General features: G+C 38.9%; 4 protein-coding genes and 1 long non-coding RNA gene across 7 annotated transcripts; 2 read left to right on the forward strand and 3 right to left on the reverse strand.

The window, feature by feature from the left end:
- Positions 1-1,718: 1,718 nt before the first annotated feature.
- LOC130413880 (uncharacterized) lies at positions 1,719-2,028 on the reverse strand. Its single transcript, XR_008905554.1, has 2 exons — positions 1,922-2,028; positions 1,719-1,832 (listed from the first exon to the last, which is right to left on the reverse strand). It is a non-coding gene; the product is annotated as an uncharacterized LOC130413880 (long non-coding RNA).
- Positions 2,029-6,610: 4,582 nt separating this feature from the next.
- trim44 (tripartite motif containing 44) lies at positions 6,611-20,498 on the forward strand. Its single transcript, XM_056739402.1, has 6 exons — positions 6,611-7,015; positions 8,386-8,913; positions 11,898-11,975; positions 13,793-14,104; positions 18,269-18,288; positions 18,633-20,498. Exons 2-6 carry the CDS (start codon positions 8,425-8,427, stop codon positions 18,712-18,714), a joined length of 981 nt encoding a protein of 326 aa, XP_056595380.1. The 5' UTR covers positions 6,611-7,015; positions 8,386-8,424; the 3' UTR covers positions 18,715-20,498.
- A 6,683-nt stretch (positions 20,499-27,181) lies between these two features.
- ldlrad3 (low density lipoprotein receptor class A domain containing 3) lies at positions 27,182-63,141 on the forward strand. The gene is made up of 6 exons (XM_056739401.1): positions 27,182-27,618; positions 47,278-47,424; positions 49,448-49,573; positions 58,800-58,934; positions 59,745-60,135; positions 60,952-63,141. The coding sequence occupies exons 1-6, from the start codon at positions 27,564-27,566 to the stop codon at positions 61,118-61,120; spliced, it is 1,023 nt and encodes a 340-aa protein (XP_056595379.1). The 5' UTR covers positions 27,182-27,563; the 3' UTR covers positions 61,121-63,141.
- Positions 63,142-79,777: 16,636 nt separating this feature from the next.
- slc1a2b (solute carrier family 1 member 2b) lies at positions 79,778-113,811 on the reverse strand. 2 transcript variants are annotated; one of them, XM_056739398.1, is made up of 11 exons: positions 113,653-113,811; positions 91,772-91,911; positions 87,720-87,872; positions 87,298-87,548; positions 87,068-87,215; positions 86,858-86,984; positions 86,543-86,776; positions 85,616-85,810; positions 85,253-85,387; positions 84,905-85,136; positions 79,778-82,773 (listed from the first exon to the last, which is right to left on the reverse strand). In XM_056739398.1, exons 2-11 carry the CDS (start codon positions 91,899-91,901, stop codon positions 82,699-82,701), a joined length of 1,680 nt encoding a protein of 559 aa, XP_056595376.1. In that variant the 5' UTR covers positions 91,902-91,911; positions 113,653-113,811; the 3' UTR covers positions 79,778-82,698. The 2 variants fall into 2 exon arrangements, with proteins under 2 accessions (XP_056595376.1, XP_056595377.1); XM_056739399.1 differs by having other exon boundaries at positions 84,951-85,136; positions 113,653-113,810.
- Positions 113,812-130,609: 16,798 nt separating this feature from the next.
- On the reverse strand, positions 130,610-140,835 carry cd44b (CD44 molecule (Indian blood group) b). Of its 2 annotated transcripts, none has more exons than XM_056740714.1 (8): positions 140,664-140,835; positions 136,264-136,429; positions 135,847-135,977; positions 135,690-135,767; positions 134,804-134,959; positions 134,193-134,354; positions 132,979-133,057; positions 130,610-132,092 (listed from the first exon to the last, which is right to left on the reverse strand). In XM_056740714.1, the coding sequence occupies exons 1-8, from the start codon at positions 140,728-140,730 to the stop codon at positions 131,927-131,929; spliced, it is 1,005 nt and encodes a 334-aa protein (XP_056596692.1). In that variant the 5' UTR covers positions 140,731-140,835; the 3' UTR covers positions 130,610-131,926. The 2 variants fall into 2 exon arrangements, with proteins under 2 accessions (XP_056596692.1, XP_056596693.1); XM_056740715.1 differs by having other exon boundaries at positions 140,668-140,806.
- Between the last annotated feature and the right edge of the window lie 3,344 nt (positions 140,836-144,179).

Genomic DNA, 144,179 nt, shown 5'->3' on the forward strand with positions numbered 1-144,179 from the left:
CAAGAGGGTTAAGCCCTGGGGCCCTTTATGGTCTTAATGTGGCCTTGATCTTACAGACACATTTAAAACAAATGCTACAGTTTTTCAAGAATGACCTCAAAAGGTCTTTGGATTAGTTCAATCAAAAACAATGCACATTCTTCCAAAGATCATTTGTCCCCATGCCATGTCAGGCTCTTGTTGATGGGTTATAAGATGCTAACAACTATCCTAACAACTCATACACCAATATAAATCTTATTTATTCAGATTATGTAAAAATATCCATTTAGAAAAATTGACCCATAAGACTGGTTTTGTTGTCAGGGTCAAATATTTGTTTGAATTTTTTCTAAACAACATGTTAAATATATTAAAACAACTATTTGTTTAATTCCTCACACCCAGTTGTTTCATGTTGTTTAATTTTTCAACAATGTCTACAAAATAATCATTTCACATAGAGACCATGGTCTTTAGAATTCACTTACTGTATAAAAACAACAGGCAATAACAAAGGAAACTAAGCCACAATGTTTTCTATGCTAAAGTTTCAAGAATTTATTTAGATAAATGACTGCACAAAGGAAAAGGACATATTTTCACTAGAGTGCTGCATAGTCATGAAAGTTTATCATTTGCACGTGTTTAAGTGTTTAAACTTTGCCAATGTAAATATCTTCACGTGCAAAAATATGTAAAAGAGAACTCAATTTGATCCCTGTGAGCTTGAGAAGAACATATCACATAAAATGCATGACGCATATAAATAGTAAAAAAGCACATTAAAAACATATGCGCTCAATTAAGTCAGATATATTTTTAGCAGACAAGAAGATGTGCGCGAATAGAAACACATTTAGTGAATAAATTCCTTAATGCACATCCAAAAAATGATATGCCTTTCCTCAATTGACAGCATAAGTGGACTAACCAACGCTCCGGTCTCGTTGTTCACATTCTAGAATGTTTTTCTAAAATGCTTTTGCCATAGTCTGACGTGAAAGTGGTTTCGACAGATAGAGAGATAGACTGGGGGATATACAGACAGACACATAGACATAAAACAGATATAATGAACAGTGTGTGATGACAGAGGCTTTGTTACTCTCTTAACTATGTGATGACAACATCCTCCTCCCCTGTGTCATCATGAGATGAGTGGCGTGTGTTATGGATGCTTCTTTGGCCCCTGGAAAACAGATAAAGTTTTAAGGACCACATCAGACAGAATCTCCATCGTTATTCAATGATAGTTGTCATTGCATAGTAATCTTCCAAGTGTTCCACCTTCATTCATCAATAATAAAAGGTAAGAAAAATACCCTTTGAAAAATGTCATAGTACATCCAGTGTATCTGGGTTACGTTGAAGCAGAAAGTCCTAATCCAAATAAAGTGTGTTTTTATCTTTCATATGATATTAAAACTGGTAATATGTAAATGTCACTATGCGATGGGTTTTCGTAGATCGCATCACATATGCTTTAAGACAAACCATGTGCAAATTCAGTCGACCGCTCCTGTAGTATTTTCTCCTTTGAAGTGTGAAGTATCACAGAACAGGTCCAGACGTTTCATCAGACGCACACGTGTTGCCACTGGCCTGAGGTCAACATCAAGTCTCCCCGTACAGAATTGAAATATTCCTTCTTGACGAGGTATTACAAAATGTCTACCTAACTAACCTCTGGCTATTGCTTGTAATTAGACAAAATCTACTCTAGAGAAACTCAAGTGTTATGTTTGTTATGGTTTTATTCTTTTGAGAAGTCTACCGGAAGTTGAGTTTTGGCCCAGTGTTTGTGTTGTTGAAACAGTCTATTGGAAACTCTAAGACCTTATGGAGTCCACCTGCATTGTACAAATGAAATATTTTAAAAAATCTTTATTAGATACTATGTATTAGAATTGCTCATAACTCTATAAAAATACACCCTTACCTCCAGTGACGATCCTGCCAGTCAAAATCAAACAGAAATGGGGCTTTTGTGTTATGTCTCGCTCGGTATTCCTCTTGTGCAAGGAGTTCTCCCCTGTACTTTTACACAAAACCTCCTGCAAACACTGGCAAACAATCATATGAAGACATATACAGTGCCCTGCACTATAATTAATAGAAATATGATTCACATTTGATAAACTCTTATTGTCACAGTCACCAGCTGCAGTGCCCTCTCAAATCCACTAGAGGGCACTCCTCTCATCACATGGACTGTCATCTCACACTACATTTACCATAATCCATTGCTGGACACATTATCTATGACTACACCTGTCACATGTGTCTCGTTAACCTGATTACTTCTGTAGTAAGCCTGGGGCCCGTTTCAGAAAGCAGGGTAAGTGCAAACTCAGAGTAAGTCAACCCCAGAAAACGGAATACTCAGGGTTTTTGGTTTCAGAACGCGAGGTATGTTAAACCCGCGACCGCGGAGTAAGTCAAGCCCATTTCAGAAATCGAGGTATTTTATACTCCAAGTGAGTAACCAGAGTAACCTACTCCGTGAACCTAACCTGGTCGGGAGCAGGTTTTATCCCGCAAACCTAGGGTTTGTTACAATCTCCTCCCCCTTTTCGAAGTGCGAGCGGTGTTGAAATTGCATACGTCATTTGTTTATTGATTCGTGTTCCTAATCGCGCTCAATTTAGTCACACAGAACTTAAAATGGCATGTTCGTTTATTTAGGAACCCATAGAAGAGGAAGCTGCATTAATTCGCAGAGAATTATATTTATGTCGGAGAGAATTGTGAGGCCCCGTTTGGACGTTTTATCTTAACTTTTAAGGCCAGTTTAAGAAGTATATTTAACATTTCCTAATCAGGCATCTTACTAGCAAGAGCATTTTATTTCTTTAAACTTTCCTGAATAAATGATGTTCTTGTATTTCTACGACGGCGTTTTAGTGGCACGTTAAAAATAAAATAAATTCAAGATTACGAGAATTAAGTCGAAATGTTACGAGATTAAAGTCGAAATGTTAAAAGAATAAAGTCGTCGTAATACGTATTTTATTTTCGTGAAAGTTGTAGTTTAAGAGTTTAAGTTATTTTTAAGCACGTCATCTGAATCAGTGAGTTAATTCGTAGTTCATGTCTGATTTTTTCTTCTGAAAAAAATCAGTTTCCTACATTACCGCTGCAGTGTCCTTTTACTAATTATAACTCCGTGATGATGCGCCAAAAGACAAATAATTTCCTTATTGCTAAATCATAATCTAAAGTAGGATTTAACCAAATCCTCCACATCCATTGTTTCTAGAAATTCTGTTATTTTTCTCAAAATATTACGACTTTATTCTCGTAACATTTCGACCTTATATTTCGACTTTATTCTCGTAACATTTCAACTTTATTCTCGTAACATTTCGACTTTATATTTCGACTTTATTCTCGTAACATTTCGACTTTATATTTCGACTTTATTCTCGTAACATTTCGACTTTATTCTCGAAATCTTTTTTTTTTTTTTACGACGCCGTCGTATATTTCATATTCAGCTGCTGCCAAGATCTTTATTGCAGAAGGATAGCACCTACATGAGAGCGAGAGAGTTAATATAATTCGCATTTTCACAGTTTCAACAAAATAAATATAAAAGTGATTGACATATAAACTGGCGCATTAACAAGTGAAGCAACTTTCTCCCACATCAACTCTCTTTCTTTGCTGCTGCGGCTGTGTTGCTCTTTTTTTCTTAATATTCACCGTACGCTTGTAACAGTATCTTCAATTCGATTGCGAGAAATGAACAGAGCGCTTTTTGTCACGTGCCGTTGCCATGGTGAATCGTGCTATCTTCACTCAATTGATGATGGCTTTTCATCGCCATGCTGAACGCGCGTAACCTAGAGTGAACTTACTCAGGGTAGATTGAACTAACTCAAATCAGCTGTTCTGAAACTGAAAACTCAGAGTAGCGATTCTCTGAGTAAATCAACTCAGAGTTCAGATTTTAACTCGGTGTTGGTTGAACTTCCTTATTGAAACGGGCCCCTGGTTTGTTGTTCCCATCATTGGAAGTCTTGTTTGTGTCAACTGCATTTCTGAGCATTCTCTTACGCACACACGCACGAGTAACTTACCAAACACAGGATTTAAGCATCTGTCACTGTTACTGACTGTTCGTGTACATGAACATCATGAGCATTGATGGCTTGATTGTAAACAACTTAATAAAAATTGCAATAAATAGTTTTGAAGAAAATCTGCTTTTTCATTGAAGCACAGAGAAACTTTGAAAAGAAGCATAATGATGAACCTCCGTGCTATAATAATGATAGGAGACTGTAGCAAGGCTTTCCTCTGTGTTCACATATCTTTAGAAGTACAACTTTGTGTGTTAAATAGTTTTGTTTTTTCTTCCTAACAGTCTTTTATGAACTGTCTGTGGTGTGTTTTCTGTGTTTGTGACATGGGAAATCTCTGGCTCTCTGGACTTAACCTCACTGCAACTTTCCATGTCTGTGTTTTCCATTATCTCAGAGACATTTCCCCAGACACAGCATGCCAATGATTCACAAGAGTAGTAGTCCAGACTTTCCTAAAGACACCATGCCATGCTGTGTTTTGTCTGTATTTTTTTCTTTTCTTGAGAAGCTAGAAATTGTTATTTAAAAAAGGTTCATACTGGTCAGATTTAAAGGAAGGCACATATGACATTGGACCATGGCCCACTATTGAGGTCCCCTCTGTTTTTCCATTGTGCGCTTGACAGTCTACAACATTTAAATAACAAACCTGAAGAAACAACTGATTGTAATACCAACTTGAAATATTTAATACAAACTACAAAACAAATAATTTACGTGCTTCATGTAATGTCATTCAGAAATGTCAGTGTGACGTGACAAACATTACCAGACCTTTACTCATACATGCTAAACGGTGTGGCTTTGACTCTTGGTGTGATTATAGGATGTGGTTACAACATTATTTGCAAAAATGCACTTAATGAATCACGTTTAAATGAATTCTTGTGTTTAATTCTGTTTCTATATCATTTGAATTTCCATATTTTGATTAAAAACCCAAGTGTCTGCAACTTTTGCAGTTTGATATCTATGTCTGTACTGAAAAAGTTAAAGGGATAGTTGCCTCAAAAAGAGAAATTGTGTTATCACTCATCACCTTTGTCATTCCAAACCCAAATGCTCTTTCATGAAAGATGGATTGTATCCAATCTGGTAATATGTGTATAAAATATCAATCGGCCATGTGCTTACTTTCTTGACTGACACTGACAAACAGAAAGACAGACATGGTTTTAGCATTTCTTTTCTAATCTGCACTCCGTACGCCTTGAAATGCACATATGTAGATCAAGGAAAGTTACAGTTTTTGTTTGGACCTCACTACTTCTAAAGTCCTGCGTACGGCCGTGTTGGAGGAAAGGTTTATTAATACATTGACAAAACATAGAATGAAATAACAGGAAAATAGACATAATTGTGACAAATCTACACTTGTATGACACTAAAAGATTGTTTTGATGAGTACATGCTTTAAATAATACAGCTCTATATTTAAAAGGTGCAGTGGAAGGTAATGTTTTACAAATACACATATATCCTACTAAATATTCATATATTGCGTCTTTCGCGCACTGCCTCGAAGCGGCCCGCATTTTCCCTTTGAAAATGAACTGGTGGACAATCGAGACTGCCGCATATCGCATGAGGCTTTTTATCCTCTTTTTCCGCGCGGAAATTTGGCGACGCCACAATATCCCACAGGCGGATAACACCAAATAACCACAAGATCCATTTGAAAGGAAACTTTTTTTGTTTTTTCAAATCGCACTCGTGGTGTTTTAATGTTTGGTGATGGACAGACTAGTCACATGAATTCACAGCTAATTATCCAAAACGCAGATATCTAACATCCATCACTTATGAGTTAGCTACAGTTTAGGGGAGTCAGTATATCATTGGCATACATGCTAACTTAATGGAGAAATGACAGCTGGAAACAGTCAAATGATTGACATCATCAGTATTGCATCATTGCTATGCAAATCAGCCAATGAGTAACTCAAATGTGCTCATAAGTCAGGCATTGCAGATGAATAGGATAAAGAAAATAACTAAAGCATATCACTTGTTAATTTGATAATATGAGTTAAATATCCTTGAAATGTTCTGTTTAAACATGCAGATATATATTCAGCTTGTTTTGGATCATTTAGAAGAAATCTAAAGAAGCAAACAGACGAGGTTAGAGAAGGCTTAAAACAAACAGCTTAATGTAATGTATCTGCTTGTTTTACACGCTTTTGCCACCAGATGGTGTTGTGAGCAAATGAAGCCTCGAGAAAAGAACCCGTTTGTGAACCACTGAAAAGCTTCAATACTTCATGGGGCTTCATCTCGACACCACTACCTGTCGGTCTTTCGCAAGGACTTCTGGGATGTTTATTGTGTGGAGCCTTCTGCAGTGCGGGCTTCCCGAAGACCCCATCAAGGGCACAAGGGGGCGCTGATGAGCACACTTCACAGCGTAAAAATGACAAATGGGACACTTTACCGACTCGTAGACTTGGCGAGCACGCGCAATTTAAGTCCACATGAAGTGCGCCATTTGGGACAGAGCCCCTCTCTCTCTCGTGCGCGCGCGCGCGGTACAGTCGAATGGCGATCGATCTGAGCGGTGACGCATGTTGTCAAGTTGACAAGAGCACGAGTCAGATTCACAAAAGATTCATTTGAAGATCCATGAAACCTCGTCCACTGATATGAAGTAGATTCAAACAAACAACACTAAAAAGCCTTTGAAGCTTATGGTGGAAGATCAGGAAGTAAAATTGACTCCCAGTTCTCAAAACAAAACAAGGAAGTAGAGAGAGGTGTGGAGGTGCACAGACACCGAAGCGTCTTACATGGTTGTGATAATAGAGAAGTTAAACAAAGATAGAACGACGGTATCAAAGCTTCAACGACGGTATCAAAGATTGAACGACGGTATCATCTGTTTATATTATTAAACGAAACGCAGCCGGCGACGCGCGACCGAGGGAGGCACAGGAGACCGAGAGAAGGTAAGACAACACCTGCAACACATCATCAGATCTCTCATCTGTGAGCCGTAAGGAAGACAAATAACAGCTAAAGAACAACATCTGTGCTGTTTGTGCACATGGTGTGCGACTGAACTTCCAGAACTGCTCAAGTGTTGCGCTTTCATTTGGTTAAAGCGAGATAAACGCACCAGACATGCAGAGTTTAGTTTTACTTGTTGATTAAAACCAAAAACTATGTTCACGAGGCTGAATCCAGTTTCTTATTCGCAGGTTTCCGTGCCAGTGTAAATTATGGCTGGGAATCGATTCTTTTACTATGCGTTGAGAATCGAGAGTTCCATTAAAGGAATCGACTCCTTCACACGCACAAGCCCCGCCCCTTAGCTGATGTCATCAGTCAACTAAATCACATTATTTTCTTTTGTAAAACAGTAAAGTTCTCTGAAAAAACCTGATGGATAAAGTCTAGAGCTGTGGAATGACATCAATATTCTGCATGCGTAAAAGCAAAAGCTTGTTTGCACACAGCAGATATAAAGACATATATCCACTATAAGAAACGATTATAGATTGTGTTGCTAGGATTATAGTATGTGGAATAATCACGGCTGTGCGATAATGACGATTATTATGCATACATTATTTACTGGCCATGACAAAAAATGTACTTGCCCGCCACAAAAAGTAATAAATAAATAGATACTACTGTGTAGTTATTCACATTTAACTATGCAATATTAACAAATAAGATCAGAATACCATACAACTATTAGCCTGAGTGTAATAATAATATTCAGTTAGTAATAAAATTAGAATAAATGATCAAATTATGAGCAATGGCACAAATGAATGCAATAACGCAAATGGAGATGCACGTATCTGTCTCTTTAACTGGGATTTACGAAGGGATTTTTGCGCAGGTTCTGGCGTAGATCAAATCCTTGCTTTTGTGCTCATATACACTTTAAGGATGGAATCTACAGAGAGTTTGATCTCTACAGATCTGTCTGTCATTAATACTTACAGAACATGCACAGCGCACGCAGAAGATAGATTGCTGCTGCCTGTTTGCTGCAGTCATAACAAGCCCTCATTTCAGAAAAGTGCTGCTTCCGAAAAACTGAGAAAACGCAGAGAGAGACATTTAGCACTCACTTAAAGCTATTATTTATAAAAAATATGCTATTTTATGAGGTAAAACTCTGTAAAGACGGCACCACTGGGTGTGTATGAGCATGCACACATATCTTCTTTGGTGTTCTGCAGAACAAAGAAAGTCATACAGGTTTGAAATGAGAAGAGGGTGAGGGAATTCAGTGTCTGACTGAAGAGTGATACAGTGTGCTAGCTGTCATGCTGTTTCTGTGATGTTGTTTGTCCACTTTTAGGCTTCTTTACCCCACCCTGACCTAACTCTTGCCCTCGCCATGGATGCATCCGGAGGTTGTTGGGACAATCGGCTGAATGAGGAGGACCTGCCTCAGATGGATGGCACATGTGACGCTTGTGAACCAGATGAGCCTCAGCCAGCCGGCCTGATGTGCCCACTTTGTCGCTTTGCCTTCTGTGTCAGCCATGCAGACAAACATTCACAAAGCACCCGTCATCAGCTGCAGGTGTACCGTCCTCCAGACCCACAGCCAGACAGCGAGCCATCAGAACATGCTCAGATACCTGAAGACGGAGCAAAGGGGGCAGATGCTGCTGCAGGTGAGGATGAGGATTTGACGCTCCCACGTGGAGGAAGGAAAAGAGACACAGTGACGGTGGAGAGGCTGATATGTAAAGAGCATGGACAGGAGGGCTCGCTTTACTGTAAACAAGATGAGAGGGTGATTTGCGTGGTGTGTGCTGTGCAGGGAGAACACAAAGAACATGAAATTATTACTCTCAAAGAAGCGTACCTGTGGCAGAAGGTCAGTAAGCAGATTGTAATAGATTATATCTCTTCTTCTTTTTCTATCTATCATTTTGCTGGAACCATCTTAAGTAATTGTTTATTTAATAATACCAATTATATGGCGAAGACCTCTAAAATGAATGTAGACCTACTAAGACAGAGGTTGGATTTTTTTGTGGACCCAAGGACAACATTTTTACAAATAAAACCTAAACCCACACCAAACCCAAACCATAACTTACCCCTAAAATCAAAGGGGAATGATGAGTTAAAAACAATGGTTTAAAAGCACCTAATCCTGGTTAGGAAGATTAAACTTAAATAAAATCTGATTGGTTGATTTAAATGTTGTCCCGGGTCATCATGATGTTGTCCTAAGGATATCAACCACTTGGCAAAAACAGGAGAACCCACATTCAGTGTTGGGTGTATCTAGTTACGAAGATTCATGAACGCACGCGACAAAATCACAAGACATCTACACAGAAGTGTGGCTATATGCTGTTATTTTGGCTATATGACTTATTTGTCTCATGCTGTACGGATGCTTAGTGAATAAGAACCATTGTCATTTTTCTTGTCAGAGCAGAAGAATGCATAAATTGAATGTAAAAATCACAATAATGATCTTTTGGAGAGGATGCCCTCACATCACCCAACAGGACTTTAAATTGTATTTGTGTCACCTTTTTCACTTCTTCTGAGTTTGCAGGTCTGAAACATAACCGCCAGTGTTACGCCAGTTTCACACATAGTTTCACTTTCATCAGAAAAGCCTCTCCCCTACACACATTAAAACAAACTGTGTAGTGTCTTTCAGCGAAATATACTTTTGGATATCATTTTTACTGAATCAGGTGTTTTTCCAACTCCTAGGAAGTGTTGATCTTTTTGAAAACTTTGAAAATGTTTACATGTTTATTACAAGTTATCAGCTAAAACAAGGGAAGAAGCATTGATGCTGGAGGTGGAGAGTAGCAAGCAGTAGTGAAGCGTGACCTTTGAACCTTGGCCCTCTGCACACGTGCATTAGTATAGTGAGTACACGGGTTCGGCACTGAGCACCCTGGCTCACTTCACATTTGGACGCTGTTCACTTATTTTCCTGTGACGTGATAGTTTATGTGCGTTGTGATAATTCACAGCTGGTAATAATCAACAGCCAAAAACCACATCTGTCTGCTTTTATTTTTTCAATACTGGTTGAAATGCATATGAGAAACACTTTCATTATTTTGTTAGATATCTGTGCACAAGAAACGTTGGTTTGAAACGTTACCTATAAAATAGTTCTTAAAGACTTCTGATGTTCTGTCTGGATATTGATCTATGTGTTGGTTAGAGATAAACCTATAGGAATGTCAGTAAAAAATATGTGTTATGACCATAACTATCCAGCAGTGGGCCTCAGAGATCAGTTCAGTTTTCTGGATATGACCCACTGCTCCTATCACAACTGTTGTGATACATTTTGTGAATATATAAATAAATATTTCAAATGTTATTTTGCTAGTTTTTTATGTGTTTTGAAGTGTCTTTTAAAAAACAACCAAAAAAACAATGCCACAAAAATTTTACAGAAAAATGGCAACAGACAATTTTTCACTGTGACAGAATTCATCACTTTCATCTGGGACAGCCCAAAATCATACAGTATGAACCCGACTGTAAGGATCAGGTATAGTTAACTGTCCTCGTCCGTCATGTTCGGACACGCATCTGTATAGTTTCTGTAAGTAAATCTGTTAATTTGAGAAATCTTTGATGCATTTTATGCCAATGGTGACAGCTCATAAATAAATATCATTAGAGATAACTTGATGTCCTTTAGATTTATGTACTTGTACAACTTGTCTTCTGGGAACTACATTTATTAAAGCCCTATGTGGTTCACTCTTAGAGATAAGGAAAACTGTTAAAAAAACAATTTTCAGTCTCGAAAACTAAATGTGGTTCATTAAAAAAAAAAAAGGTATTTAATTTCTTTTAAAGAGGAATGTCTGAAGAACAAGCGATGTTTAAACTAGCTTCCTTCTTTCAAAACAACTGCACTAAACATTACCATTATAGTTTCCTTTGGCACTGAGTTACTGTTAGAACTGATAGGGTAAAGGCACATTAACTTGATCTTAATATTTGATTTATAAGATTCCATTTTTCTTTGAGTTATAGTAACATTTTGATGAAGGGATGTTTTTAATTATGGCCCGAGCACAGATGATGTGAGGAATTGCTCTGTTTTTTATAATCTTCAAAATGAATTGTGTTTTTGAGAGCCAAACCCATCGCGAATCCATTTCGTTACACTGTACTTGTTATATGTGTAATGACAATAAATTGAATCCAAATCCAAACATGTTGGAAAGCTCATGAAAGTATGCATACATGTCAGAGGTGGTGAACATTTGCATCTGATATTGTTTCAGAATGAAGTGTGGCAAGATTGCTCTATACCGCCACCCACAAAATAAAAAAAGCAGTCTTCGTTCTGTGTGTGTGTGTGTGTGTGCGTGGCGTTTCTGTGTGGAAATGTTCTGTTTTATACTGGATTTTATTTGATTTGGGAATAAAAAAACTGCCATTCTATTGCATTTCCTATTTATTTTCAATGATTCCATTCATCATCAAACACGACGAGTGTGACTTCTTTACACATCTTCAGAACTAATGAATCAAGCTCCTTCAGTGTGTGTGTGTGTAAAGAAATATTGATTTACACTTCCAAACATTCCTTTTGCCTTTATTTGTATCAATCCAGTGATTTTTTTTAAGAAGTGTGACAACAGCCGGCGCTCCACACATAGAGACCACATGAAGTAATGTAAACAGCTTGACATTATTCACATCTTTTTGTGCCACATAGCACTGAGATCAGTGCTTTCCACTTGGAAAAGTAACATTTTAATCAGTTAATAAAAAAGTCATCATCTATACCATTATTTTGCTAAATAAATGTCAATGTGATGGTTTTTTTTATATGTCCGTTGTGTCTTTTTGCAGAGCAAAGAAGGCATCGACCTGTTGGAACAAACTCAAGTCATAGCTGAGAAAATCAAAGACAAATGGACCTCCCCAGATGTGAGTCACTTGGGCCTTATGGCATTTCATTACATATCATCTCAATTCAAGTTTATTTATATAGCGCTTTTCACAATGTGTATTGTTTCAAAGCAGCTTTACAGGGGCAAACAGGAAAAACAGAAAAGTTAAAACACAGCACAGTGCATGATGTTTATACAACGAGTAAGATCATTCTAATAAATAATATCTAATTTCTAATTAAATAAATAAATGAATGAATGAATGCAGTCTCCCGGTGAGCAGGCCAACACTGGCAGTCAATCATCTGATTACAGTTCGCTTAAAACTTATTGTTCCATTTTAATTCAATAATCAAAGTCAATATTGCCAATTCTTTCAAGGAATTTTAAGTAAATACAAAATACATTTAAAATCACATTTATAAAGTTCAATAAGTAAATACATAAAGTGTCTCACAGAAGTAGGTACACCCTCACATTTTTATAAATATTTGATTATATCTTTTCATGTGACCACACTAAAGAAATGACACTTTGCTAGAATTCTGGTATAACCGGTACATTTGCTGTCCCCTCAAAATAACTCAACACACAGCCGTTCATATATTGGGCCCAATTAACCATTTTTCCTCCCCGGTGTCCTGTGATTCTTTAGTTTTACAAGGTCTCAGGTGTGAATGAGGAGCAGGTGTGTCACATTTGGTGTTATTGCTCTCACTCTCTCATACTGCTCACTGGAAGTTCAACATGGCACCTAATGGCAAAGAACTCTCTGAGGTTCTGAAAGAAAGAATTGTTGCTCTACATAAAGATGGTCTAGGCCAGGGGTGTCCAAAGACAGTCCTGGAGGGCCTGTGTCCTGCAAAGTTTAGCTTCAACCCTAATCAAACACACCTGAACAGCTAATCAAGGTCTCACAAAGCAGACTAGAAACTTCCAAACTGGTGTGTTGAGCCAAGTTGGAGCTAAACTCTGCAGGACTGTGGCCCTCCAGGACCGACATTGGACACCCCTGGTGTAGGCTAAAGAAGATTGCCGAGACGCTGAAACTGAGCTGCAGCACGGTGGCCAAGACCAAACGGAGGTTTTACAGGACAGTTCCACTCAAAACAGGCCTCGCCATGGGCGACCTAAAAAGTTGAGTGCATGTGCTCAGTGTCATATCCAGAGAACGTTAAATACATCATGCACATACAAATACGTATAATAATGTATTGCATTTCTGCATTTAACAGCTTCTTCTTTTAAACCTGGAACATCTCAGTATTTACCAGCTTGAATAAAATAAACCTGAAAACATCTCAGCGCAGCAACTTGCATTAAACATGAGTACAGTAATGTTCATTCTCATATATGCACGGAGCATCTATTTATTTAAATCTACGGTCTGCCATCCTAAACTCTTTCTGAGACTAGTTAACGTTTGTTCATGTGTTTAGCGCCACCCAGTGGAGTGATGACGTAAGTTCCTGGGTTTATATCGAGGGAGGTGTATCCCGGATGGTTCAAATTTTGTTACACCCCTAGTGTTTATAGGTTGTGGTTAGTGCATCAAAATTAAATTAAATGCAAATAATAAATGTATTATTTAACAAAACATTTAAAAAAAAGAAACACTTATTTTCTTTATTTCTTTAATCTTCTGTTTTTGACAAGTCCTTCCAAGTGGTACCTCATGATAAGTCCGTGCCAAATTTAAAGAGTCGGTTAACCTTTTACCTTTTATTATTTTTACGAATAAGAAAGTACAAAAAAGTGTCAACTCGTCCAGACTGAAAATGTAGATGAGAAATGTGAGCAAAGGTTGTGTATTATAATCCCGCCATAAGAGTGAACTGTTTGTGGATGTTTCAGATGAGTACAGATGAACTGGAGCAGTATGTGAACGAGCAATTTGATGAATTGCACAGAGTGGTTCGACTGGAGGAGTGGCGCGTCCTGCACCTGGTGGATCTGAAGGAGGCATTCCTCACTGCTCAGGCCGCTGAAAGGATTTCTGAGATCACAGTCCACACTGAAAAACTTCAGGAGGAAATGGATTCTATCACTCAGCAGCTTGGCGAGTTGGATCAAGCTGAACAGGATGGAGTTGCTTCCGTATCCCTGGCTGCCCTGCTGGCTGCGAGACCACCTCCTCTAGGTGCTGTCGATGACCACAGACGACTGGTAGTGTCCTATTAATTCAACTAAATGTTACCCAGTCTGTGAAACCCATCATATGTATGATATACTTTTTTCTACATAAAATCATTAATGTAAACAACGTATTGTGAAAATATAATCTTGATATGTTTAATACTTTAAATTACTATGAGGAGGAATGTGCGTTATTCTTTCCTTTTATCTGTTTAAAATAACACTGCATGTACACTGTGCTGCGTAAGCGTCATGTACAGCACACTGTGATATTTACAGTCTAACGTAGAAAGTGACAGAAGGAGGAGCGCTGATAACATATGAGTTATGACCTGGCGTGTCTCACATTTACCTGTATCTGAATGACACACGCTCAGTGGTTAGAGCATGGTGTTGTCTTGAGACAACAGAAATTGCCATTTCAACTTGCAACTGTTACAGTTTGTACCTGAACAAGTTGGTTACGACTCGCCATAAAACAGAAAGAGAGAGAGAGAACTTGCCACTATAACACGTTCTCGTGAGTTGCGTCTGCCTCATTATTTCTCACTAAAAATTTAACTTATTCGCCACCAGCCTCTTTAAAAAAAAGTTGCCAGCCTACGCCCGCGTTTTTTAACATTTTCACCAAATTTTAACGGCTCACGGCAAATTTTCTGTAAAGAATATATGGACAAACAATATATCAAATGAAAGAACATAGAAGCTTTCAAACAAAAGAAAGCGTATTCTTCTATATTCATTTGTTCTATTTTTATCACTCCATAGATGTGGGTAGATTTTTTCAAAAATGCATCACTTTGATTAAACAGGTGAGATAATTAAAAAAAATTGTCAAAGATTCCGCCCAGATTACACTCAGAACAATCATTAAAAACTGATAAAACATATATGTTCTAGGTTCTGGGATTCTGTACTTTTTCCCAGAGGTGTGTAGTAGCGCCACCTGCTGTAAAACAGTACAATCACTGATTGCCGTAATAACTCGTCTGTGGCGGGGAACCGTTTTTTTTTTAAATGACGAGATAACTCGTCAATGGTGCTGAAAGAGTTAAGTGAAGCAGAACAGTGCACATTTAAAAGACGTGATGGTTTGGGATTAGTAACGGAGGTTTGTTTATCTGTTAGAGAGTGATATTGCATTTATACAACAGAAACTGCTGTATAAATGCAATATTTCTCGCAGTTGTGTGATATGGCTCTATATCAGCATGGCTGTTATTGTCTTCTGTACTCAGCCTTGTGCCTCAGGCATAATCACAGGCATGGTGATATAGAGCACTACCACACTCCTACTCCAGCCATATTACATTATTAGCTATCTTTGCTATCTAGAAAAAACATGAAGGCACTTTTGTTTTACTGAATCCGACAAGTAATCTTTTAAAATTAAGTGACAACCAGGACCTCTGTCCCTCTTCGGAAGCCAAATTAAGATGTTTTTTTTTAAGATGCATAGACTGCAATGCAACTGACCTTCAAAGGCAAAGACACTGTAGAAATAGTCCATGTCACTCCAGTGGTTCTGCCTTAACTATATAAAGAGACGAGGATACTTCTTGTGCACAATCAAACATAAATAACGATTATATTCAACAATTTCCTGACTTCCCGTCAGTCTTACGACCCACGCCTGGAAGACTACGCATGCATGCCATGCAGCCGCAGCATCCAGCGTTCACAATGCTGGAGCCTTTAGCTTTAGGTGGCATACTTTCCATCGAGTGACTTTGGTAGTACCTTCCGCGCAGGCGCTTACAGGTTTCAGTTTGATGACGTCGTGTGCGACAGGCATTCAGACTTAAAAAATAAAGACTTGTTAATATACTCTGTTACCAAAAACTTCTCTTGCAGGGAGGAGATAGCAGCCCAAGTCATCCGCTCAGCTCAGTGTATCAGTCTTTAGAAACAATGCAGGCTTGGTTGGAGCACTTTTTGTACCACACTGAGATTGAATGATTTCTATAGCCCCTGTGTAGAGAGTTTTCAGGATCATGGTGGAGACACTGAATTTTCTCAGTTGTCTCAGAAAGTAGTCCAGGTCAGGTCCTCTGAGAAGTTGCTTACCCTCTCAACATCTCTTCTGTCAATCATGAGTGGGACTGCTGTTGTTTCCTTCTGAAGTCTGTGGCCATCTCCTTCTTTATGACATTCACAGAGAGGCAACTAGCTTGACACCATGATGTCACCTTCACCCGTCCTCAATGTTCTTAGAGACAGTCCCAGAACAGCAGTATTGTCAGCATATTTGACCATAAAAGCGGATCTGTGAGAAGACACACAGTGGAATGTGAGAGAGCAGAGGGCACAGCCCTGTGTTGCTCCAATGTTCAGGTTGATGGAGTCAGTTATTACCTGACTCCAGAAGAGTCGCCTCCCCATCCTTAAAAAAAGACTCCCGGTACTCCCTCTCCAATGTCCCTAAAGTCGGATTCAACTTCCTGACAGGAATCAACTCTCGTCAACTCCTTTTCGACGCCGTAGTTTTTAATGGTGTCATTAGCCGGGTTTCCATCCAAAGCTGCGAATTTAGCTTATGCGCAAAATTGGAATATCGCATAAAACATTTGCGAATAAGCACCATTTCCATCCAACTAGTCAACCGTCACTTCCTAGTAAACTGCCACTAAATATCTGTAAGAAAAGTAAGAGAAGCTGCTGAATATAATGATTTTCATATATAATAATACTTGCACAAGCATTCGATTACGAAACTCAATAAATGCGCTGCTTTTGTGGATGCCTGCTGTTCAGGAAACACAGTCGTCACAGTTCTAAGAGGCAATTACAGAAATACTTTGCTCAGGCATTTAAGAATGACCGTAAGAACATTTCTGATGCTGTGTAACAAGATCAGTACTCTGGTTTGTCAGGTTACGCCGTCTCAGTGCAGTTACGTGACTTTTTGGAGGAATTTATTCACCAAATGTGTTTCCATCTCCCATTACTCGCAGTAACTTTTTTGCGAATTTTTTTTAAATTTGAAAATTTGCAGTTTCCATCACTTGTTTCTGATGCGAAACATCAAAATGCGAATAAAACCAGAGTGATGGAAATCCGCTTATTGACTCAAATCTGGTTTGATTGTCTTTGTGGTTGGCGCAAACATTTAACATTTAAAAACCAGTCATGGTGAAGGTTAAAGTCAGACATGTACTCTCTCTCTGACTGTACATGTTTACATCCGATCCAAAACATGAAAAATTCGTATTAAAACCTCTTCTATATATTGTCTGTCCCTCTTGAAGCTTTTATTTCTCTAAACGACTGTTAAGACTTTGTTAGTTGCTTTGAATAAAAGCGTTGCAGTCTGCTTAAATGTGAGTATGTGTGCACAACTGGACATAAATCATAAAGCGTCTCAACAGCCAGGAGGTCACAAATGATGTATTATGTTCTTGTTGCTGGGTAATTATTAGAGCATATATATTGTTGGTTTTAAAATGACATTTTGATCTTTTTAAATACTTTTTATTGTTTAATGCCCAACACAGAGACGCAATGAGTTACATTAAAAAAAGAACACAAGGTAGGCTCAACATCTTATCTACTTTAAAAAAATAAGTGTTAAACTTAGCCTAGGGTGAAAATATAAATTCTTAAACGAAAATAAATTAAATATGTCTTAGACTTGTTCAGCACACATTTACGGAGCCTCAATTCAAAACAATGATACGCAGTTTCTTTAAGTACAAAACATAGTCATGTGTGTAACTACAACTCTCCAAAATCGATGCAATATAAAAATAATACAAATAATTAAGGAAATGTCTTAGCTTTATATTATAGCTACGCTTAGACCTGGCCGTCATGCACTTTTAAAACCACATGGGTTTAGGACCAGAAAGAGTAACTGGTCTGACAGCACAACTAACTCTCTGTGATGGTGCTCATTGCACAGATGCATGTGGATTTGTTAGGCACTTTGGATATTGCTTGCCAGCCTAAAGTTCCCAAACTTGTGAAGTTTATTCATTTATTTTAATTCGTATTCCTGAGCCCGTTTTGAAGGACAGTGGACCTTAATGGAGTCAAAGTGTGAACTCCTAAACCTGGAATAGAACACCACTAGTCTTTCTCAGTACTGCCCTGATAAACTTATTTAACTTATCAAGATGATTTTTTATTTTCACTTTAATGTTTTAAATATTTAAATGTATAGAATGACTTTACCTTTTTGCTTTTTTATTTTAGGACCCCGGAGTGAGACTAAGGTAAACTATCAAAAATCAAGTTTTTTTTTTACTGTTAAAGATTCATAATTTATGCTCAACATGCTGATATTTTGTCTTGAAGTAGGTTGTGCAAGAATGTTTTTTTTTTACTGAAAGCTTATTTGTCACCTCTGGACATCTGTTTTTATGATGTTTTAAATGCTAATATTAACTGGTTTGACACACTAAAAGAGTCAAATGAATTAAAAACAGTTCATCTTCACTGCTACATTCATCACTTTCATTTGGACAATTGCAGTTTTAAACTTCTTTCTGACATACTTTGATATGTACATTTAAGAGACCTAGATGCAGAATTCACTAATGTTCTTTTAATTTTACAGAGCAGACCATCAGAGGGACCCTGAAGATCATTCCGTAGATGAAGAGAGAGGAGGAGATGCATATATGGGACATGAACCCTAAAGTGATGAATACATCCGGTCATTTAAACCGATGAGAAAAATACTCTGGGCTACTCTGTTTTTATCTTTTGTAAGGAAAATCATATAAAAGCTGCCAGTAAGAGTCCGATTTTGGTCCCATGTCCAAGCAGAAATCAGGTGTTGAGTGGAAAACATGTGTTGTGTGAATGCAAAACATTTTTATTTGGTTTTACAATGTGAGGCAAAGAATGCTCTTGTTGTGAGTCAGTTATTTTTCTCAGACATTCATATATTCTTATTTAGATATAGTACTGGTAGAGGGAAATCATTTAAACATATGTCATACTGTCCTGATCAGGATTATTGGGATCTTTCTAAATAAATACAAATGAACCAATTTTTTTATGATCAGAATTTGAGAATGACACAAACAAAGTTATTGCCAGAACTTTGCCAAGAAATAGAGCTTTGAAATGTTTCTTGAAGCAATCCAGAAGCTTTTTCCACCTGTCTGCTGCGAGTGTCTGGGTTTATTCTGCTATGGTCTACATGGGGCTGGATTCACAAAACATTCTTAAGAAGAAAATCCTTCTTAACTGCCAACGTTTTTCTTAACTTTCCTAAATTTTTCTTAAATCAGAATTGATGTATTCCCGAAAAAAACTTTTTAAGACAGTTCTTAGGAGGAAAAAAAAGAATAATCCAAATTCTCTAAACAAAAGATGTCGTACATATCATCTTAAAATGAAGACTTGTCTTAAATCTCAAAAATTGATATGTTTAATACATATATTTGATTGTCTCACATGTGACGTGTAGTGTATTGAGCCAGAATCATAATTTTGACGTTTGCTTGCAATGCAGGAATATTTACATTGATATAATGATGAGGTCTAGCTCCCTTACTTTAGCTATAAAAGAATGTGAGGTGCTTGTTACACACAATGTTTATTTTGTAGAAAACGAGGAAGCAATTGTTATCATAGACAAAGCATATCATTGTATTCTTACGACAAAAATTAAGATGTTTTTAAGAAAATATTTAAGAATGTTTTAAGAAGTGTTCGACAACTGCACTTAAAAACATTCTTACAAACTTGCTATAAATGAAGATAAGAACCATTTTATATTTTGTCTTAAGAACAGTTTGTAAATCCGGCCCCAGGTTTGGTAAAAGTGACTTTATCTGTCTGAAGTCCCGTTCAGATTGTGGGAGATGTGAAAGAGTGAAACGAATACCCGACAAACCAAGTTTTCATGTCAATGACGAATCGAATGTTCGCTTTCTTCTATTTGACGCCCGCACAGAAGATGGCGCTGATGGAGAATACATTTCACGCCTATACAGGTGGTGCTCGACCGCTATTCAGGCTTCGGCTGCTGAGAAGAAGAAAAACTTAAACTTAGCGCGTAGCAATACAGGCGACTAGTACTGTTTGCTTTACCTTCTTACAACAGCAGAACAAGAAATGGATGTCTCCAGCTGCAGCGAAGATGAGTTTATTGTTTTTGCCTGAATGAGCAAAGGAAGAGAAAAAGAGAATATTGTGTTCACCCTATTTTTGAGAAGACAGAGGAGCACAGGGCAGTTTAATAGATTGATCCAGGAGTTACAGCTGTACCACCATCGTTTTCATCCTAACTTCAGGACCATGGTCTGGGGTTTATCAGTTACCAAAAGGCATTTGCATTGCAGCTGGGCTACTGAAGCAGTTGTAAAACATGTGTACACATGACTTGATGTTTGTTTACATGTCCCTGTGCTTTCTAACTACAAGCAAAACTGCTTAGTTATTGTATATTAATAAAATAATGTTCGAATAATGTTCGATTCTTATTGGTCTGTCCATTTCTTCGCTTCGGGAAAGATTGGTCACACTAGACAAAAAAAAACTTAGCTTTTTCCTGCGCAGATATTTGCGGCCTATATAATAATTTATAATTTAATTTAGTCATTTGGCAGACGCTTTTATCCAAAGTGCACTTATTACAGGGACAATCCCCCTGGAGCAACATGGACTAAAGTGTCTTGCTCAAGGACACACTGGTGGTGGCTGCTGGGATCGAACCAGCAACCTTTGATTTACCAGTTCAGTGGTTTAACCCACTAGACCACCATCTCTCATATATAAAAGTCTTTTTTTCTAGAACGTTATCGCAACAAACATTCAACAAACACAGAATATTCAGGGGCAATCTGAACGGCTTTAAGGCCATCATTGTTGGAAGAAATATTTATCCAGCTGCCGTTTGGCTTCTGATGTGCACTATTTGCACTGCCTGTCAGAATGTCTTTTGTTAAATACAGTTTGTAACAATATATATAACATAACTTGAACATTTTCTTCATTTATATAGCAGTATCCTTAAAAAGTATATTAGTATATTTGTATATATAACAGTTAATGTCATGTGAACTGTGCCATTTTAAAAAAAAATGTGTGTTTCAACTTTTGTGTCAGTTCAAATAAGAAAAAACATTTATTTTGAATCATTTTTGTTTACCTAATGAATAAATCAATAACGAAACAAAATAAACTTGATGTATACATATCCGAAAAGGAGCATGAATAAGCAACTTTCTGCTTGTATAACCCTACCGTCTTCTCCACTGCTCACATAAGATCATCCTTTATCTTCATGATTCTATCACATATGCTTATCAATTTAAAATAATCACAATTATCTGCATATATTCCTTCTTATATCTAAATCACTCAGAACACGAAAAACCCACATAGCTCCATTTAAATCCACCATGAAGAAGAGTCACGTCCAAAACTAAACCAAACAAAACAATAAAAACAACAGCCAAAACTGAAAAGAATACCAATGAAATAAACAATCAATAAATATACAAATGAATTAGGCAAGACACCTTGTCAAAGCCCTTCTTCCTCCCTATACCTTGTAAAAATCACATTTTATACCTCTTTTTAAACTGGATAATACTTATATACATCGCTTGAACACCGGACTTAATCTATTCCACAACATCACACCACATACAGAAATACAAAAACGAAAGCAATTTGTGAATATTCCCAGGGAGTAGGTAGTATCTTGCTTTATACTTTTCTCGTACAGATTGAAAATGAATCAGATCATCAAACTTAAATGAATTTAAATATCAAGAATTTGTGGGAGCTCTAAAATCAGCATTATGAAATAACCTAATTGCTCTTTTTTGTAACAGAAATAGAACTTCTTTTATATGAATTACCCCAAACCTCCACACAGTCATTTAAATTACATTACATTTCCCAGGGGGACATGATCATGTAAGGGATAGTCCATGGTTGCCTTGTAGTGAAGGATTTTAATGCACAACATGGATGCCAAGAACCACCTGACACAAATGATTCTGTCAGTTTAAATCTAGATCAAAGACACATCTCTTCAATCTTGCATACACTACACTTCCATAATATAAATCCTCTGAGGGTTTAGACTGCATTAGTTAGATCAACCGGAGCCAGGAACACTCCCTACAGCAACTGATGTACTTGCTGAATGAAGGAGTGCAGAACAGTCCTCTACTCTCAGCTGTCTCGTCTCATTGTTCAGAGGTTACCACAGCGATCAGGATGCAGTTCAGACCCAGACCTGATGGTGGAGCTGAGAGAGGGAAGCGGCTGCCCAACAAGTCCTCACTTCAACATTTCAACTGCTATTAGAATATTCAAGATAATATTAAACCTATTATCTACCTTTTAAATATATGTATTTTCTTTTTATTGAACCTATTTGTGCAAGCACTGTTGGGCTTGTAGAAATGCTAATGTTTCGCACAAGGGGATTCACAAAACGTACTTAACTGCCATGTGTTTCCCTAAATTCTAATTTAAGTAAAACATTAGGAATGTTATGTATTCCTGGACATTTTTTTCTCAAGATTGATCATAGGAAAAATTTAAGAACCCAAATTCTCAAAACAAAAGCTGTCATAAATATCATCTTAAAATTAAGAGAGCCTCGCCGTTGTCTTAAATCTCAAAAGATAAGGGCCCATATTTATGAAGCTTCTGAGAATTACTCACAAGAACACTGCTAAGAACTGACTAAAAAGTAAAAAAAACCTTAAAGGAGGCATGAATTAAAATCACAATTTTAACCCGAGCTTTTGTTATATAAGAGGGAATCATATTCAAGTGAACCCGAGGTTCTGGAATGAACCTATCTATAGGTTGAACACCACCTCCAGAGAAAAACATCAACAACTTCTTCTCTAGCCCCACCCACTGGTTCACAAGACAATTCTGAAGTAACACAGGTGGCGCAGAACCAGATAGAGCGAGAAAGCAATAAACAAAAATGCTGTTAAAGATAGCTGAACATTGCGCCACCCCTGGTTGTGAAAGAACACAGTCGCTGCATAACCTTCCTTCAGATTCTGATATTAGTAATGCAGGGTTAAAGTTTATTTTTTAAGAGGTTCCAGCTCAAAAACATGGAGGGTTTGTTTGTTTCGTTTCTCTGAGGATTCTTTCGTCAACAAGTCACAGATTGACACTGAGTTTGTGGAATGACTCAAATTAAAAAGCAGTGCTGTGTCGTCAGTATTGGATCTGATTGGCGCAGGAATCTTATGTGAGTAAAACATTTGTGTACTATGCGTCACTATTGTTTTGTTAGAGATCTCTTGATGTGCCCTGGGGCCCGTTCTTTGTACATCGCTTATTACATCCGAGATCAAATGACACATCCGAGATGATATCATCGTGCTAATCATGATCCGGCTAATTGGGTTCTTCGAACACACCTGCCGCTTATGATTAGTATCGCTGGATTGAGTTATCTGAGATAATTGCGCGTTCATGCGCTTGTTTAAAAGGGGATATGTATCGATAGTAGAAACAATGATCAGCAACGCTGCTATTGGCTGCTCACATGGCAAAAGAGCGCGCTCAGCTTTTCAACGCAACAGAGCAAGAATTATAACTGGAAGGGTTTGCTGAGTTTGAAAAAAAAATTTAAAACGCCAGTGAACACTTCAAAGTGTGCAAAAGCCAGGAGAGAGGGCTGACAAAAAGTAGCAGACAAATTAAATGCGTAAGTGTTCCATGTTATGGTTATATCACTTATTATTACAGTATGTATTCTTATTTTAATAATTTAATAATTGCTTAATGTCAGAGCCAGCTCAGGAGAGAACCGACCTATTGTAAAGGGCTCTTCCTTAGACCTAAAGCCAGGGACCAGTAAGAGCAACACCTTAATTACAGGTAATTGAGTTTTAAATCATCTTGCTACACTGTAAATAATTTGTTGCTGCGTTAAATTGTGTCTATAATCCAAATGGCTGGTACAGTCATTTCAACAGATAAATATTTAGTCAATTGCTTTGAATTGTGATGGTGAAAATTGCATAACAAATGTAAAAATATTTTGCAATATGTTATTGATCATATTTTTTCCTAGTGTATTGTAATGCCATTGAGTTCTCCTCTTTTGTGTAGTTTTGCATAATACACCAACACTTTTACCTGTTCCCAAGAAAGTGGTGTCTGAAATATGTGCAGTAAGTGGACAATTATAACTTTACAACAAAAGGAAAGAAAGTCTAACACTTTGTAATACCCATTTTTCTTTTGCACAGGACAGTGAAGAAACCCTCTCAGATGACTGTCCTTTGGAGGAAGTACTTGTAAGTGCACAAATAACTTTATTTAATTTATAGGTGTGTCGATATTATTTCTGACTGCAATATGAGTTGCAGGAGGAAACGCCTACAGCACAAAGTGATACAGAGGTGGGCAGTCTACTTTTCCTTTTTCTCTAACATGAGGCTTGTGTTGAGTTTATTTTTTTAATGGCACAGGGGGATATCCGTACCCTATATTAACGGAATCTTCAACAGAAAATTTAGTATTTTGCTCTTAAAAAGCTAAAATTAAGGGGAGAAATTGAACTTGGCACCTTAAAGAAGAAAAAAACTGGCACTAGAGATTGAGTCGCTTCAAAAGGAACTTCATAGTAAGAGCTTAAACACTATTTTTCACAAAGAGCACTATTGCTGCCCTTGGATAACAATCTATCTTATTGCAGGCAAAAGATGACCATCACTGGCTTTTCTTGAGAAACAATAATTGAAATAAAACTCCATGAACTAAGCATGTTGTCTTGTCTTCTATTATTAATTTAATGAAGGTTTATGTGTAAAAAAGAATTCAAAAATGGTTTTCCACAATTCTGTCCTGTGCAGCTCTGCTGGTTGGTCCAAGTGCACTGCCTGGAGGTCATCATCAGGCTGCACCTCCACCACAGGGGTCCTCTCCTTTCTGATGGTGGTAATATTGTGTAGGACGGCACATTCAACAATAATGTCACAGGCCCTGTCAGGTGCAACCCTCAGACCCTTAAGACACTGAAATCTTCCCTTTAGTTGGCCAAAGGTCATTTCAATGTGTGCCCTTGTCCTGGCTAGAGCTGCATTGTAACGGGCTTGTGGTCCAGGGAATGGTGTCATGAAGTACTGCCTGCAGGCATAGCCCCTGTCACCAAGCAGGACCCCATCGTAAGCACCTGAAATGCAGTTTTGTTAGGCTCAGAATAAAATGATGTAATACAGTGAGTTTTAAATCATTTTAACCACGTTCAAATAATGTGCATGAATGTGACTCTCTGAAAATCCTGGAGTCATGCACAGAACCAGGCCATGTGGCTTCCACATTTGTGATGTGGAACATGGAGTCACACACCATCTAAACATTTGAAATCAGTCAACTGCATAGTTTTTGATTACATTACTTTTTTATTTTTTATTTATTGCTAATCTGGAATATTAATAATCGAAATAGTAATTTACACTGTAAAATCCCTTTCGGTTCACAAAATCCCCTTCATTGGGGCGAGGTGGGGCCTTGATGGGGACATGTGTGCAGTCTATGGCACCAATAACTGTGCAGTTGTTAAAGCACGACTGCGACGAGTAAAACATTTAACGTGTGGCTCCAACAAGTTGCTAATGTAGATTACACCCTCCCGAGAAAAACGATATCTCTCAATCAGTAGATTATCGCGCAGCGCTAAATGATCCTGTCGATATTGCAAAACGCGATTAATTCGAAAAGCTCTTCGAATTATTCTGATACCTTCAGCAAGTGATTCCTGACGTAAAAGCAGACAAGACATGTCTGCGAAAGACTTCCCATATCACCTCCGCTTATAAAGCCGCAATCTAATCCTGTTTACATGAAGTAAGCCTGCTCGCGAGCAGGTTCAAGCTTACGGACCTGTTGCTATGACAGCAAGTCCAGGATGAGCGTCCAAGAACCAAACAATCCAAGATCATGCCAAATCGTCAACAATCAAATCCAGCTAACCGAGTTAGCGACGTACGAAGAACGGGCCCCTGATCACTATTCACACAAGATTAGTATTACCTGAGGATCTCTAGTCATTTGTAATACTTGTAGAGGTTGTCTGTGATTTGGTTGGGTCTCAAATGCTGACAGGTATGGTCATATATCATTAAACTATCGGATATACAAACAAACTTTACACAAAGCCTTGCCGTCACATCCGGGAAATGAGTCAGTATATTTGAGTAAAATCATCCCGTGTGAATGCGTCACATGAAATACTGATGTGAGGAGGTCATTTATAAATCACAGGAGGTCTTCAAATAATACTAATGCCCTGCGAAAACTTTGAATGGTGGTTACGTACTGTTAAAGAATGCATGCCATCAATTTTTAATTCCTCCACGCGTTAATTTGACGCAGACCTTCTGCGCTGTGATTGGCTGGATTAATTCCACAGTGTCACACACAACGAGTCCACTTGGTGTTTATATCAAACAGGTTTGAAAATATCATAGCGTCTAGATTAGCTGGAAACAGCTCCAGAACACGTTACACACCTGCTTATACTTAATGAGCTTCTGCGACCGAAACGAGCAGCGATTCGGTCGCGTTCTGGAGGTTTTGTCCACGACAGCAAAATCCAGCCAAAAATCACGTAGTGTTAGCTTGCCATTATACACAGGTAACCAATGTCAAGCGAGTAGCGAGACCTGTTATTGACCTGTCAATTGTTTTCAAAGGAAACACTGCGTTTTTTGAAAACGATAAAAACGGGTATTTTATTACACCTTTCGAATTGTTTTACCCTGTCAGATCTTTCTACCGCAGGGCAAATTTATAATCTAATCTATAAAGAAATCAATAATCTTTGCAATGCAAAATACCCTTTCAGATAGTCATCCCATTTTAAATTAAACACATAAAATACATTTACACCGCAAATACCCTGTCAGATTATCCTACCATAATAAAAGAAAAATGGAGGATTCATTTACAGCGCAATACCCTATCAAATTGTACTAACATCATTATATAAATGTGTAAAATGATTTAACAACGAAAACACACTATCACATTAGCGCAAAAAAATGACGTAACATTGACGTGCGCATGCCCGCTAGGAAACAATTTCAGGACAGCGGCGCTCAGCCAAGCTCGAAAAAGTAAAACGCGAGTTTTTGTTTAACTATTAGCGCTGTTGTCAACTTTTTCTTGTCAAAGAAACATATGTGAACACAGCCTTAGCACTTTCGCATGAAAGGAGAAACGTTGAAATCGCTTCTGTAACGCAAGTGTGCCCTCGTTGGTAATGAAATCACATCTTTAAATCTGATTTCTCCGATACACGTTTAAAGTTGGTAGTCAACCGCCTATCAAATCAAAACAAGAAGTGAAAGTCTCCGCCTCTCTGTGTGTGAATCCGACACCAGCATGTCTTCACCTCCTCCCCTTTCTGTCCTCGGACTCGCACGGCTGTCCCAACAACAAGAGCCCAGACCTCTCATCACAGCGACACCATAAACACGACACATTAAAGCGTTTAGAGGAGCAGCTAGGCCGACGGGCTGTCCGGACGGCCAGGATGTGGGTTTGGTACTTTCTGTTCAGTTCGGGACCAGGAGGCTCCAGCTCGGTCGGTGAGTCGCTGTCGTCTTTAACAGAGCTGTAGTACATTTGCCTCAGAAAGTCCACGCGCATCGTTACTGTTGCCTTCACATATAACTAATGCATCAAGTCATTGTGTTGTGTAGATTATTTAAGTAATGTGTGTTAGACAGCTAGATTGTCAAATGTCACTTGCATTATGTAGGTTTTACTAGTAGCTAACAATAGTTTAATCATAATATTTGCGGTAAAACACATTAACCACGAAACATAATTGTCTCACTACAGTAACCATTGACAGTTTTTGTAGTAAGAATGTGGATATGTAAATTGCAATCAATCCTACATGAACATATACTGTGAGATACCTTAGTATTTACTATAGTAACTGTAGGAAATCCCTGATAGCATACACACATCTAGCAGACATATTGTTCGCTCATCTGCAATATCTACATCTCCTCTGCTTTAAATGCCATAAAGACATCTAGAAGATGTTTGTAAGATGTTTATGATATAGTATGTTGGTTAAATTGCTCTTTCTTAGACGTTTAGCAAATGTTTTTCTCCTGCACCCATGTAGCAAATGACTCTATGACTACATTTACATGCGCATCAATAATGTGATTATTTCCAATACTCAGAGTATACAGACTTCATCGCAGTTACATGTTTACATGACAGGAGAACACCTCTTTGTTTTATTAGTCTGATTATTGGCTATAATAGAAGTGCAGAAGTCATGTGTAAGACAGTAGAAGGCAAAATAACAGAATGAGTTTAAAACCACAGAAAAGTGTCAAAGACAACTCGGTTCGCTGTCTTTAATGGCCACCGAATGCAGTCTTGTGAGACAGCTGGATTTGGGTTATGTTGTGGAAGGGTTTTATCTGAGAAAATCACGAAAAATACCTCTCAGTTAAGTTAAAACCAAATTTTGAATGAAGATAACGTTCAATGCTTTGGTGATTGATATGGCTTCATTTCAAAGATAATGCTCGTCTTCTTGATGCAGAAATGTAAATTATGCAAGGAATAAGACTGTTTCCACGTAATTGAGTTGGAGAGATCGAAGCTTTTTTAGGTGTCAAGTACAGCCAAATATAATAAACCAATTTTTTTTGTTGTTTGTGCATTTTACACCAAACACATATTTCTATTCTATTCTGCTGAACTACTTTTATATCATTTTTCTATCTAAACACGCTCTAGACGTACATGTTTATTTATGCCTGACTCTCACGCCATTTGCAGCATCTCTCACACAAGTGCCATAATGCACTGTTATGTAATTTTATACCCTGTTGAAGTTGAAATAATTAAAATATTTCACTCACATGTCACTTCCACAGCAGTTGACTAATCAGAGATTCGAGACCCTGAAGGCGGGAAAAGTGTCGAAAGCTTTTCTTTACAATAGCAACTTGGCATTTGGCAATTTCTTTATTGCTTTATTAAACTATTCCTGAGCGCTGTGTAAGACGCAAAGATGCGTTCTGTGCCAACCACTCCTGACTCCTGTTTATTTGGGCATAGGTGCAACACTGCTCTCGTAAAATATGTGATGCCAGGGGGCCTTTGAAACAGCCGTGCACAGGGGACATTAAAGTCATAATCCGTCCCTGTCTCGGGTACAGTAGGTGTCTATTACTGGCTATCCTTTTAATATATTTGATTGTTGAGGGTTAGGATCAAATGCAAAACACCGCTATGTGAATGTATTTTATGGTTATTTGGCACCTTGTTGAATATAGAAATTTGATGAAAAATGTCTCCCAACTGTGGTGTCTGTCATTGCGTTCGCGCTGTTTCTGTATGAAGCAGTAGAGACTGCTGACGGCAACATATTTTGACGGTTAAACTTCCGTCTTTTGTTATGAATTTGGGCTTGAGGTGTGTGACAGAAGCACATGCGATCAGAGCATCATAAATGCCATTAATGTGTAAACATGCTTACATATTGTGATTAAAACCAGCGTACTTCGATTATGCTTACTGCCAAGGGCGTAGATTTGGTTTGAACATTGGGGGGGTTGAACGTCCCAGATAGCACACAAACATCACGGAGACGTCTATTTGATGTGTGTGATTACATCTGGAAGACGTATTTTTTAGAGTGTTTGCTCATCTACAATACGTCTATAGGACGTTTCCTGTTAGAAGATGTCTTTAAGATGTAATGATTTAGAATGTATGTTAAACTGACATAAATTCTAACATTATATTATATTAGATTATAAAAAGAAAGAAATTAAGTATTGAAAGCGCCAGTAGGCGGCAGCGATTCACTGTTTTAATGAGTGAGCTACTTCAATTATTCATTCATCCAATTCGTTCAAAAGTCAGATTATTTTAGGAAGAAAACAAACATCTTTTTGTCATTGATAATTACAGACACTATTGAAAAATGAACTAGCAAAACAGATGGCTGCTTTGGTAACTTGTTATACTGATAGTTATAGCTAAATACATTGCAATGGATTAGCTAGCTAACATATGGTGTGTACTTTGCTATTATTACACAATATTCTCATACCTCACTTCAGTACATGCTTTATTTTTTTTGGCATCCCTCTCTGACCAGCAGTTAAATATAGTCCGCTGTGCAGCGCTTCTCTTCATTTTTGGCGTACGTTAAGTAACCCGTGTGCTCTCCCATTCAAACACCACTCGCGTTGTTTTGGTGAAAGTGCGACTCATTGGTTGGGCGTTACCAATCGGTTCAATGGAGGGGGAGTATTTTTTATCTAATTTATTATGACAAACTCATATTTGATTAGGAACAAAATTATTGTCACAAAATAAAGTAATTCTACATACTTTTCATTTGATCTACTGTGATTTTCATGTTGAAATATTGGAGGGGTTGTAACTGATGGATTTGAATATTGGGGTGGTTACCTCCCCCCCATCCCCCCCATAAACTACGCCCCTGCTTACTGCCATTATGAGCTTAGTCACATTATTTTTTACATTATATTTAGTATATATACTTCCATATAAAGCCGTCGGATAAGTCTTGACCAGAAAAAAAGAATAAAAAAATCAGTCTGAAGTTTCCAAACAGAATAAAAACAACCTCTATATTATATAAAATCGAATAAATAAAAAAGAAAATGGATAGCAAAAAGAAACACTACAAAGAGAAATTAAGCTAATTTACCGATCTTTTTATATCACGCGTCAGAAACAGCAGCTTGTCCACGTTGTTGGGAAGAAGTGAGCTTGTTGGGTTATTCACTTATTGTAGACATACTTTCTGCCAGATCCGAATATGCATCTTCTCGTTTGTCAGTGTCAAGGAATGACAAGCTCTCGCAGCTTGTGAATAAAAGCTGATCGTAGGGCTGTCACGATAAACCTCCGATAAATATCACGTGATTAATCCACAGCTTCTGAGTGAAGTGCGGGAAAATGCTGCTGCATCCGAAAGCCAGAGGGTACTCTCGTGCGGAAACTCCAAATACGCACTGCAGAAGAAGACTACAACACATAATTGAGCAGTATTTCCTACTGATCCCAGAGCCGTGCTTTACAGACAAGCTACGCATTAAAAAAATATTGACATTGTATATCGCAGCCAGCTCGATTTCAATAGGATTTAGGGGTATTGCAATAAATTATCGTGCAGCCCTAGCTGGTCGCGAGATTTCCCGTCAATTCCCAGTTCTTGTCAATTTCTACTGTGAGTCGTATCTTCAGTGCTTACGTGGTCAGGCTGTCCTCATCGTGCAGCACAAAATGGAGTCTCTTCATATTCATTAACATACTGTAGGCACTGTTCACGTTGTTTCTTTTGATGTCATACTCTGACCAAGCTGCGCAGCGCCGTGAAATTTTAACATGCATACTGACTGTGTGACGTCACGTGAGTTTTTTTTTTTTTAGTTTTCGCGACAAAGAAACGTAATAAAAACGTATTTGAACAAGCCTCCTTCTCATCGAATAACGTTAAGTCGACTATTTGGGGGCAGCCCTAACTTATACCCACAGCTATTGGCTAATAAGGGTTTCTCTGCGTGAATTAATTATAGAACTATGTAAACCAAGGTATCAAAAGTTAAAAGCCCTTTATGATATGTGAACAGGCTATTTGCAATTGAGGTATTGTTTTGAGTATCACGACCAGATAAATAGCTTAAGAATTTCAAAGTTAGCTTAACACTAAAACACTGGTGGTGGCTGTAGCTGACTTAAGCCTACATTAAGTAAACAGGTAAATAGTGTAATGTATTGGCACTGCACTGTTTATGTGTATATAACTAGCACAAATGTAACGATAAACATAATGTTTAGGCTAAATCGGGAACCGATCTCTCTTATCTGATTAACCCATCTAGCGCCAACATTCATGTTTACTCATACATACTCCACTTTCAAAATGATTTCTGCAAACAAAATCCCGATGCCTAGTCTTAAAACTAACCTTAAATGCCTAATTTTATTATTCTTCTGTTATTTGAAACACTTTCGTCCTTGCTTAATTTGAAAGCTGCGCGTGGCACCAGACTCTTTTTCAGCAAGTGGTGAAATGAGATGTCAATCATCATTAAACTGCCCAATAAAATTTGAGGTGGCACTCGGGGTGGCCAATCAGATGTCTGAGGGGTCCAGTACACCACTCTGGCTCCGCCTCTGTGTACGAGTCCTAAAATTAGCACTGACACAGTCCTTATTTTTAAAAAAATTCTTCATAAATCTGCAAGTTAGAAGTTACATTTGGCCTTAATGGTGCCGTTCTACTTGATGCCAATTTTCAACCTTTAGTTAGTGTATAATGTTGCTGTTAGAACATAAATAATACCTGCAAAATGATAAAGCTCAAAGTTAGGTTCCAAGCGAGATATTGTCTTTAACAGAATTTGCTTTTCAGGGACTGCATAGAACGGCTGGGTACATGATGTCACTATTCCGAGTGCTTTTAATAACCTCTGCCCAAAAGTAAAACGCCAAATAATGGGCGGGGCCTTCCTTGGAGAAGAGGAAGAGTCACTGGAGTAGTGTTCGGTAGAGCTGCACGATTAATTGTTAAAAGATCGAGATCATAATTCGAACACCAGACGATCTCATTAATGAAAATCAACGATTCTTGTGTGTCTATTAACTTACTCCATTAACTTACTGTTCTACTTGTCATTTTCCCTTTTTCAAAAAAAAATAATCGATAGTCAATATCGATGTATACAGAACAATATGAAACATCATATTGTTGATATATTTATTAGCCATATCGCCCAGCCCTATATCAGAGATTGTAAACATTTGACTGAGCTATTCTGATCATATTCTGTGTACTATGGGGCTTTTTATTTACCCCGATTATAAAGAAGTATTCATAGGAATGTTTGTAACAAAGACGTGTTAGTAGATCAGAAATCACATTAACTTAGAGATGAGTATTGGAGTAGATCAGAAATCACATTAACTTAGAGATGAGTATTGGAACGATAAGATTGTTTGAATGATATAATCAATACATTTATGCATGATTCTTGATTTTATGAACTATTTTAATCATTTTCAGTAATACAAAATCCAGGGATGGTGTGAAGGCCAGACCCAAATAAATTATAGCACAGCTCATTTTTGAAAAGCCAGATGGCACAACTTATTTTTTAAAAAATTAAGTCAAGGTTGAGATTCCACTATTAGACATGAAACCTTGTTGCCTAAAGATAATGGTGGCAGACAAGGACAGTTAGGATGATAAAAAATAAAGTTGATAACGGGTAATTACCTGATTGGTTCACCTTTGAAAAGTTTCACTATAAGTACTACGCGCTAAACTAATTTCACTTTAGTCACAGTCCTACAGCTGGTCATAAGAATTCAGCGACACACATTCTAAGATAACCAACGCTCAAATAACAGCTTCATGACTTTAACATCAGCTGTGAAAGGTTTTCTGTGTAATACACTGATATTGTGTGTGTGTGTGTGTGCGCTTACCTCTAAAACACTTATATGAAACATCCTCTGAAGTCCTGCTTGCAAATGTCTCCTGGTCAATCTGCTTGTTTTATTATTCAGCTCGGGTCCAATATAAAAACTAGACTAAAGCTTCTGTAATTAGTGTTAATTAATATAACCAGTCTGACGCCATTCAGTCCGGTGTCATTTCCCATCGCCAAAGTAGAAGAAAAAATGTGATCTCTAACAAAGATTGACGTGTGCACATGCACTAGCAGACCACAGTTACACTTGGATCTGCATGTTTTTAACTGATGAAGTGAAGTTGACGCCATTGTTACTGTTTATTGCTCAAAGCCAAAGTTTATGAATACACGTGCACTGAGAGGGGCACCGACCAGTCACAACAGCCTGAGAAGCGGAAGCTCGCTGATATGGTATGGGTGGGATATCGTCAGACATACGCCCTTAGCGGGCACAACAGACCTGGTCAGCTTTACCAATCATTCAGAATGTTTTGGAAGGATGGACTTTATAGAAACTGGTAAAAATCTGCTCGTTTTGTGAGAAGAGGGACAGCAGTGAACAAAAGACTTAGAAATACGTCAAATATAATGCGTTTTGAAGAAACTAGAAACATGAACATCCATTGGTAAACACCCAAAAAACATAATCAAAGCTTTGAAAACAGCCAAAGAATGGCACCTTTAAGATACCAAAAAAGCTTAAAGGGATAGTTCTCCTAAAAATACAAATTATGTCATCATTTATTCACCCTCTTGTCATTTCAAACCTGTATGAGATTCTTCTGCAGAACACAAAATATATTTTAAAAATATTGTTAGCTGGACTCCATTCACTTCAATTGGTTTTGTGTCCATGCAATAGAAGGGGATTGAGTCCCAGTGCTGTTAGTTACCAACTTTCTTCAAAATATCTTCTTTTGTGTTCTAGGGAAGAAAGAAAGTCATACAGGATTGAAATGATAGGAGGCTGAGTAAATGATGAAAGAATTTCATTTTTGGGTGAACAGTCCCTTTAAATGTGAATGTGCAACAAGCTTATGTCTCCCTTCTCTTATTTTGGAACTTCATTACTGCCTCAGAATTCATGGTCTGGCCCAACTGTCCAACAATTGCCTTCTTATGCGCGTCAGCAAAAGAACATGGGATAGAAAATAGAACTATGTGGATTAATCCATAGTTAAAGTGGTACTGGTTAATTGACTTTGCAACTACAGTGCAGACAATTATTCCCTGCAATAGAACTTTTAGAAAGTAATAATTCATTACAGGCCTGGGCTCACATCACAGTTACACTGCACTAGGGATGGGCATTTATCGCAAAAATAATATTCGAAGATCGATGAGAACTATTCTAAAATGATTCGAAATTCGCACCCCTCCCCCACATGGACGCATTTACAGTATTACATACAGATAAACAGCGAAAGAGAGAGAGAACATTTAAGCTTTAAATCCGTGACGACACACTGCTTTATGTATTATGGAATAGGCAATCTTACATCAAGCTATACATTAAGATAACGCGCTGAAACATGAATATATTAACAACTGAATGACTTCACTTATTAACAGTAGGTCGATCAGAATCAACCGCTCATAATGCTAGAACATTTCCTTGTAAAATATGAGCATGCACATTTATACCAACTAAAAACAGTGTGATTGATCAATGAAAATATAATAAAGCCATAAAGATTTTAGACCAGACTTAACACGCGTTAAAACATACTAACCGAATGACTGCATTTATAAACAGTCTGGAATGATTTCATGAATTAACAGCTCAAAATGCCTCAGTTTCTATTGTCATGAAAAAGTTTCTCCAGTCGGTTGGTGATCGTTTTTCTAGACAAACAGTAAACTCGGGCTGTACAAACTCCATAAGATTGTTAAAACCCTCTCCTTTGACAAAGCCGATCGGAAGCAGATCATATTAGTGATCATCTTAGTAATAAAAGCCGTTATTTGCTCCGCCCGTTTGGCATCCAAATTGGTTGTTCTGACCATAAACTAGCAACTGATTGCTGACCTGTGGATGGACCTGCTGGGTGCTTCGCCCTCAGATGACTGTGCATCGTAGTTGTTGATCCATGATAAACCAGCTTTGCATTGCAGAGTTTGCACTGCACTTTATTCTCATTCATTTTATTAAAGGACCCCACACAGAACACATTTTTGACACCGTTTTTGACATTTTTGACACAGAGAAAATGTTTTCCTCTATTGTCTCTTGACTGACAGCCTTTAGGTTTAAGGTGGGTCGTTATTGGCAGCGCCACCCTTTGGTTACATGAACACGTTACACGTGTAAAAACACTGCGATTTTTTTTTTAAGATCGCACACACTATTTGAAATTCTAATATAAAAAACTAATTGAATATTCGAAATTCGTGACCCATCCCTACACTGCACACTACAATACATGTTATATTTAAAGACATTTGTCAGGTTTTTGTCCTTAAATGCTTTTGCGAGTAGGACTATGTAGGTGATAATATGACCATCGGACCATCCCAGCTCAGACCACTACATCCCCAACCAAGAGCAAAGACGGACTATTTGTCTTATTAATGCTGAAGTTACAATATTTGGTATTAAATGTTAAACTTAAATCACATGTCAGCAGTTTGAGTGCAGCTATGACACGTCAGAGGGGATCTGGCCCTCCCGGTTGAGCCTGGTTTCTCCCGAGGTTTTTTTCTCCATTAATCAATCATTGAAGTTTGGGTTCCTCGCCACAGCAGGGCAGTGTTGGCCTGCTCACCGGGAGACTGCATTCATTCATTTATTTATTTATTTATTTAGAAATTAGATATTATTTATTAGAATGAACTTACTCGTTGTATAAATACCATGCACTGTGCTGTGTTTTAACTTTTCTGTTTTTCCTGTTTGCCCTTGTAAAGCTGCTTTGAAACAATACACATTGTGAAAAGCGCTATATAAATAAACTTGAATTGATATGGAACTTCATTAAACATCTTGAAGGAACACATCTGTACAATGTAGAGTAAGCAGAGTAATTGATTTGGTTCTGCCACCAGTAATTCCTTTATAACAAACTGAAATAACAGAGTCACTACAATGTCATTTATAGAATGGACATTTTTACATTAATGTTTAAAGGTAGGCTACATAAATGTTTACAAGAGACAAAAATTAAAGCAGCTACATACCAATGTTGTTAGATCGGCAAGCAACAATGGACAAACTCCATGAACAATATCAAGGGTTTTATTTAAAAACAGTCAAAAAAGTAGCAAATATTCTCTGTTTTTACAATGAAATATATTGCAGTTCCCTTTCTGTCGGTCTCTCGACGTTGTGTCGAGAACGACAGATGGGGGTTCGCCCTTGAGAACCAATCAACTCTGACTACTATAGAAAAGGCCAATGAAATTTGGAGAATGAAATTTGCATGCCGGGCTCCGCCCCTGGATATCCGGTGTAAAAGGAAGCCGGCGTGCAGCATTCATTTACCTTTTGTTCTTCAGAGCCTTCGCTCATGACTACGAACAGAACGAATTCAATGAATTCTTCTTCTTCTACATTGCCAAATCTACGACGTGTAGCAGCGGATCGTCCCTACCTGCAGCGACCTTCCCCTGGGCGTCTCGGCAGTTCCGAGGTGTGTGAGATTTTATCTAAAAGTCCTGCGGGCAGATTGTCATTCAGAAATTGCGGTCACGGGTGGCTGTCTTCCTACGGGAACCAGCCACCATTTCGTCTGCTACCCGGGCTGTGACATCTGTGGCTACGGCCCCGATGACCACCCACGTTAGCAGCGTTCATGATATGGGGAACTCTGCAAACGTAAACCCGCCAGCTAAGTGCTCACGGGCCGATCGCACCCCGATTCACTTTTCTGAACGTTCCCCAACCGGTGGTGGCATACCGTCCGGATTCTCACGCACACACATCGAGAACATCATGTCCCGCTGTTCTCTTGGGTGCGGCAGGGGATTGAAACGATCGCTGCATTAGGTGTGTGGGCGTCCAGCACACAGAAGCAGCGTTCGTTGACACATCTGCGCGCACTGCGGGCAGATTGTCATTAAGAGGTTGCGGTCACGGGTGGCTATCTTCCTACGGGAACCAGCCACCATTTCGTCTGCTACTTGGGCTCTGACATCTGTGGCTACGGCCCCGATGACCACCCACGTTAGCAGCGTTCATGATATGGGGAACTCTGCAAACGTAAACCCGCCAGCTAAGTGCTCACGGGCCGATCGCACCCCGATTCACTTTTCTGAACGTTCCCCAACCGGCGGTGGCATACCGTCCGGATTCGGGAACGATGTGTGACGTAGATGAGATGTCACTCGCAGCATCGGAGGGAGACTGACATCCGACTCTGACGAATCCGAACTCCACCCCCAGTGGTCGAGTTAGGAGGAAGCAGAAATGATGTCATTAATGCTAACCCGGGTTTCCGGAGGTGCATGAGGAGCTGTGTAAAACTTGAAGCACTCCACTCACGGACCTCTCCAGTAAAAACCAGCTCCACCTCCCTTACTTCCCTCGATGGTGGGGCAGCCAAGGGCACCACAGGCGGCACCCCGGAAGCAGAGGTCGAGGGGGAAAACCTCCACCCCGTCAGCAAACTTCTCACGAGAAGGGACTCTGACGGGAAGACTCCAGGGAGAACAACATCGGGCCCGAACCTTCACAGCCACGGCTCTGATCGGTCGGTACGAGATGACTCCTGCCTCGTCGGCAAGGCCGGGCCCTTTTCAGATGATGAAGCAGACTGCCCCCTTGGTCACCCTGAACAGTCCGAGAGCTGCCCATACTGTCTCGCTGGCTAATGCGGGCGGTCCGTCTTGGTTACTCGATCCAGTTCGCCAGAGACTCTCCCAAGTTTCAGGGCATCATCTCTCCCTCTGTCAGAGGCAGGGACGCCTCCGTACTTCGGGTAGAGGTCACCCCCCTTCTGGCGAAACAGGCATTGAGTTCGTCCCTCAAACCAAGATGTTCAGTGGGTCACGACCCGCACTTCATCATTCCCAAGAAAGACGGCGGGTTGCGCCCCACCGGTCTGCGTACCCTGAACAAGCACCTTCACAAGCTGCCATTCAGATGTTCACGCAGAAGCGCATCATGACATCTATCAGGTGTCAGGATTGGTTTGTGGCAATCGACCTGAAGGACGCTTACTCTAATGTGTCGATCCTCTCGACACCGCCGTTCCACGGTTCGCGTTCGCGGGGTGGGCATATCAGTACAGAGTCCTCCCTTTCGGTCTGTCCCTGAACTATCTCGACGACTGGCTTATCCTGGCACACTCGTGGGATCTGTTGTGTACACAAAGGGACCTGGTGCTCCGGCATCTAGATCGATTGGGATTTCAGGTCAACCGAGAACAGAGCAAACTCTCCCCAGTGCAGAGCATCGTCTTTCTCGGTATGGAACTAAACTCTGTCGGCGCAGCTGTCCGCAGCACGCGCCCAGTCAGTGTTGGAACTGGAGGCTCCTGGGACACATAGCATCCTCCGCGAGGGTAATACCCCTCGGGTTAATGCACATGAGACCGCTTCAACACTGGCTACAGAGTTGAGTTCCGAGGACAGCGTGGCACACCGACAGCAGGCGCATGGTGATGTCGCCCTGCTGTCGACGCATCCCTAACCCCTTGGTCTTCCATGACCTTCCTCCGGGCGGGGTTCCCCTCGGGCAGATTTCGAGGCACGTTGTGGTGATGACGGACGCCTCGCTGCAGGGGTGGGGTGCAGTGTGCAACGGGCACGCAGTAGCGGGGCACTGGCATGCAATTGCCTAGAGTTGTGGGCTGTGCGGCTTGCGCTGAGAAGGCTCCGGCCTCTAGTGCAGGGCCGGCACGTGTTGGTCCTCCGGGACAGCATGACAGCCGTACCGTACATTGCCAGGGTGGCGTACGCTCACGGCAGCTAACACAACTTGCCCAACGCCTCCTCCTGTGGAGTTAGCAGGTGATCCGCTCCCTGCGGGCCACACACATCCCAGGCAAACTGAACCAGACAGCTGTCGCGCTCTCTTGTCAGTATACGCCTTGCGGAGAGTGGCGACTCCATCCCCGGTCCAGCTCATTTGGGTGCTGTTCGGACAGGCACAGATAGACCTCTTTGCCTCCCGCGACACCACCCATTGTCTGCTTTGGTACTCCCTGACCGAGGCCCCCCTCGGCACGGATGCCCTGGTGCTCAGCTGATGGGCGGAAGCACACTTTCACCCCCAGGAGCCTCCTTGCACAGACACTGTGCAAGGTCAGGGAAGAGGAGCACCAAGTGTTATTGGTTACACCGCACTGTTTTAACCACACTTGGCTTCAGAGTTGATGCTCTGGACAGCGACTCACCTTGAACCATTCTCCTGACAGAGGACCTGCTCTCACAGGGGAAGGACACGTTCTAGCATCCCAGGTCAGACCTCTGGAACTCCCATGTCTGGTCTCTAGACGGGATGAGAAGATCCTGAGATGGCTACTCCCCCTATACGGCTGAGACCATCACCCAGGCTAGGGCCCCATCTACTAGGCGGTTACACGCCTCTAGACAGTGCCTCTTCTCGTCCTGGTGTCTTTCTCAACGAGAAGGACCCACTGAGGTGCTTGACCAGGATTGTGTTCCCCTTCTCACGAAACTGGAGACTAACATCTCCCCTCCACACTGAAAGTGTATGTAGTCGCTTTTGCCACTCATCACGAATCAGTTGATGGAAAGTTTCTAGGGCAACACGACCTGGTCACCAGGTTCCTAACGGGCGCTAGAGGGCGGAATCCGCCTCATCTCCGCTCCATACCCTCTTGAGAGCCCCTCGGAGGTTCCGATCTTCCTCACCGGAGTAAGACGTCCCTCCTTTTTGCGCTCGCTTCCGTCAAGAGGGTAGGGGACCTCCAAGCATTCTCTGTGTCCCCGGATTGCCTTAAATTCAGCCCTGGCAAACTCTCACGTTATCTTGAGACCCAGGCCCGGATGCGTGCCCAAAGTTCCCACTTCTCCCTTCGGGGACCAAGTGGTGGACTTGCAGGCGCTCCCCACTGGGGAGGAAGACCCAACCCCATCCGTGTTGTGTCCTGGACCGCACGCAGAGCTTCAGTAGCTCTGACCAGCTCCTTTCATGTGTTGGAGGACAGCAGAAGGGGAAGGCTGTCTCCAAGCAGAGGCTGGCGCACTGGTTCGTGGATGCCGTTACGACGGCATTCCGATCTCAGAATCACCCATGCCCATTTGCAGTGAGGGCTCACTCCACGGAGTTTAGCCACCTCCTGGGCACTGGGAGAAGCGCCTCTCTAGCAGATATCTGTAGAGCTGCGGGTTGGGCTACGCCCAAACACCTTCGCAAGGGTTAACAACCTTCGTGTAAACCCGGTGTCAGCCCACGTCCTGCGTGGCGACACGTAGGACTGGCATCCGGGGGGCGTATGCCTGCGAAAGCACCTTCCCACCCTCCAAGAGGTTGGGTCAGTGTGCTATCTACCCTTTTCTTCTTACCCAAACACATGGTTAAGAAAATTGGTACCTCACCAACCTTCCTTCTTACCCAGACACTGGTTAAGAACAGGCATTCCATCCATCACTAAGCAAGCACCCCCCCGTGGGCTGTTCCGTCTGCTATACCCTCATGACAAAGGTTCCCACACATGGTAACCCATGAGCTTCCCCAGGTGGACCTCCACCTAGCGGTTAACTACCCAGTCCGCACGTTCCATGCGTTCTCCTCCAAGGACGAGACCATTTATATATCTCCACCATATTCCTCCCCACGGGTAGGAGGTGGCCTCTGCAGCGCTTATCTGATTAAGAGTTGCGCTCACCCGGTGTAAACCCGAGCCGGACAGCCTCTCGCCAGTAGAGAGCTAAGGCCCCGTCCGTGAAAGGTTACCGGTCAGGGCTGTACCCATCTTTCTCCAAGAAAGCTCTGGGACCCCCCGACCACCACACTGGAAGGTTACAGTTTCATGAAGCTTCGAGCTGACACGCCCAGGCTTGTTACCGTCGCTTCGCTGAGATTGTGACGCGATACAGCGTTGTGCCGTTTTCCATAGACAACCCCATCTGTCGTTCTCGACACAACGTCGAGAGGCCGACAGAAAGGGAACGTCTTGGTTACGTATGTAACCTCAGTTCCCTGATGGAGGGAACGAGACGTTGTGTCCCTTATGCCACAAACACGTATCGTATTCTGCTGCAGTCGTGAGAGGCTCTCAGGCTCTTCAGAACAAGAGGTAAATGAATGCTGCACGCCGGCTTCCTTTTATACCGGATATCCGGGGGCGGAGCCCGGCATGCAAATTTCATTCGCCAAATTTCATTGGCTTTTTCTATAGTAGTCAGAGTTGATTGGTTCTCAAGGGCGAACCCCCATCTGTCGTTCTCGACACAACGTCTCGTTCCCTCCATCAGGGAACTGAGGTTACATACGTAACCAAGACATTTCACTACTATCTTGCAAGAAATGATAGTAAACATCTTAAAACGAGTTAAGTGTAGGCTTGTAATAATTTTAGCTCAGGACTGAAAAAAGCTCATCAGAGCATCAAGCCGCAGATATACTTGACTTTCCGCAAGATATTCTTGACTTTCCAATATGTCAAATAAAAGAAGAGTCTCTGCTTTTAAACAAAAGAAACCCTATTCTTCTATCTTCATTTGTTAGTTATTTATCACTCCATAGATGTGGGTAGATTTCTTCAAAAATGCATCACTTTGATTAAACAGGTGAGATAATTAACATTTTTTGTCAAAGATTCCGCCCAGATTACACTCAGAACAATCACTAAAAACCTATAAAACATATATGTTCTAGGTTCTGGGATTCGGTACTTTTCCCCAAAGGTGTGTAACAGCGCCACCTGCTGTACAACAGAACACACACTGATTGCCGTAATAAATCGTCTTTTGCGGGGAACCGTTTTTTTTTTTAAATGACGTGATAACTCGTCAATGGCCGTGAAAGAGTTAATCGATGTCACGCCACGTTGAATGTTGCGCCATCTTGAGAGGATGGCTGCTAGTACGTTCAATGCAGTGTTTTGTTTTTCTTGTTTGATTCGGAAGTATAACTATGCTAGGTCGGTCTTGTTGTGTTCAAAACTGCAATAGCATTACGCAGAGTCGTTAAGGAAAAGACCAAGGTTGTGTCACTTTCGATTTCATCATATATCAAGCAATACAAGTAATGGTACAAATCAAAACAATAATAGCAGTGGAGTATTATCCTTCCAAGATGATGGCGCAACAAGCAAAATAGGGCGTGACGTCAACTTCACATTTTCTATTACCAGAATGAGCCATAAATGGCAAAAACTTTTTTTTTAATTCCTGCGGTTAGTTTAACTGCAGTGCAGAAATCCAGTCCAGGTGCAGTTTTTTACATCACTTTTTCACAATACGCATTGTTCCAAAGACAGAAGAAAAGACAGAAAAACACAAAAAAGTAAAACACAGCACAGTGCAAGACTAACTTTTATAGAACAAGAAAGATCATTCTAGTAAATAATATCTAATAAAGGCAGTCTCCCGTTGGTTTATTTAGCATACTATGCATTAAATCAAAGCTTGGCTGAAAAGATGTGTATTTAATCTAGATTTAAATTGGGAGAGTGTGTCTGACCCTCGAATAGTATCGGGAAGGCTATTCCAGAGTTTAGGTGCTACGTATGAGAAAGCTCAACCCCCTTTGGTGGATTTAGTTAAGTAAGCAGTGACTGTTTAACTCTTTATAAGTAATTAAAATAATTTTAGAATCTGCCACTGCACTCTGCCAATTTGGAAATCTGGAAGGAAAGAGATATAAAGTTAGGTTATATTCTACAGAATCGAACGCAGCACTACGGTCAAGCAGGACTAGGAGTGAGATGTTTGTGTCATTATTTTGTAAGAAGGAGCACAACTGAGTGGACACTACATTTTCTAGTATTTTAGACAAGTAAGGGAAACTTGAAATCGGTCTATAGTTTACTAGTTCATTGAGGTCTACGTTTGGTTTCTTGATTAGAGGCTTAATGACGGCTATGATTATAGAAATACATAGCATACCTACTTTCCATTGCCATTTTCAGAAAGACATCTCATGAGTTATGTGTCCCAATTTCATCACATTATCCTGAGTGAAAGATGCCTTTTGGTGAGGTGCTGCTGATAATGCCCTTTGTATGGTCCCCATCAATGCGACACATCGTCACTTGTGCACCTCAGCCACATTGGGTGTTTTGGCCCTTTATCACAAGACACCCATAGACAAGGGAGGCCCACCGCAGGTTGATCAGACCTGGGTGTATGTCACATCGTTACAAGGTCATCTGGCAGAAGCAGTGGGCAGCTATCAATGCAGCTCAAAGGCACCACAGTCGTTGCCCTGAGAATAGAACCGGCAACCTTCTGGTCACGAGTCTGATTATCTAACCAATAGGCCACGACTCCCCAATCTGTTACATTAATAACATTTACATTAATGCATTTGGCAGACGCTTCTATCCAAAGCGAATCACATTGCTTTACACTATAGATTTATGCATAGATGTGTGCTATCCCCTGTGATCGAACCCACAACCTTGCGTTGTAACTGGAATGCTCTTGCCACTGAGCTACAGGAAAGCTGAAGCAAGCTCAGTGCCCCCGGTCCCATATGGCATTTCAATACAACCCACAACACCATTTTATTACGTGGTCACTTGGCAACCCATATTGCGGCCTTCTGTTTCAACCACAGACAGTGGATTCTTCTCTCAGCGACAGTGGCAATTTCTTGGACTATCATCCGTTGGGCCTGTCCTCTGATCCCCACTTTCTTAAGCAGGCTTGTAGTGGAATTGGAAATAAAGCCCCTGCAGCCCACTTCCAACGGGAACGCTTTCGCTGTCCATCCCCGATCTTCAGACTCCGCTGCCAAGTTGGCATACCAGAGATTCTTTCTTTCAAATGCTTCTTTAAGGGTCTCTTCCCAAGGTACAGTCAACACAACTTTGACTCAACGCTGCGATTTCCAAGGGGAAACTAAGTCTGTGGTTTAAAATCAACTCGCATTTCCCAATCCCGGTCTATACTCAGTTAACTCGGGTTAAGGGTTTGGCCCACTGTTTCTGTCCCTCCCGAATAAACGTATGCCTAAGTTAGTCTTGGCATTTTGGGCGATGGCATTTGCTGCCACTCTTTTGGTTTCTACTGCTGCAGCCAAGCACTTTAGGACTTGATTGTGGTGCCATGTGTATCTACTCTGTGTCGAGATCTTCTTACAAGCCACAAAATATGTTTAAAGTTTGCTGCAGCTGCACATAGGTGGCAGGCTGGATCCTGTCCACACCAAACATGCAGATTTGTTGGTGAGGGCAGCATATCATATGAAGCTCTTATGAAAAAACTTAGCTTGTTTGTTCCAGCTCACTCCAAGAAATTTTGCACCGTTCAATGCCTTTCCACCTCATCCAATGGCCTTGCTGGGCTAGAGAGACCACTCTGGCACATCTACTTGCATCCTTTTGACGCCGAATTTCCTCCACTACCAGGTGACGCTGTTCCTTTGGTGTCACTTTTCGCCACATAGGTTGATGCCAAACCAATCCCCCCTCTGCCATGTTGCACTTGTCCCACAATGTACTTACTGTATGTCTGAGGGGTGCCTTTGCTTCCCCTACCGCTGTTTTTGGGTTCCATTTCTTTCCTGACGCTACTGTTGGACCAGCATATCTAACACATGGATCACAAGATTATTTGAGCGTCATCTCTAACCTTGTTTTGGTGTATTAATATTGACAAAGACTGCCCTTTATTCTTAGAAAAAACGAAGATGAAAATATTTAAAAATTGACTTGCTGTAATTTATCTTAAGAAAGTTCTCATATTTTCTCTTAAGAACAGTTTTGTGAATAGTTTGTGTGTGAATTATGGAAGAATCTGATAGAACTGAATTGGTAGAGGTGTAGTAGTGTGTGCTGCTTGCATGTGCCAGTGAGTTACAGTATGCTGGGAAATTTCTTGATATTGTTGCTGCTGGTCCAGGAAAGCATTGTTTTAATCATGTGGTTTAAATCCTGTATGATGGAGGATGTAATTCTGTGTAGGATGGAGGTGTTTCATACTAGTACTCATAGTACTCTATAGGCTAATTTAAAACTTTATTGTGCACATGTGTGAGAATGGGGGCTCCATAAAACACTTGTGCCCAGGGGCCTATGAATTCTTAATCCGGCCATAGGATTATGTTGGAAAATAGAAGCATCTTAAAAAAAGAAGTCAAATCTGAACATGGCTTTATTTTACAACGGGATGCCACCAGCAGTCACTTTAACCGCTGCTAAAATTCTGATTTATAAACTCAACATCATTGGACTAAAATCATAATAAGGTACATCTGTATTAAAGAGATCTGAGGTGTCTTGAAGACAAAATTCCTAGCAGATACACTGACAATTATAATTTATTATATGCTACTATCTGGTCCAATGACCACATTTTGTCATTGAAAGTCAGTTTATTTCTGTGTGTGGAACATTTGTTGGTGTAAGAGAGGAGAATGCAATTTTTTGCATACAGCTGTAATCCATCTTTACTCTCTCAGATAATATTTGGTCTTTCAACCTTGTTTATAAGTTGTATCAGTGGCTTCTGAAGAATGATGAGTGAGAGAGCAGGGATGTGATTTTTCCGTATAAATACGGATTTCCGTATTTTTTGACCTCGCTGGGATCACTCGCCTAAATTGCAAAAATTCATCATTATGCACATGCTTGTTATAATCACAGACCATTCAGAAAATCATTTAGTGAGTAATCTTTATGGTAGTTATCCAAAGACTCCCGTGGAAAATAGAGGTCAAACACAGCTGTTTTGTTACTCAAAAAAGCGTTTGGTGTCATTTTTAGTTAAGTGTCTGGAAGTTGAGACGTCTTTATGATATGATATGATTTAACATTATCTATGTACAGAGACTAAAATAGGCCATTCTGCGATTTATTTGCTTGAAACTATACAAATGACCGATCTAGTCTGTTAACATATAAACACGTTGAAGTCTCTACCGAATGCTTACATTTAAATGAACTAAAACCACAGCATGCAGCATTTGCAAATACCTTTATTACATGAGGATTACTCGATTAATCTGTGAAACGCTGTATAAATGACGTGATGCGCCATCAAAAGGCCACAGTACAATAATAATAACAATAGGCCTAATATAAACTATTCAAGGGGTGCCATTTGTTAATGCCATCTTATTTGACAATAGCATCAACATGTTTTATTAAAAATTATTTAGATTACTGTTAAACTAATAAACATTTGAACTGATATTATATAAATTATATAACATTTTGGGTAATTATAATAAAAATATTTATTCTTGGCAAACAGTTGCTTGTTTTTAATCATTATTGTTACATACAATTAGTAACATTAAAAACTGTTATTGTGGGGATTGGGGTTGGCCGAGGGTGCGTGCGGTCTTCCTTCTTTTTGTTCTTGGCTGATCACATGACTGTGAGAGTGACGTGAAGGGTCTTTCAGTTGTCCTGTGACAGTCACTCCACACAAATCAATTATATCATCTTCATCCTCTTATATAATCTCCAATATATTTTACATTTACATTTTTATGCATTTGGCAGACGCTTTTATCCAAAGCAACTTTGCTTTATCCTATACATTTTACATAGGTATTTGCAATCCCCTGGGATCGAACCCACAACCTTGCTTTGTAAACGCAATGCTCTTACCACTGAGGTACAGGAAAGCAGGAATATATATATACAATAATGAAATACATTTTCTTTTCTTCAGATTGTCAACTTCTTCCTGGGAATAACTTTACAACAGAATGCAACATACCAGGAAACTTTATGTGTGGAGATGGAAAATGTGTTCCTGAAGGATTGCAGTGTGACGGCTTTCCTGACTGTTTTGACAAGAGTGATGAAAAACGTTGCTGTAAGTCACAAAAAGGGAGTTTCCTTTATTCTCTATCACATTACATTTCCAAAAATGACCACTAGGATGCTCGAAAGCAAAGTTTTGAGATCAAATCGGAGAACAAAGAACTAGAGAAAGTTATATAGATCATTTATTTAATTGTGTATTTTATCTTTTGTGCATCTACATTTTTTATTTTTTTATTTAAAGGAATACGCAATTACATGAAGTAAATTAAAGGCAATTTACCCAATGATTCCAATAAAACAGAGCACGGACAGTCATGTAGAAAAATAGATATGAAATAGTCACTGGTCTAATCTTCTCCTTGCATAAATTGCCTGTGAATCTATATGGACCAAATCATGAGGATTCATCCTTTTTTCCTTAACTCTTTAACCACCTGCCTAATTTGTCAAACACACATCATATAATTGGCGGTGACGTTAACTTGGTTCTCAGTAATATTTTGGACAGTCTGTGTGCTCTGAATGAATGAACTCATCTGATCTAGTTGATGTTTGGAGGTTAAACAATCTGACTGACAAGTAATATACTTTTTCTCTCATGTTCACAACTAGTTTTTTCCTGGTCGTCCCTACATTACTCCTTGATTCTCATTTTTCCCAACGTGTTATAGAATGGCTAGATAAATATCTTACATATAATCCAGTTTAAAAAAAACAAAGGAAAGTATGCCGTCTTATTCAACTTGAACATTTACGTATTGATTTCACAGACCCGGATTTTCCTCCTATAAGCTTTGATGGGGTCATCGCCTTCAAGTTATGGCTAGTTCTACTTTAGTTGATGTTTGCACAATTTTTGTTTTTTTCTTAAACACGCTGTGACCTTTGCTGATTTTATTTATTGATACAATGCATAGCTAATAGGACAGAGACTGTCAATAAAACAACATTTTTATGCGTGGTGATCTGTAGAATTAGTAAATATCTTCCTCAGATGATGGTCCCATAATAATTGCTGGGCATTTTTTAAGGATCTCATACAGTCGGCATGGAGGTAACAAGCCCGTTCTTTTTATTTTTTCTATTATCAACACATAAATTATGAAAACAGTTCAATATTTTCCGGCTATTGGTCCCAGGGAAACGAAGAGCATTGTTTCTTCTCCACTGTCGGCTTTACTGGAACTGGTTGAGGAACAGACTTTACAGAGTAAAATAAGCCTTTATGCTTGGTTTCTTATCAAGAACATGTCAATAAAATAACCATAAACCACTCACTGTCAATATACAGTACATTCTGTTTTAGAGCTTTTTGTGTAACATTAATGTCATTTGTCTGTTACCTGTTCATGTGATCAACTGCACTTTATTTTATGTTTTATACTTATACGACTGTTTGACCTGTGCTACAAAACCTTAACCTTGGCAAAGCCAGTGGTATGTGCAAATAAAGTTAACTTACAGCAGTGACACTAATCATAATAACTGCTTGTCTTTGTTCTTTAGCAATCATAGAGAGTATTAACAAATGTAGGTGGCCGCAGTGGACACTAGGTAAAACACGTGTTTCGTGTTTCTCTAATATTTGACGTAATCATAAGATGTATAAGAGTTACGCAGCACTGCACTGCACACAAGGTATTTTAAAATCTGATTGAAATGCTCTTGATTCAAGCTTTTACATGCTTCATATTTTCTTCCAGATCAGATTGATATCGGTCTACACCACCCCTTTAAATTTGATCAGAATTTTGAGCCATCAATCCTATCACGAGTGGATTACTTGGTTGCATGTAAACATGGCCACAGATTCAAATGTCAAATCATTTTGTGTTATGTATGTTTAACGTATTATTTTTGCATTGTTCCAGAATTTCTGCTCATAGCTAGATATTTGTTTCTTTCCTTAACAGTTTAAGAGTCAGAAACTATTCATTCTAAAGACCTCAAATTCGGTGCAATGGTACCAGATTCCATCCACTACTCATTGCATTGCTATTCATTGTGACTCATTGTAATAGTGAACAATGTAAACAAACAAATAATTTTTCACTTTCTTTCCCTTTACACAGCAAAGGTGAAGTCAAAGTGTGCATCCACATTTTTTGCTTGTTCAAATGGGCTCCACTGCATTATTGGCCGTTTTCGGTGCAATGGCTTTAAAGACTGCCCTGATGGCAGTGATGAAGACAACTGCAGTGAGTATCCAGTTGTTGTGTCATCACCATATTTCAAATGTTTCTACAGCCAGATAAACTCCTTTCCCTCACACAGATGCTTTTATCCAAAGCGACTAACACAGAGTTCAGGGAGCAATAAAGCAATACGTTATACAGGGGCATTAATACAATAAGTGCTAATACCATGTTACTAGTCCACAAAAGCCAGAACAATACTTTAACTATTTCAAAGAAGGGGAAGAAGGATACGGGAACCAGCAAACAATTAAAGAAACAAACAAACCACAAAACGTAAGTAAAGTGCCACACCAACATAATAAAAAATGACATAAAATCCAGGCCTTGTCCTCTCTCGTCGTACACTCCTGCTCGGGTTGTCACATGCCTCTACCTGTCATCTGTCACTATCCATTCAGCATACACGAGTGTCTGATGACAGTCAGGACAATATCTCAGGGGGGCAAGTTTTGCGATTATGGCTAAAATGACCCGTTCAATGGGTCAAATAATGATAAATAAACATCAGATAGCTAACTTGATAGTGTAACAATGCATTGTTTACTTTGGTTTTCCTGTTCAACCACTAGATTGCAACACCAGGCATGAATTATACATGCTCAAGAACAAGCAGACAATCTGTAGCTTATTCCTTAGCATTGAAAGCACGGGCTAAAGCAGGAGCCGCACGTGCAGAGTTTGCATTCGCTAGAGCAAGAGGCAGAGCTAATGAAACAACAAGCCATTCTAAACGCCAGTCTGCATGAACTGAAATTAGCAAGGGCAGCAGCGACTGTCAAATTCACTTCAGCAAATTAAAACTAATACAGTGCCTCTAACTCCAGTCGAAATTTATAGTGAAAATGTTGCAATGCAGATTCCTATTATACGTCCAGGTTACCAGCCTAATCGGAGTGCAAAAGCAGATGACACAGTAAATGCGGTTACAGTCTCACAATCAGATGCAAGACCACAGACCACCTCACATTCACCAGTGCACCAGCCTCCCATGGACAGCAGTGAAGCAAACAGAGGTGAGAAGCAGGGCAACGCGTCACCAAGTGAAATCAGTGACCACGAGTTTATTGAGCAGACTCAAAGTTAGGTACCCAGCACTACACATAGAAATTCATACAGCTACAGAGAGCTCCCCAACAATGTTAATCAAACCAGTGGTGAGTAAAAGCCTCCCCAGCCTTACTATGCACAGTCATTCCCTACGTACAACACAAGCCCACCCAGTACAGTGGCCGCAACAGACCTAGGGAAGTACCTGATGCGACGAGAGCTGTTGAGTTTGGGGCTACTGAAGTTTGATGACAAGCCGGAGAACTACTGGGCCTAGAAGTCATTATTTATCAGCTCTACTGGTGATCTGAAACTCACCGCCAGAGAGGAACTTGATTTGCCGTGCAAATGTCTTGGGCCTTCGTCATCTGAGCAAGCTAAAGGATCAGAGCGGTACACATTCACAATGCACTCACAGGCCTCAGGATGTTATGAAAAAGACTGGAAGACGTTTATGGCTCACCTGAGGTGATTGAAAACGCTCTTTTGAAAAAAGTTGTAGATTTTCCTAAGATCTCAGCTAAAGAAAACTACAAGCTAAGAGAATTGGGAGACATTCTCATGGAACTAGAAGCAGCCAGAGCAGATGGATACATACCTGATCTCTCGTACCTCAGCACCTCCCGTGGAGTGAGCCCAATAGTCCAGAAACTCCTTCCCAGCCTACAAGAGAGGTGGATTACTGTAGGATCATATTACAAGGACCAAGACAGAGTGCCATATCCTCCTTTTGCAGTCTTCATCAACTTTGTCTGTGAACAGGCAAAAACACGCAATGGTCCCAGCTTTGCCAGCATAACAGGAGCATGGTGTGCAGCAAAGACAGAAAATAGTGTTTTCCAGCCAACCAGTCATCACGTGAGAACATCAGTTGCTGTGAGAAGGAAAGAAATCTCTACTAGGGGCAGTGACAGCGATAATACAACAGCAGTCGGGAAACATGAGGATCCCGACAAACAATGCCCACTACATAACAAGCCTCATCCATTGAGAAAATGTTGTGGCTTCAGAAACAAAACTCTGGATGAAAAGAAAGCGTTTCTTAAAGAAAAACACATCTATTTCAAGTGCTGTGCTTCATCCACTCATGTCGCTAAGGACTGTAACAGGCCTCTGCTGTATCAGGAGTGCAACAGTGACAAACACCTGTCAGCTCTACATCCAGGGCCCGCCCCATAGAAAACTGATGTCTATGTGAGTACCATGGAACACAGTGGGGAGCAGCAGCCACTGTTGGCCATTCCGTCGGTGACATCCAAATGCACGGAAATCTGTTGGACTAAGAACAGCCAGAACAAAATCCTGCTCCAAAATCTGTCTAGCATTAGTGTATCCTGCTGGCCAAAGAGACTGAGCAACGAAGACCTACACTGGTCTCGACGAGCAGAGCAACAAGACGCTTGGAAGAACAGAATTCTTTGAACATTTCAGAATTCAAGGTGATGGATCAAGGTACACTCTGAAGACATGCTCAGGAGTGGTGGATACAGCAGGGCGATGCGCCACTGACTTCATAGTGAAGTCAGTGGATGGCAACTTCCACATTCCCTTGCCTACTTCTTCTCCTTGGGCGAGACATAATGTTATGGGCCACACAACGCGCCATTTTCCCAACGACTCGACCTTGGATGGGTGATAATTGGAGATGTATGTCTAGGAAGAACACATAAAACCACTACTGCTAGTGTCTTTAGAACCAGTGTGCTGACAAGTGGACGCCACTCTATCCTCAGCCCATGCCCCAGCAGCTTAATGATCAGAGAGAATATTGACATGGCTGTACTACCCCACACCTCTCCATGTGTGTCTCATACAGCCAATGAAACAGACAGCCTGGGCAGAGATGTGTTTCAAAGAACACAGGTTGAAGACTAGCTTGCCCTGTCCTTCGAAGATGAGTTGTTCCTTGATCTCATGGATAAGGAGGTATACATAGACAAAGCAACTGCTGGGTAGTACCACTACCATTCAAGCCAAACAGGCCGCGGCTGCCCAAAAACAGACGGCATGCTGTCAACCGCCTCGCCTCCTTCCGCTGCATGCTGGAGAAGAAACATGGCATAAAAAGAGCACTTCTTCAACTTCATGCAAGCAATGTTTGATGCTGACCAAGCAGTAGCGTAGTATTTGATTCCAGTGCTAAGCACAAAGGCACCTCCCTCAATGACGTTCTTCTCTGTGGGCCTGACATGAACATGAGAGTATGACCTTAAAGACCTATACAGTAAGCAGTGGAAGAAAGTACAGGCGTTGGCCGACGCATTCTGGAAACACTTGCGTCAAGAATACCTGGTGTCACTCCAACCAAGGAGAAATTGGCACGTGTACAAGCCAAACCTGAGCGAAGGAGATGTCATGCTGCTCAAGGATGCACAGGTCAAGCGGAATGAATGGCCTGTCGGTGTGGTGGTGAACGCCATTCCCAGCAAAGACTCTAAATTTCGCAAACTGGACATGAGGGTGGTTAGACAGGGTACCCAGAGGGTGTATTCTAGACCAGTCTCAGAAGTTGTTCTACTTGTAAAAAAGGAATAGTGTTATGTTTGAGAAGCGAAAAAGTCATCATAAGTTTGCTGTAGTGCGTGAGTCTGCTATTTACCCTGTTACCTTGTTTTAACTGTTGAACTGGACTGTTGCCTGTTGCTAGTTAAGATTATTTGAGCTTGTTTATTTAATCAATCGTTGACTGATTGCTAAATTGTTAGCGTTTTTGTTGCGTTGGTACTGAAGCGAAGTTGCCGTTAGCCGCTCGTTACGGCTTGATATTATAAGTTTGCACTTAAAAGCACAGAGCTAGTTGATCACTGTTTGATCCGTGGCCCGTTCATGTCGTTTCAGACTTTGTTTTGCTAATCGAAAAGGCATGTTCCAGCTGTATTCTGTTCGCGCTAATCTCATCACATACTTAAGCAGTGCCTCTGCGCTGGCGCGATAAGCGTCAGCGGTAGCGTCAACCCTTGTGTGAAGAATGACGAGTGTAAAGACCTGCGACCCTACCTGCGCGACTCCACCGAGCAAGGACACCGGCAAGGCACATCCATATACTTAACATACCTTTGCTTTCTTTCAATCGTCTACTAACATGTGTTTCGAGTTTATTCCTGTACTCCACCGTAGGCAGTGTTCTCACCCAAGACGCAAGACACGACACACACACTCTCACGTGCGTCCCATTCACATCTCCCCCTTTACACCTCTGTCTCTCTCTATGGGTCTCTGGAACTGCCAGTCAGCTGTTAACAAGACTGACTTCATCCATGCGTTTGCCATCCAGTTTGACATTCACATTCTTGGTCTTACTGAGACATGGATTCGTCCTGAAGACTCCGCCACACCCGCTGCTCTCTCCACAAACTACTCCTCTCACTCCCCCCGTCAAACAGGAAGAGGAGGAGGCACAGGTTTGCTTATCAACAATGACTGGAAATATTCCACACTATCTTCCCTATGCAACAACTATTCATTTGAATACCATGCTGTTAATATCACTTTTCCCACTCAGCTCAGCGGTGTTGTAGTCTACCACCCCCAAGGTCCTCTTCACAACTTCATTGAAGAGTTAGATGTGCTGCTCTCATCATTTCCAGAGGATAGCGGCTCTCTTGTAGTCTTTGCGGACTTCAACATCCACCTGAAGAAACTCTAGGCTTCTGACTTCCACACCCTCACCGCCTTGTTCGACCTAACGCGCCTCGTCACAGCCTGTACTCACAGATCTGGAAACCAGCTGGATCTCATCTACATTCGTAACTGCACCACAGATAACATTCAAGTCACACCCCTTCACATCGCCGACCACTTCTTCATCACTTTCAACATGCTCCTTCCTACATGCACTACACCAACATCACCACCCGTTTACTTTAGACGGAACCTTCGCTCTCTCTCCCTGAGCACACTCTCTGCTAAAGTGACATCCTCTCTTCCCTCCAACTTTGCTTCTCTAGATGCTGACACTGCCACCGACACCTTATGCTCAACACTTACATCATGTCTAGATAACCTTTGTCCTCTGTCCTCCAGACCAGCTCGTGCCACTCCCCGCTGCCCCTGGCTGTCTGACATCATCCGTGAACAACGGACTACACTCAGGGCTGCTGAAAGGAGATGGCGCAAGACCATGAATCCTGCTGACCCAGTCCTACCAGTCACTACTCTCCTCTTTCTCTGCTAGTGTTACCACAGCTAGAATGTCTTTCTATACCACCAAGGTGAGCAAGGCACCTAACACTCGACAGCTTTTCAAGACATTTAACTCTCTTCTTTGCCCCCCTTCCACTTCATCTTTGACTGCGGAAGACTTCGCTGTATTTTTCATGGAGAAAACATCATCCATCAGCATACGATTTTCGGTACCTCAGACCTTGGTACTCACCTCCAACACTTCGACCATCGAACTCTCCTCTTTTACCCCACTGACGGACGCTGAAGTAATCAGACTTCTCTCCAGCCACCCCACCACCTGTCCCCTTGTCCCTATCCCCTCCGATCTGCTTCAGGCCATATCCAGCACACTCACACCTGCACTCACACACATCATCAACAGCTCCCTGCTCACCGGCACTTTTCCATCCACATTCAAACAGGCCCAGGTCACGCCCCTACTGAAGAAACCCTCATTGGACCCCTCTACTCCCTACAGTTACAGACCTGTCTCTCTCCTCCCATTCATTGCAAAAACACTTGAAAGGGCAGCGTTCAACCAGGTGTCTTCCTACCTATCCCAGAACAAACTACTGAATGACAAGCAGTCTGGCTTCATAACAAACCACTCCACTAAGACGGCACTGCTATCGGTCACAGAGGCACTGCGGCTAGCCAAGGCGGAATCTAAATCCTCGGTCCTGATTCTGCTAGACTTATCTACAGCGTTTGACACTGTCAATCACCAGATATTGCTAGATACCTTGTCATCATTAGGAATCTCAGGCTCCCCTCTCCGCTGGTTCAAATCCTACCTCTCCAACAGATCCTTCAGGGTGTCATGGAGGGGCTCGCTGTCCACTACTCACCACTTGATCACTGGGGTCCCTCAGGGATCGGTGCTTGGAACACTGCTTTTTTCCCTCTACACGACATCCTTGGGACCCATCATACAGGCTCATGGCTTCTCGTATCACTGTTATGCTGACGACACCCAGATATACATCTCGTTTCACCCAGACGATTCCACTATAGCAGCTCAAATTACAGCTTGCCTTGAGGACATCTCAGCTTGGATGAAAGGGCATCACCTCCAGCTGAACCCTGCCAAGACAGAATTACTTGTGTTTCCAGCACACCCTACGGTGCAACACAATCTCAACATCCATCTTGGCAATACCACAATCACCCATTCCAAAACAGTCAGGACCTTGGAGTCATATTTGATGAACAGCTGTCCTTCAATGATCACATTGCAAAGAAAACACGGTCATGCCGATACGCCTTATTCCACATTAGAAAGGTGAGACCCTATCTCACTGACCATGCGGCACAACTCCTTGTCCAGGACCTGTTAATCTCAAGGTTGGACTACTGCAATGCTCTCCTTGCTGGTCTTCCTGCAAAGGCTATCAAACCACTTCAGCTGGTTCAGAACGCAGCAGCACGCCTCGTCTTCCAACAGCCCAAAAGGGCTCATGTGACACCCCTTTTTATCTCACTCCACTGGCTACCGGTCAAAGCCCGTATCAGATTTAAGTCACTAACGCTTGCCTACAGGACCATCACTGGATCTGCACCGGCTTCCTTTCACACCCTCCTGCACTCCTACACCCCATCAAGATCACTGCGACCAGCGGCGTCTTGTATTGCCTTCTCGTAAGGACAGTAAATCGCGTTCCCGCTCATTCTGCTTCACAACTTCTTCCTGGTTGACCATTCTTCCTAACTCGATCCGGTCAACCACATCTCTCACAACATTCAAAAAACTACTTAAAATCCATCTCTTCTGTGAATACTTGACAGACATATGGAAAAAAAAAACTTTCTCTCAACAGGTAGTGGTCTAGCTTTAGTTGAAACCAGTAAATTTGTATTGGCACCTAATGTATTATGGCTCCTGTATGACATGCTTGTTGCTCCCTAACACTTTGTAAGTCACTTTGGATAAAAGCGTCTGCTAAATGACTAAATGTAAATGTATAATACATTATAACAAGCGGGGAGTGTGGTGTTCTTTTGTTTATCTGGGGAAGGGAGACCTCTAGTGGTGACTCTTGACGTAACATAATGTTTATTTTGTACTATCAGTCTTGCCGTAGTTCGAAGAGACATGGTGAAGTAAACGGTCGCATATTTTTTCTCTCTTGACTTAAGTTAACGGCCAGAAAAACGTTTGCCTGTAAGTACAAACTCATACCGTTATCTTGTCATTAAAGAACTAAGAATACGAGTAATTAAATCCTCTGTTAACGAGTTTAAGTTCGTTCTAAATGTGTATTTTGATCGTACATGCTAAAACGCTAGCATCTTAATGGAATTTCCCATAGAAGTTAGCCTTAAGCTAACACATTTGTTTCTGTATGCTTTTAACACACAATATTTCAACTATGTCTGCACCTAAGTGAAATACTGAGATGTATTCTTGTATTTTTGTAGTTTTAAAATGCTTCCTGAGTAAAGTTTGGAAAGGATATACAAGCTTCCTTCTTTGTCTTGGGGAAACTGTTAGCTATCTGCCGAACTAATGTAACAGGCTAGACCACGTCACCCACACACTCAAGCAGGGCCAGAACAGTCTAAAGTACAATAAATTTGGTTAAACAATAAAACACTTCCACCGTGGCCATCAACAGATACATTGTCATCTACTAGTTTAATCCCTGTAAGCATAGTCTACTATTTATATCCATCATGGATGCCATAGCGATAACCAAATCAAAACATATTATACTATCATCAAAACTTTAATTAATCAAATCTTTGCAGAACATATTCAGTACATATTTGGCTGGCAATATGCAATCAATTCAACTATTTACAATTCAACATTTGGAGAGTACAACATAACACAACTCACCATTTAATAACACACTCACTCATCACTTGTATTGAAATTTTGAACGGTAATTCCCTTAATGAAATAATGGAGTTGCTGTTGCTAGCTGTTACGTCACCATTGAATGCACAGAAAATGGTATAAAATAACACATAAAGAGACCATAGAGACGCAATGGCGGTACAAAAAGTTAGTTTAATGAAAATATAAGATTTTGACATAAACAGAGCATGGTGAGAAAATAACAAAAAAAAACCCTGACTACACATTTCTGAAAGGAAAGATAAAACTTGCCTACCTCCCGTCCAAAACAAAATTCAGTTGTGAGTCTTCCGGTTCCTCTAGCTGCTACACTAAACTACCGCTAAGATAAACAATATGAAACCCATCACCAAAAATCCCACCAGCTCTCAACATAACTCCTAAACTAGAATAAGAATCCATCTCCTATTTGGGAACAAGCTGGTGCGTGCAAGCGAGCCTCACAAAGAACATACGCCCGTCTACCGGAAGGAGCAGGTAGTAAATGAGAGCGAGCCATATTTTTCCCGGACATCAAACAGGGCGTCTTTATTGCGGTTGCCCAACCCCCAATCAGCAGGACGCAGCACGGCCCCCTAGGGGAACAGAAGGAACAGCAGCAGCATAACCACTATAAAAAAGCATAACTACCGCTAATATCATTCTGCATAGCGTAACACTAGCCATGTGGATCTTGCTGTCTCACTACACTTTCATGCACTGTGCGTGTCGTCCGAGCATGCATCAGTGCGTATGACGAAATCACGTTGGGGCTGAGCCAATAGAAATGCATTGTAGGGGCCAAAATTGGAACATGTCAGTCTATGAGAGCTCCTGGGGCGATTTTCAATCTGACTGAAATCGCCCCCAAGGGCGACACACTTCTGCTTTTGGACAAGTGCCATGATACATTTTGTGATCATCCTCAAATTAAATAAGTTTTTTAAACTTGTGACCTTGAGACCACATATCTTTGGGGTTGTTATGGTACATATATAGTGGAATATGTAGTTTATGTAACATTTTAACAATTAAATCCAAATTACTTGATTTAGAAGATGCCATCATTTCATCTGTATATAAAGGTTTAGGGACTGCAAACATTTAGTTTGTGTCTCTCATGATTTGGGGTAAAAGTGTTTAATCAACTCTGTCTCTCCCTATTTTCCTCTGTAGCCTCTAATCCTTTGGTGTGTTCATCTGCTCGGTTCCATTGTCATAATGGGCGATGTTTAGACCGCAGTTTTTTGTGCAATGGACAGGATAACTGTCAAGATAACAGTGATGAAGAGAACTGTCTCACAACAGCAGGTAACAAGGATTTTCATATTGTTCTGGTGCTGTGTAAAATCAAAAGTCACCAATTATACATGTGATTTTTTTAGTGTCTGTGACATGAATACACCCATGAGCCCTCACTCATGAATCATGCAGAAATATATGAGAAAATATATCAGTGATTTGTGCGTGAATCAGACCTCCCCAAAACTCTCTTCCAGATTCACAAATACTTCATAAACATCAGATTTGTTAGTTAAATGTGTGCATGTTTATGAATTCCTTTATATTGTTAACAGGGTGCACGTGCACGGTCATTCACATTGACCACTATCCCTATCTATAGTCTATGAATTACATCTACCACCAAAGCATTTTAACCAGCTGAACTGACAGTTGAAGGGGAGGAGTTTATATCCAGACACCCAAGCCGTCTAACATATGTCCTTTAAGATGGATAGTCACTACAAGACAGAAGTACATTTTCAGATTTTAACAGACGATCATGAGTCCACACGTAATGCTGCAATATTTCATGACAAAATAGGCATTGTAATTTTTCATTTCACTGGAACATTTTGGACACTTCATTATTTAAATGAGACCTCATTAAGGAGGAGGATTGTAAGGATAAGGTATTTGATAATAGCACCATTATCAGAGAAAATCATCAGAAATGATCTGAGATATTTGTGAGGAAGTGTTAAACATAAAACATTTATAAAGAGGTCAAATACATACTTAAAAAACAAACTTATTTAGTGGTAAATATATTGGACATTTTAAACATGAAAGGATTTTATTTTAAAATACTTAGGATCTTTATTCTTTTCTTCCTCTCAGAATCCCCAGGACAGGACTTTGTGACTCTGGACTATCGACTCCACTATTATCCTGGTATTACTTATGCTGTTATCGGAAGTGCCATGATCTTTGTCCTCGTAGTGGCATTGTTGGCCCTTGTTCTGCACCATCAGAGAAAACAGAGTGTCCTGCTGCCTCGGGGTCTCTGTCATAGAGGTGCCTGCCAACAATCACTTCTACTGTCCCGACTTGTGATCATAGACAGGGGACATATCCATTCAGGAGGCAACAGCCTTTCACCTCAGTCTTCATATCCATCAGAGCCATTCCGTGCGGTTCATAGTCTCCAGTTGTTTCCGTGTTCCCAGCATTCCACAACTGGTGTGATAGATTTGCTCCCATCATACTCACAGGCTGTACTGGATGTTGGGTATGTTCTATACTAACAATTTATATCAGAAGCTTTATTTAGATTCTTACAATTGTTAAAGGTGGGGTGGTTGATTTGGAAAGGTGCTAATTTTAGCCTGCTAGCACAGAAATTATAATCCCACCCTTTTTGGGATGCGCCTTCAAAGCCACGCCTCCTCCAAACACATAAATCCATGTAACGAATTACAAATTAAATCCATTAATTTCTTCTTGAAGCATGTACTCACCCGTCCAAAAGAAAGAGAGCAACCATGGTATCATCTTTCAGGCCCTTTGCCTGCCCGGGCTGTCTCCATCGTGTAAAAGCTGATTCCATGTTAATTCACTCACTGCTTTTCAAAAACGCACTTTTGTTGTGTAGATTTACTTGTTGTCGGTTCCACAGGAAAGTTTGATTGTTGCTGATGGTCCGTCATTCTCCCTACATTGACACGGTGGACGTGAGAGCGCTGCAGCGCTGATGAATTATGATGTCTGTGTGATCAGGGTGTGCAGTTGTATGCAAAATACGTTAGCAGAAAATGTAGACATGACCATTCACAGCATTCGGCCAGAACCTTTTGATTGGATGAATATTTTTTGGTTCTACACCTTTCACAGACGATATAAAATTATAAAAATATTAAGTGACCACTTTACTTCTTGATTGCTATCAGGATGTAAAGAGATTTCCAACCAACATGACAAGAAATGTTTCTGGACAGTATCACCCACCCTGCCTTTAAGCCTTCACCCCAACTACTTTTTCCAGCTTTTGGTACCTGTCAATAATATTTCATTGTTTAAAATAACTAACAATATCACATTTTTACAGACAACCACCGTGGTTTGACCTCCCACCCCCTCCTTACCCTCCAGAGGATACAAATGATTCTGAGAGGGAACTACCTGTCTACGAAGAGCCAGCCACAGAATCCATAGAATCACTGCAAACCTGGACCAACACTTTAAATGTGGACTCCTGCTGTGCAGAGGAGTCTTAGCATTCGCTATTCTACACCCAGTGGAAATGAACCTGTGTATATACAGTAAGATATGCAGAAGAAGTGCCTGAAGAAAGAAAAGATTGAGTCACTTTCTTAATGCAGGATATACTACGGCAGTGCCACCATCTGGTGGCCATGTCACAGCATTTCTGTTAAAGAGAAAAATTAAGCAATGATTTATTTACAGTTGTGTTACTCAAACCCTCTATGACTTTCTTTTTTGTTCAGAACCAAGAGAGAGAATTGTAGGAAATTGATGTTCTTTTCCTTACAATGGCAGTCCATGGTGCATGTCTTCTGAACCTTTAAAGGACACAAAGCTTCATAAAATAATTCCATGTGACTTCTGACATGTGTTTCAAATGTAAAGGCAGCTTGATGTCGACTACTCGCTGATCATGTGATTTTAAAACTAACTTTTGAGAATACAAATCCGCTTGCTAAAGAGTTTAAAAGTCTAATTGACTCTTTTGACTCCGTCCAAATGGTTAAAGGCCCTACAGATTCACTTGGTCATACACTTGACCTCACTTTGGTGCATGATGTGACTGTTTATGATCTTGAAATTGGTGATCTAAGTTTTCGGATCCTAACCCAGTGTCGTTCACATGTGCTATTTCAGATCAGGTTGTAAAACCGAATAAGACTGTTGTTTAATCACGTGTGTTTAGCTGTACTTTCAGTGAGGACTTTTGTGCTCATTTTGAAGAAGTTTGTGAGCAGGTCTTTCCTCACTTTTCATCAATCGATTTAGATGCTGATCAGCAACTTACTTTATTTAATTCTATCTGCACTACTATTCTAGATGTCATTGCTTTACTGCAGACAAAGAATCTGAAATCTAAGGTAGAGCCATGGTTAAATAGTGATATACGGGCTCTGAGGCGAATATTTAGGCACGCAAAACGTAAATGGAAAAAAGATACGTTGCATGTGTTTTTAGAGATATTGCTTACCTCATTAAAAAACTATTAAAAACACATAAAGGAAGCAAAATCTAAATATTTGGTTGACATTGTAGCAAAAAATTGTTCTCCACAATAAATCTGGTCATAAATCCTCCTAATAATTTGCAGATGTGTGCATGCTTTTTAAGGTATTTCAAAAACAAGATTCAGGGCATTAGACAGCTAATTGTTCCTGGAAACTAGAGTCCCTCTGTTCCTCTGGTTTGCAATTCATCTCTAGATATATTTGATATGATCTCTGTAGATACACTTCATGAAGTTATTATGAAGTTAAAGCCTCTTCTTCTTCTTCTAAAACTGACATTATCCCAGCTCACCTCTTGTTCAAAGTTTTGATGTTATTGTGCCCTATATCCTGTTAATAAGTAATAAGAGTTTGTCTTCTGGACCTTTGTTGAAAAAAACCTAAACCGGAACCTGTCAGTTCTCTCTCAAAATTCCATGAAAAGGAAGTTTCTGTCCAAGTATTATCTGTTTTGGAATCATATAGAGTTTCTGAACCTTTTCAATCGGGTTTTAGGAAACGCCATAGCATTAAATCTGTCTAATGATATTTTATTAACTGGGGACTCTGCAGTACTTTTGTGGTTGGATTTGAGTGCGATCTTTGATACCATTAATCGTGATATTAAAATATGGCGTCTTGAATGCTATGTGGGTATTAAAGGTCAGGCATTAAAGTGGTGATGTCTGTCAGCAAAAGCTTGTTTGATTTGTGGGGTCCCCCAAGGATCTATTCGTGCTCCCATTTTGTTCTCTTTTTATGCTTTCTTCCCTTGGATTCAATTTTTAGAAAGCACAAAAAGCACAAAGTATTGTTTCATTTTTACGGAGATGATATGCATATAAACTGTATGTACCCATGAGGCAGAGGGCGACAGTAGTGGTCTGTGTGCTCTTGCAGCTTGTATGTCTGACGATAAGGCTTGGATGTCTAAACACTTCTTAAATTGAAATGAAAGTTAGACAGAGGAAATTGTTTTCAGATAGACAGATATTTCAGACCTCTGTGAAGTTGTCACCCATATAAATAAATTGTCACCAAAACTATACCACTCGTTTGTGCTGATTTTTTTTTTAAACGTCATTAAAAAAAATACGTATCAGCTATACGAAGTGCAAAACAAAACAACAAATTGCAAAACTACTAACAAATCAAATCAAATAAAAAAAGCCAAAATCATAATTACAAATCTGAAAACGCAACTCCAAACCTGAAAACTTTCCTGTAGCTCAGTGGTAAGAGCATTGCTTGTGGGTTCGATCCCAGGTTATTGCAAATACCTATGTAAAATGTATAGTATAAAGCAATGTAAGTTGCTTTGGATAAAAGCGTCTGCCAAATGCCTGTGTTTTACCTTTCTGTGTTTTTCTGTTTTTCTCATTTTCTCCTGTAAAGCTGCTTTGGAAAAGTGCACATAATGAAAAGCACTATATAATCAAATCAAATCGAATTGAATCATTCTTTTGTCTGTATTCTGCCAATTGGTTGATCTCCTGCTCCAATATACATTCTCTTGTAGTATTAAAAACAACCTGAGAAAATCTCTTCTGTGGTGTTTTTTTCGTGCCAAGTATGTTTTATCATGAACGTTATCCAAATGTTATCCAATCACACTCTCGTCTACCTTTCACTTTCCATGTCCGTAAAACTTTTTTACACGTCTCTTCATTTTTCATTTGTATAAATAAGTAATACAATTTTTGTAATTAATTGGTGAAGGGCTTTTTTGTGTTTTGTAATTATTTTTTTATGAAAGATAATTAGAAAGTTGAATTTTGCCAAAGAGTATCCGTTTAAACCACTTGATTAAAATGATCTTGTGATTAATTATCATGTTTTTTGTTATCTGTGTGTTAAAAGAATTTATCAATTTATAATATTGTAAAGAGCAAATATACATATAAAACACGAACGTAAAAAAAAGGATGAAAATAAGATCAATATTAATGTTTATTATTTAAATTATATGAATTAAAATTATTCAAAATATGAAACACGGTCAATTGAAGAACAAAGCAAGGTCAAAGTTCAAGAAGTCGTTGGATGACTTGTTCTGTGTTTAAGTGCTTAATCTACACAGTTCCACAAAGGGCGATGCCACCATTGTTGTTTTCACAAGCGACAGCGGTGTACGTGACTGTAGTGGAGTAGGCGGGGCGAGACTGTGGTTCGAGTCCGGTGAGTAATTGTGAATGAGCGCCAGCTGTGCGCACACCGGGCTCGAACCACGTAGGAGATTGAGAGCATATAAAAGGAACGAGCGACCGGACCGGGCCCGAACCTTGGAAGAGACCGGAGTGGATTTATCAAACTGGGACAGATACTAGCAGGATTAGCTTCAAAGTTGTTCCTCAAGAGGGATCGAGACCGACTGAATGAGACAAAGCTTCCGATGTTGGTCGTGTTTATAAACAGTCTGAATTGAAGTACATGAAGCGTATATATAGGAGGATAACGTTAGCATACGATAGCGAAGGGAGTCAGTCAAGAGCTAATGGAACATTCAAAGCCACTGTTAAACTTACTGTATATTATATTTTATTTGTCAAATGAGCACTTGGAGTTTAGTTTTATGAATGTTAATATATCATGTGCGTTAATATATTCAGCTGCAGCAAGCTGTTTTGCTAATGAACATGGGCGAACACTGCAGGTTAGTTTCGTTTTAAACGTCTCAAATCATTCGTCCTTTAGCTAAAAAATTCTGTCACAGCATACTAGCTATGCTCTCACGTTGTGTGTGTAACGTTGTAACTTGTCAATGACAAGCGCTAAAATCCGCATTCCGTGGATTTTAGGCAAAAATACATGCACAACATGAACACATTAGGATACACTGATTGCTGTTACACATTTTTTAGTCTCTGGAGGAATGATTTGAGACGTTTAAAACTAAGCTAATCGTAGAGGAAACATAATTTAGCTAAACCATTGCCATGGTAGTACTACACGTGTGTTGTGTTTACACGGCAGACAGAAGGGGGTTGGAGTGAGCTGTAACTCATTATCATTCGAAGAGACATGCACCAAAACTGGGCGCTGTGAGCAGAGTTGTTTTTTGACGAGGCAAGAAGGGTTTTGTTTACACAGACATTGAGTGTTTTGAAGCAAAAAAACTTCCAGACATTTAATGAAGACCCTAATAAATCCTACCAACTTGTTGAACGTGCTAATACGATGAGTCCTTTAATTTTACATTAGCTTTACAATAATTAAAGGGGCTGTTTTTGATTTACAGCGGCCCTAGCGTTGTATTATAGATTTGTAAAGAATCTCTCAGTCCAAACACGACGGTGGCCACTAAGAACCTACTTGTATTTTTTTTTAAGTCAGCAGTGCAGGTGTGAGAGAAGCAGGACTTTCTATTTCATGGAACACAGCTGGAAAAGTATGTGACAGGACAAATTCTCAGCTTTGAGATACCGTTCCCCCTGCAAAAGCTGGCATATTTTACCCTTAATTGGCTTCCCTTTCAAGCAGGTATGTACAATAGGCCAACTGGTGTAGTGATCAGTACACACCATAGTACAAAAAGATGTTGTTCTCATGTTGACGCAGGGAAGAGATCATGCAGGCATTAGAAAGACTGTAGAAAGAGTGATGTCTTATTTATTAATTAAAATAAAAGGTCTGTGGACTTAAGTTTAAAAAGAAGGATAACTGTGTTAATATTATAAAGACTTTCCAGCAGAGACGCACTAGGACCGCACCACTAAGGCTTTTAGCAGATATACTCTCAGATATCTATGGAGATACTTTCCAGCAGAGAGATGTCGGAGGGAAAGATGGTCTCAAAATCACCCCGAGGAGGTTGCTTTAATTCGGATCAGTATGTGAGTAATATGCTAACATAACAAGATATGTTGTTGTTGATCTATTAGCTGTGTGACGGAGCAGTTTTGATGGTCATTGTTTATCTGGAACCGCTTTAATATTGTACTTGTCCAGATACTGGAGAGAGAGCGCAAACTGGAGAACGAGCGTGTATTACTCTCTTACTCCATGATGAATAAACGTACATTTAAACCACGTGTCGCATGCGTTCCGAACCGTAGAGTACGATCTGTTTAACCACTGTACCGCAGGGCAGAGGGAGGGGAAAGCACGTTGTAGAGTTGTTCGTCTGTTAAGGGCTGCTGTACAAAACATGGCGGCGAATTCAAGGTACAGTATGTAGACTCGCTCTGAATGTAGAGATAAACAGATTATTCTAACAGAAACATGACGCTTCATTACGTGAGGTCTTTATACACCTCTGAAGACAAAGTTTTGTACATTATATTGCATTTCTGTCAATAGATCCTCCTAAAAACACTGTATTGTTCCTTCAACAAGTCTTCAAAATATTGTACGTGTCAACGGATGCTGCTGAAGTGCTGTCAGAAAACAGTCAGAGTTCACGTTGTGTTATTTACAGCTTGTAGAATTTCACATTCATGCAATAAACTTGAGACTGAAAACTTGAATGAAGATTGGTGGACTATATATTTGTAGATCTTAAAATAAAATGTCGCCTACGATGTAGCGTGCATGTTATTTTTTTGCTACTTACCTTTAATAACACTGTGATTTCTGTCAATCACATACCACTTGACATATTCTTTCACAATTGTGTGTTTTGCCTCAGCCGTGTGTAGCAATGTGCTTTTCTTCAAAACAGATCTTTTAGTGACTCCACCAGCTGCATTCTGAATCTATACAGAAGCAAGAACTGTAAGTTGGTTAACACTTCTCACAGATGAAACTGAAATGAGTTTTAATTCATTCATGAAATACTTAAAAGCAGTAATATCTTGCACTTGCTACTGACAAATTTGTGAAATTTCTGGGATCATAAATACTTCATTCATCTTTCTACTACTTGCCAAAATTGTGTATTATCCTGTGCCTCTTTCAGCACTTTCACTTTGCCCTCATCTGTGACATATTTTAAAGTGGCGCTGAAGAAAGGCTGGTCTACATTGTGGTTTCTCAGGTCTATTGAAGGAAAATGGGGCCCTGGACCTTCATACACTATCCACACAGCTGCCAAAAAATACTCATCCTGCCTGACAGCTGTCATAGAAAGGAAAGCCACATCACACACTGAATATGACAGACTGTTTGTTAATCAGACAATACTTTTCAAACAGATTCTTTTAATGTTTTAACATTTCAAATTAAATACACACCAACTGCATTGTATACCAGGTAGAGACTATTGGGAGATCCATAGAAAACGAACCGATTCATCAGACGACTCATCAGCAAAGTGAGAAGTTCCTTTCTCGGCCCACCTGTATCAAGTCCCTCTTCAACCGAGCCAGCATCATCAGAGAACTTCTCTGACGGCTTCATCCCACACATTGGACTAAAATGGCTAAAATAAACTTGATTTATTTTAAATAAATTTAATTTATTTTAGCATTAAATATCAAGTATTGTAACTTCAGCATTAGTGTGACAAGTAGTCCATCTTTGCTCTTAGTTGGGGATGGAATTGTCTGAGCTGGAGCTGGGATGGGCAGGCTCTCGCAGGAGGATGGCACTGGATTTTCAGATGGAGCTGGCCTAATCTCAAATTGGGGAGTCAGATCTGGCAAGTTCTTTATGAAACTATCTTTAGTAGTTGAGGTGATTGTTCTACCCTGTCGATAACGAGATATACAACTGATTTCTGCAGTGCGCAGTGTACATGTTATAAGATGGTGATCGGAAACATCGTCGCTTTGAGGTATAACATCGATATTGGTTAGATCGGCTCCGTGAGATATAATCAAGTCTAGTGTATGATTAAGGCGATGAGTAGGTCTGTTGATGTATTGTGTTACACCACAAGAGTCTAGTAGTTCTTTAAACGCCACAGCTAATGGATCGTTAGCAATATCTATGTGGATATTATAATCTCTGACAATCAGTACTTTATCGACGTTAACCAATAGATCCGATAAGAAATATATCCTTTGTCCTGCTTTAAAAGTAAACATCAACCATTTTACAAGAATACAATCATCCTATGTTTTATTACTGAGGGCCTTCTCCAGTGTGCTTGAATGCAAAGGTGTTATTGGCTAAAAGAAAAATAACAATAATTTGTATATACATATGTGTGCCTGTATGTGTATGTTTGTAATGCATATATACTGTACTAAACTATGCAAAAGTCTTAGACACGTTAGTACCCCCCCAAAATTATTTATTACATATCTTTTGTAATATGTAGTGTGTCAGGAAATATTAGTTTACATTTCCAAACATTCCTCTTGCCATTATTTGTAATAGTTACATAACGTTTTGTATGTACAGTGAGTTTGGCAACAGCCAAAATGTTCCACATTGAGATCTGGGACCGTAAATCAATACATTTACATATTTAGCAACTGGAGAAATTTGCCTTCCTTGTTTCAAACAGAATCACTTTTGATTCACTCTGGTGATGTCTTATCTCCCCTATTTTATATCCTGATAAGTATTTAGATGTGATGTGTACAGTGACCGTCATACAGCAGGTCACCACATCTGATAATGCAACGTAACAAGCTGTCAAAATCATGTTTTAAACAGAATGTTTTCCAGGATTAACTCATTATACAGTATATGATGTGAATAGTGAAATGTAGCAGCATCTTTAGATCTGAAATAGTTTGAGTTTGTTATTATTATAAATATTCTATTTTAATACATGTGGAAAAAATGTGTTTCTGTGGATTCAACAGTTAAATTGAAGTTGAATTTAATTATTTAATCATCATGTAACTGTCAAGACTGCTGTATGGTATTACTGATGATGACAATGAGAGTTCAAAAATAAACTTAAAGTTACTTATACCCTACAAAGCTGTTTTTTATTTTTTTTGTAAATAAATTAAAAAAATGGTTTTTAAATGGCAACAATTACTTTTTAATTTCTTTTAATTACCCAACCCAGAAAAGCAGTGAGGACAAGAACACAAGGCTACACGTCTTGTGTTAAACTTAGTAATGAAACAGTAAGTCTTAAAAAAGTTGCCGGCCAATACTCTCCATCTTCAGGCCTGTATTAGCCAGCTGCCAAACAATCTTTTCCTACAGTTGGCGGCTCATCTTTTAAATGCCGTTTTACAAAAAAAGTGTACATAACTTGCATAAACAGACTTTGAACTAATTGTTTATATTTAGGCTTTCGATATGAGTTTAGTAAATTGTGAAGCTCTTGCACTTGACTTGGATTAAAGATAAGATTTTTCCACTACACATTTTTGATATACTTTATTTATATACTTTATATAACACACTGTAAAATGATTAGTCAAAAAACGTAGCTTAGCTTTAGCTATAACCCTTAGAAACGTCTGTTCAGGCACAGATATGTATACTAGAGATGGTTGTCATGGTTTCACCTCTCCTTGTCAGGTATTTCTTGGTTTAGAGGTGGAATCATACAGAATCCTTTGTTTCATGTGGGGAGAGATGTTTTTGACCTTGTAGCTTTCCATACTCTCCCCGAGTCAGGTCATCATTCCTACCCTCCTGTTTCCTAGTTTGTGTTAATTAGCTTCCCCTTAGTGTTTGATCCGTGTCACCTCGTCCCTATTTAATTATCCTGTGTTCGTCTCCCTATAAAGAGTCCTCATGTTTCATTGTCCTGTGCTTGTTCATTGTATGTGATTCCTGGTCATTGTGGATGTTAGCTGTTTCATGCCCGTTCTTGTGCCTTGCCTTGTTCCTGTTTTCCCTGTGTCTAGTAAGTCTTAGTTTAGTGTTCGTTCCCAGTGTTTGTTTTCTTAGTTTAGTTAATCCGTGTTCTTGTTTCTGTATTTAGTTTTCAAGTCTTGTTTTCCCCATTGTGGGTTTTGTTTTGCCGTTTTTGTTATATATAAATCTGTTAACCCCTTCATCCACCTCCTGTCTTGTTCCTGCATTTGGGTTCTCCTGTGAAATTCATAACAATGGTAAAATGTCACCTGCATCTGCTGCTTCAAATCAATTATACACCCACCATCCGCCCGCACATATAATTTTCTCTGATATAGATATCCACACCCGATAGTCACTTTAATTCATCTAATTCTTTTCTTTAAGCATGATGTTATCAATTTCAGTGACGTTGGAACTAAGTTGCCAATATCCGATATTAAAATGATACGCTAATCGTAAAATGCTTTTAAATGAACATTTATTTATCCAACAAAAGGGTTGGCTTTGGCCACACAAACAACAATCAAGAACTTTTTTTTCTTTCCAGAAAACAGATATAGCACAAAGTCTGTTAACAAATTGGTGGCAATAGAGCTTAAATGTCGTATAAGACTATGAGCTACTTGGCCTTCTCTTTTGCACTGTGTAAAAACAGAATAGCATCTACTGTGCCAGGATTCAGACGATTCCGGCTCGCCTCTAAAACCCTGCCTGCTGGACTAAATGAGCGTTCGCTTGCACAGCTTGTTTCAGGAATGCACAAGATTCTCCGAGCAAGCCGCCGCAGTCATGGGAATAAGCCATCTTGTTTCTCCCAGAATAAAAGCTCATGTTCCTCTGAGGACTCAACTAACTGAAAGTTTGAAAAACAGTATTGTTCCACTTCATCCATCATTCTGGGTGTCTCTTCATCCCATTCTGCAAAGTCCACTTTCTGTTTTTTCGCTCGTCCACTGCCATGATTCATTGCAATGGGGGATATTAAACTTGTTAGCGCACACCGACCAACCGTTTCAGTGGTCTACTTGCTCAGGTAATGCGGGACAAAATTTAATAATAAATGGATTGTATAATTAATTTATTGTATTAATTTAAAAGTGTAATAACTTTTTTTTAATTTTTAATGCAATTTTGACTACCTTGTTCTGCCGCTGGTGAGGAGAGAAAGGTGCCTTCTGCGTTCTGGCTGACACTGGGTTCCTCACTCATAAGCTCCTGCACTTGTCTCTTGTCTTGTCTCCGTGATCACGGAGAAGGACTATGTATGATGGATCTCCAAACTTGGGCTCACAGTGTCTCTTAAATTTGTAACACCATCTGAATTGTTGGGTATTTTTCTCCTTCAAGCTCATTAATGGGTAATTTGAAGAGAGTGAGGAATTCGATCAAGCGAGTGATATGGTCTTGAAAGATGCCCTCCATCCGATTCAGCTGGCCTTTGTCTTCCAGGAGCTGTCTGATGTCACTATACTGTTTTAGTATAGATTCCATCATGTCAACTTTGCTGTTCCAATGAACTTCACATTCTTGAATCACAGTGTGCGTTAATCTTGCAACAGCACCGGTTCTCTTCAGAAACCTCACCAGGCTTTTGCACGCATCTATCATTTCCTGCACGTCTTTGATGCCTTCTGGTGCATTCCTGTCTTAACACAGCGTTCAGGAACCCAGTGGTAGGTCCGAAGTGTAGCCTTAATGTTCAGGCCCTGGTCACTGACAAAAACAATTTTGTCTGCAGTAATTCCATAACTCATTAACACAGTTTTTATTTGATCATGGATATTTTCTGCGTTTATTTTTTTAGATGACTGTCAAATTCCAATGTTGCCAGAATGCCACTTTCCAGTGGATCTCGTGGATATAGTGACATGTAAGAACAGTATATGCCCTCTTGTTAAATTTGTCTGTCCACATATCTGTGGTAACAGAAATCCCACTGTATTCCAAAACTTTTTGGATGGCCTCTGAAAGTTTTTCTTTACCAGCGGCAGCTTTTTGCTTTGTCCTGTCACAAACAGTTTGGCGATGGGGAATGATAGCATCAGCGTCAACTGCACCGTACTTGGCGCCGATATTAATAAGTGTTTGGGCCACTTGGAGGAATCCTTTGCCAGAGACAACATGGAAGGGCCGTATATCTAGACAGCACAGGTCCACGCATGCGTCCACGAGACTAGACTTGACGTCCAGCAGTATTTTTTTGCTTTCCCTACGGACATAAGAATTTAAAGTGTTTGTCTGACTTGACTGGCCTTTCTAATTAGCACACACATGATGGACCATATTCAAGGTACCAGTTTTGTGGCTTTCATACACATACAGCGCATCACAGCTGTTGCATTTCACATACCCAGCACTTGAATCATCTTTGTTGACCACTTTGGTAAAGCGCTCCCACACGGCACTTCTCTTTCCTTCCTTTTGTTTTGATGTAACCACCATCCGCACATCTCTAATGTATACATTCACTACCAATATCTACCTTTCATGTACTGATATGCTGTACTCGTGTGCAAACGTGTATATTTTGAAATGTTACCGAACCAGTGACAACTTGGGTACATTTTTTACAATTTCTGACAGAATATTATTTTTATGGATAGGGGAGAGCGGGGTAAATCAGACGCAAATCAGAAATTCTTACTGACACGCCAGTGAAGCAGCAACTAGAAATAGAAAAGAATAAGGCTGAATTTAGCAAAAAGCTGTTTTAAAAGAAAGGGAAGCAAGGGGGGAGTCAAAATCTGAACCTATGAAGAACAAGGCAGCTAAAAGAAGAAAAATCATGTAAGGGGTCATCATCATATGATGAAGAGTGCTCCTGCCTCGTCTGTGTGGAGCCATTTTCAAAGAGTCGCCCAAAAGAGACCTGAGTGAAATGTGTAAAATGCGACAAATGGGCCCATGATGCTTCACCTCAGGCCAGGCGATTAATGTGTGCCAGAATTGTGACTCTGAAGATGAGTCTGATTAGTCAGATACAGGGAATCTGTTTTGTTCAGAGGTTAAACATGTTAAGTTAAGCCAGTTATCTGCAGCATTTCATTCAGTTATCATGGATCTTTGTGTAAGCCAGAGAACGTTTGACTTTAAAGTTCAAAGTAAAGTGGTCTTGCCACTTCATGTGTTTGGATTGAAATGTTTATTGTTTGAATTGAAATAATTGTTTTTCCAAATTCTCTAGGCATGATTGTTTATATTTCCAGTTCTGGTTTGAATTTGTATATTCACAATTAAGTAGTTGTGTTCTTATTTCTAGATGATCTAGTGTGATAATATACCTGCCGATGGGGAAAATAATCACAAGTACACATTCTCTATTCAACAGTCTACAACTCCGTAGTGAGATAAGTTAGGAAAATGAGATGACATCAAATTATGTGCCCAAGACGTCCTTCTTTCATTTGGTATTCATTTATACCATTGTGATGTATGGTGCTCAGTAAATGTTAGACAGTGTGAAAAGTGTGACAACATGCCCCGCTCTCCCCTAGTCATCTTTCATCATATACTCAGCCTCATGTCATTGCAAACTTGCATGAGTTTCTTCATTTAGAAGAATGTTTGCAAATGTTATTGGACCACATCGACGACCATTGTATGAACACAAAAGGTTACGCTGGAAAATAATTATATACAGGCTTTGAACTGTTTCCCAACCTTCTTTCACCAGTAGACTCCATTTCCCAGCATCCTTTGTGGTCACCCGCACCACGTCTGCGATCGCACAACTATCACCTCTTTCCTCATCGCCAGCCACAGGAATAAAGCTCAATTACCTCCACTGTTTGGTCTCATTTGCACATGGATTTTACATTCAAATTTCATCTTCATTAGAGTTCAGAACTGTTTGTTGACATTCACTCAAGAGCTTCATGGCTACTTTTGCATTCTTTGTATAATCCTGCCTGTCTCTTATTTTTGGGTAAACTATATACTCATTTTGACCTTTCCCTTAGGTGATTAATGCATACATCGCCCACACAGTCAAATAATATAACCGACGACGAGACAAAAAAGCATTCCATATTGACTCATTTGAAATGACTGGCATATGGGAAGGAAGTACCTCTAGACTGAAGGTAGGCATAAGAGAGGTATCTGCTTTACTTGTAAGGCTTTTTATTGGATTAAATGGATTGTATTACATGATTTGACTGTATGATGTGTCATGTTTAGTGTGATCCAACAAAGTATAGTGTCGTTTTGGGAGCTGTCCATGAACCCGGACTGTAAGATAACTACTCTGCTCAGTAACAGCTGACTTTGGGGAGAACTCAGTATTACCAACAGCAGTGAAGTCATCCAGTATATGACGTATACACAATTCTACAGGTGATTTTTTTCCTTGTGAATTCGAGCAGTGTTTGGAGTCAACAAGGTAACCATCCATGTATGGAGCGCTCCAATTAGAAACCAAACCAAAATATGTTGATATTGTCATTTTGTTATTGTCACACCTCTCAGGGCCTTCATCAGAAAACGATTCTGCCAAGTGTCTAGGTGGACTGCAAGTACAGAACCACACACACTACAGAAGAATGGTTCCTCCTGTGGAATATTTGTCATAAAAGTAAATGAGTTTTTGATTATCATTCTGTGTCTGCCGTAACTGAAATTCAAAGTAATGGCTGGATATTGATAGCAAAAGTCTGGATCTTTTGAACTTTTGGGAATTTATGAAACGTTCTCACGTATTAAAATATTAGTATGCAGAGGAAATACTGCCTGAAGAGCCTCTTTAATATTCCAATGACCACTGAGAGGTTACAGAAGACAGGTGGTGGTGATACTTGTGTGTGATTTTCAACATTCTCAATTCTTCAACATATAATCCAACAAGGTCTGTCATCCACATGAAAAACAAAACAAAACAACTAACAAAAGAAAAAAGAAAACACAAACCATGTCCTTATTTCGACCCAAGGGGACATGATTTGCAAACAAACGGGGTGTTGCCCCTCTGATTGCTACTCTTATCATAGAGAAGAATACTTGAAATACAATTTTAGTATACTTTAGTAAAGTTCAAGTGTATTTTAAGGATACTTTATACTTATATCAATGGACTAGTAGCATAGTTCTTGAAAGTGTACTATTTAAATACCGCTTGAGACTGAATTAGCCCACTTTGTAGTTGATAAAAGTGGACTTTAAGGCCGGGTTTCGCACACAAGGTTTAGCTTAAGCCTGGACTAGACCTTAGTTCAATTAGGACTTTTGAGGCACTTCAATAAAATGCCTTGGAAAAAAACATCATTAGTTTGCCTCTTGAGACAAAACAATGGCACTGACATAATTTAAGATTTGTCAGTGTACGTTTTTTCAGTTAAGACAGGTTAAACATTCTTTTTAGTCTGGGACTAGTCTTAAGCCTTGTCTATGAAACCGGGCATTAGTGTAACAGTAGTAAACTTTTGAGTACACAACTTCATTTACAATCACATTTTCATTTGCTTGACAACAATACTGAGAGTTTACTAATTCAATACTTTTAGAACATGTTTAGTGTATGAAAGTACACTTGGAAGTTTACTCCCAGTAAAATAATAGTTAAATGGTCAAGTATACTTGTAGGATTTCTATAGGTGTACTGGTAGTTTACTATGTTTTTACTTGTGGCACAGTTGTCTTTTATAAAGTACAATTAAAATGATACTCTCAGTAAACTACTAATTTATTTTAAGTGTACTTCTAAGCTTTCTTTGAGTGAACTTGCAAAAATTCTGATAGTAAACTAGATCAATACTTGTGGTACATGTCGTCGCTGTAAGGCAGGGGTGTACAAAGTCAGTCCTGGAGGGCCTGTGTCCTGCAAAGTTTAGCTTCAACCCTAATCAAACACACCTGAACAGCTGATCAAGGTCTCACAAAGCAGACTAGAAACTTCCAAACTGGTGTGTTGAGCCAAGTTGGAGCTAAACTCTGCAGGACTGTGGCCCTCCAGGACCGACATTGTAAGGAATGAGTATTTTATTCACTCGCCCATAACACCTTCCACCTCATTGACTGATCACAACCTCTCACTCTTCACACGTTTGTTTAGTATTTAAGCCATGCCTTTTTTCAGCCACAACATATATTTGCATATTTGCTTAAGCAGCCTTCAATCTCTTAAGAGTCTCCAAAGGTTCAAGTTCAGGTTGCTTATCTTCTAACACCTTGAGTCTGACTGCATTTTAAATCTGGTTTTTGGATCTCATCTTCATCTCAGCCTCTTCATCACCATATCTTCAAGCTTCTGAAGCTCTTCCAAATGATGTGAACACTGATTCTTTCTTCATTTAATGTTTCTGCACAAAGGAATTTATCTCTTTGCAGTTTATGTTTTGCAAATATAAGTAGCCTCCTGTTGCATAATGGTTGCAAACTTAAATTTTCTCTTTCTTTTCAATGGCTTTTGTACACTTTAAAGGGTAAAAATGTTGTCCTTTTCTTTTGAATGTTACCCTCACTTTCCATTCCTTTTCTTCATCCTCGTTCCTCATGCAAGTCTTTGCAGCCTTGGCTTTTTGGTATATGTCATAAACCTCCAAACCTAATGTTTGGATACTATTTACTATAATAAAAGGAAAAGTAATAAAAAATGGTAAGTAACTGTTGTCAGTGTGACAAAAATGATGCGGTATTGAAGTGCGCATGCCCAGTGGAGGTAACTGTATCCCTTCTAGCCACAACCCATTATAACTTGAGCACAACTGAATCTTTGGATCTTTAGCAGTAACCATATTGTTAAGTGGTGTGTTTAAAATAGCTCTTAAAGAGGAGTCCATTCCATTTGACAATCCCTTCATCAATCGATTCTTGATTCCCAACAGCATTTGTATAATTCTGCCACTGTTTTAGAATGAATGGAGGCTTGTTTAAACACCTGAGAAGTACTGTTACATTTTTGTGACGGAAAAGCTGCCACCAGAGCTGAAGGTCACACACTCCGCTGCTCATGCACTCTTTTAAACACACTGTATTTATTCATGTCACTTACAGCAAGCCACAAGTACTACGAGAAACTGGAGCATCGAAGGGTTTGAGAAGTCATCTCTGGCCTAAAGGTTGCCGGTTGGATTCTCAGGGCCGGCGGGTAACGATTGAGTTGCCCTTCAGCAAGGCACTTTACCCCACTGGGTAGCTGACTACTGCTCTGGGTGGACGTGTGTTCATCACTTGCTGTGCGTGTGTTCACTACTCACTAGATGGGTTAAAAGCAGAGGTCACATTTCGAGTATGGGTCACCATACCTGACAAATAGGTCACTTTCAAAAACCAAACACTGTGTGACAGCCAATCTCTGTGAGAAGACTGTTTGTGGATTTCTGAACTGTAATCATGTACAGTTTACTTGTGGCGGCTTGACAATTTGCTAAATTGTTTTGTAGTTTTGAACTGTAGGCAGTAGATGGCGCCAATCCATAGATTTTATGTGACGTGCAAAAGATGGATATCTGCCATTGTCCCCCATGTTAAAGGTGGGTGATTTCTTTTGTATAGATTATATACACAATAGTCTTTGTGCAATAAGTATATCAACTGTAGAGGAGGCCTAAGCTGTGCATGTGCAGAATCCCATCAGAGAATTTTGTGCCATAAACATGTCTCTGTCCCCAGTGATGGGAAACAATGGCTCGTGGTTCCCGGGTTATCAGTGTCCTCAGGTGTTTCTAGCCAAATGTTTGTGAGATATGCAGTCATTTCTGTATGTAAATGATGTTGGTTCTTGATGTCCCCTTGCCACTTCCATGCCAATTGTAATTTGATGATATGTGTTGCGCTGGTTTCACACAGCATGCGTAAAGAGCATGTGCTCGCGCAGCAGAAATGCAGGAATTAAAAGCTCAATTAAAGCGACAGTGCATTCTTTACGCTCAAAATGCAGATGGATTGACAGTGTTCTGTCTGAACCCCACTGTCATCATAACCTTCTGAAAAAATACATAAACTATACAGACATCATGTTGCTTATATTGCGTATATGTGATAGTAAAGCGATCAATCTATGGTGACTAAACCCTTCATATACTTCAAAGCACAATGGCTTTTGATTTATAACTTGTACTACATTCATCTCAAAGAGCTGATGGATAAATCAAAGTTATACAATCTACTTAAAACCTTGAACTTCTGGAAGATATTTTGTTCATTGATTTTAGATTTTAAGCATCTGTCATAAGTTACCAGCAAATGCTGTCGTGAATAATTAAGTGAAGTGTCCTGTTATATATGATTATAGTCTGATGAATACTCATGAATAATAAACCATGTTTCACCAAAAATTAAATGCATACATTGTAACACAAACACCTCTGATAAAATGTCAGAAAAAGTAGTTTAGTGTTTCATGATCGTTTAAGAAATTTGTTCACATGTGAATACAGTTAAACAATAGTTCATCTACAATGAGATAAGCTCTCATATTGTTCCATCACACAAGATTTTTGTTCATTTAAATTTAAGATATTTTGATTTCTTATCATTTTTGTCTATCCAAAGTATGGATGTCCCTGAAGCTGAATACCTTATTCGAAAAGGCACGGATAATGGCTTCAAAACGAATAATGAATCCATCCGAATAACAGGGAAAAAAAGTTTGGCAGACATAATCAAATGTTTGCTGGAATATGTGTAATATGAATGAAATGAGCACTAATCAGAAAGCTGTGTTACAGTCTCTGAGCGTCTCTCAGAAATCAGAGTCTGTGTGTTCCTGCTACAGGTGCGGCTGCAGACCCAGAGCAGGCAGATTTATGTCCCTGTTGTTCCTTATTTGTCCAGCAGGTATGAAGTAAAATATTTGTAAGCGAATCAAACTGTTTAACTAAAATGTAATTATGTATGTGTAAGAAATAAACTAAAGTTACACTGGAAGTGCTTCTGGACTAGTGAAAATTGACTATGGTAAAAGTGTAGTAACCATGTTTTTTGTTGTTTTTGTATTGATGACTTTTGGCAAAACCAATCTTACTACAGAAACCATGACTTAACTAACGATATGCAGAACAGGTCAAAAAAATGTGTAAATATATACTAACTAAAAACACAATTAACCGCTTTAAGACATTTCTAAGGTATTTTATCTTCTAAGAAAAAAGTGACAAGTTTCTTGTGAACAACGTTCTTTATTAAGACCATTATCAAAAACAGGATTGATGATCATTATAGGATGGCTCTGGATAAAACTCCAGTCAAACTGCTCCAGCTCACTGATAAAAGAACGTTTAAAGTTGTAGACAAAGTTGTTATTGGAAATAAGGGCAGGATGTCATGCTTGACCATTTCTCATTCATAGCATCCTAACACACCTCATGTCAATGACAGGCCCATGTAAATAATTCAATAATTGCCAAATCATTTTCATATTTTCTATTTTAAACTGAGTTTTGTAGTTTGCATCAGTGGATCCTATAGCTCAACATTACTGTTATTGTAAAATATTTGACATTGAGGTCCAGTGATAGACCGCTGATTAAAAGAGTCTGCAGCAGCACAATACAAGCTTTAAGGCATTTATTTCACAAATTGTATCACACAATGGCGAGTGCGATGCGTGAGAAAACTGATGTGTGGTGTGAGAGCGTGAGAAAACAGTCTAGTGTGTTTGGAGCTGCCAGCCCTGATTGAATACATTTATAAACTGCTTCAGAGATTTAGAACAATAGTGTTATAATGCAAAAGTAACTTTGGGAATTATGTTGTGACTAAAGAAAATACAAACAATCACCCTAGAATTAGCTAAATAACTCATTTTATCCTGAGATGTGTTTTAAACATTTTAGTTGCTGATTCTTTACTATTCATTTCAAGGTTTATAGTCAAATTGAATGATAAATAAGTATTTGGGAACAATTATATTTTCAGCTACAAAACATCAGATTGCTTTTCAATAACATGACACATTTCACTCAAATGAGCCTAAAATTTTGATGGTAATGTAATACTGCTTGCTTTTACATACACCACCATGTGACCATTGTTTCAAATAAACCATATCTGTTGTTAAATGATTTTGGGAGGTCAATAAAAAGACTTAAATTAGTTATGAATCAACATTTATTAGTTATAATAACTGTATGTACACCAATGGTACAACACATAATGATATGCATGAACAATTTTGTTTCACAGCTGTGACAAAGGGAAAAATGTTGTAGCACTTTCCTTTGACTGTAATTTTCTCTCCCTTTTCCATAAAAACATCACAAAAGGATGAGAGAAAATAATGACACAACAGATGGGTTTAATTGTAAGACCAAAGTAAAAAAACAATGTAAACTAATGATGGCTTCCATAATATTCAATTAGGTAAGTAGAATCAACTTGGGTTCATATTAATATGACTCTAAAAATAAAACAGTATCTGTAGATGTCTTAAAATATAATAATATACTTGAAAATCAAGTGAAGAAGCATGGAACGGAGAAAAAAAAACAGTTTTACAGATACTGTAGATTTGTCTCAACACAGAATTAGGACAGCATGCTTTATAATATCCAAATCTTTTCCTTTTTAAAGATGTTACACCAAACTGTCGGAAATAGTTTTTTAATACACACATGCACACAAATATATATTTATATTTATATATATATATATATATATATATAGATATTGGACTATCAGATTGAAAGCATTTGTGTATGGTATAGCACCATCAAAAGTATACATTTTAAGATGCCATATTTAATACGCAAATATCCATTTGTATCTGATATAACAGAGTCATTTATGTGGGAGAAAACATTCCAAACACAGAACAGATACGAGAATGGAAACACAATTTCTGAAAGAGCTACATACAGCTAGTCAGAATTAAACTTAAATCAATATATTATCTTTCTATAAGAAACATTTCGCTCTACTATTCATTTTATCTAGCACAACGGATTACCAAAAAGGATTACAAAAAGCTTGAGTTAAATTGTCACAACATTCAAACACTATATTTATGTTTCTACGACTGAAAAACAAGAGAAGTACAGTATGTCACCCACAATATTTACACAAAGTGCAGAGGCACTTTACCTTCATGTGTTTGGGCCAATGATTGGTGTCCGTGTATCTAAAGAAGCTCAATGTATTTTAAGACATCTGACGGTTTGGCCGATGACCCACATTATCTGAAATTCATGTTCTGATTCAATTCAACATAATGTACGTGGCAACTTGAGCCTGACTTCATATGGCCTTGATTCTCTTGGTGAAGGAGATAACACTGAAACATCAAGAGATTGCTGACGTGATGCGAGTTCATAGAAAGAAAAACGAATTTGAAGTATTAGGGAATAGTGTTTAACCCCTTGTGACACAAAAATATAAAAGATCCACAAATACATTTCTATGTGTCTGTAATTGAAATAGAAATCTGAATTTGTCATTTATTTGAAATCTTATTTTTGTTGTCGTCTAAATCTCTGACTGGCATAGTGAGGTATGTGGACATGAAAGGTGTGCTGATCTGTAAGGCGCTGATAAAAAAGTGGCAGCATTGTGGGGCTACGAAACAGTCGCGTGCATCATAAATTGTAAATGCTTTGACGGTGCCAGAGGTAGTGCTTTGGATCATTATTTTTCCAGGATCATCCATCATTTACCGCTTTCAATGGAATACTTTGCTGCTGTTTTATTAGCAATTTAACCGAGCATCAAACAAAACCTAGTTTCAGAAGATTGTAGTTACAGTAGCCTTGGCAATTTCTGGTTGAGGTAAAAAGTCATTTAAAAGGGTTGTAAACAACACTGACAACTACTGTAGGATGAAAAACAGAGATGGCAGAAATGAACACATTAGGCATTAGGTATTTAGAGTTGTATAAATTCACAACGATAACATAAAAACAGCTCTCTCCAGTTTAGAAACAGGGCCTTAATACAAATGATTTCATCCGCCCGCACTAGGAATGTTTGGTCCCTGACAAAGCCAGTAAATGGTTTACATGCCTGAGAAATATTTCTACATCATTTGATGTTCGTTTTGTCCAGAATCTAGTACACAAACTATACAAACCTTGTGAATGTGCTCTTCATTTTGGTCCTGGACAAAACTAACAACCCACCCGACCCCATGCTAATATATGTGTGTGTGGACAAAGGGTGATTCATCCCATGTTGAATTGTAAAGCAGGGGTACCAAACCTCAGCAGTCCTCCAATTTCTTAGCACATCTGGATTTCAAATCTCAATGGGACTTAGGGATGAGATGTTTCCACACAGATGCCCCGAAACCGTATGACACATGTGCCGTTCTTGTTTTGGCAGTGCAAGGAAAATACGCAGTGCAGTGCATATTTCAGTATAACAGCTCTATCTGAAACAACAGGGCTCTTTTAAAACCTGACATGGTAAATATGAGAATTGTGTTTGAATGGCTCTTGTGCTTTTTGACAGAATAAAGAGCAAATCCCCCCACACCCAATGTCATAAAAAGAGCTCAGAGGGGGGAGGTGCCAAACGTGGCTTGTGCTTTACCGACCATCTATATCCCGTTGCCTCCGTCCCCGCTGCTGTATCCTAGCAACAGCACAGTAGCCCTACGAAAATAGTGGTTATAAGATTTGTTTAGAAATAACGTTGTGCAAGACAGTTCAGTTGTCATAGTGAAGATGATCTAGAGGAATTGACAAGTTTCTACATTGTGGCTTCATATAAAGAGCAGCTGGTGGCCAGGAAATGAATCTAGTAAACCGAGTTATCTTTCTTGACCCCTCCTCACCATACATAGACTTGAATACTATATTTATTAGGATCATGTATAATTTACGTAACTGCCTCATATAATTAAGGCAGATGCACGTGTGGCCTTAGGCTTCACGCTCTTGTGTTACATCAGACAAGCAAATATAGTTAAACATGTTAAAAAAAGGACAGAAACCATAGAAATAAACTACAAAACCCATCAGTTGTTCTATGTGCATGATTCTCTCTTTTTTTGGGTGCTGGAGATCTGTGTGCTTCCATTAATTGTTTTTCCAAGGTTCTTCCTCAACAACTGTGTACTCCGCACTTGAGCCGTGTGTGGCCGCCAAGGTTACCTGAAACGATTATCATCAAGTCTAAGTGCACAGCCTTGTTAAAAATACACAACAAATGCAATTGTTTAATGGTAGTCAAATTTGCTCCATTTTCCGTAACATTATCCATTTGACCTGTATGTGACAATGATTTATATCTGATATTAGTAATATCAGTAATATCATAGACTGATGTACAATCCCAAATCGGAAAAAGTGAGGACACTATTCAATTTATCATATTTCCTTCACAATAGAACATTAAATGCATGTTTAAACTCAGCAAATGTACAAATTAAGTGGGGAAAAGAAGGTTCTTTTGAAATTCAGAAATGAGATAAGCCTATGTTTACCACTGTGTAGCATGCGTTCTGCTTTTACTGAGAACTCTTACAAAAATTGAATAAGGTTTTACAGTAAAGAAAAACAAATGTTATCACAAAATAACCCTAGTTTGGTAAACCATGTTTTTTCTAGTAAATGATGGTTATAATAGAAGTGATAAATGTACCAAAAAAAACAAGGTTATTTTTCGAGACCTGTTGCCGTAGTTTTGGAGGATAAATGTTGAACCATTCGTGTCTGATACCAGATTCTCAACCTGTCTTTCAACATGTACGACTAGATTAGTCGTTTATTCCTTTCCTCATATATGCCGCATTGAACTGTTTGCTGAATTAGCACCTCTAGCACCAGGAGGAGAAGCTTTGGTCTACCGTCATCATGAAATTCAATATATTCTGCTATAATATTGCAATACTGACATGCACTGGAGTGTGATTTTCATCATTCATAATCCTCCAGGATTGTTTTTCAAACCGTACAAATATTCCAAGTGTACCGAGGTCAAACGATCCATTTTATGAGAAAAAGATGCTAAAGTGATCACAATCTGCAGCCAGTCTTCAGATGTAGTGAGTTAATGGGTGAAGCACAAGTTTAAAATGACGTCCAGACCAAAGGATACGTCAGCTGTGATTGTGAGATGGCATTGGCTCTCGTGTATGTCGAGAACCGATTGCGTCATTACGTCAGTTATGAATGTGAAGTGTCATTGGCTTTCATGAACGATTACATCTTGATTTATGTGCGAACGAGATCTGACTGCATGCGTTGTATTCACAGATTTCTTTGTATAAAGATATCTTATGGTTTCAGTTCAGAAGGTTTGCAACACTAGTTGTTTTGTTGTACACTGTATTTGGTCAATTCGTGCAGTAAGCACTTCTGACTCTTATTTTCACTCGGCTGTTGCATTATTGTATGGCTGAGAAGTGGGTTTGGCTGAGCTTTGTTTTGGAGGACAGTCTCTGGATTCTAGCTGCTCAACTGTCCTGGGGCTTCTTTGTCACATTTTTTATTTCATTATGCACAAAATGTTTGATATTGTTCCACAATCTATAGACACCGTTTTTAACAGTGTAGTGGAGCTTTGCTCATTGTTACCTCATAGTCTCTGTAAAATAGAGTTTTAAACACTCAAGTCATGTTTCTGACCTTTTGGCAGTCACCCTCATTAGTTTCTTTTTGACAACATTTTTTACTGTCCCAACTTTTTTGAGACTTGTTGCAGCCATCAACTAATAATATTTTCCTTTTTAAACACTACATTTGTGGAGTTAATATCCACAAAGTTGCATTCAGTTATATTCTACATAGTGTCCAGACTTTTTCTGATTTGGGGGTGTATTGTATTGAATGAAACCAAGCGTTATTTCTTTGAAAACATAACGAGGTACAGCATTTTTTCCAAACATTTGTGATTGATTAGTTGCAAAGCTTCTACTATGGTCTACCAGGTAAACTGGGTTAGTTTTTGTTGATTTAGAACAAGAGCATGCAAGCTATGAACAGGAGCAGACCTTCTGACTACAGAAAACCGTTATGGAACAACACAATTCTTGAATCAAATCTTATTCACAGCCCAAAATGCCACATTCACAATCAATAGTAAATTGAAGAGATTTCCTTTTGGAGTTTAATACACTATATGTGAAAAAGTCACAAAATCTGCTCCCTGTATATGAATGAATAATGGGTATATACTGTATGTATTTATCGATCGATAATAGATGATAGATGGATGGATGGATGATAGATAGATAGATAGTGTTGTGTTAGATATGTCTACATTAGCAAGCATGACCTGTACCTTGCAATCATCTACTAACACAGAATTTTGAGCAGCATGAACGCACTGGTTGGAGTTGTTTTCGTGATGGTTTTTGAGGTCATCATAGTAGGACGGGGTCTTGGTCATCTCCATATCATCTGACTTTCCGTGCTGTGCATCTAGAGCATCAAGCTCCGCCTTGGACAGGTGGTAGACAATGCCAGCCCCGTAGGAGTCTCCAACCACATTGACTGAGGTACGGAAACGATCTCTGTAAGGAATAAATAAGCAGGTTAAAGCTCCGCTTCGACATACAAACAATTTCTAAACCTAAATAAACAAATCAGGAATAATTATAGATTGACGATGTAGATTCGGAATACCCACAGAAGCCAATCAACAGCCACCAGCAGACTGATGTCTTGGGTTGGCAGTCCTACAGCTGTCAGAATAAGTAACATGGTAACAAGTCCAGCACTCGGGATACTCGCTGCTCCGATACTGGCAAGTGTTGCTGTAAGACTAGATTATGGAAGGAAGAAGACAAGTCCTGTTGACTATTCAAATCTAGTAGGGACTCTTTTTTTGTTTGTTTTATACATGATTTTTGCTCACATTATGTAAAAATGATAACTTAATTACAAATATATATTATGAATGAAAAAGTTGAATAATATGTGTAGAACAAAATATTAGAAATAGGTTGATTTATAATAGACAAATATAACATAGGTATACATTTAGTCTTACCTGACAGTGACAATCTGACCGGGATCTAAATAAATTCCATTCATTTGGGCAATGAATATGGCAGCTACAGCCTCATAGAGAGCCGTGCCATCCATGTTAATCGTTGCTCCGACTGGAAGCACAAAACGTGTAACTCTTTTGTCAATACCGAGGTTCTCCTCAAGACAACGGAACGTTACAGGCAGAGTACCAGCACTACAAGAAGACAAAAAAGGGAGTTATGCTTGCATTCATGTCTCAACAATTAGCATTTTTGTCCGGCTGATTTAATGACAGTCAAAACTAAATCTAAATGTTCTAAGATACATTTATGTTTAGATACAGTAATGAAAAACATTTACAATCACATGATAGGCCATTCGCGAAACGGAATCCGCAAAGTTCAGCCTTTAAAGCACAGCTAGCTGTGGATTATCCCGCTTATACCATGGTTATTTGCCAAGTTAAAGCTGTTATTGATGTTAACTGTGTTATATTGATCAGACATGTGAAAATGACTGTTCACATATGTTATTTTTGTCAGGTTATTTCAAACGTTGATCAAACTGACTGGAACTACACTATTAAATGATGCACACCTTCCAGTCAATCAGAATCCAGTGTTCAAACAGACCATGGTATATCAATAAACATCGGATATCAATTCTGCTTTAATGAGAGTCAACATCTCAATTTACTGATTTATGAGAAACACTTTAGAAAATTAAAATAGACTAGTTTGAGAATAGTTTTTCTTTATGTTTGAGCAAGCGTTTGGTATTTTGAAGATGGAGCAATAAAAGGGTGTGAATATCATGGGACACAAAGGTTCTCATTGTGTTTGTCAGAAATCCCCCAGTGGAGGTTAAAGGAGAGTTTTAATGATGTGGTGATTAAAAGATCAGGCAAAAAGCCAATTTAATGCAAAACTGGAAAGGCATCTCATACCTGGAGGCTGTGCCCAGAGCAGTGATCCAGGCTTGGAAGATACCCATGAAGAACTTGTAGGGGTTTTTCCTCACAATTGCAAAGTAGATACACGGCAGGAATATGGCCCCATGGATGATCAGACCAATGATGACTGTTACCATGTACATTCCCAGTTGCCTGGCCACTACCTCCAAATCTTTTATGGAGATGATCTTTCCACAGATCAGGCAGGCGATGCCGAAGGGTGAATACCTATAAAATGATTGCGACGTGAGTCCATCCATGTTAAATGTACAGAAGTTTAGTGCTTCAGTTTGAAGAGTAAATACTTACCACATGATCATGATAACCAGCTTCATTACAATCTCATTAAGAATGTTGAAGAATTCAATCATAAGCCTGGCTCTTTCTCCCATCTTGCCCATACAAACACCAAAGGCGATAAAGAATCCAATAATTCCTACAACATATCAATGGCAACATTTAAAATGTGAAAAAAAGAAAGCACATGTTTATACTGTATCGCAAAAGTAATGCTCATACCTAACACATTCATTCCACTCTTGTATTGCAGAGATTTCTTGTCTATGAAAATTGGGGGAGGCTTGGTGGCATTCAGGAGGAATTCAGCCGTGCTATTGGTGTCATCAAAGTCAGGCTGAACGTCTACCCTCTTGACAACAGTTTGGACCTGTGTATTTAAACATCACACCAATTTATTCACCATTTCGTGGCAATTTCTTAATGGGCGCATATAGCAGCACGCATCTTACCTGCTGGAAGCAAGCCTGAACCAAGTTCTCTGGAAAGAGGTTTCTGATAAGGTCAAAAAAGGCATCAAGACTGGAAACCTCATCGTTTTTGGCTCCCTCTCCCAGATTCTCCTTGAGTTTTGGGTTACCAGGGTGGATGAGAAGCACCAGGATAACCCCCAGCACAGCCGCAATGATAGTGGTGGTCATATAATAAATCATGGCTCTGGAACCCAGACGACCACTTGACTTTGCATCCAGACCAGAAAGACCTTTGTTAAAAAAAATGATCAGATTATTTTTCATTTATAGTTTTATAATCTGTTTGAGATTGTGAGCACAGTTTGCTAAACAGTCTTTAATATTATTCAGGTCAAACCGAATGTTTTGTTTATCGGTTCAATTAATCTTGTTGGTTACATCTTTGCGAATGTTTGTGTTACCTGTAATTAAGCTGGAGATGATTAAGGGAAGGATGAGCATTTTTAACATCCTCATTAGAATGTCTCCAGGGAAGGAAATTACCATGACAATGTTGTCATCGATCGGGGAAGCAACGCGCAGCAGCATGCCAGACACAGCTCCCATAATCACTCCTATGGTGGAACAGTGTTAGAGAGAATGTGTTCAGATGTTTATTATTATTCAGTAGTCAATAAACTGCATGACCCCAAAGCATATTTAAAAAGATAAATTAAAAGGGAAGTACCTAAAATAATATGCTTTTATAGTTTCAAAAGTTACAGTTTGCAGCTTAAAAATCATTTTGATTATGGGCAAACATATCAACACAAATAATTACATGAATTTATGTCACACAATTTATAAAACACAATTTACCTTGAATTTCAATAATTAATTTTATCAGTTAGGGTGCAAAGTTGTATATAAAGAAAGGACCAAAATTGCAAACCCTTAAAATGGATAAATAAAGAACAGCTTGAGTTTTTATATGAGAGATCCCCAACAGTTCAATACCTACTTTATAGCATTATATTATTTATTGTGTGTTTGGCTTTAGAAGCCTGCATCCCATATATGGAGAGCGTGATTTCATTAAACCTTGGTTTTACTTTTGCAACATAACACTCTCTCCTAACACATACTGTAGCTGACCACATAGCAGCTTCTGTGAATCTTGTGCAAATGTAGCCCACAAAATACATGAACAGCAACAACTCACTTTGTATGTTATAAGAAAAAGACTATTTCTGGAAAACCATGGCGGATTTATACAGCTATAGATTTGGCACCATGTGAAAGTTATAGTAAATGACTCACGGTTTTAACAATAGGTAACAATAGTTTAATGGTTTCACTTTTAAATTAACACAGGCAACTTGAGTGGCAATATAAGAAACCGGGCTTAACTGTCCATGAACTCATGTTTGATAAGCACTTATGTCAATAAGGTGCCCTTAAGGTGGCAAGAGCTTTATTTTAATCACACATTAGTAGTAATGATGCGGTTAATCCAAATAGGCCATTTAAGATTATTAATAATAATACTTGTAAACCTAATAATCCCTCCACATGCTCATCTGTTCAGCAGTGTAACAGGTTTCTTTACTTTTTGTGGACAAAATTGAGGCTCTATATAATTCTATCTGCCCCTTTGTCTCTGTCCCCTGAAGTTCTTCAACCTACTATCCCTTCAACTCCATTATCAAGTTTTGTAACAGTTACTTTGGATCACATCTCACAACTAGTGCTGGCAATGAATTTAACAACTTGCAGCCTTGACCCTGTTCCCACTGTTGTTCTTAAGGGATGCTTGTTGACAATAAGTCGCCATATATTAAATATTGTGAATAACCCCTCTCACTACTGGGATTGTTGCATGTGAGTTTAAGGTTGCAGCTATCACACAAGTTCTTAAAAAGTCTGGGTGTGATATATCTGATCCCACTAATATTAGGCCCATCTCAAATCTTCCCTTCTTGGCAAAGGTCTCGGAAAATGTTGTTTTGGCTCAATTACACTCCCATTTGTCTCTTTACAATCTCTTAGAACCTTTTCAATCTGGGTTTAGAACATGACATAGTACTGAAACTACCTTGGATTGGGTAATGAATGATGTTCTTGTTTCAGCTGACTCTGGTGCCTCAACTATTCTGGTTCTGTTGGACCTGAGCAGAGCATTTGATACAGAATGTCAGCCTATATTGCTTGACAGACTAAAGACTTGGATTGGTATTTCTGGCACTGTACTTGAATGGTTTAGATCTTACCTTTCAAATAGATCTCAGTTTGATATTCTGGGAAATAACAAATCTGACACTACTCAGGTCCGATATGGTGTACCCCAGGGGTCTGTTTTGGGACCCTTGATTTATATGCTTCCACTCGGACACAGACTGGTCTTAACGTATACAGCCTCTTGTAAGCACATCTGTGGTGTGTTCTGTAACTTGCATTGGCTTCCTGTTGAATCTCGCATTGAGTTTAAAATTTTGGCTTTAATTTATAAAGCTATCCATGGATTGGCTCCTAGTTATGTATCTGACTAAGTTGACCTATATTTGCCTCCTCGTTTTCTCCACTCTGATAATTCTCTTTCCCTTCACCAACCCCTTTGCAGACTCAAAACTATGGGTCAGCGAGCATTTTCTTGTGCCGCCCCAAGGTTATGGAATGCATTTCTTCTGAGTCTCCTTAGCGCTCCCAAATTAATCTCCTTTAAGAAACGTCTAAAACGCTTCTTTTTAAGATTGCTTACAATATTGAAGGGTTGTTAACTAACTGATATCAAGGGATTTATATTGTGTTTCTTTTATTAATTACATAGTTAATGTATTTACACATTGATGTAACAGTTTGGGTGATAGAAAGGCACATTGTAAATAAAGTGTATGATTATTATTATTATTGTTATTTTTCAGTCAAAGACTGAGGGGCCTAAACTCAGATTAACTAGCCCTACAATTAATCTGTTTGAAGAAGAAACACAAAAGCAGTCCTAAGTGAAAGAAAACAAGTTAACAAAAAGAATGAATCCAATATTTGGTGATAAAGTTGCACATTGTGTCGTTTATAAGCTATCTTTGGTAGGCGAGTCATTTTGACTCAGGGAACAGCAAGGTGGGGTGGGGACAAACAAAAAAGCCAAAAAAAATTGATTCTTTTGTGAGATCACGGGAGCTGAGCAACTCAAATTTCAAAAGAAATCAAACAAAAATAGCAGAAAACATTCATGTAAATTCCAATTTCTTGTGACTATTTTTTCTTCTCAGCGTCTATGTACAGGTTGTTGTTGATACGTCATAGGTCAAAGAGAATATGGGTGACATGACCATAAAACATGGCGGATGCAGTATGTCCGAAATGTATTCATACTACTCCCAGTCATACTGTATAGAATGTAGTGTTTTAATGGTCGATAGGTAGGTAAGAATTCAAATTCAGTGGGCCGATGTTCTGTCTCAGTATGTGATTTCGGAAGCAGCAACTGTGTCAAATTGACCTGCCTTACTTGTCTTCACATTGACTTCTCAGTCATGCCACACTCTAACACACCTCCATCCCCAACTACTCAACATTTAAAGTGCAACATCGGGTCACTTTAATTTCATCCCGTCATCCTGAATTTGACTTATTTTCTCTTCTTGACATGTTTTTATCCTTTTTTAAATGGTATCCTTTAGCATTCCAATCAGTTTATATGAAAATAATAATTCTGTGAATAAATAATGACAGAATTTTCTTTTTGGGGTGAACTATAATTTTTAGCTTTGACTTAAAAGGAGACTTTTATAAAGAAGCTAAAAGCAAAGACTAATACTAATGCTTAAGTGTTGTGAATTAAGGACTTCAATGGTTTAAACACAAAATGTCCGCCCTTGACCTCTGACTCAGCCAGTAAGGCAGCATGGCACCATTTGTTCATGAATGAAATAAGACATTATAAATATGTTTGGTTTAATATTTGTTGTATTATTTTAAAGAAACACTTTGTAGTTGTTTTACCTCAAAATGAATGTCTCTAAAATGATTTCAGTGTTAGAACAACTCTTCACTAGATGAATTCTACACGACACACTCTTTAAGTTCTGTGTTCTGGTCCATACACACATCTCCTGCCTGTGGAAGAGTGCCACATGGTTTCCAAACAATGTGTGTCTTATGTTTTGCGAGGGGTGAGTTTCTGTATTTCCTTTATTTACATGAAAGCACTCAAACATCCATGAACAAACATATTTTTATTTGTGTTAAATACCACTTAAACACGACGGCATTGGCATAGATGTTGCCAGTGTCATGGTTGAAAAACACAATATATATATATTAAATATGCTATAATAGCAATGTTCCTTTTGTTTATTACATATATTACTATATCTCAGACACGTACGATTTACTGGAGCATGTATAGTGAAAACAGACAGAGCAGTTCCAAATGCTTTTAGAAATAAATTTAAGATGGGAAACTTCTGTGATTTTGAAATGGGTTGCAAGATGTGAAATAGAAGACTTTTTTATTGTAACGATAACTCACCCAAAACAGTCAATGTGAGCAGCAGGTTCTTCCCCAACTTCTGGCATATTGTGCCTAATTTGGAACGTGGCCTGGTCTCTATGGGCTCCAAGTGGCTTTCGTGCACTCTTACTTCCATGTGCTTCGGCATGCTGTCAGAACTGCAGAGAAAAGTAAATAAAAAGGAAACACGCTAATAACATACATGGTAAAGGACTGGATTTGTCTTTACACATACACACAAGTAAATAACACAACATGATTTGCTTAAAGGAAATAAATAATGGATTGAACATTTCTCAGTGTGAGGGTATTAAAGAAATGAAAATCATGAATGGCTCATAATCTTTGGATGTCAATTTTAATCAGAACTGAACATTGCAGCTTTGTTATCTCAAACTAGAGGGTGTGTAATAAAGTGTTTGTATTTATCTGATAATATATTTTCAATAACAATGCGCTAATATAACCTAACTGTCACAGTTGTGTTTCCTTCTGTTTTGCTTAATTTCTTTGTTCCTGTTTGCCTGTGTTCTTTCATTAGTTTCTATGGCTGTTAGTTTGTTCACACCTGTTTCTGTTCTCCATTATTATGTTCATTGTGTATTTAAGCCATGTGTTCTCCTGAGCTCAATTGCCGGTCATTGTTTTGTGTTACCCTGTGTGTGTGGAGCTCCGTATACAGTTGAGGACCAAACTATCAGCCCCCTTAGTAAATATGAGTAAGGAATGTTGTGGAAATATATCTACATTAATTCTCCTTCTTTTATATAAAACATCACAGAATCAATAGCGGAGGGATCACATTATGAAATAAATGTTTTTCTTTGATACACATTGGTCACAATGATTAGACCCAAAAGAAAAGAATCCCTCACGAAACACATTTCCAAGACATTGCGGTCATGCAGATTTGCCCTTTACAATATGTGGAAGATCAGGGCCTGTATTTATCAAGCTTCTGAGAATTACTCACAAGAACTCTGCTAACAATTGATTTAAGAGTAAAACAATTCTTGGCTCAAAGCTGCACTTAAAAGTTAGTTATAAAGCATCTTAGTGGTAATTTAAGTGAAGTGTAGGACTTCATCTGAAGTGTCAGGCTCAGAGATGAGTTACAACACTTTGCTGTGCTGCAAACGGGATTTTAGAAGAACACACTGGCGTGGACCAATCACTGAATAGATTTACATATTAAAGAACATTCATGTTGAATGGTGAACTTCCTAAAATATTCAACACACACGTGAGACTTAAGACTTTTCAAGAGAATATATTATGATATAGACATTGGAAATAAATGATAAACACGTTTCCACCGTTTCTTCATGACCCATTTAATCCTACACTTCACTTAGATTACAAATGAGCTGCTTTACGACCAAGAATTGATGTACTATTAAATCATTGATTGAAAACCACCTTACCTTTCAGCTCAGATCCTCAACTATAACCCCCACCAACCTGAAATTCACCTCTCACATCGCAGCAACCTCAGGAACTTGCAGGTGTATGCTCTACAACATCAGGAAACTCAGGAAAACACTTTTTTTAAAGTAGAAACAATCTAGATTTATTTTCACAGCATTCTTTGCTCATATTTACAAAGGGGCTAATATTTTTGTCCCCAACTGTATCAATTTTTAAAAAGGATCATATTGTTTAGACAAATGTGTAAAACTAGCAGTTGTAGAGCTGTAACTGTAGAGCTAAACATGTTCAGGTTCATTAGCACCCCTCTCTTAGACAACGTGCTGTTGATTTTGGTTTAACATGTGTGATCCTATGTAAGTATACATGCCTTTAATTAGATTCATGCGAGTTAGACGCATGGCCACATGTCTCTGTTTTAATGAACAGAATGACGATTCCCAGCGGATAGAATATCCTCTACTGCTTCAAGAAACACAGATGGAGATTTTGAGGTTTTGTCATTTTACGTCCAAAAGAAAATCTGTCATCTAGGCTACATCAAATTTTTCGTTTAAAAAATAAGACGCTTAAATATATTCAGAAGGACTGTGGTCTGGAGGTCCTTGTCTCTGCTGCTCTCTCTCTCTCACATCGCCAAACCAGACGCTCCGTAAATTTGCCAACTATGGTAGTCAATGGGGTCCAAGAAGGGTTTGGTTACAAGCTTTCATCCAAATATCTTTCTCTGTGTTCAACCAAACACAGTAATGTATACAGATTTGGAACATCCAGAGAGAACTATGCCTTCAAGGAGGAGTTAGAAAAATAATCTTGAATTGAGCGACTAAGAAAAAGGTCAACCTTAATTCAAGATCATTTTTCTTTCCCCATTGGCAGATTTTTTTGCTTGTTTAAAGCACTAATTCAATGAAATTTCATATATTTCTCCAAAAACAAGACTTATTTTCTTAGGTCATTTTACTCATCGAGAAAATGTATCTTGATTTAAGAATTTGTAGACATTTTAACTGGAAAACAAGAAAAAAAGACTAAGTTAGAAAGTCATTTTTTGCAGTGCATCTAACAAGTTCAATAAGAAGAGATTCATCCACCACTGTGTTTAAGTGAGCTCGGACACAAATATCATTTGAAAATACTCCAAAATGTGAATTTGTTCATCAAAGGATATCTAATGTAATTAAATATTGCCAAATGTACAACTCATATCCTTGACTTTTTTAGGACTTTTATCTCTGTAGGACTGTGCTCAGGTTAGCTCAGACAGAGATTTCAATATGAATGTAGTAGAGTAGGCGGGGCGAGACCGTGGTTCGAGTCCGGTGAGTAATTGTGAATGAGCGCCAGCTGTGCGCACACCGGGCTCGAATCACGTAGGAGATAGGGAGCATATAAAAGGAACGAGCGACCGGACCGTCGAGGAGAGAGGACCGGGCCCGAACATACGTTAAGTTTATATTTATGGTCTTGTGTTTTGTATTTATGTTTTGTTCGCCGACGGTAGTCCGTGAGGGGCCGCCGTCTTTTATTATTTCTGTTATTGAATGTTTAAATGTTTGCCGGTTCCCGCCTCCTTCCTTCCCTTTTATGGAGATATATTACAATGAACAAACACAGACATTTTTTTAATAACATTGTATGAGCTATCCACACTCATTTTACTGTATAGTTCTAGATGAACTGTTTTTAAGATGATACAAAAGTAAAATTTCATCTAGTCTCTTAAGACATAACAGCTAATCTCTTCAACAGCGCATCAGATGCATCACTCTTAACACAAACTAAACTCTATATGAGCAACATTGGCCTCCAATGCTCTAGTACTGTTATAGAAATAAGGTCATAGAAATTATAATTGATTTCAAAATTGATTCACTTCACCCTAATTTTATCATTCCTTATTTATTTAAACAATATAAAAGTCAATTAAATGGGACTTTGTTAGAAGACACTTTGAAAGACAATTATTTTCTCTGAACCCAAATGAAAGATTTAAAGAAACATATTTTTTCATGCTGGATGGAAATCTGTTTACACCCTGATAGCAATAAATGGTCGAATTATATTTTTAAAATTATATATTGTCTGTGATAGATGTAGGTGTTCCTAATCGCTACATTCAGTCCGTACGCAATGACTGGTCATGTGTACAAATTCAGTCAATGTATTTTACATCCCACTGCACACTGTGTTCACACAGACACCATACGTCATCAGCGCACCCATATATGTGCAGACACAGCGGGAGAATGGCAGGTAAACAGATGGAAACTAACTTTCCTCTTGTTAAGTGTATGCTAGTTTGTAAGTGGCACTTGCAAAGGACGAACAAAAAGAAAAGGCCATCTTAAAAATTGCCACGACTAAAAATGGATAATCGACGAAGAGGTGAAAGCAGAGTTCCATTCTCCATTGCATTCCCGTCCTGTCAAACATCAGGGGCTGCTTTCCCGCTCGATCTGTTCACGATTGTGTAAGAGATTTTTAGAGGAGATGGGTGTAAAAAGATGGGAAAATCCTGATCAAAACGAGAGTGTTGACAGGAATGATTATAATCTGTGTTAATTGTTTTGTGGACCTTTATGAATTAGCTCAACGACATCATAACCCAGCGTCTAACAGAAGCTACGCTGCATCTAATACTCTTTTAAAGCTGGTGTTTACGTTAGCTGTTTCCACTACTGTTGTAATGTTATTTACTTTGTGCTGTAACGTCATCTCACTGGTGAATGAGACTTGATATTATTAGAAGTGATTCAAAAGTTTCAGGTTTGTGGGCGTTCATGTGTTTTGGAGGAGGTGTGGTGGTACAGCCACTTTACAGAGCATATAGCACTGGCATCCATATAGCACATAGACTTAAAGGACAACACTGACAAACCTTTTCCCTCTAAATGTAATAAGGGAAGATTACGCTTCTCAGCCCTGTCGGGCAACTCGGTAAAAGAAAACTATGACTAACATGAACAATGCACACAAATATATCAAAACTATCTTTATTAAGAAATATATTTCTTAAAATAGGGCAATGATGTCCTTTATTTGAGTAACCAGAGTAATCATGCAATCATAATGGTCATCAAAAGATGATGTTCAGAACAATTTGACATGTGGAAAGACAACAGCAGATCCCGTCTGCGCTGTTATAGGTGGAATGCAGTTTGTGTTTGATGTTAACTGCCAGTTTCATGCCAAGAGAGGCCAGTGAAAGGTAATGCAGAATTCACTCCTTTCATTCTATCATACTTGGCAGAGACCATGTGAAGTTCCACGGCTACTTGTCTACCCATCTGAGGGCTTTTGTCTTGATCCCCCTCCCCTTTCCCTGCAAGCACCCCTCAGCAAAGCTTTGGCTTCAGTCTGGCATGGAGAGGGATGCAGGAGAATGCCAGCTTCATTCAGCCCGCTGATGTCATGAATATGCCTACCGTGGGAGAGCAGCGGATGGACTCCGAGGGGGACGAGGACCCATTCTCCTCTTCCCTATCCGCTCTCTTTCAGCTATGGCAGCCCACTGTGTGGCACAATTGATGGTGATTATCCTAATGTTATGCTACCTTCCCAGAGTGAAGTTTCTCTCTCCGATGTTCCTTCTTTCTCTGTATCTCTCTCTCTCTCTCTCTCTCTCTCTCTCTGACAGCGATTACAACCTTATGACCTTGCTTGAAACAAACAAGACAAAGAGAGAACTCATCTTCTCTTCAGCTCTTCACATACCAAAGAACTGTTCCACCAGAATACCAGAGTTCTTAATATCAGCCTAAGCTCAATCATAACACCAGTGACAAAATATTTCCGCTCAGTTTAGTTTCTTTAGTTAACGGTTGGGGAAAATAGCACACATATGGAAAGAAAGCATTATCGCAGGGTTTGAGGTTAAGTGAATTTACAGGATATAGCACCTCATAGCTGTGTGCAGAAGAGTGTGATCGTACTGTGAATGTATCTGTGCATGGATCCCTCTCCTTCTGACATTCATAAAGAAAGTGACCGGTTCTTGGCTAAATCAACATACGTTGAGAAGTAACTGCTCATGTGCCATAAAACAAATGTCTAAGAACGCTTAAAATGATATAAACCATATATTATTATGCTGAATACTGCAAATATTAAGACCTTACATAATTAACCCTTATGTTTTTATTATCTTAGAATGAGCTATTTCTATCTGCATACACACAGTTTTGGGGCCCTAAGCAAAGTCAAGACCTGAGGTTCCCCACACAATGCCTAACATTTCTGTTTGAATTTCACAGCAGTATTGAGTACATGGAATTAATCAGACGTTCAGTATATATACATACAAATATAACCTGAATTTATTGTACGTTGAACCACATAACAGCACACAATTCTCTACAGTTTGTTATAAGAATAAACCTTCTTGGCTTTGGGATGAAAAAGTGTCCTTTTTTTATTCAGAATAATACTGAATGCTTTTAGCTTCAGTATAAGAAAGTAAAAGGTGTCATTGTTTCGCTATATTTGTAAAATGAGTATTAGATTTCTTTCTTTTGCTTTCTTTCGTTTTTGAACAGCGCTTTGATACGTGCTCTTCATTGCGTATATCTGAGTGTCTTAATCAAGCGTCAAATGATTTTAGTGCTTATAGCCACTAAAGGGCCCCCAAGGATGCAGGGCCCTAAGCAGTTGCATGGTTTGCATGGTGGTTAACAACGCTACTGCATACACCGCGGGTCCCCTTACATGGAATTTACTTTTTGCTTCTACAGTAGCCCTAAATGTACAAACTGCTCTACAGAGTGAATTTCGTAAATACGTTACCCCTATCGGCAAAGAAGCAAAAATGTGACAAGATCTTTGTCCTGTATCAGCCACCACAGTGCATGGAAAAGGAAAGGGGAGGGGTGCAGGGAGATGTTGGTGGCAATTCGCAACCTCACCACTAGATGCTGCTAAATTTCATACACTGGACCTTAATGGTAACTGCAGTGCCCCACACATACAAAAAATGTTTTTGTTAATAAACCATTAACTATGACTTTTGCCTCAGTAAACTACTAATTTGTTGCTTATTAATAGTTATTAAGGTAGTTGTTAAATTTAGGTATTAGGTAGGATAAGGGAAGTATAAGTACTAATAAACAGCCAATATGCTAAAAATAGGCATCTAATAAGAAACTTGTTTAGAGTGAGAATTGGTCCCTATACTAAAGTGTTACCAAAAAATGTATCTTGCTTGGTTTTATTGGGACTTTACATATGCGTAAGAGTTTTTATACTGAGACTTTCAGTTTCTTAACTTTCTAACCACACTGTTAAAGATAAATACTTTAGATTAACACTATTTAGTTTGATAAAGTGACCAGCATAATATAATTTTGTGTTAATGCATGCAATACTGTTTTTATCATTTGCAATGTTTAGTATTCCCGGTTTGCATAGTGGACTATTTTTCCATAGAGTTTTGGTAAACTTTATTAAAACCAGTTATGGTCAGTTTAATCTGCTAACAATATAATACTACTGTAGTTAATTGCAATAGTACAACAACACAATAACAGACATTCAAAACAGTTTGTCTCACATACATTTTGACCATTTACCTAGGAAATGTCCCCGGTTTTCATTAACACAATCTGGTCATCCTAGTCTATGAGGAGACAGGACATGTCCCTGTAAACCATGTCTATATTGTAATACACACGCAATTAAACAAATTTGTGTCATCATAAACCACATATGCCATGCACATTAACAGGCACAACTGTGTCCAGGACTCAGGGCAACAATGAAGAAATGTCTAGACAGAGGTCAGATGTGTGCTGGAGGATACACAGACTAGGACACACATGTTCCCGGCAGGTAAAAACAACAATCAAGTATTTGCTTTAGAGGCTGAATCATATTAATGCACACAATGCAGTCTAATAGAGGGTCCGTGTCAAGCTGGGGGCTTCAGTCAAATGTCCTTCATCCTTTACAAAAATTCAGGACATTATGTTGACTGCCTTTTACAGTAAATCTAATACAGTTTGAATCATAAATAATGTTTTGTGTGTAACAGAAGCTTCTTAGAAGTGTCAAAGTAATTAAATCAAAGTCAAGACTTTTTTTAATGAATGGCTTTTTAAACCAACAACATTATGCTCTCTGTATTTAAGGGACAGAAATTACATCAATATTTGATATCTGAATAAGCGAGAACGTCAATAGTACATTAAATGAGAGTTTTGGGGGCAGTGTGAGATAAATGCAAACAAATGACAGACTCATGTGCTCTGTCTGTGTGCATGGACACTTTAATGAGCAGGTGATAAGAGTGTTGTGTGTTTGCATGGATTTCAGATCTGTAATGAGTGCACAGATCATTGCGGCTCAATGGATACACACAAACACACACAAATACACACAGAACGATCCCTTAATTCCTCGCCAACCCTAACTTGATTTATTCTCTCTCTCTTTCTCAGATCTGCCAAGTATCAAATCTAGTGCTCTCGTGACATTTCTCAATTTCTTAGTTCCACTTCTTTGAAATCTTTTGGTGCTTTGGGGGTAAAGTGCGGCAGAAAAAGCAGGGAACGATTATGTCCTTTTTTGCCCTTTATGTCCAATGATGACACGTCACCCAATCAAATTTACACGTTATGATTTGATATGATGTGAACGATGCAATCATGTGACGCGTCAAAAGACAATAGGCTTGCTCAACTTCATGCAGCACAGCAAAAATGTTGCCGCCTGACAAGAGCAATGCATTCTGGTTAGGAAATGTGTCCAACTTTGATCGCCGACTTTTATAAGAATAGCCTTCTTGGTTTTGGGATGAAAAAGTTCCCTTTGTTTTATTCAGAATAATACAGAATGCTTTTAGCTAGAGTGTAAGAAACTAAAGGTGCAATATTCTTCTTTTCTTAGCATTGTTTTCCTATATTTGTAAAATTAGTATTAGATCTATTTTCTTTTGCTCTCTTTCGTTTTTGAGCAACACTTTGATACGTGCACTTCAATGCGTATATCTGAGTGTCTTAATCAAGCGTCACATGATTTAACCGCTTGTAGCCCCTAGGGGGCCCCCAAGCTTGCGGGCCCTACACATTTGTGTGGTTTGTGTGGTGGTTAACAACGCTACTGGGTCTGAATAAACTACGGGAAGCAAGAAGTGTCAGACCTAGTGGCCGCTTTTTTACTCCTCCCCCGCCTGCAGATCTCGCCAGCTGATGGAAGGATAATATAGGTCAACTCGAACAAGCCTAATAGAATCCATTTAGAATGAATATATACATAGATATAATGTTCGAATTGTTAGATAAAATCAATTAAAATATGGTTAAGACAGTGTGTTTCAATTGTAACTCTATATAGAATTTATTGTAGGAACATGTACTTACTTTGTAAATTATGTTTATATATCGTTAGGCCGTCATTATGTTTTATATATTGTTAGGCCGTCATTATGTTTATATATCGTTAGGCCCTCATTATGTTTATATATTGTTAGGCCGTCATTATGTTTATATATCGTTAGGCCGTCATTATGTTTATATATTGTTAGGCCGTCATTATGTTTATATATTATTAGGCCGTCATTATGTTTATATATCGTAAGGCCCTCATTATGTTTATATATTGTTAGGCCGTCATTACGTTTATATATCGTTAGGCCGTCATTATGTTTATATATTGTTAGGCCGTCATTATGTTTATATATTATTAGGCCGTCATTATGTTTATATATCGTAAGGCCGTCATTATGTTTATATATTGTTTGACCGTCATTATGTTTATATATCGTAAGGCCGTCATTATGTTTATATATCTTTAGGCCGTCATTATGTTTATATATCGTTAGGCCGTCATTATGTTTATATATCGTTAGGCCGTCATTATGTTTATATATCGTTAGGCCGTCATTATGTTTATATATCGTAAGGCCGTCATTATGTTTATATATCGTTAGGCCGTCATTATGTTTATATATCGTTTAGCCGTCATTATGTTTATATATCGTTAGGCCGTCATTATGTTTATATATCGTTTGGCCGTCATTATGTTTATATATCGTTAGGCCGTCATTATGTTTATATATCGTTAGGCCGTCATTATGTTTATATATCGTTAGGCCGTCATTATGTTTATATATTGTTAGGCCGTCATTATGTTTATATATCGTTAGGCCGTCATTATGTTTATATATTGTTTGGCCGTCATTATGTTTATATATCGTTAGGCCGTCATTATGTTTATATATCGTTAGGCCGTCATTATGTTTATATTGTTAGGCCGTCATTATGTTTATATATTGTTAGGCCGTCATTATGTTTATATATTGTTAGGCCGTCGTTATGTTTATATATCGTTTGACCGTCATTATGTTTATATATCGTTTGGCCGTCATTATGTTTATATATCGTTAGGCCGTCATTATGTTTATATATCGTTAGGCCGTCATTATGTTTATATATCGTTAGGCCGTCATTATGTTTATATATCGTTAGGCCGTCATTATGTTTATATATCGTTAGGCCGTCATTATGTTTATATATTGTTTGGCCGTCATTATGTTTATATATCGTTAGGCCGTCATTATGTTTATATATCGTTAGGCCGTCATTATGTTTATATTGTTAGGCCGTCATTATGTTTATATATTGTTAGGCCGTCATTATGTTTATATATTGTTAGGCCGTCGTTATGTTTATATATCGTTTGACCGTCATTATGTTTATATATCGTTAGGCCGTCATTATGTTTATATATCGTTAGGCCGTCATTATGTTTATATATCGTTAGGCCGTCATTATGTTTATATATCGTTAGGCCGTCATTATGTTTATATTGTTAGGCCGTCATTATGTTTATATATTGTTAGGCCGTCATTATGTTTATATATTGTTAGGCCGTCGTTATGTTTATATATCGTTTGACCGTCATTATGTTTATATATCGTTAGGCCGTCGTTATCTTTATATATCGTTTGGCCGTCATTATGTTTATATATTGTTAGGCCGTCATTATGTTTATATATCGTTAGGCCGTCATTATGTTTATATATCGTTTGACCGTCATTATGTTTATATATCGTTAGGCCGTCGTTATCTTTATATATCGTTTGGCCGTCATTATGTTTATATATCATTAGGCCGTCATTATGTTTATATATCGTTTGGCCGTCATTATCTTTATATATTGTTAGGCCCTTACAGCTGCCCCCCCCCACTTTTTAAGTGGTTTACGCTCCTGTACACAGATGATGACGTAACCATGCTGCAAGCTCCACCCACAGGATCAGTAAGCCATAACCAATTTTATTTCACTTAGAAAAATAATCCTACTTACTTTTAATAATCCTACTATAACGTCACTTAGAGAGTGCACAATCAAACTTTGACAAGATTTTACTCATTAACCCATCAAATATAATAGCTTCACAGTCCACGAGTCCTGATCATTTACAAATTGAGATTTTTTTTCTACAGAAACAATAAAATAATCTTAATACAATGCTTCAGAGTAAAGTATGGTAACACTTTATGAGAACTTTCATTAATAAATCATTAACAAACATTATATGATGATTAACAGATCATTAGTTAATTATGTTCACATAGCTGGAATTTGAGATACTGTCCTTGTTAATGTTTACTAATTTTGTTTTTGCATTGTCTAAGGAATAACAGATCATTATTTCATTTAAATTGAAATGCTTACTAATGTCATTTAACTTTCAATTCATATGATCATGCAAAGGATTAATGATTTTGACATTGTTTATAAATGATAAAGATACAGTGTATAATGCAGATTATTGCGGCGTATTTTACATAAATACTAAACCAAACGCCGCAGCAGGCTGAAACATGAGGATTAACAATTGAAGACGCGTCACGCTGAACCATTGCACATGATGGGATGTCTTTATTACTCTCTTTCACAAGCTTAGAAAACATAAGCACTTACGTTGATTGATGTACTCATGAAAACCGTGCAAAGATACCTCAGACAGTGCATATGATGGTGATGATGTTGGCGATGGTGACGGTCAATAGAAAGTTTCTCCCAATGCTCACCCTGCAGCCATGATCCATAACCTCACAGGTGAACACACACACACACTAATGTAGACACCACACCCCCCGGTGCCACCCACAGTAATGACGTCACGATGCATGTGCACGTACACAACAGTACAAGAAGAAGAAATAAAAGTCAAACCCAATGTGTGGCTCCTACAACAGATCATTAGTTGATGTTTACATATGTCATTAAAGTTTCAATTCATATGATCATGCACAAATCCACAAAAGTTTGAACAGAAAATACACATTGAAAGTTTGTTGTTAAACACTGGCTTGGTAGGTACTTCACAAACTTCTCATTTAACATATTATTCATTCATTCATAATCACATATTTTAGTAATTATTTGCTCATGTTTTTTCAGTACTCAATATAAAGTGGAAACTATTAATCAATTGTAAATGTTTATAAACATTTACTAATCATTAGTTACTTTATGAGTAGGCCTCTTTTTGAAAATATGTGTCCCAAATGACCTGAATTTATCCTATTTAAACATCTTAAAAAATAATTTATTTATAATTTTATACATTATTAATAATAATTAAAAAAATTGCAGTACCCAATCTAAAGTTGACTATTCTTCATTTTTGTGAATGTTTATAAATGTAAATATTAACAAATATGTTATCTTAAATTTCTAGCTATTTGAATATATAGTAACTAATGATCTGTTAAGCATTATATGATGTTTTTTAATGATTTATTGATGAAAGTTGTTACAGAATATTAGTAAATAACAGCAGAATAATGAAGTTCATACCCATATGACAGGAGTTACAATGACTAACTCCTATTGAGTGAAGAACACTCACATTAGCTTATACCACAGCAGGAAAATGACCATTTCAGTAACAACATAAGAATAAAAATATATTTTATAGTCGCAAATCCCACTCCTACCTATAAATCTAACCATAACTATTTCTTAAAAATATGTACACTATAAAGAAAAACATAAAGATTAGCGCAATCACAATTTTTTTTTTTTTTTTAATTCCAATAGTAGTCCAAATGACGATGGGTTGCAGTGGCAGTAATCTCTAATGGAATACACAATCACAATCACAACGCTACCAACACTACCTCTATCAGGTACACCTGAACTCCAGTTAAACCGTTTCTAGGTGTGTTTCCCCATCTACACCTTAGGAGGTCACTTTATTACGTCCCACGTTACCAGGTTTACCAATCAATTCTTCACTCTTCACTGCGTTATGTGAGGTAGCTGCATTCTTTATAAAACTTTAGAAATAATTGAATGTAGCATGTTCATTTAAAGGTTCTTGATATGTGGCTCATAAGGAGGGCCACGGAAAGCCCCTTGCTGTTTATTCCACCAACTAACAATTATACTTGAGTAGCAGACTGAATCAGTTGTGCCGGGTGGCCAGGTGATTTCACTCACTTTAATCAACTTGGTAGTATATAAGGTGGAGAGATGTCCACATGTTATGCTGCTGGTTAAGGGATGGGCGTGAATAGCGTGAGCTGCAGCGTTCGCTGTGGTATGTATGTTAGTCTGTCTATTAATGTTGTTCTATTACTAATTATTTTCTTGCTTCATGTCCGGCATGTTCATGACCGTTCAGTTTGACTAAACTTCCAACAGCAATCATTCTTTTAAATAAAAGTTTAACGAGCAAGGCGGGATGAGAGCCATGAGGGAACGACCGGTCTCGCATCTCTCACGGAGGAGATCGGAAGCATAAACGGACGAGCGACAGGAGTGTACGAGGAGAGAGGACCTGGGGCTCGTCTCAATGAGGAGGTTCACCCAGCACTGACTTAAAGGGTGAACTCTGAGTAGATTAACACAGAGAGTTTTTCTCTTTCAGAACAGCGTATTTCAGTTAGTTCTATCAACTCTGGGCAGATTTATCTTGAGTTAAGCGCTTGCACCACAACTATGACAAGCCATGATCAATGGAGCTCAGATTTTACAATTCACCATGGCAACGGCACCAATAAAAGCAAAATGGCGGCAGAAAGCGCTTGAGAGCGACGCACATTTTCCGCTCTTCCATCAGTGGATTTACTGATGTGCCGAACATGACTTAAGTGTAAATTCATAAATAGATAAATGTACCAATAAATTCATCATTAAATGAATGAAATAACAGAAATAATAAAATTATCTTATGTTCTCACTCCTCATCGGTACTCTAGTTTTGCTGATAAGATGTCATGTTGTATAGGACACCTGTAGGGCGTCTGACTCTCATGTAATGTTAAACTGATCACCGAGTTGAACCCTGTGAATCTCTGAGCAGATTTGAGTTGGGATAGCTGCAGGTCAAAATGAATTGTTTATTACCTTAATCGCTTCATTTCTGCACGTATGTCTGTATTTATTCATTCATGCAATTTATTAAGTCATTTTTCATCGTTCATAGAAAATTGATGATGTAATACACGTACGCTGGCTGATGTTATTAATACAAGGATGGATGATATATATTTTGATATATCTAATTCACTGTAAAGAAAAATGGCACAGTTTTAATAACTGCACAGGGAAATAACAAAATTTCACTCGGGTCCTAAATTCCTGAACTCAAAGTACATCTCTATGAATGAATACAGCCTCTTCACATACAGGATCCTCTATAAAATCACATATGACGTATAAGTCACTGAGATGGTCTCTGTGTGATCAACATGTGTGTCATGAAAGACTGAATTAACTCTTTCAGCACCATTGACGAGTTATCTCGTCATTTAAAAAAAAACGGTTCCCCGCCAAAGACGAGTTATTATGGCAATCAGTGTTTGTACTGTTTTACAGCAGGTGCCGTTATTACACACCTTTGGGAAAAAGTAGATAATCCCAGAACCTAGAACGTATATGTTTAATCAGTTTTTAATGATTGTTCTGAGTGTAATCTGGCCAGAATCTTTGATAAAAAAAACATTACATTTTCTCAGCTGTTTAATCAAAATGATGCATTTTTGAATAAACCTACCCACATCTACTGAGTGATAAAACATGAACAAATGAAGATAGAAGAATAGGGTTTCTTTTGTTTGAAAGCTGAGACTCTGTTCTTTCATTTGACATATTGTTTGTCCATATATTCTTTACAGGAACTTTACTGTGAGCCATTAAAATTTGGTGAAAATGTTAAAAAGCTTTTGCGGCGAATGAGTTAAAGACTGAATGAATGAGTTACACCAATTGCGCTTGAAAAGGGGAAGAGATGGAAAGAAACTCTGGGTTCACCAATGAAAAGCTGCTCCTGACCAGGTTAGGTTCACAGAGTAAGTTGCTATGGTTACTGACTCTCAGTAGAAGTGACCTCTCCTTTAGAAACGGGCTTGAGTTACTCTGCTTTCTCATGTGAAAGTGACATACCTCACATTCTGAAAAACAAAACCCTGAGTTTCCCTCATTTCAGGGTTGATATACTTTCTGAAACGAGCCCCAGGCTGGATTTTATGTTATGTTTTATTATGTTTTTTGTGGCCGGCAGTCGACCGTGACGGAGCTGTCGGCCCTTTACTTTCGTTTTGTGGTTTGTTTATTTTATTAAAAGTTGTTGAACGTTCGCCGGTTCCCTCCTCCTTCTTTCCATTCCTTCAACTTGTTACAATAGGCTACTCTAAACTCTTTAGTATGCCAGCTGATGCACCTTAAGATTAAAAGCTAACAACCATCATTGTGACGATTATATTATTTGCATGAAAACACTGGTGTATTTAATTTTCAAATTTTATTTGTATAAACTGCGACGTAAAGAAGTTTTTTTTTCACTGTGAACTCTAAACAGTGATAAGGTGTAGCTAAGAGCACTCCAGACCAACCTTCTGAACACATGACTTACAGAAGCTTTACTTAACTAAGAATGTTTCAGGAAACACATGTTAACAATAAGGTACATATTAAGGGATTATTTAAGAACGACGTAATCATAAAAAGGTTTCGGGAAGTGCATCCCAGATTATTATTATTCAGATGTCTTGTTTCTTATAAACGAGTTAGCAGCAGAAATCACATAGAACCCAAATCATTTCACAATAAGTAAGCGAGTAAACTTTAATAAATTTAATTGAAAGCATAATGCCATGATATGTGAAAATAAATAAAATATAATAAAATAAATTTTAATTTTATGCTGAAGAAAGCCCCAATCATATGAATCTACTATTCAAGTATTAATATATTATATAGCCTACTAAATATTCATTTAATATATAATTATATTTTAATGAAAAATGCCGATTACGCCACTTGAAACAAACCAGTTAAATCACTTGACCATGTTGCTTCTAAAGCCAAAGGTCTTTATCAACAAGTTCAGATAGAGTGCTTTCATTTTTTTCAATGCTGAAAAAACTTCTGATAACAATAAATCATCATGACTTTAAAAAAAAAAAAAAAAACTTTATTTTACGATATATTGACTTCTGCGCATCTCCAACGTCCATCCGTGAGAGCATCCGGTGCATGCATGTGGTCTTGTATCATACATCAAAAATGTAATGAATTGTACTTTACAAATGTATAGAATTTTAATGTTTCTTTTGTCACTGAATTGATAAAACCCACTTCATTCTGCTACATTATTAAATCATGTATGTATATATTACATTATATTATATGATATTATATATTGCTTAAAATTTTAAGGGAATGGAAGAGAAACATGTATTAAAGATAAATATTTCAACTTATCTGCACAACATGATCTCATGGATAAAGCAGCACTTACTAAAAAAATATAACACTTACAATACTTAGTTTATATATGGTATGACATCTCTAATAAGGGATGTTTGACTAAATTGCCCCTAACAGAAAGGTCCAATGGTGTAACCAGTGACACTATTTGACATTTCTATTTAAAATCTAATTTGATGTACGTAAATGGACACCTGTGTAAACACATATGGCCTTGATGGGAATATTTCAAATTAAAAGTTTATACTCAGTTTTATAACAATGAAATATGAATGTATTCCTGAGGTCATGCCATTTAACATGCATACCAAAGCAAACCTGACCATCCATTAAAAATGTCAAATGATCTCACATTTTAAAGAGAGATACTAACATTTGCATGCAGCAGTTAGTGTCACCATAGGTTCTGTTCTGACATTGTATTTCCTGTCACGTCTTCCTGCATAATATTAAGTAAATTGCTTTTTGAATGGTGGTTACACCCCTTTGACATTTCATGATTTTGACTTGACTCACATGATTCCCCAAATTATCATCATATTCAGAACAATGGTGTTCCATTTACTTTGATCTACTTTTAAAGGGGGCTAATGTAAGATTATATTAAACTCATATGGTGTTTTATTGAGAATTCACCTTTTTTTAAACAAGATTAATTATTTGGTTTTAAGTTTTTACAGTAACACCCCATTTACATTTCTGCAATCATTCCCCAGATTTTCTCTAAAAATGAATTAAAACCAGAATTTCGGTCCTGGTCCTTAGAAAAGAGAATGTTTGCAAGTCATTTGGGAATTTATCTTGAAATTTTAATCCTTTTAAATGTTATTAAACCACAGGGACACAAAAAACTGAGCTTCACGTCGTTTACCCACAAATGGCTCCTGATAGATTTAAAATCTATATTTTGTATACAATAATTGAATAATATAGCAAGTATTTTGTAACGGATGGATGTACATTACCCCTTACTTACCCTACCTGGGCACATATGTATTAAACTTCTCAAGAATAGTTTGACTAAAGAGTAGATAATAATTTTATTAGTAAAAATAAGGACCAGTCTAAGGGTAGAAGACTTTAATAAAGAAGCTAAAAGCACTGACTGAAGTGCCAAATAACTGTTGAAAACTAAAGACTACAATAATGTCAACGAAAAATGGCTGTCAATCAGTTATGTTTGCAGAAAAGTGGACAGTTCTTCAACTCAATTTTTAACTATTTTCTAGTCAAATGTTAATAGGTTTTAGAATAAAGTTATATTTTTATGCAAATGACAGAGATAACATTTTATCAAGTTAAGCTTTTAATATGTTGACATAATAATATTTATATATATTTCTAAAGGAACATTTTTTACTAGCTTATTTAAGTAAATTCTACCCTTTTTTTCCATTGTACATTAACCCTTTAAATTAATGTTTTAAACAGACAGGCAAAAGATTCAGATTGCAGCTTTAAATAGATTAGATTTTTCTGTGTTGTATGTCAAAATTACACTAAATACATTAATAAAAAAGATTAAGTCATCCTAAAGGGCTGTGTGACTTTAAAAGAGGGTTTATAGGTTGTGGTTAAAATTAAATAAAAATGTATTAAAATACATTAAACAATAAAATCCACAACCGTTGTATGGTCTGTGCTCAAGATTTAAAGGGGCAGTTCACCTAAAATTGGATGTAATAAAATGTTTTGAGAATCACAATACACGTGATGCAAGTGTTTTTATGACATTCCTGCATCCCAAACACATCTACAACTAATAGAATTGGGTGTGTTAGGTTAAAAGTGTGCGTGCAAAAATCAAACATTGATAATAGTTGACTGTATCGTGGCTGAGGAGGACCACCAATAAATTTCTGCTTAGGGCCCCGTAAAGGCTTGCCCGGCCCTGGCCCCCTAAAATGGATTTGAAAAGAATAGCTCGATGATCAAGCCTGTATGACAATGTAGAGTTTGTGTTCTCTGCCTCTCCAACTCTCTATTAAATCATGTCATTCTTAGAAAATGTCTACACTTTATATACGTACATGGCAAGTTATTATTGCATAAAATGCTCATTTTCATTTCTACACTTACACTAACTGGCGAGTTCGTTTCTCATTCGAGCACATCTTAATCAACTATATGTGTTATAAGTGACACATTTACAGTAAGTGATACAAGTAACAATCACAGATTATGTCTGCTCCATACTCCAGTATTGATGAGATATTAGAGTAGGATGTATGCCTGTGGTGGCATCCTCTCATCTCATAAATCAAGCGCTGTGTCCAGGGCTATCATTAAAGGTGCCACATCTGTTATGTGACTGCAATGAAGAGCAGAGCAGCATTTGATCATCTCAGCTTGAACCCCGGAGGAGCTCATTAAATCCCCCACCCAACCCCCACCACACCATACACCGCTTTCACACACAGACCGCCAGAGAGAAGGGTGACTGGATGACTGGATGACCAAATGACTGGAAATGAACAAATACACAAATACACACCAGACTGTGCGGTTGTTTTTAGAAAGGTAGAGATGAATTATAAATTCAGAAAAAATAGATTTGAAGATAGTCAATGGTCACACAACGGCTCACTTCTTACAGCCTCTACAAGAATTTTATATGTAAACTTTATTCTGCTGTTTCTGTTTTTAAATATTCGAGAATCCAAAAACAATGATTTTGCTTTAAATAACAGAAAGAAGAATGCACATTAGGGTCTTGGGTAAAAAACAACATTTTGTTTGTGGTCCGTGACTAATGGAGGTTCAATAATAGGGGTTCTCTCCTTCACTTGAATGTGCGCTCACACACACACAACTAATCCTGTAAAGCGAGTTAAACTAGAAGCACTTGACCGTGAGGGTTTGGGATGACATAACCACTAAAGCACATCCCCATTCTTTGCACGTTAACTGGGAAGTATGTATTTCAAACATTTATTAAAAACTAATGACTTCATTTGTCAGTGTGTTGTGCTGCCAGAAATAAAGACGGATGTACGACAGAAAAGAAAACATCCAAAAATGAGTACATGAATGACAATGTTAATGAAGTGAAGTGCATGTGCGCTTAGCCAAATTTCCCACAAAAGGGTTCTGTGTGGAGTTGGCCATTGAAACACAAGCAGTTCTTGCGCTATGCCAAGTGCTGTGAAATAATGGAGGCGTTTAAAGGCTCTGTGCTTGTTCACAGGCTCGCTGAGCTGGGAAACTGTTAGTGCAACATTCAGGAGGGGCTTGTCATTGTTTTCTCATCTATCTTTTTTCAAAAGCAGGGCTCACAAACAGGCAGTGAACGGATTGTTTTGTGTTCTGCTGGCCGCGGCCGGAGGTAAACACAACGCGCCTCTGTGTTCCCCCAGTGGGCCATTTTGAGAAGGGGGAGAGAGAGAGATTGAGGCCCTCCGGAAGCCAATGGGGATGCTCATAGGGTGCCATTGTGAGAGACGGCATTGTGCCTGGGGCTGAGATTCTCACGCATGTCTGTTAAGAGCGAGCGAGCGAGCGAGGGTGATAAAGCTTTCTCGGGCGAAGTGAGTTACAACTATCCGCTCCCACACTTTGCCTTATTTACATACTCAAGAGTGAAATTAATGCCCCGCAATATCCGGCTGTGCACACAAAACTACCTTTAATGACTGGAGGAGAAACAGAGGGTATGGGAAGAGACGGCTCAAGAATCTGAGGGTTTGGGAGCGGCGCTTGAGACCCTGCCAACAAGCGTTGAGTAGAGGATGCTCGAAAACAGGACACTTGTTCGCCTCAGGAGAACAGAGATGGGTCCTTGCCTTTGTGTTCGTGTTGATTGATGTTCATGATTCGTTGGTTTCAGCTGATCACAAAATGAAATCATGTACTGATGCAATGCAACACAACACCTCACTGCTTTTCTCCAAAGCAACATTTAACAAGATTGATTCAATAGAAGATGAATGAGTCAAACAAGCTGCTATATCAATGGCTACGTTGAATGCATATCAGGTTTGGATTCCTTTTCACGGTCACTTTAAAAAATATTTCATTCTTTAAATGACTTGAGTCCAAATGTGTCCATGTTCATTTATAGATGAAGGTTTAGGAAAACGGACAGAATTTTGTCTAAATATGTGTGAGGTTATTGGACGGGGAATCCAGTCATGAGTGCACCTGCTCAGAATGACGGAAGGGTTTTAACACCTCACATAAGCATGTATCTGACAGCCAAAAGAGCAAGACACCATCTCCACCAACTCATTTACAGCCCACACAGACCATGAACTAGATGGGATGGGGGAGGTGAAGACCCAGATAGAAGTGATGAAGAGGGCAAAGAGAAAGGAGTTGGATGAGGTTTTGGCAGCACAGACGTGTTCCCAGGAGGATTATTCCAGCTGAAACGCACACATATACATTTGATGCTTTTCACATGTTTTTCTAACACTGTTCACAGACTCTTTCTTCACACTTCTTCAGCGTCTTGCTTTTCACATTCAGTCTTATTTCTTGCTCTTCAGTTGCCTGTAGGCAGAGGAATGTTCATCCCAGGATATGTGTTCACAATGCATGTGAGAAGCTTTCAATGCCCACAGTATTCAAAACAATGTTTCACTACCTCCATTCAATTCTCCTTCAGTTGCTCACACGTAATGGCCTTGATCTTCATTGATTTATCAGGCAATATAAGAACCTGAATATATCCTCAACATTTCAAACAAATCAACTCTAATTCATCTTTACTGCTGATTGAATCAACTCTGTGTGGATGAATTCACACCATTCTATGTTTCCCTGGTGACGCTTTACATTGATCCTGAGCTAGCACAACCAATCCCCAGCCTTCACTTCACCCCCATCACACCTGCTCTCCCCAGCTAACCTTTGACCTTCAGTGGTGATATTAAACAAGAGGGGAGGGGCTCGCTGCTAGTTTCTTTTTCATTTCTCTCCGAGTGCTTCATCACTTTGTGAATTTAACAGGTTTGAATAAAATATTACTTTCATCTTTAGAGTCATTACTCGGCTTGCATCGTGATGGCCTCAACGCAACATTTTTGAGCTCCCACAGAATAAAATAAGCTCATTTACATTACTCCTGCTTTCTTTTTTCTCTCTGCAGTCTACTAGTCAAAAGGAGTGAAAAACTTTCAATTTACCATTCAAAAGACCAAATGATTTGAATATCACTCACATCGATCCCAATAAGATATACATACATTTTGTCCCCATTACTTTTTTTTGAAAATGTTTGGATTAGTTCCCAACTCAGTTTTTAGTGCCCTTATTTTCATTTATTTCTTTTAGGTTCATTCTGATCTAAAAAACGAAATAAATGAAAGAATCCTAGAGAGAGATATAGAAACAGTCATGCCACTTCTTGCCGCTTTCTTGTGCTCATCTTTCACAATCAGTTTAAAGCATAAGAATTTCACAGATAAAAAAAGGCACACCTTGTATATCTGGTAAAATGTGAATAATAATAATAGTAATAATAATTACAACAGATCAACATATAAAGAAAGGCTTAAACAACTGCTGATTGTTTTAGTAAAACAACTGTTTTAGTTTTTTCCTCATTGCGTATTTAATTCAGACACGTTACTACTGTGATACAGAAGGAAAGAAGACATGCCTCATAAACCAGTTATTAAAAGCAGATCTGAAAGATCACATCACTAAATCTTAGCTCACAGATCTGTTGTGAGAACAGAAAACATGTTTTTATAGAGCTATAGCTGTGAAAACAGAAATGCAAAACCAACCTATGCAGCTCTCACCTTTACTGTCCACCTGGAAGATTCTCAATGCTGCTCTTTTCTTTCCTCTTTGCTCCGTTTCTTTCATGCGCTTTGGTGAGATGAGATGAGATGCGATGCGATGGGAGCATGCAGGAGAATAGATGTGCATCCAGTCTTCTGTTTGGATAATCCGCTGCTCCGAGCACATCTACAATCACACTGGAGAAAGACTACCTCATTGAGAGCACACAGGCTGTGTTCACGTTGCTTATGCTCCGCCTCACAACCCCCAGTCCCTCCAGAGTCCCCCTGCTATCGTAGCACGTACAGTATGTCCACCTGGCTCACTGCTTAAGAAGAACCATAAATGTTCAACCGTAAGAGTTTTACTGTTTGAATTTGACTCCTTAATGCCCTCCGACATCAGTTTAACATTTGCATGTTAAGATGCACTGTAATAAACAAACGCACTGATGAATGTGATGCAATACAATTATATATAATATATTCCTGCCTCAAGTGGAGGAGTTCAAGTATCTGGGGGTCTTGTTCACGAGTGAGGGAAGGATGGAACAGGAGATTGACAGACGGATCGGTGAAGCTTCTGCAGTAATGCGGTCGCTGTACCGGTCTGTCGTGGTGAAGAAGGAGCTGAGCCGCAAGGCGAAGCTCTCCATTTACCGGTCAATCTACGTTCCTACTCTCACCTATGGTCATGAGCTGTGGGTCATGACCGAAAGGACAAGATCCCGAATACAGGCGACCGAAATGAGCATCCTCCGCAGGGTGGCTGGGCGATCTCTTAGAGATAGGGTGAGAAGCTCGGTCACTCGGGAGGAGCTCAGAGTAGATCCGCTGCTCCTCCACATCGAGAGGGGCCAGCTGAGGTGGCTCGGGCATCTTTTCCGGATGCCCCCTGGACGCCTTCCCGGGAAGGTGTTCCGGGCATGTCCCACCGGGAGGAGACCCCGGGCATCCCTGCTTAGACTGCTGCCCCCGCGACTTGGCCCCGGATAAGCGGAAGAAAATGAATGGATGGATATATAATTATATATAATATCAAATATCTTGCCCTTATACACCATACAATAAAACACAGTTACACTGTGGAGAAAGAAGCATGACATTACATACGCAGAATTGTGCAATCCACTTACGATTTTGCAAAAATGCAACATTTCCAATTTCAGTTCAATTTATTTTCATGTTCTAAAAATCTGATTTTTTTTATGTGTAGCATTTAACTATGCTGTGAAATATATGTCAAAATCGTATATGTCTAACCTATGTAGTTTTCTATGGTGATTACATGTGGCGTGTTCTTTTGTCAATGTGATGATTCTTGGAATCAAGGTGGTGTTGGTAACATATCAAATTTAATATTTGTCAGTAGACATTGGTCAATTGTCAGACATAAGACAGTCATGTTATCTGATGTGTGGCGATCTTTGAAGAGGAACATCTGACCTGATCACAGAAGGGAGTGTCTCTATTGTTCTTGAGAAACAGTCGACAACAACGTACAGCATTTGAGTATATATGTTGATTTACTAATGTGACCCATCCTCTGGTGATATTTTTATTGGTTGGAAATAATGTATACAATCTAACATAATAATATATGATTACAGATTTATCATTTGAACTAGAAGCAATCTAAACATCAAGTGATGATACTAATGCTCTTTATTAACATTATTCAGCAGTACCGTAAGTCATTGTAAAGTAAAATCAATTCACAAGTTACTCACATTTGCCAAACAAGCAAAACATGAACATTTTGCATTTAAGGTTACATAACAGTGGGGAAACATCGATCTAAAATCATCAATCAGTATTGTGTTTTGTCTTTATTGTACAGAGTTTCACAGGTTTTTCGTCCAGAAGTAAAAAATAACTTTGATATTTTCCAAAAGTTCTTTTATCAAAAACATCTTTGAAGGCAAACCTATATGATGTTATTACATGATATGGTCATTACATTTTAGACCTTCTTAAGGACTACACTACCCTCAATGATCAAAAAATGGTAAGTATATTAGTGCATGTCTAGCAGCTACATTGAAGCACAAGCAGTGCAGGTGTACAGTGCAAAAATGGCAATTTCAAATATTTTGATTCAGACCAAAGGGAGAAGAATAAAAAAATCTAGTTTTACATTCCCCAAAATCAGGCAAGTTCTCCAGTTAATGATGTAGGTTACATTTAAGATAAAGCCTCTGCAGCAGAGCCCATTTTGTCAATAGTTTTGGCTAAATACAAGAGAGAAATTAAAGATGAACAACACTAAAATGAAAAAAATCCATTAGTTAACAAAAGAAAGAGACTACCTGTCACAACCACCATGTAGAGTCCCCTCATGCTCCACCAGAGGGCGCTCCCTCTTGGACTCTGGACTACACCTCCCATAATCCTGTTCAGCAGTCATTATCCCAATCCCATTCACCTGTGTCTTTTTAACTGTGTCTATTCATACCTGGTTAATTCTGTCGTTCCTTGTGAAGTTTTGAAAGTGTTACAACTGCATTTCTAAATGAGCTGTGGGGCGCGTTCATTGTACATCACTTACTACATCCAAGATCAAATGAAACATCCAAGATGACCTGATCCTGCTAAGCATGATCTGGATCATTCAGTTCTTTGACGCACCTGTTTTTGATGATTAGAATATCTGAATTAAATTGTCTGGGATCATTGCACTCTCACGCACTGTTTGTAAAAGGCAACATATATAGATAGAAGAACTAGTGATCAGCAGCGCTGCTATTGGCTGGTTATTACGTCAAAAGACGTTGTTACGTCCATTTTTTTTTTACTGGTGCTTGAAGATTATGACAAATTTTTGTCTCACGCAATCCAGTTCCAGAAAGAGTAACTAATTTCTGATGTACTGAGTTCAGACTGACCTGACTGCCGCTTGGAGATGTGCTGATTTTCATTCTGATATTATTGATCTTCTCAAGGAAAAAAGTTGCAAACTCATTGCATTTGTCATCAGACAGCATGTCACTCGGAACTTGACTAGGGGGATTTGTTAGTCTCTCTACAGTTGCAAAAAGGGTGCGATTTATTTTTCAGTTTATTATGTTGGAGAAAAAGTTCTGTCTAGCTTTGCCTAAGTCAACATTGAATGCATGCAGACTGTCTTTATAGATGTTATAGTGAACTTCAAGTTTGGTTTTTCGCCACATACGCTCTGCTTTTCTGCATGTTCTTTTCATGCTTTGTACTGCTGGTGTGTTTCTCCAGGGTGCTTTACGCCTGCCAGTTATCGCCTTGACCTTTACTGGAGCAATGGCATCGATAGCAGTTTTAACTTTTCATTAAAGCTATCGAGGAGAACATCCATAGAGTCTGCAGATATACTCGGTGACAAAGACATAGCATTCATAAATAGCTCACTGGTGTTCTCATTTATGAATCTCTTTTTTATAGAGACAGGTCTGTCTTCAGTGGCAGGACTGATTGATATATCAAAGAAAATACAAAAATGATCAGACAGTGCCACATCTCTAATAGTGGATGAGATGTTTCGACCTTTGCTAATGAACAGATCCAGAGTGTGTCCACGATTGTGTGTGGGACCGTGCACATGCTGGATCAGATCAAAAGTGTTTAAAACATTTAAAAGTTCATTTGCAGTGTTGTTTTCTGTCTTGTCTACATGAATATTAAAATCTCCAGCAATAACAAAGCAGTCAAATTCTGAGGAAATAGCTGATAGCAGTTCTGAAAAATCATCAACAAAGACTGGGGAGTATTTGGGAGGTATGTAAGTAATTGTAAACAGAATGTGTGGTGCACCTTTTAAAGCAATACTCAAGTATTCAAAGGACAGGTAGTCACCAAGTAAAACTTGCTTACGGTCAAAGAGATCTTTAAATAGAGCAGCTATTCCTCCACCTCTCCTAACAGCTCTGCAAACATTTATAAAAGTAAAGTTTGGGGGGGGCAGATTCATTGAGGATTGTAGCACTACAACTATCATCTAACCAAGTTTCATTTAGAAACATGAAGTCCAGTTTGTTACTGGTGATGAGGTCATTGACCAAAAAGGATTTGTTTTTTAGTGAACGGATGTTTAAAAATGCTAATTTAATAGTATTATTTTTAATATAATAATACTATTAATAATACTAATAGTTTTTTACCCCTGTCATTCTCAGTGTGACGTCTAAAAGTTATTAGATTAGATAGCTTTGTCATAGGATTGGAAAGGGCCTTCATTTTTTTCTTACTTATCAGGACAGATTTAGGGAAAACTAAAGGAACACCGGGTTCCCACTTGTTCTGTAAATATTTGAGATTGTTGCTGTTATCGTAGCGGGGACCCAATTCATATCAGTTACAAGTGCTCTTTGCAGTCTTGTTTAGTCCTCCAGCAGATGGAAGTTTGTGTCCGGAGAGCTCTTTCAGAGGGAACGGGTTGGCTAGGTTGACACAGAGGTTTTGGGGGTTGTGGGGCCTGCCGCTTTTTGGTTAAAACTTAACCATTCTTATCACAGATGTAGTTATTACTACATCTGTAAAATTACATGATGACATATCTATAACGGGAAAAAATTATACGTATAGATATGTCATTACATGATGACGTATCTATAACGGAAGAGATTCAAAAGCAAAAAGGTTTATTCAAATGAGTCAAAGTAAAAATAAGGAACAAGCAAAAACAGGTAAGTCACATAAGTATCCAAAAAACGGTAATTCCAGACACAGATAAGTACTCCTTAGAACAACATGTTCACAAACAGAAGTAACCCCATAGATAATCCAATCTTTTCTCACAAAAACAGGTTATTCAAGACACAGGTAAGTAATCCTTAATGAAAGGTAACAAGATGAAGTTCTACAATAAGACTTGACAAAGAACAATGTGAAAAGGTAAACATACAGTATATAGGGTCCAGGTAATGTGTGTCTTCACAGTTGATTGCCAAGGCAATAAAGCTGCATAATATTGGAGAGAAGCTAATCAAATCTGCTTGTATGAAAATAGTGGAGGAATTGTGTGGCCTGCAAGAAGCTGAAAAAGTGAAATCTGTCCCACTTTCTAACAACACAGTTAAATACAGAATTGATCAAATGGCAGAAAACTGCAAAAAACAGTTGCACGAAAAGCTTAGAAAAGTTCCATTTGCTATACACCTTGATGAAACGACCACAGTTGCGGGAGACTCTGTGCTTATCATATATGTACAGTATGTTGACAGAGATGAGTTAGAAGGGACATACTTTTGTCTACAAATTTATCCACAATAACTACAGGTGAGATTCTTACCTCACATCCTACAATCTACCCTATGCAAATCTTGTCACTTGCTGCACTGATGGGGCTGCCGCGATGATGGGTAGAAATAAAGCATTTAACAGCCGTTTAATGGAAAGGACTCCGGACTGTGTAACCTTCCACTGTATGATACATCGCCAGGCACTTACCAGTAAAAACTGTCCAGAGACCTTAGTGACACCCTGACAACAATTGTACATGTCATAAACTGCATTTAAAGTCACCCAAACAACCAGAGATTGTTTTCACAACTGTGTGAAGATGAAGCACACCTACTCAGTAGGGGCGTGACAGGGGCCTGTTTGAATGTGGATGGAAAAGTGCAGACTGGTCTGGAGGACAGAGGACGAAGGTTATCTAGACAGGATGTAAGTGTTGAGCATAAGGTGTTGGTGGCAGCATCTGGAGATGAAAAGTTGGCGGGAGGAGAGGATGTGACTTTAGCAGAGATGGTGCTATATATAATAAGGTGATGGTGGTAAAGTGTATGTAGGAAGGAACATGTTGAAAGTGATGGAGAAGTTGTCAGAAATATGAAGAGGTGTGACTTGAATGTTATCTGTGGTGCAGTTACGGATGTAGATGAGATCCAGCTGGTTTCCAGATCTGTGAGTACAGGCTGTGATGAGGCGCGTGAGGTCGAACGAGGCGGTGAGGGTGTGGAAGTCAGAAGCCTAGGGTTTCTTCAGGTGGATGTTGAAGTCCGCAAAGACTACAAGAGGGCCGCTATCCTCCGGAAATGATGAGAGCAGCACATCTAACTCTTCAATGAAGTTGTGAAGAGGACCTTGGGGGTGGTAGACTACAACACCGCTGAGCTGAGTGGGAGATGTGATAATAACAGCATGGTATTCAAATGAATAGTTGTTGCATAGGGAAGATAGTGTGGAATAATATCTTCTGATAATCCAAAATTATCCTCAAAGGTACAAATCCAAATGCAGGCAAAGTATACAAGGCAGGTGTAATCCGCAAAAAAGTCTAAACACAGGCAACATATACTAAGCAGGCATAATTCAAAGACATATCATGTATGTTTGCTTCTGTCTCCAGGTCAAATTCCTTGTGTGTTTAAACATACTGGTGATAAAGCTCTTCTGATTCTTATTCAACCTTTTGCCTTGAACATAATAAAGTAGGCCTGATGAATAACACACAGACAGTAACGGGGCTAAATGTGAGTAAACCCTAAGAGTGAAAGGGTGTCTGTCTAAGGAGACGTTGAGCCTATTTGAACATTTTCCATAATATACTGGTATGGTAATCTCACTACCAATGCAGAAATACCATATGCAGAATAATAAAGGTCAGTGGTAGAAACAAATCGACTTGTACAAAATGCAGATGGTGCGGATTACAACAGTCAGTGATCATCGTCTCCTTTAATCTGAGTTTGAATTTTTACCTTCTGCTTTGCGGTTCAGATTTCCTGCAGTTAGGAGCCACAGATACAGACATTCATTCATTCCTACACCTGTTTCCCTTCTGAATGAAGGTAATGAAGCTTTCTTGAACTTTCCTTATCTGTCTATATTATCTAATGGAATATTGTAATATTGTTTTGTGTGTTATGTCTGTTATATGTATTGCCACAAACCGAATTGTCTTGTGGGGATATAAATAAAGTGAAAACTTGAAGTTGAAACCGAGTTAGACCTATCAAACTGTATCATCTAAACATGTTATCCCCACCCCCTGTAAAATAATGTGTTTTAATAAAGGTGTGATGATGGTTAACTGAATCCTTTTCTTTCTGGTAACCATTAAATTAATTCACAACATTCACACATCTATTCCTAATCTCAGTATTTAGTAACATAGATACTTTCAGGATTTTACCATTTCAAATACGTGACATTTTTTCTATCTAAAACTCTGTTTTTTAGTTTGCATCAATGGATAGTTCTGTCAGTGGCTCTACATTTTTCTATTAGAAAAGGTGCGAACTCGAACATCATGAAACGCAACAGAATTTTTGAACGGTAAAAGAGAACCCACTGGCCCAACAACAGAATCAAATGGCGTGGGTGAAGGGATCTTGTGTTCTGCTTCTCCTCAGCAAAGTTATTTAAAAACAGAATTGTTACAATTTGGTTCAATTTACATGAATCTGTGGTTAAGACTGAGTTTCTATCAGATCATTTAAAGTATGTCTAGGTGTCTTGAGAAGACGTACATCTAGAATTTCTTGCTGCAGTAAATATTTCTTGTGCATATGATCTGCAGGATAAGTCACATTCAATGTTATGTGTCTGATTGAATAATTCATGCTCAAATCTAACCCCCTTTATAATGTTTTCATTACTGTTGGTGATATGTTGAACACCAGTGGCAACCTAGTTCGCCAACCATACTGAAAATTGTGATTGTCCAGTTATTTTAAAAGTGTTGGCTTTTGAATTAACTGAGCTAAAGAGACCTGCCAAATTTCCAAGCAGATCTCGCTTAGAACGCATAGATGGGATTTGGACTGCAAGTCTGTTTTTGTAATCAGAGATTAAATCATCCATTCGTGACTGTAGCCATGCATAGGTTTTATCATCAGCACTGCGTTATTTTACATACACAGACAAAATATTTGATATGTTATATGTTACATGAGTCATAACTTAATTTACAATTAAAGTTTCCCTTAATAAAACCACCCGGAGGGATTGGGTATAATTTTGGGCAATGTTTAGGCTTGTTATACCCACAGGAGGTCAAATTAAATGTAGCGTTTTTAGCTGCTTGTTAAATTACGGATGAGTTTACTCATCAAATAAGATTCTCCACCAGATCTATCAAGATCAAACATATATGAAATGAGTTGTTAAAACGTCAAATTCAGTCAAGGAATTAGTTTAGCTCAAAGGCAAATATGTATAATAATCGTCATTACACATACATATTTTACAATTCTGATTAGCAGTATAGTGATACAAATCCTATATGTATTCGTCCAGCAAATGCATCAATGATTTATACACTAACGTTATCTCATGACCATAAGTAACGTGACTTTACCAAACAAAATTTAAGAGCAGAGGTAGCATAGATCGAAACACAGTTTAAGTGACCAAGTTTGTGAGCGTGAACAAAGAGAACCCATCACAAATGCCTCTATGGTTTTTATTAAACTCTACTCTACATGGTAAACATAATGAAGACAAACAAATACATGAAACACAAATGCGCTAGGATGCGCAGAGAGAGAGAGAGAGAGAAAGTGAGAGGGCATGGCCGCGAGGCAGGTAAAACATGTCTGAAAACCATTAAAATCATCTTTAACAAAGAGGCACGATCTTAACGCAGCTAATCTATATTTAGAAACGGATACTTGCAATATTGTTGTTGGACCAATATCTGTAGCCTATGCGCGTTGATGGAAATCTTGAATGGTTTCAGAATGCAGTCCTGTTGAAACGCTGAGTTTGGGTTCGGAGTCCAGAGTTCCATGGCCTAAACGGACTCCCCAGAGGGGAGTCCCTTGGAGTGTCTCCTCGTCCTCTTTCTTTTCCTTTGTGATTTCAAAAGTTCTTCTGAAAACATGGTTCGGTGATGGTGTTTTAAATGCATACCTGCCCTGCCCCCAGATGGTCTGCGGGCCAATGCCATGAAAGTGAAAAGGGGGCCTAAGAAAGATCCTTTGTTTCTCATGGCACCTCATTTGCATAGCTCTGACAGTTTGGTCAGTTTGCGTTTAATACCTAAACTTAGTTATGGGCATAGTATGATGTGTGCTATGTTTTTTATAACATAGCTCATCATATAGGGAATTCAAAGATGTGTAGTTACATATGAAACATGCAATGCATTGAACTGTGAACGTATGAATACGTCAAATGAACCCTGAATCAAAACTTGCATATCTAACAAATACAGAGTATATAAAATAGCACGAGCGACAACACACAACCTAGACATTTAGATACATTTACAGAGAAGAATAGTTCAAATCAAATAAGTTCCTATTTGTCAGAGAAGTTTCTCTGCTTGGTCTCATGTCTTAAGTAAGAGATGAGACAGAGACTTATCAACAATGCTTTGAAGCGAAGGAGTCGTAAATATCCAACAGAGGAACCAAATGGTTATAACACTCTCTGTGAGAGTTCAAACTAAAACCAGACCCCATGGAGCTAGGTTTCCTTTGGTCTTTGAAGATGTTATCTTAATACCTAGACAAAAGGGAGTGAGAGGTTGAATGGCTTGATCCAGACACTACATATCCCCCCTTTCGGAAGAGGAAGTGCGAATGTAAACTTCAGCTGACGATGGATAGTTGGATCATGATGGTGGGATCACTGGAGGTTCCTATTGGTCCACAGGATCTCGACATACAGGCAGAGAATGCTCCCGAGTGGTCAGGCATTGGCTTAAATTTGGTACCTTTCATCTTTTCGATCCTGCTTAGACATCAAGGGAGAGCACCCCTGCACCTGTTTGCTGGTTCTGGCAACAGGTTGGTTAGGTTGTGTCCTGTCTCCACAGAGATGCACCGCAGCAGTCATGGATGAAGCAGCAGGTGGGATGGAATGTTGGCTTCCACGCAAATGCCTGTAGTCCTGTGTCATGGGGAGGGGTGTTGTCTACATATCCCCAACCGTCTCAAGTAGCTGGGCAAAGTTATGATACCAAATCTTGTTACTCACTTCACTTTCCTGTTGTGAATCTTGCCGGGTGCAGCATGCTCTCTGGCCTTCACATGTTCTGCAGTGATTGCTGGGCAAAGGCTGGTGTCACACTCCGGGGTCTTTCATTGAAGTACTGGTGAGCGGTGTAGGACAAGGTTGGGGTCTCATTGCTGGCCCTGCCGATGTTGTGGGGGTGCCGTCTGAACTCAGGCTGTGGTAAGAGCCATGTTCTGCTGGTGCTTGGTTACCCTCCTTTCGTTCTGGTCCCGCTGTCAGTTTAGACCAGTGTTAAGGCAGTGTTTGGCAAGTCCAGCTTTCAGATGGAACTACGTTCAGCAAGGGTAAATCAGGCATGTGGTGAAGCGCAGGTGACATTTGGTGTGTACATGGCACCGTCTTGAGCGCTCGTTTACATGAGTGGGCAGTTCTTTTAACATTTCACGAACCTTGTAGGTGGTGTCCTGTGTAGCCCAGGATGCAGCTAGCTTGGGATGTAATGTCATGTGGTTCTGTGAGTGGGGCCACATAGTTGACATTGGTTCTGCATCATTGTCTTTGTGACGAGCAGCTGTAGCACTGGCCATTGATGGCAGGTGCAGGGCGTGGTCCATCTCCTTGGACTGGTAATCCGCTGTCATGCTCTTCATAAAGACATTGTTCAAAATCTTTGGTAACTGTACTCACTTGTACAGTATGCATGCTGCAAAAAGCTGACTTATTCAGTAAATAGGGGGTGTGGCTTCCAGAGTGGGCCATGCTCCACGTATTCCCTTGAATATGTGTGGTTGAAGGCTTGGTCACACTGTGTGTTGAGCTGAACAGTGACCCCTTTTGGTGAATGCAGGTACAACAGTCTAATTTATTCACCAGAGTGCAAAACTCTGGGCTGTTCTAGTAGATCGTAGAATGTTCTCGCACTTGAGAGGGCCCCCCATGGGGCTGTGAGATTAGCGAGAACCAGGAAGTAGCAGGTTCAGCATTGGTTATTCCCTTTCAAGTTCAAGGCACAGGTGTCCTGGGCCGTTGCTGTGGTTGACAGGCATAAGTCCAATGGAAACTGCACGCACTTGACAGAAGAGGAAATGTCTGAAACTGGTGTTGTTGGAGAGAGAGTGTGAACAGTGTAAAGCTGATGTCTGAGATATCTGCCCATGGTTCCTGTAGGGTGCCATGTTCATCTTGTAATAGGATGACTGTCTCTGTGGTCGACCAGCAGGTTACAGAGATCTGAACATTTTTCTCAGACGGAGGGCATTCAAAAGGGTTGTTTGTTTCACATGCCACTTGTGGTCAAAAAGAGTCTGATTTGGACTTTAAATCCTCCTGTTGAGGTTTCTTGTGGAATCAGCTCCTTTGATGTCCCCAGGATCTCTGCTGTCTCAGACGTAGTTGCACTGTTCTTTTGCTCTCTGGGGAGGTGTCATCCATGGTGTTGAGATGAATTCCTCGATGACTGTTGGGCCGGAACGGGTCAGTGGCTCCTAGGTTGCCAGCTGGGTTTCCACAGGGCGCCGTCTTTCGAGTTCGAAGAAAGTGGTGACACTGTGTTGTCTCAGGGCATCCTGTCTGGTGCTTGGCTGTTCCCGGCAGGCTGTAACATCTGCTGAGTCTCTGCTGAAGATCTGCTACTGTGGTGGACTCTCCATAGTCAGTTCTTTGTGATGTGCAGAGATAGGCAGGATTTACACAGTCTTTATGGAGGCGGCGCTATGTTCTCTGTAGTTCCGCAGATATCAAGTGATCGTGGCGGAAGAAGGCTGTAGCGCTTAGGTTATGACTCAAAGTGTGATGCGGATTTCTGAGGGAGAAGAGTTTTGCTTTGAAGTCTTCTTTCCTTTTGGCCCGTTCTGTCGTCTGACATAGGCTCACATGCTGGCTGTAGCAGATGTGTTGTAGCTGCTGAAATCCGCTTTGACAGTATCTGACTGCTGGCATAGGATGCTGTGGTCCTCTTGGCAGGAGGTGATCCTAAGCAGGTGATCTGTCTCTTGTGATCACAATGGGCAGTGTTAATGATCGAGAGTCAATGTTTTGCAGGTAGGCATTTGTTGTGGCCTCCTGCAGTGTTCATGGTGACAGCATTTAGTGGTGACAGCTGTCATGTTTCTGGCCAGCTTGCTGGGGTCTGTGGGGCCATGCAGCGTGTGTGTCTGCAGGTTCTTCTGGATTGTTCCTGCCCCACCCCTCTGTGTTTGCTGGCTAGAAAGGTGAGAACAGTGGGGTTTCACCCACCCCCCTTTTCGGAGCTTTGGGCTTTTAGCTGGGGGACACGACAGGGGAGAATCTGTTGCATTCACCTGTCTGTTCACACTGTAGTCTGCAAGCTAAGTTCAGTTCATTTTGATTCCTTTGCTGAGTCATGGCTTGGACTTCAGCATGGACTGCTTGCAGAGGGCCTTTATAGGCCTTGGCCGTGGCATTGGGTTGCTGTCTGCCGGGGCCATTATAGAGAGCTTCTGCATCTTGGAGTTTTCCTACCAGCTCCTCTCTGGCGTCTGCTCTCTTTGCTCAGTCTGTGTTGCTAAGGACTCTTGTAGCTTTTCATCTCCTCCTGTAGCTCCTGGTCCTCTTCATCCTCTGTCGTTTGCAGGTCCAGCTGGTCTGGGCGGTTCTGCAGGTGCTTCTGGCTCTAGTAGGACGATCTGGTCGGGGGCGTGGTCACCGATGATCCTGGCTGTGCACTTCAGATGAGTTCTTGGCTCTCTGTAGTTGTAGCTCTGGTTCAGATCGTGGTCCATTCGCCGGATTAGGTCGTCCGACCAACTGCTCTCAGTGCAGTTGCCGTGTGCCGATGTTGGTCCCAGGCAGGAGTCCATCGCAGCGCTTTGCCTGGTCTCTAGCTGGACTGGCAGGTGACAGGATGGGATGGTCTGGACAAATTGAGACACAGGGGAGAGAGAAAGGCACAAACAGCAAGATGCAAGTCCGTACAGATCTACTGAGCTAAATATGTGGGCTATGTGTTGAATGCTTAACTGAGTTGGTCAGTTAGTGACGCAAACTAAACGCTTATTATCCTAGCCGTGAAGGCGGGGACGGATAATTGTGTGGGTGAACACAGGAAAATTATGAAAAACGTTGCTGAAGAGTTTTACCTATGAGGTCATTCTGTGACTTAGGCTATTCGATTCATCAACATAATTACCAAAAATTTTACTGATGTTCAGACAGGTTCAGTCTCTGATAAGAAGAAAAACAAAACCACATAAATCAAGAGAAAGAGAGGTTAGAATAGAGAAAGAGGGTTTCTTCTTCAATTGGGAGTTAATCCCAAACACCTTAAAGAGTGCAATCTGATTGTTTTGATCAAAGTTTAAATTCAATTAAGTTGGTTTAATTAAAATTCAAGTATTATCAAATACAATTCTAACTGCAAGGAAGAGAATGTTAGCAACCCTGATTCAGATAAAGAAAAATCAAATCATCAAAACAAAGTGGAATAATATTAATTATTATTATAGTTTGTATATAACAACAAATAATAAATATTCTCAAATACAGTGAACCGTAAAATAGCAGAATAATGAAATCATAAAATCAAACAAAAGGAGAGACTGGCTGAGACTTCACACCTAGCGTTGCCCAAACAAAAGGGAGAAGTGTTAAGACACTTTAAGACAAACTGACCTCTAGTGTTAGTAGAAGGTTAAACGTCTTCTGCCGGACTTCCGGTTCCACAACTCTGTGTGGAATTACACTTGCGTTTACGCACAGTTTCTATGGCGACGAGTGTAATTTAATCGCGTGTCTAATGGCTCGTGTCAGTTTACTGAACACGGGTACATGGCTTTTCAACATACACAAACAATAAACACACAATACTACACTTTAACTGACTAACGGGATTTCTTCGCCGTCCTGAAAGTTATTTGTGTACTTGGTCGGGATTCTTCGTCTACCGTAACATAAAACAAAAACACACAATACTACACTTTAACTGACTAACGGGATTTCTTCGCCGTCCTGAAAGTTATTTGTGTACTTGGTCGGGATTCTTCGTCGACCGTAACATAAAACAAAAAACACACAATACTACACTTTAACTGACTAACGGGATTTCTTCGCCGTCCTGAAAGTTATTTGTGTACTTGGTCGGGATTCTTCGTCTACCGTAACATAAAACAAAAACACACAATACTACACTTTAACTGACTAACGGGATTTCTTCGCCGTCCTGAAAGTTATTTGTGTACTTGGTCGGGATTCTTCGTCGACCGTAACATAAAACAAAAAACACACAATACTACACTTTAACTGACTAACGGGATTTCTTCGCCGTCCTGAAAGTTATTTGTGTACTTGGTCGGGATTCTTGTTAAACCCCCCGTTAAACAGTAAAACTGACCCGGAGTTATTTACTAATAAAATCCGCTGGGTTAAGCGAATGGGAGAAACATTATCAGCTAGCTACACTGATTGTTCACCCCAGGGAGCGCAGTAGCTTAGTTCATTAGCACTGGAATTCACATCAGTAACACCTAAAGCTATGCATTAAAAATAAGGCCTTTGGTAAGATGAGGGAGGAACATCGCTCGCTCTGTCTTCTTCGCTCTAAAAGAGGATTTCTTCGCTCAATTTAGGCGGTAAAATAATAATACAGTGCGCTATAAAGAGATTTCTTCGTCTTTATGCTGTCACTAAATCTTTAACAGAGTTTGAGGTTTTCTTTGCGAGAAGCTCAAGAGTCTGCTAAGGATAGGTGGGCGGGTCCCCACCTTCATTCATACATATCAAAGTGCAATTTAACAGAGTATCTGGTTTCAATAAACACACATAAAAACACACATGAATAATCACTGAGTTCTGCTCACAAAACAAGGTTTAAAACTGTGCCCGCATTCTCCACCAATTTATGTAGCGTTTTTAGCTGCTTGTTAAATTACGGATGAGTTTACTCATCAAATAAGATTCTCCACCAGATCTATCAAGATCAAACATATATGAAATGAGTTGTTAAAACGTCAAATTCAGTCAAGGAATTAGTTTAGCTCAAAGGCAAATATGTATAATAATCGTCATTACACATACATATTTTACAATTCTGATTAGCAGTATAGTGATACAAATCCTATATGTATTCGTCCAGCAAATGCATCAATGATTTATACACTAACGTTATCTCATGACCATAAGTAACGTGACTTTACCAAACAAAATTTAAGAGCAGAGGTAGCATAGATCGAAACACAGTTTAAGTGACCAAGTTTGTGAGCGTGAACAAAGAGAACCCATCACAAATGCCTCTATGGTTTTTATTAAACTCTACTCTACATGGTAAACATAATGAAGACAAACAAATACATGAAACACAAATGCGCTAGGATGCGCAGAGAGAGAGAGAGAGAGAAAGTGAGAGGGCATGGCCGCGAGGCAGGTAAAACATGTCTGAAAACCATTAAAATCATCTTTAACAAAGAGGCACGATCTTAACGCAGCTAATCTATATTTAGAAACGGATACTTGCAATATTGTTGTTGGACCAATATCTGTAGCCTATGCGCGTTGATGGAAATCTTGAATGGTTTCAGAATGCAGTCCTGTTGAAACGCTGAGTTTGGGTTCGGAGTCCAGAGTTCCATGGCCTAAACGGACTCCCCAGAGGGGAGTCCCTTGGAGTGTCTCCTCGTCCTCTTTCTTTTCCTTTGTGATTCCAAAAGTTCTTCTGAAAACATGGTTCGGTGATGGTGTTTTAAATGCATACCTGCCCTGCCCCCAGATGGTCTGCGGGCCAATGCCATGAAAGTGAAAAGGGGGCCTAAGAAAGATCCTTTGTTTCTCATGGCACCTCATTTGCATAGCTCTGACAGTTTGGTCAGTTTGCGTTTAATACCTAAACTTAGTTATGGGCATAGTATGATGTGTGCTATGTTTTTTATAACATAGCTCATCATATAGGGAATTCAAAGATGTGTAGTTACATATGAAACATGCAAGGCATTGAACTGTGAACGTATGAATACGTCAAATGAACCCTGAATCAAAACTTGCATATCTAACAAATACAGAGTATATAAAATAGCACGAGCGACAACACACAACCTAGACATTTAGATACATTTACAGAGAAGAATAGTTTAAATCAAATAAGTTCCTATTTGTCAGAGAAGTTTCTCTGCTTGGTCTCATGTCTTAAGTAAGAGATGAGACAGAGACTTATCAACAATGCTTTGAAGCGAAGGAGTCGTAAATATCCAACAGAGGAACCAAATGGTTATAACACTCTCTGTGAGAGTTCAAACTAAAACCAGACCCCATGGAGCTAGGTTTCCTTTGGTCTTTGAAGATGTTATCTTAATACCTAGACAAAAGGGAGTGAGAGGTTGAATGGCTTGATCCAGACACTACATAAAACAGTGATGTACAGTCCATGAACAATTTTGTGGCTCAGTATAACTGCTTTCATCGGCTTCACATTTTCCCACACAATATGTTCCTTCTCTTCGACTAGTCCAAATGAAGGCTTTAGGTTTATAACCATCTGGTATATAAGAGGTGATGTTAAATTTGTATTCTGTGTAACTCATATATGTAGTATGTAGTATTGGCCCGGACATGTGTTAAGTTTGTGTTTATGTTCTTGGAGCCGGCAGTCGACCGTGAGGTGGTTGCCGGCCTTTTACTTCTGTGTTATTGTTTGTTTATTTTGATTAAAGTCTGTTGAATGTTCGCCAGTTGCCGCCTCCTTCCTTCCCTATTTTGAACTGTGTTAGAAACACTTCCAAAGTATCTGTTGATCATAGTTCTTTTTATCTGTAAATCCTCATACTCGGTTATCCTTTCGTTTGGGACCTGCAGTCGCACAATCTCACGCTGGCCGAGTATGTGGATCACAAAACTCTCTGTCTGATCTTAGTCAGGGTAAACTTTCCGGGTAAACTAATATCATTTAGTCTGGCCGCCCCATGCCTGCTCAGAAACAATAGTTATTTAAGTCATGATCATGTAGCTTGCTAAAAGGCACTTGATTAGTAAATGTGCCCCGTTTGTAGTTTAAAATCAAAACTCCAGTCCATCCTATCCTGACAAACTTATTTTGTGGTAACAAACAGGCTCCTTTCAATCTACCGGTAATAAAAGTCTCTGAAGGATAAAATAAATCAATAATAACAATTTATTATTCCAGACAGGTACAACATTAATTAAAATCATGGAATGCACATACAAAGGAAATCCAAACTAAATAGACAAAGATGATCAACATAGTATAAGAATAAAATAAAACCACAAAGTTTATCATACCTGACAAAATCAAGACACACAGTTGCAGTGTGAGAAGTTCTGGTTACAGAAGCGTGCTTGAGTCTTTTCCCAATGCACCTTATATACCCAAATGTAACAAAGAATCATGAATTCAATGGTCGTTGTGAAATTTAGTTTGTTTGTTATCTTGTTGCTGACGAGATCATCAAATGGGATCTCAATCTATCTGTGAACAGGATTCCCTGATAAAGCCACACTTCTTAGAGGAGTGCAGGTAATGTCCTAAAGTTAAAAGGCTCTAATACATTCTTAGTTAGGTTTGAAGGAACTAGACCCTTTCACCCATCACAAAAAGACCTTCAAAACAATACCAAACATGATGATCAAATCTTCATTACATGACAATAAATGATATCCACAGTATGAAATGTGTAAGCACTTTTCCAGTGGTCATGATCTGACGAGATGAAGGGGAGCGATGTGTGATTAGAAGAGGGGTTCAGTTCATGGACATCTACCCCTGATGGGAAGTCAGGCTATCATTCCTCAGGATCTAGCAACAAATGGGCTTTTATTGTTTCGTGTCCCAGCATCACAAACAAACTCAGTGCTTAGAACATTTCCAGTTGCCTTACAAAACGTTTCTGGCTCAAAACTGAACCATTTGCTGTGAATTGCTGCACTGATATGTAACAGAATATGTAAAGTGATTTTAAATAGCAGTATTAAGAAAATGAAGTCATAGAATACTCGGTTCTACCTGTTCTTGATATATACCAGAGGCCATGTTGCCCAAGACACCAAAGCCCTCACATCACAGATATATAAGACATCAGTGTGCCACTGTGAGCCAGAGTCCTTACCAGGGCCCACACCCATGCACACCTTGTCACCAGCTATGGATCGATGGAGACAGTGGCATTGCTTTTCTAAAGACGTGAACAGTGTCTGCTGCCTTCTTTCACATGTTTTTATATGAAAGAGCGCTGCTGCGTTTTGGACCTCCTCAAATTGTGCAGCTGGGACTTTATACAGTTATTTCACAAATATTCTTACACAGCACTGACAGAAGTATTTGATACGGCCCTGCGTGAGAAAATGGATGTGTGTTGTGACAAGGTGAGAACTGAGTCGATTGTGAATGTGTGAGAGTGGGCAGCCCTGTCGTTTGATAGGTTTCTCTGGTTTTCTTTCTTTGGGTTTTCTGTGTCTATTCATTCAGACTGATGTGGACCACCTCTGAGTTGCTCGCAGGGATCTTCTCAGTGTTCATGAGATTGATTGTCTCTGGCTGTTGAGTGAATGATGCTGATGTGCCATTTCCCTCAGCTCTACTCACCTTTGAGATAACCAGAGTCTGTTTCCTACCACAACACCTGTAGAAAGAAATGAAATAAATCCTGTTAAAAACCCCTTCAAAAGGTTGACATTTAATCACAAAAGCAGATCTCTGGCCTTTAACTTAAGAATCACTTGCGGAGAAGAAATCTCCTGACTGGATTGAGACAGTCCTGTGTTCTGTGTTTTGAAGAGGACGGCCATCTTTTGTTTCTCTGTGCTATGCGCTTTCCTGTCTCATGTCTCATTATTGGTTCATGCCCCACACTTATCATCTGTTATCATGCCTTGTTATGCTGCCCTTGTGTTTCTTTGTTCTGGTAAACTGCCTCTCGTGTGTCTCTAGTATGACCCAGAAGTATGAAGATTAGTTTAATATGCATCCTGCTTGATCTAAAAGTTCTTGTTCTGCTGTTTACCCCACATATGTATTTTATCTCACACGCTAACAGAATGCAGTTATGAACCCAACAGACAATAAGTAATCGCAAGAGTTATTCTGCATCCATTCTAAAATGGGAAGTGTCAGCTTTCTAAGGATTACTGTGCATGTGTTCAGAAGGACGCATTAATAGAAACCATTTTATATTGGGTATGTCAAATTTTCACATCGTTGTCAGAATGGGGGGCTGATGCTATGCACCATGCTAGCATGTATTTTGGGTTTACTGTTTCTTCTCGCATGTCAGCTGTTACAAGTTCATCAATGTAAGTCATATATAGGTTAAAATACATTTAATAGCAAAATCTTTCCAATTACCCATTTACCAGGTAGAAGGTACAAGTTAATAAATGTCACATACTTGAATGTTAATTTCAAACATAAAAATGAAAATTGCTTAAAATCTTTTGTGGTTTTATGACCTTAATAATCACACAATGTATTTGTGTTCCTACTGCGGGCAGTAGTGAGTACAGACATACCTTTTTCTTTTTGCTGCCACAACACACAATAGCAGAATGAGAAGAACCGCCAAAATTACAAGTAAAATAACCAGCCAATCTGTGAAAAGATTTGAACAAAGGATATTTAATTTCCACATCCAGCAATATTCAGTGCAGGTTTATAGTGAGTTCAGCCAGATGTGAAACTTCCACAGACTACATCTCTCAAATACATAAAGATGAACAACTACCTGAAAATAAGGGGAGGGGCTGGGTAAAATATATTGATTCTCAATTTAACAAAACAAAATATCAATTCGATAATCTTCAAATCAATTCTTAATCTGTGTGCTTTAGTCTGAATATGATCTGTAATTTACAACTGGTCACCAGTTTTTACTTTACCTGAAATTAAGATGGAAGGTATATATCAAGCCTTTATCTGGGCCTGTTTAAAATGTTTTGAATTTTGAAAACAATTCCTTAATGATGTCATAAATTTTTACTGAATTTCACTGTTGCACATTTACAATGTTTTTATTATTTCACAGAAATGTTCATTCTGCAGTTAGTGCTCATCTTTTGTGCATTGTGCGCATGTGCATTTAATATTTCTTGACACAATGTTTGTTCCTAAGAGTAAAAGTATGAAGTAATTCAACATAGAGTAATTGTGTAGGCCTATTGTGCATGTAAATGTGTTTTTCCCATACTGTAGACAAGTTCCAGTAAGAAGCATTTATATTCAAATACCAAAATAAAATCTAACATTTTTCATGAAATATTGATAATTTAGCGAATCTTAAACCATATAAATAAGAATGACTTCAGCTGATTGGCGGCAGTATCCAGCCCTCATGTCTGTGATGCTTTAGATCCAGATACTATATCTATGACATATATACTATACTATACTATTACATTATATTTATCATATTTCAAACATCATAACACTCTGCAATTTGTTGAAAATGATGTCATATGTGACCCTGGAGAACTAAACCAGTCTTAACATAATCTGAATAAATAAGATATCCATTGATGTGTTGTTTGTTAGGATAGGAATCTGGAATCTGAGAGTGCAAAAAAATAAAAAAAATCCTGAATATCTTCTCGGAACATAATCTTTCCTTAATGTCCTTATGATTTTGACCCAAACAATGTATTTCTTGGCTATTACTAAAAATGTTCCTGTGGTTTTTTAGACTGGTTTTGCAGTCGAGGGTCACACTAGATTAATTTGTGATCATTACCGAAGTTCTCGCTGTAAGATGGATAAATCGCATTGTGCTTTGTAGAACTCTGTAAGGTTTTTACAGACACAGAGACATCATTGGTGCAATAGACTTCAGTAGACGACTGGAGGGCTGTTGTGTCTTTCAGACGTGGAATGTCAGATGTGGAGTTTTCATGATCTTGTAATGAGTTATGCAAAACAGCAAAAATATGTCAAATGCGCAAATTGAAACAACTTTTGTTTAAAAAAATGTGTCAGGTTACTGTCAGTAAAAAAATCTAGCTTGCTCCAAAAATGTGTTACTGCCGAGCTTCAGAATATGTGTTCCTGCTGAGGTCAAGAGATTTTGTTTCTGTTGAGCTACAGGGTTTTCAATCTCATGGAATGCAAAAAGCATGACTTGACTATTGCATGTTGCCTTGATGAAATACTACAAAAGATTAACCACGACCTGAATATCAGGCAGTCTATGATGATTATGTCCCTGATACTAGAATTGCCATTACTTTACTGAATATTACAGTTCTTTCATCATAACTTTTGTATGTCATATTCTGCCACGTTAAAAATGATTTCAATGAACTGATGACTGAAATACATGTCATTGGATTAATTTGCGATCATTACCTGAGTTGTCACTGTAAAATGGATCAGTCTCATTGTCCTTTCTAGAACTCTCACTTACAGACGTAGAGCCATCATTGGTCCAATAGACTTCAGTAGACGACTGGAGGGCTTTTGTGTCTTTCGGAGGTGGAATGTCAGACGTGGAGTTCTCATGATCTTGTAATGAGAAACAGCAAATATATGTCAATTGATGCACACATTTAAATGTATCTTGGAAATAAATGTTAGCTTGTTGTCATCAAAAGTCTATTCTGCTACAGAAAATGTGTTCCTGCTGAGCTACAGAGCATGCATTTGTGCTGAGGTACAAAAAATGTGTATTGACTTACATTTACATTTAGTCATTTGGCAGACGCTTTTATCCAAAGTGCACTTATTACAGGGACAATCCCCCTGGAGCAACATGGAGTAAAGTGTCTTGCTCAAGGACACACTGGTGGTGTCTGCTGGGATCAAACCAGCAACCTTTGATTTACCAGTTCAGTGGTTTAACCCACTAGACCACCATCTCATACTTAACTACAGGAAATGTGTTCCGGTGGGCACGGTATTGGCAATGAACCATGACTATTAATCTCAGTAAGTGGAAAACTGCAAAATGCACGACTTGGTCACTGCAAGTTGCTTTGGATCAAACCGTCTACATCTATTAATGTAAGAAGATGATTATGAAATCACTACTGCTGTTATCTGCAGAATAACTTGCATTGTATACAATCACTTCAAAATCAGAACACTCCCTTGAATTGAATACATTTACACCTGAATTGGAATACAGGACACACAAAGAAAACCTGTGATAACAAACATCTATCACATCTCGGAGTAAATGACAAATCTGCCATTGCCAGAAGTGTCGTGTAAATGGTATTTTATACTTTCATACCTGCAGGTACCATCCCAGGGTCAGATTTCTCAGATAAATAAATGCCAGAAAGAGCTGTACAGTTTTTCTCTGACAAATCTGTAATTCGAAATGGTTTCATTTGTAAATTGTCATGAATCAATTTATGTCAACATAAGCCATGTTGAAGAAATCAGACCTTTGGCATCGTAACAGAAGGCGTCAGAATGATTTCTTTCCAAAAACCTGATGCCAACTTGGTTGCCTGCACAGGTTTTATGTGGGTTGTGACGAAGTATCGCTGACCGTCTGTCGTCTATCCAGCCGTACCTGCAGAGTACAGTAATGTCATACTGAAAATTCTGTTTTACATTTACATGTATGGATTTGGCAGATGCTCCAAAGCCACTCACATTGCAGTATACTATACATTTTGTTTTAGAGTATATGCAATGTCTGGGATTGAACCCATGATCTTGGCATTGTTAGCATCATGCTCTAACCACTGAGCTACAGGAAAGCAGATAACATGACAACAAAATCCATGTAAACATGTTAATACAAAATGAATGACGATTGTGGTGGACTTCATGCTGATAAATCACTAACATCTAACCTGCACGTCTGTAATCCTGCATCATAAGCTTTTTGGATCTCCTTAAATTGTGCTAATGAAGCTGATAGATGTTTACACAAGCTCTTGGCCTCCTCAAATGTCAGATTGTAGCGATGTGTTGCCTCCACATGAAACACTCCAACATAACTGCAGCTCCTCGACTTCACTGCGGAAAGAGAAACATCATATTAGCAATAATAATCATAATGCTTTTTTCATCCCTGTATGCATATTAACAGAAAACATGATTCATAAAACACAACGTGGCAGCTTGGAGAGATTCACATTCATACACAGCACCAGAATAAGTTGATCAGTCCTGCTTTTGAGTTCTTTATACTGTTGGGTTCAAAATACAGTTTGCTTATTTACAGAGTTGACACGATTCTCACATGAAACTCACAGCTGTTCATTTTCTGGCCTTTTTCTGAACTGTGTTTTGAACTGAAAGTCCTGCTAAATAAACAATCGTACAATGCTAAGTCATTGCAAAACGAATCGTTTTTGTTGATGTAGACCAGTGGTTCTTAATACTGGTCCTCACGACCCCCCGCTCTGCATATTTTACATCTTGTTTAAAGCACCTGATTTAAAACACCAGCTTGTTAGAAGAGAGCTCCATTAACACACTGTTTCGATTGACATGGTCCTAGCTGAAGCAATAAGCCCCGAGAATCAGTGGGTTTCAGTGCATTTTATAACAGCTCAGGGTGTTGTGACACGACGTGAGGTGGGGTCATTAAACCCTGTTCTTAAATGCACTTGTCACCCACTGCTTCTGGGGTAGGTTTAGGAATCGAAAATCTATACCAATTTGGAATCGGAATCGAAAGGCCTGAAATCAGATCGGATCTGATACAACAGGAATATGAATTGGATGAATTCCTCTAATCAATTCCTGTGTGCATATTTTCAAAAAAGTATGCGTTGCACGATCTCCATAAAAGCCCTTATGAAAGCCACATTATTTTTACTATAGTAAGCTAAGTTTAAGTATAGTATTTGTATTTAAAAGCACAGCAACCACAAATCAACAATAATTTCATTATAGTTACAACAGTTAAACCATGATGTAGTTCAACTATGGTAATACAAATTGTAAAAAATCTGAAAAAAAACAAGGTTCTATGTGTATATATACACAAAATGGTGCTCATGAATATATATATATATATTTATATTTGCAAACAAGTCAAAATGACCATACAGAGAATGTATTTAAAACCAAAGAGATGATTATGAATTTGAGAACAAAATGGAGGGTCATCTCTCCTCTGCTCCTCAATGAGCATGCCAAGGAAGTTGTTCATCTGAAGGCCTATAAATACCTTGGTAGTAAAATAGACAATAAGTTTACTTTTGAAGCCCACATGGATACTGTGTGAAGGAAAGTTCAGGTCACTGAATCTTAAAAGTAAAAATAGTTGGCGGGGTATTGTGCGGTTGGATTGTATGCACCGACTTCAACGATTTAGATGATTTATGTAAATCTAGGACTTTTCTAGAAGATTGAGATCATTATTAGTAATTCTAGCCTGCTGCTATAGAGTTTTAAATTGTCTTGTTTTGTAGTGGATTTTCTGCTGGTTGTGAAACAAAAAGCCTCCAGCGGCATAATAAAGATGACCTAACCAAACCCTTAATGAGAAGCTAGTCCCAGGCTTTCTGACAGGGCAGAACGTTTCTTATCCAACAGGACAATGGCAAACACACAGCTCACACTATGCAAGAGTTTGTCACAGTTAACAGTTCCAGTGCCCTTCGTGCTCCACCAGAGGGAACTCTTATCCAACACTCATACGATCATTCACACTACATTTCCCATAAGTCATTGCCTGGACTTATCTTTCAATCACTTCCACATGGTTTTGGTTATCTGTTTAGTTCTGTTTATTTAAACATGGTTTTCACAGTCAATGGGTGCGTTCACATGCACAAAATAAAGGCATATTTATCAAAAATCAGCAGAAAAACACGTCAAAATGGAAATTTGAGATTTGCTAGGTTTGTCAAGTGCAGTGACGTCATCATCGATAGTCTGTTTAGTCATTGAAAATACAGCAGGAAAATGGTCAGAAGCTGTATTTTATTATCTCTTCTTGAAGTCCGCAGAACCGGCACATGAAAAAACGTTTCTACATCAACTGCATGATTTCAGAGCAGACTTTTATGAGTTATCTTAATATTACTTCTGATTGGGATTTTTACCACTGCGCTGTCAGACAAGTGCAAATAAAACAAGAAAACTGAGAGAGAACCGGTAAAGGTGTTTACATGTAGAGCGAAATCGAGTGATGGGCAAAAACGAGCTCTGCTGAGCGAGTTTTGCTAACGCAGTTTATGAGCTTTCACTGATTAAACTGCCATCATGCAGTTCCACCAGGCCAAGGCGCTGAGAGAGCTCCACGAGGGTAAGGCTGACCGGGGTATAATGCAGGATTTCTGTGTCGCCACTGACTGCTCTCTACGGGCGACCAAGGAGGCGGCACAGAAATCCTGCATTATACCCCGGGTAGGACGATGTCCACGGTAGTGGTCCAGGAGAGACACCCCCGGCTGAACCTTGCGCAGATGAGTGATACCGAGAAAGTCTGCTTCCTTGATGCACCCATCTCGCAGGGTGGGTTGTTGGTAACACCGTCGAGGACTGCGCTAAGCAGTTTTGAACGGTGAAGAAGCAGACAGTGGTGATTAGCCACATTTTACCGCGCTGCGACTCGGCCACCGAGAGGCCTCCGAGGTCTCGCGTGATGTCGGTTTCCCAGCAGCCCAGGACCCCTTCGACATCGGCTCTGGTTCCTGTGCCCCCACTTAGAATTTTGATGCAAATTCCAATATTGCACGCACTTATATTACACATAGTATAAAGATAATTGCTTCAGAAGTAATTAAATTACAGAACAAATAAGAGTAATCCCTTACTTTATTCTAATTAAATTACAGCAACTAGTTACACTCAAAACTACTGATGGACAACTCTGTCAGTGTCCTTCAATGGTCCAGCCAGTGCTTGAGCTTGAACCCAACTGAACATCTCTTTAGAAACCTGAACATGTCTGTCTATTGATGGTCCTCAGGCAGACTGACAGTTTGAGAGAATCTGAGGAAACCAACAGCAGGAAATTTCCAAATGCAGATGTGTAAAGTTTGTAACATCTAACCCCGATAACTGCAACCCTTCAGGCTGTAAAGGATTTGACCAAGGACTGAGTTAAGGGTATGAAGATTTTGCATTGTACTTATTTCAGTTTTTTCTTTTTAATTTTTTTTCCCCCAAAGTAGTCTCAAATGTGTTCTTTAGCTTTGCCATTATGGTTTATAGAGTGTAGATTCATGTGAAAAAGTCCCTTGAATTACTTTAACATAAGGCAGAAAAAATGAAGTGTGGTCAATACTTTTTATTTACACTGTATATAATCATATCCCTCGTATATAGCATGTCATGTTGCACATTCATTCTACTCATATTCATATTGAATATACTTAGATCCGTTCTCCTTATATTATCATATTTATCATATTGGATTTGGAAGTATTCATTCTTAATTCTGCAGTTGATAAGCTTTTATATTTAAAGTATATTTTTTTAAATATTATTCTTTTAAATTTCTCTTATTTCAAATTGAGTAAAGAAAAAATTGTAATAATACCATGTATCTTATGTATCCATGTATTGTGTATTCTCTTAAATTGTCCCCATTGTATTATTATTATTATAATTATTATTATTATTATGATGTATGTGAAGCTGCTTTGACGCAATGAAAATGTTCTTGTTATGGTTATTTGAATGGGTTTGGTGAAGAACGTGCTAAAATATCATTAATTTCTTTGATCTGTTCCATGTGTCTCTGGGCATGTTGGCCACGTTATCATAGCAGATGGCGATATGCACATATAGTAAAACCAACTTGTTGTATTTAGGGGCGTTGGACAGAGGGTGATAGTGGAAGTGAGTAACAGGGGCTCTTGGCAGGGGCGCGAGATGATATACTGATTATCCATAATATTTAAATAACATTAATTATTACATTACATTTACAAAAAGTTATAATAATAAGCTAAACTACATTTTCCATTCGATAATGAGAAATGTTCTCTGTTTGCCATCCCATGTTAGCGATCCAGCATCATAATAAGAGGGTAAAATGGTTTGGTCTTGTAGTCCAACGCTGTCGGTTACATACAACTTGATCATAATTCATCAGTTAATTTTACGCAGCTTTTATCAGGTAAGTTAGTGCACATACAGGTTACCCTAAATCAGACCCGCTTATAGTTTACACTAACACAGATGAGGAACAGTGCTGCCATCCTTTCATTCCTCATATCTGAAAAATTCACATTAGTCGACAACAGTCAAAGTCAAATAAACAGACTTTCCCTTTGGGAGTCCTTACCTACTAAATTCTCAGATCTGGATGAAGGAAGAAAACCAAAGAAGGGTGCCAAAAATATGATCCACATCCTGATGGTGTTTATGAGCAGTGAGACTGAAGACAATTAAAGTTCACAAGCAGGTTCGGTCTATATAATTCCTCACAAAGTGTCTGTTGTAAGTTTCCTGTATTGCTTGAGATATTTTATAGTATTAATAGAGATCCGGATGAGGAGAGAATATAAAGAGAGAAGGTGGAGCCTGTGTGGGCACACCCTTCTACAGCTCCCATAACCGCTTTAACACACATCTTCCCTCAATGCTCATCTCATATCTCTCTCTCTCAACCCGGTGTCACACCTGTAGACACATGTAGACTTGACTTTCAGCGTCCGTCTCGCACACAAACATGATAATGATGAATTATAAACATGGCACATTAAACACATGGCATTATTGTCCTGTACACTCAAGATACCAAATGAAAATAATTGTCTCCTGATTTGTAATCTCACCATTTCAAAGTGAATTGAAAAACACATCATATATTAGTGATACTGACTGTACAAATAAGTGTTTGTAGGATTGGAATTCAATACTGAATAGTACACTGCAAAAAATGACTTTCTAACTTAGTCTTTTTTTCTTGTTTTCCAGTTAAAATGTCTACAAATTCTTAAATCAAGATACATTTTCTCGATGAGTAAAATGACCTAAGAAAATAAGTCTTGTTTTTGGAGAAATATATGAAATTTCATTGAATTAGTGCTTTAAACAAGCAAAAAAATCTGCCAATGGGGAAAGAAAAATAATCTTGAATTAAGGTTGACCTTTTTCTTAGTCGCTCAATTCAAGATTATTTTTCTAACCCCATTGGCAGATTTTTTTGCTTGTTTTTAACAAAAATTCTATGAAATTTAATATATTTTTACTAAAAACAAGATTTATTTTCTTAGGTCCGTATGCTCATCAAGAAAATGCTTCTTGATTCAAGAATTTATTGACATTTTTACTTGAAAACAAGAAAAAAAGTCTAGGCAAGAAAGTCATTTTTTGCTGTGTAATGTTTCCTGTAGTGTTGTTATTTAACACTCACAAAACTCCACCAACTTACTGAGAGTTCACACCTTCACAGATTGTATTAAAGATGTTGCTAAAGCGATGTTTACTTCCTCATGTGATGAAAAAAGCTATAAACATGCATCCTCTCACTATAGCAACCAACATGCTATGATAATGGTAATCGAAAGCATGATTTCACCATTATTACTGTAACAAAAAACTAAAATATTTATTTATGGGTTTGTCAAAAGCATTGTAATGAGAGTTCAGGACATATTTTCCTGGAGATTTCAAGTCTGTTCAGTCTCTTCAGATATTTTTCATGCACCTTTTATTCCATTCTGAATCATAATTCAATATAATTTCACACACCAACATTTTTTTCAAAATAACTGAGGCAAAGAAGAACAGGCAGGGGTTGGTCACTGACCCGGGGACAGGCTGTGGTTAAATCCATGTGGGACACAATCTGAGAGTGAAGGCTGAAAACAACAACAACAACCATGAGAGCATCCTGACACCTGCTGTGAAATCAAACACTGATACTGTAAAGTGTGTGTGAGGATCTGGTCTTCTAGGGCAAGTTCAGGAGAACAGTATTCACATTAGAGTCATTAGAGAACAAGCTCAAGCTCCATTATTCTACTGCTCAATCTGATTTATGAACTCCTTCAGATCTGAAATGAAGTTATTTCAACACAATGTCAATTGTGGTAGGAAGTGGTGACGGGTTTCCTGCAGAGTTCTATGGTAACATGAAAACAACCAACTGCAAAAATACGGAAACGTTTCTCTGAAAGGGTTCCATATAGATGAACAAGAACATGTTTGTAAGCTGCTCTAACAGGTCACCGTTTATAAAATGATTTATAAAATGCCAGTTAAGAAATATGAGGTATATAAAGCTCAGTTTGGCAACATTGACACCGACAACATCATTTTATATGCACTGTTTGGATTATGTTTCCTTGGGTTACTATGTTTTGTGAGGTTACAAAATGGGATTTCCGTAGTTTCCTTAGTCACCAATGTACTCCCTTAGTCACCCACTAGTTCCACTTTCATCATTCAAAAGTGGATCAACATTTAGATAAATAATGCTGTATGTTCATGGTACAATGAACTTCTTATTCATTCGTATTCTGGGGTCAGGTATATATACAGACGTAGAAAAAAATAAGAGAACATTTCAAAACAATTTTTAGTTTTTCTAAATTAACCGAATTTGATTCATTGTGTAAACTAACAATAATTAACAATAACAATAGTTTTGTCATAAAAGTTTTCACAATATGATGTTGTGCAAGTAAAGCAATTGAATATTTTTCTATGATTAAGAGTGTAAAGTGTAGCTTTCCTGTAGCTCAGTGGTAAGAGCGTTGTGTTAACAACGCAAGGTTGTGGGTTTGATCCCAGGAGATTGCAAATACCTATGTAAAATGTATAGTATGTAAATGTTTATTGTTGAAGGTGCCACTGCTCATTAAACCATTTGCAGAATAGTACAGTTCTGATAGTCCATTTGAGCAGCCGCTCATCTTCATGCACCTGCTGGTAGTGGCTTGATCAGTCTGGTGGCCTGTTATAGCTTGTTATATCAAGTGCTGTTACGGTGAGGATCAGTCCCTGTGATTTTATGTGGCAGTCTGAAGCGCACTTCTATGCAGCAGGTTAACACACTCTTCACAGTGCTTCTGTAGAAGTTATGAAGTACTCGGAATGACATTCTCTTCGATACCTGCTAAAAGTAGTTAAGGAGCATTAGGCCGTGCTGAGCTGCTTTAGAAAAGACAAAGAGGTGCTGGAGACGTGGTTCATGTTATCATGCCAAACACTTGAATGAGTTGCTTGCTTTCACATTTGTGTGGGGTTTCACTGCTTTTAGCTCTGATGATAAATATTCAACAACACTCATTCTAAAATAACTAACTGATATGCTGTAACAATCCCTTCCTTTAACATCAGCTATGACCTCTGTTCTGTTACTAAAACACTTCGATGAAACATCTTTGAAGTCCTGCTTGCCAATGGGTTATTATCCAACTTGTTTCCAAATGAATGAGGCAGAAGTGCTTGTGCTACCGGTGTTGCGAAACCCTTTTTGAGAGAGGTGGACTGACTTATAGACTGGTGTCTTATATCCCTGACCATAGTAGGAGACACAGGTTCTCACATGCACACTTTCACACACTTGCAAGCCTCCGATACTCTTGCAAAAAGGCGTCTGATTGATCTGCATGTTGAACTACTTCTTCCGGCTTCTCCCAGCTAAGGATAACCACAGTGGATCATCTACTCGATTTGGTCTTGTACCTCGTCCTCCTTCATAACAACCATCCGCATGTCCTCCAACATCACATCTATGAACCTGCCGGCTCGCTCCATCCTGAACACTCTCCTCCTAACATACCCTTCATCTCAAACCACCGTAGTATTGACAGTCTTTGTCTTCAAACTGTCCATCTTTATCACTTCC

Source organism: Triplophysa dalaica, chromosome 24, assembly GCF_015846415.1.
Source record: "Triplophysa dalaica isolate WHDGS20190420 chromosome 24, ASM1584641v1, whole genome shotgun sequence".
Taxonomy (NCBI): Eukaryota; Metazoa; Chordata; class Actinopteri; order Cypriniformes; family Nemacheilidae; genus Triplophysa; species Triplophysa dalaica.

What these genes read in the sequence shown, in the direction of transcription:
- trim44 (XM_056739402.1), top strand. Translation starts at nt 8,425, where the DNA reads ATGGATGCATCCGGAGGTTGTTGGGACAATCGGCTGAATGAGGAGGAC. An exon ending in ACAAATGGACCTCCCCAGAT is followed by an intron (nt 11,976 to 13,792) that starts GTGAGTCACTTG and finishes TGGATGTTTCAG; the next exon opens with ATGAGTACAGATGAACTGGA. An exon ending in GACCCCGGAGTGAGACTAAG is followed by an intron (nt 18,289 to 18,632) that starts GTAAACTATCAA and finishes TTAATTTTACAG; the next exon opens with AGCAGACCATCAGAGGGACC.
- ldlrad3 (XM_056739401.1), top strand. Translation starts at nt 27,564, where the DNA reads ATGTGGGTTTGGTACTTTCTGTTCAGTTCGGGACCAGGAGGCTCCAGC. An exon ending in AGGAGGCTCCAGCTCGGTCG is followed by an intron (nt 27,619 to 47,277) that starts GTGAGTCGCTGT and finishes TCTTTTCTTCAG; the next exon opens with ATTGTCAACTTCTTCCTGGG. An exon ending in CAGTGATGAAGACAACTGCA is followed by an intron (nt 49,574 to 58,799) that starts GTGAGTATCCAG and finishes TTTCCTCTGTAG; the next exon opens with CCTCTAATCCTTTGGTGTGT.
- slc1a2b (XM_056739398.1), bottom strand. Translation starts at nt 91,901, where the DNA reads ATGCCGAAGCACATGGAAGTAAGAGTGCACGAAAGCCACTTGGAGCCC. An exon ending in TTCAGGCTTGCTTCCAGCAG is followed by an intron (nt 87,216 to 87,297) that starts GTAAGATGCGTG and finishes TTAAATACACAG; the next exon opens with GTCCAAACTGTTGTCAAGAG. An exon ending in GAGTGGAATGAATGTGTTAG is followed by an intron (nt 86,985 to 87,067) that starts GTATGAGCATTA and finishes GATATGTTGTAG; the next exon opens with GAATTATTGGATTCTTTATC.
- cd44b (XM_056740714.1), bottom strand. Translation starts at nt 140,730, where the DNA reads ATGTGGATCATATTTTTGGCACCCTTCTTTGGTTTTCTTCCTTCATCC. An exon ending in CCCTGGGATGGTACCTGCAG is followed by an intron (nt 134,960 to 135,689) that starts GTATGAAAGTAT and finishes TCTCATTACAAG; the next exon opens with ATCATGAGAACTCCACGTCT. An exon ending in GTGGCAGCAAAAAGAAAAAG is followed by an intron (nt 132,093 to 132,978) that starts GTATGTCTGTAC and finishes TTCTTTCTACAG; the next exon opens with GTGTTGTGGTAGGAAACAGA.